The sequence below is a fragment of the Panthera tigris genome, chromosome B2 (genome assembly GCF_018350195.1).
Source record: "Panthera tigris isolate Pti1 chromosome B2, P.tigris_Pti1_mat1.1, whole genome shotgun sequence".
Classification (NCBI taxonomy): domain Eukaryota; kingdom Metazoa; phylum Chordata; class Mammalia; order Carnivora; family Felidae; genus Panthera; species Panthera tigris.
In genome coordinates this window covers 25,371,806-25,515,984 of record NC_056664.1, presented here as the reverse complement: position 1 = coordinate 25,515,984, position 144,179 = coordinate 25,371,806, and the positions used below count along the sequence as shown (strand labels likewise).

Genomic DNA, 144,179 nt, shown 5'->3' with positions numbered 1-144,179 from the left:
AAAATCATTCTTCCTCCTGCTGGGTTGTAAAGAGAACTTCTTCCTGTCCAGGAATGTAAGCTGTGAGGGAAAGTTTGTGGGTGAGAGGCCCCTTTATAGGGTGTCCTGATTCCATTTTAGATGAGGTTTCCCTTTATTAATTTTCACAGACCACAGGGTTCCTTTTTCCACTTGGGTAAGTGCATCATTCCTAACAAAGGAGAATGCTACTGCTGTTGAGGGGGGTGTTAAGGGAGTTGAGTGAGCCGGGAGTAAAGAACACTGACTAGCTAGTAAAAAGTCTGGTTTTGAGTCTTTTCTGTAATTTGGGACAAGTTGCTTACTTCTTGGGCCTGTTTCTTAATCTGCACAAATAGGAGAATGGATGAGAGGAAGGTCACAAACAAGTTCCTCAAGTGGCTGGGCATGTGATGTAAATACATAAACTGGGCCAAGCAAAACAGCAGGGAATGGTGAGGCCTGGGGATACAGAAGAAGGGATGCCTTGCCATGGGCATTGAAATTAAAAGCATTTTATCCAGACCAAAATGAGATCTCAGCATAAGGTGTTCCCTGAGCTTACAGTGACACAGATGACCTTGTAAAAGGTACTCAGTTCCAGTCATTCTCCTGCTTAAGGTGCTCTGATGGCTTTCTGTTAGCCTTAGAGTACAATCCTTGCCCCTGGTCTACAGACCCTACCCCACCTCTTTGACCATGTCTCCAACTCTTCCTTTCTTTTTTTTTTTAAACCACAGATGAACATTCCAGGCCATTTCCTACTTCAGGCCTTACACTTGCCATTTCCTCTGCCTGAACCTCTGATCTTTGCATGACTGAGTCCATATCACCATCCCTGTTCAGAGATACTTTCCTGGACCATCCTATCTAAAATAACAAATGTACCCCTGCCATTTTAACCACAAAAGTACTTTATTTTCTTATCGCTGTCACTTAGCATTATTATTAGTACTTACCACTATCTAGAATTTTATGGTTGCTTTCCTTGCCTGCTTCTTTTTTTTTTTTTAATGTTTGTTTATTTTTTGAGAGAGAGAGAGAGAGACAGATCATGAATGGGGGCAGGGCCGGGGAGCAGAGAGAGAGGGAGACAGAATCTAAAGTAGGCTCCAGGCTCTGAGCTTCAGCACAGAGCCTGATGTGGGGGGTTCAAATTCACAAACCACGAGATCATGACCTGAGCTGAAGTCGGATGCCTAACTGACTGAGCCACCAAGGTGCCTCTCCTTGCCTGCTTCCTTTGTGTGCCCAGCCCTCCCCCCCCCCCAATAAATTTCCATTCTCCTCACCTATGTTGTTCACAGCTGTAGCCTCAGCACCTAGTGCAGTACCTGGCCAGAGGGTAGGTCCAAGCTGAATGAATGCATACGTTGGAATTGTGTCCCATTCACTGCTATTAATGGAGAGTTAACTCCAACGGCTTAAACAGGATTCAGAGTTTGATCTCCCATGTCTGAAAATTGGCAATTCAGAACCATCTCGTGTCTCCAAGAAAGGATCTGGAATCCAGGTTCCTTTCCTGTTTTTCTGCTCTACCATCCTTAGTCTATAGCTTCTACCCCCATGTACCAAGATGGCTAATTGAGCCCTAGCTGTCATTCCACAGTCTAGCTCAGATGAAGGCCAATGGCAGGGGCAGAAATGGTACCTCCACCCTCCCCACCCCTGAGGCAGCCCCTTCAAGGATATGTCCTAAGAGCCACCCCTAATGGCTTCTGCTTCACCTCTTTCGCCACCCCTAAGTGGAAGACCGGGACATGTAGTCATTAGCTGGGCACATTGACACATGACTAAATTCAGGGACTGTTCTTAAAAAAACCAGAGGGGATGTTGGGTAGCCAAAGAGGCAGATTTCCAACTGTTCAGTCAGCAGTCAATTTAAGAAATGGGCAAGGATTAAACTTACCATTGAGTTTATGATGGTGTTTGGAGTTCCCACCCTCTGTCTGATCAGAGCTGTTTGCCCACTCTCCAGTTTAAGTGCCCTGCCTGCCCTCAACTCACCTCCAGCCACAATTATTTAAACTTCCTTTCCTTTCTGTCCCCAGGACACCCAACCTGGGGCAGAGTTCATCCCCCTGCAACCCACTTCCACTTCTTCACAGTGTTCTGCATATCTCAGCCCTTTACCTGGGGCTCCTGGACAGCTGAAGGTATGGTATGCAAGGGCCGGGAAGAAGCTAATTCAGGCTCTGCTCCAGATTCCAGTTGTAGCCATGGATAAACCTGATTTCTGTCTCTCTGTTCTTTTTGTTATACTATAAAGATGCACTGAGGGGCACCTATGTGGCTCAGTTGGTTAAACCTCTGACTCTTGATTTTGGCTCAGGTCGTGATCTCCGGGTTTCGTGAGATTGAGTCCTACACCAGGCTCCGTGCTGACAGTGCAGAGCCTGTTTAAGATTTTCTGTCTCCGGCTCTCTCTGCTCCTCCCCCACTCACGCTGTTTCTGCCTCTCTCAAAATAAATAAATAAACTTTAAAAAAAAGATGCACTGATATGTTAAAATTGTCATGTGGATACAGCACGTATCATACAGCATCTCCACACTGACCTTGACTCACAGGCTGTGGACTGTTTGTTTGTTTGTTTGTTCGTTTGTTTTTTGGGGGCAGAGGGAGTAGGTTTGTTGGAGATACCTTGTCTCTCCCAGAGTGAAGCCAGTTATTTCAGAGTTGGCTAGCCAGGAGTAGGATTCAGGTCTCTCTTGTGCCTTTGAGGCTCTCTGGGGAGAACTGACATTTTTCCAGAGTCTTATTCTGTGCTGGCCACCATGTGTGTGTACTGTCTGTCTGGCACTTTGCAGACCACGGTAGACATGGTAGCTGTGAATTTCTCACCTGTACTCCTGACCTTTGTCTGTTCAGCTGTGTTGATTATTTGTAGTAAGTGGAAATGTTGGAGAGGGGGAGGGAGGAAGGACACAGGGCCCGGCCTCCTGCTTCTTGTCATTCTCATTTTCTAGGACCTGTTCATTAGGGCTGCCTTCACGGAAGGTTCTGGGTCCTCTCAAAAAAAAAAAAAAAAAGTACTGGTGTTGACACCCTGCATGATTTGTCCTCTGAGGCCTAAATCTCCAGGTGGCCCCCTGCTGAGAAGGCTTTTTTTTTTTTTTTTTTTTTTTCCCAGACACATTTGCATGTCCTTCATGAGGCCTGGAGTTGGTACATGGACCTCACCACTACCTCTCCCCATGTCCTTCAAGTGTTTGTTTTCTCTTCCAGATTGTCGGGGTCACTGAGAAGAGTGACTACAGCTGAAAGCCTGGGGCTTGCCACAGCGAATCCTTCTGTGCCCAGGATTAACAGCAGACCCTCCCTTTGGCAGTGGTCAGAGGGGAAGAATCCAACTTCTTAGAACATGGCAGGTGACTGTTAGTTATGGGGGAATTAAACATTTTTAAATACAAATTTTAATTAGAAATTGAATATGTATAAAAATCCAAACAAGACTGAAATGTATAAAACTTGTTTCATGTTTTAACATGAATCACTATTTGGAATTATCTTGTTTTGTATTTTCTTCCTCGTTTTACTGCCCATTTCAGCCCCACTAGAAGTGAGGGCCATGCTTATCTTGTTTACTCTGCTTCTAGCCTCTGGAATGATCCCCAGGCTGTAGTAGGCTCAATAAATACTTTTTTAAAAATGTATTTATTTAATTTGAGAGGGGGAAAGAGGGGGAGAGAGAGAATCCCAAGCAGGCTCCACACTGTCAGTGCAGAGCCTGACACGGGGCTTGAACTCATGATCTGTGAAATCATGACCTGAGCCAAAATCAAGAGTCAGACCCTTAACTTACTGAGCCATCTGGGACCCCTCAATAAATACTTCTTGAGTGAATGAGCCCCAGGAGTAACTGTGGTTTAAAATGCAATATGACCAGGGGCACCTAGGTGGCTTAGTTGGTTAAGTGTCTGACTCTTGATCTCAGCTCAGGTCATGATCTCAAAGTCCATGGGATTAAGCCCCATGGGATTCTCTCTTTCTCTCTCTCTCTCTCTGCCCCTCCCCTCCTCACTCTCTCTCTCTCTCTCCCAAAATAAATAAATAAGCACTAAAAAAAGTAAAATAAAATTCAGTATGACTTAATTTTTACTTTTGTCCCTGCTCATCACACGCAGACACACACACACCATTCTGCAACTTTTTTTCTGTCAACAGTATGACATACAAATCTTTTCAGAACGTAAAAATTTACCTTATTTTACATCTTATGGCATAGATTAGGGTTTCTTAACCTCAATACTACTGACATTTTAGGCAAATAATCCTTTGGTGTGGTGCTTTCCTGTGCTTTGTAGGATATTTAGCAGCAGTTTCAGTGTCTCTCTACTACATGCCAGCAGCACCTTCTTCCCTCGCTGTGATGACACAGAATGTCTCCAGACATGGCCAACTGTCCCCTGGGAGCCAAACCTGCCCCTACTTGAGAACAGCTGATGGAGATTATTTTGTTTGGATCCATTAGTAGAATTCCTGTGTAACAATAATGTTAACCATTAACCTAACTCATGGAATTCAACCTTTACACCCAGTTAAATGCCCCCAAACTGTCTGCTTCAAATAACATTTATATCTGCTCCTTAAGGGCCTAAACTGAAAAACTTAAATCAGGAGTTCAAACATTTTTGTCTTAGACATTACCAGGCCAAAGCTGTTTCCCAGAAGAAACCAGTACCTAATCTCACAGAATCTTCTGAATGAAGGAAATATTGCTTCAGAGGGTATTGGTATTAATGACACATCCAGGACCTTTAAGACCTGACTCTCCTTTGAACCTTTTTGTCATCAGTTTAGCCACCCAGAGCAGATTCCATATAGGCCTCGCCTCCCTCTGGGATTAGGGGTCCGATTTCCATACCTTGTTTACATGTCACATTTCAGTGGCCGTGGAGGAGAAAGAAGCAGAACTGTGTGTCAGTAGCTGATGCCAGCCCAGTAGAGTTAGCGTGAGAGGTTAGTTATGGTAGCTTTCTTCTTTTTTTTTTTTTTTAATTTTTTTAATGTTTATTTATTTATTTTGAGAGAGAGAGAGAGTGAGCAGGGAGAGAGGTAGAGAGAGAGAGACAGACAGACAGAGAATCCCAAGCAGGCTCCTCACTGTCAGCACAGAGCCTGACTCAGGGCTTGCTCTCACGGATCATGACATCAATACCTGAGCTGAGATCAAGAGTTGGCACTCAACCCATTGAGCCACCCAGGTGCCCCCAGTTATGGTGGCTTTATTTTGATGTTGGAAAATAGGGCTAAAACCTCTTATAGAGGATAACCACAGTAGATTGGGCTTTTAAATTTGTGGTGTTATTTTTGAGGAATCATGACCCATTTTATATCTATGTATTAGCAAGCTCAAGCAATGACGTTAAAACTGGATTTTTTTAAAAAATGTTCATTATTTTAAAACTGTCATCCATTAAAAAAGGTTGGTATTTCTTAACTTCAGCCTGTATTGCACATATACATTTCGTTTTTGTCTTAGTCTTCATGGAATTTTGACAAAGAGGAATTGTTCTTCAAGAGAAACCCTTCTCCAATTTAGGCAAGAAAGTTCTCATTGTCTATGCGCACCAAGAACCCAGGTCTTTCAATGGATCCTTGAAGAAAGTGGCTGTGGATGAACTTGGCGCTCAGGGCTGCACTGTCACCGTTTCTGACCTGTATGCCATGGACTTTGAGCCGAGGGCCACCAGGAAAGATATCACTGGTGAGTCAGGGGCTAAACGTTTTAACTTTCTTCTATTTTGTTAATTGAAAAAATGTTCTGAAAAAACTTACCATTGCCCATGATACCCAATTCTCAAGTCTAAAGAGTCCATGTGGCAGGTCTTCCCATCCCTGGCCCCGACCCACCTAGTTTCACTGCCCTCAAGGTCACCAGTGTACCCACTTTTCTCTGTATCCCTCCAGAGATGGTCTGTCCTGTATAAGGCAATTACGGGCATATTCTCCATTTTCTCATTGACTTGTCTATAAAATCTTTTGAATTAATTTTCCAGGTTCAAAAAGTAATCAGATGATATTTTCATTGAGATCCCAATCCAGTTACAGGTGAACTTTTATTTATCCAAGAGAATGGTGTGCCTTTTCATTTCCTCACATCTTCTTTTTCAACCCTACGGATCTCTATAAGTTTTCTTCATACAGACCTTGCACAGTTCTTGTTAGCTGGTTTTTGTTTCTCTGCATGAAGAAAGTGTGCCTCTCTGTGTGCCTCTGTGGTGTGTATCCAGCCACTACTAATTTTCTCGCTCTTTGTAGTAGATTTTATTCTCTGGAGCTTTCCCAATATACAGTCAAATCATGTGCAAATAATAATTTCACCTCTGTTTTTCTAGTAGTTAATATTAGAATATATTTGGCCTGTGCACATTTTATCATCTCTGTTTACCGTTATCAGAACCGCCCCAGTGTCTGCTATAGGTTCCACATACTGTGAGTGGCCAAAACCCTACCCGGAACCTGCCTGAGAGAACACAATCTCTTCACTAATAGCAGTTACCATCCTTGGGTTTCTTGTCAATACAAAACCTTATACATAGGACACACCCAAAGTGTGCTTTTTAAATGAAAATCAAATACAAGTAGGTTAAAAGAGGAAACAAAGAACACTGAAATATTTCTGAATTACAAATCTGTTGGAGGACTGTGGGTTCAGTTTTCTTTCTGGTTCTTTTCCACACGGCCAGGGGTCTGTCTGCCGCTCTCCAGACTCCATGTGGTGGAGTGGTTCACACCTGGTCTCGTCATCCTACCTCTGCGGGCTGCTAAGACCTCTGTAGTGTTGAACGAGTCGCTCAGCCTCTCTAAAGTCTCAGTTTCCTCTCTGGTAGACTGGGAATTACACTTAATGGTTATTATAAAGATAGAAAAGGTAATGTGTGTAGAGCACACCACTTGATAGGTAGGAAGTCCTCAGTAAATGGTAAGCTACTGTTAATTCTGATTCATGCCTCCAATGAATCTTTTTGGCTGCCAGATTTCAACTGAAGGTGTAGATCAGAATAACTCCTCCTTCATGTTAGCTGTCACGGGCAGTGCTGTAAGTTCTAGCCCAAGGCCCCTCCTCGTACCCACTGCTGCTGCCCGACTGCCTGCTGCCCACCACACTTGTTCTTGAATTGCTGCTGCTACAGTGAGCTTTTCCAAACTGAATTTGGAGTATTTATTTATTTTCCCTGCTTAAATTGTATGGCCTCCCGTGTGCAGGAAAAAGTCAAGCTCCTTAGCCAGGCTTACAAGAGCTGACCTATCTCTCCATTCAGGTTACCTGCAGCCCTCCTGGCCTCTCACCCATTTCCCGAGAGGTGCTCCTGGTGGCCCTTTTCTGGGCTGGTGTGGTTTTTGGACACGCTGATTTCTCCCTGTCTTTTGCCCAGAGTGTCCTCTGTCTTCCCTCCAGTGCTCCAGACTGCCTGGTGAACTCCTACTCCATCTTCAAAGCCCTAAACCGGGCTCATTGACAATGCACCCAAGGAAAGCCAGCCACTGCTGTCCTGAGTTAGACCACGTGCATCTTGATTATAAGATGTGAGGCTTATCCTACCACAGCTTTAGGCTAAGCCAGCTAACTGTTCTGTGTGTTGATCATTTGGTTATTTATCTACTTCTCTTACTGGACTTTGAGTCCCCTGAAGGTAAGAACAGTAGCTTCCTCTCTTTTTATTTTCATAGCCTGGTCCCAGGGCCCAACGCCTATTGGAGTCTCCGTAAATGCCTGGTGACTTGCTTTGGGGAGTCCAGGTGGCAGTGATGCTGGTGGGATTGGCCAGGATGGGCTGTGGGTGCATACATGAGAGCAAGAACATATCACCTGTTCTTCTCCAGGTGCTGTCTCTAATCCTGAGTTCTTCAATTATGGGGTGGAAGCATATGAAGCCTGTAAAAAGGGGGCTCTGACCAGTGACATAATTGACGAGCAGAAAAAGGTTCAAGAAGCTGATCTAGTGATATTTCAGGTTTGTGTTTCGTCTAATTATTATAATGAATTAGAGTCCTTCTATGTACAAGCTCTTTCCAGGTATGGAGTTTCACACTCCTAGAAATGGTATTAATGTTTTTAGCACATTCACACACTTATTTATGTCTAATTGGGTAAGGACATTCATGTAGCCACTATTGGTCACTCAAAATCTCGACTCCCAAGTAAATAGTAATTTCCCATTAGCCCGGTGGCCCAAGAAATGCCTGCATCATGCAGGTGGCGCTGCCTTCCTTCCCTTCTGATGCCCACCTTACACGTGCAGAGGCTGCGTGAAAACAAGATTTGTCTACATGAGTGTTTGTCAAGGTAGTTCAAGCCAAATGCAAGTCCTGCCTTAAACATCCTGATTATTAAGAGGAAAATCTTTTAGTTCCTTCCTGTCACTGGTTGCCTCACCCACCCACCTTCCATGTATTCACTCACAAACTATCCCCAAGCCATGACTCACTGCAGACAGAGCCAGGACACTGCTTCTGTGGGCTCTCACTCGTCAAGGCTGCTGCCCACCACAGCCTGACAGGCATGCACTCGTGGAGCTCACCAAGAGCCTGGCAGCAAAATAAACCTGTGCTTTCCTGGAGCTGTTGGGTTGACAGAAATCCAAGTCCACTAGAAAGAAGGAATTTATTCTAAGGGCCCTGGTCATTCGGGTCTCCTGGAACTCAGGGACAGGCAGGCCAGCTGGGCTTCAGGGGCGGTGAAACTGGGTGCTGGGACCCCTCTGGCCTTTCCCTCTGATTCTTATCTGCTGTTGTGTGCATGCCGCCTCTGTTCTCCTCTCTCACTGCACATCAGGACTGAGGTCTCTAGATCCAGAATCTCCAAGATGGATCTGATTGGCCCAAATTGTCTCTGTTAACCCTGCTTGAGGGCGAGGAGCAGGCGGGAGAACAAGACAACCATGTGAGGGTGAGGGGCAGGGATGTGATCAGTTTGCAGGTGAAACAGCATGTCCTGTATAAAAATCACCCTGCACATATGGGAGGAGGGGATGCTTTACCTGTCCCCTTCCGCCCTGCCCAGGCTGCCTCCATCCACCCCTTCCTGGCACCGTCCCTTCCTTTACTGGGCAACCTGGAGCTGCTAATCTGGTCAAAGTGCAAGATGTTCTTCCATCCTAATTGCATATGGCTGGGTCCCAGTGCCATATACTTCGGTTGCCATGTGCTTTAGCTTCCAGAGTAATAGCCTTGCCAGGACAGGAGGGCTCTATCACAACTGGCTGAGCAGTCTGGGCACATGGACTAGGCGGAACCATACTTGGCTCTCGCTCTTCTCTTCCTATCTCCCTGGAATCGGGTAACCACACAGAGCCCGTTTCCCCTCCCCCGTCTCCTCCACTCCTGTAGCTGGATAGCTAAAGCAGTCCAGAGCTTGTTCTTTCTGTACTGGTCTTTCTTTTTCCCTACTGCATCTCACAGCTCTTTTCCCTCTGCTTTTCCTCTTTCCTGATAGTTGGCCCAGAGGGTCTGCATTGTCATTCAACACTGAAAAAATTTCATTCATCACTACTGCTTAGTCATGATCTCAACTCCCCTTCACTCATCATTGACTCTGTTCAGAGCACTGTAATGAGTCATTGAATCCTTCCCACAATGCTGTGAGCTAGTAACTTGTACTAGCCCTATTTGCCCATCAGGAAAAGGAGGCACAGAGAGATTAAGTAACATGTCAGCATCACACAGCAGTGGGCTATGGAGCTTAAATTTCAATGTCAACTCCTGTGTTAGACTTATAGCAAAAGTGCATGAAGCATGGGCTTCCTTCTGCCTTTGGTAACAGATTATTATCTGTGTTCATCTCCTTTCATTGATAATGATATTGGATATAGTGTTAGGGCTTCCATGAGGACCAGAGAGGACTTTAGGGACATCTTACCACCGGTGTGTAGAATCTAAGGATAAAGCTTTAATTTGTATCAAAATCCGAAGCTTCTCAGAACTTAACTCAGCGTGACTCCTAGAGGCAGCAATTCACCCCCAGCACATAAAGGGACAAACTCTTCTCCACACCCTCTTGTGCCCCCTGATTGGGTCGGTCACAGGACAGCTGCCACAGAGCCAGTGTCCATCAGCGCCCCAGTGCCTCCCCACCTGCCTAGGGACCAGCCCAAGGGTCTGTCCCTGGGGACACAGAGCCACCTGTTAACAGCAACCAGGACCCTTGTCAGCTCTGGCCTGCTCCACCCCACCATCATCCTGTCCACACTGGGTGCGTCAGAGTGAAAGGGAAGAAACACCCTGCCTGTGCTGCCCTCTTACTACACTCGCCTGCCCAGCCATCTGGGAAGAGGAAGACAGTGGGGTTCCTTCTGAAGCACCAAACATGAAGCCCGAGACTGCCCGAAGCATTCGTTTCTCCCCGTGTTGTGTCCCCAGTTCCCGCTGTACTGGTTCAGCATGCCAGCTATCCTGAAGGGCTGGATGGACAGGGTGCTGTGCCAGGGGTTTGCCTTCGACATCCCAGGATTCTATGATTCCGGTTTCCTCAAGGTATGTACTCCGGGATGAGGACCACTGTGTACTGCTGGGGGCGCGTCTCATCAGGTTCTATTTCTAGTTTGCTTTTTTGTAAATAAACACTGATTGAGCACCAAGTATGTGCAAAACCCTATGTCCTGTACCTGGGTAAGAAAAGCAAAGTTTGTGAAGTCACAGGGCTTCGTCTAGTGAGGGGTACATGCGTGGCCAAGAAGGGCCTGGAATTAGTGTGGCGGGAGGGCTGGAGGACTGCACGGTGGTCAGCTCTGGCTCAGGAGAGGGCGTCTTCTCTGTGTTGCAGAGGTGAGCCATGACCTCACACCAGTTCACCTCTCTGAGCTTCACATTCGTACCACGAAAAACAAGATGATGTAACACCCGTGTTACAGGGTGAGGATTGCATGGAACCTGGTAGATGCGCAGTGCACGGTAGCTATGAATTTCATACTAAATAATTTACTGAAATTAACGATGTTTTAAATTCTAAAAACCTCAGAAGATGCTTTTATAAGTGTTTATAAAGAAAACATTGAGTCACAAAGATTCATCTTAGTTGGAAATAGTGCACCATTTAGTGAATGGTCCTGTAGGTCACGGACCTCTATGTCAGGGTCCGGTGTGCCAGGATCCCTTGTGTCAGGGCCCCAAGTGTCAGGGTCCTGTGTGTCAGGGACCTCACTCGCCCTCACAGCAGCCCCTGATGTTGGCAGGTGGGCCTTACCCACCTCCCACACGGTGTCCCAGGCCTGCTCTCTACCAGAAGTCAGGTCATATCCAAGCCCTGTGTCCATGTGGTCCACTCTATCCCTGTTGGACATGGTTGCCACTTGTGGCTGGGCTTGGCAGATGAGAATGTTATCATTTGTCCATCCCTGCAGGGAACTGACCTCAGGCTTTCCCTCCCAGTGGTTATGAACCTTGGTGCTGGGGTCACATTTGTCTCCTCTGGAGGCCACACAAATGCATTTGCTTTCTCTTCCACAGAATAAGTTGGCCCTCCTTTCATTAACCACGGGGGGCACAGCCGAGATGTACATGAAAACCGGAGTCAGCGGAGATTATCGATACTTCCTGTGGCCCCTCCAGGTACCTGCTGCACCCCCACTCCCCTCCGCTCCCCCTACAACTCCCCCAGATGTAGAATAAGATGTGATGTAAGCCTGAAACCCGGACCATTTTATCTACCACCTGAATACAAGAAGTTACAACATTTTGCCCTTTTCAGTTTCTTACTTAGCACTGAAAAAGTTGGCCTGTGGGGAAAACACATAATGATAGCCTTTGATACTGTTAGGTAGAAGCTAAGCCAGACCTGGTTAGCTCATGTCTGCTCTATGGTAAATAGAACTGGCCCAAGGTGGCCCTGTGTGTGTGCGGAGCACCGGATGGTGGGGGTGGGTAGCTGTCCACACTGACTGGCAGTGCATTGTGAAGGGGGCATCAACCTTGAACCCAGGCAAGAGGTGCCCCAGGGCCAGCATTCCAAACAGCCTCACACCCACCACAGGTGATGGGTCCATGAAACCGGGGGCTGTGCCCTATCCCCAGAGCCACACCCTTCTCCAGGTTTCCAGGACTCTGGGCCTGCCCTCCCAGGTAGACATCATCCTGCCTCCGCACACCCCTGGGCAATCTGTGAAGGGGAAGGCAGGGGGCAAAGCATAAGCAGATGAGGCACAGAGCTGGGGTGAGGAGGAAGAGAGCAGGCTCTGGGTCAGGTGGCTACATCCTGGCTCTGAGCTCCCAGGAGACTGAGAAACCTAGATGCAAACCATTCTTCCAGGATGTTATGAAGGGACCTTTGTCTCTTTGTCCAGGGAGGAGGAGATCACATATTCAGCAGTTTGCAAGCTTACTTTAAAAATGTAGACAGGCGTGTAGGCCCCTCATCCCCTGACCTACCCCTGATAGGGCAAGTCTGGACAAAGGTAGGGTTTTAAGGGAAGGAATGCAGAGGGGGGAGAGTGATATTTCTAGAAAAAAGTTGTCTTCTTTGAAAGACAGGATAGTGATTCCATTTAGTGATGCTTTGCTGAAGAAAGAGAGAACTTAAGGCCTAAACTCTAATCCACAGGTCAACTGGTCTCTTAGAGGTTATTAGCCAAGCTTAAATTCTTCTTGTTTTTAAAAAATCTTTGTATATGCTTTCTCAGTTTTCAAAAGTACATATTATGAAAAAAAAGATGAGACTATAAAATATAAAACAGAACATCCTCTTAATCCGCCTCTTAAAAATAATTTCTTTTAATAATTTGATGTATTTCTTTATGGCCCATACATATTTTTATATGTATGCTTTTTATTGTTAGGGTTATTATGCTTATGTTTTTTACATAAATGGTATACTACAAATACTGCTACAAATTTCTCATTTTTATTTAACACATATCTCGAGCAACCATCCATGATTATACACTATAGCTAGAATAATGTCACATCATTCTAGAATAATCCATTGTATGACTGTACCGTAATTTGCCTAATCAATCAAAACCATAAAGTTTACTATCGGAGTCAGAAGCAAAGATTACAGATTAACCTCAATTAGGATTTGAAACTTCCAACCATCCACCAAAGTTCTTCACATCACTTGTAAAGGCCCACGTTGTAAGGTTATAGGGCAGCTCAGTTGTTTTCGGCTACCTGATAGTATTAAGTTGTTCTAATATTTTTTGAAGGCTTGTTTCAGGCCATCAACCCCCCACCTCCCACCCCGCCTTTGATTATTTAACTGAATGATACGTAAAGGGTGTCTTCTAATCACTTCCTTGCTTTCTTTGTGGCTGTAGCATGGTGCCTTGCACTTCTGTGGATTTAAAGTCCTTGCCCCTCAGATCAGTTTTGCTCCCGAGATTGCATCAGAAGAAGAGAGAAAGGCGATGGTGGCCTCCTGGGCCCAGAGGCTGAAAACCATCTGGGAGGAAGAGCCCATCGACTGCACGCCTCCGTGGTACTTCGGGCAGTAATGCTTCGTGCCACGTCCACATCACAGGAACAGCACACGGGGAGCTGCAGGCATATGCACAGGGAGCAGGGTCCTGTAATAAAACAAGGTCACAACCAAGCGAACTGGATGTATTGAAAGACGGGCAGGACCGAGTGTCGTAGCCAGATCTAGCATTTCAGCTATCAGCAGGCTGTACTTGGGGGTGCTCTCATGGATGACATTATTCACCCAGGCTTGCTTTTCTTTGCCAGTAGCTTTCCATCTCCCTGTTTTCAACCTTCATGGGTATCCTTGTGTTCAAACAGTTCTCCTGGAATGGCATAGTTTTTTTTTTTTTAATTTCATAACTCAACTTGGAAATTTCTATTTTTTCATACGAAAGTTTAATCTTTCATAGCTAGTGTTTTAGTGCTGCGTTTGGACTTATTTCTTCCTTTTTTTTTTTTTTTTTTCTTTTTACTTGCATGCATGATGGCTATGAAGTTTTCACTGAACAGCTGTTTCGCATGCATTTAAAATCATTGAGTGCAGGTTACAATGAAAATCTCCAAGGAGCGCTCCTGGGTGACTCAGTCAGTTAAGTGTTGGACTCTTGATTACGGCTCAGGTCATAACCTCATGGTTTGTGGGATCAAGCCCCAAGTTGGGCTCTGCACTGGCAGTGTGGAGCCTGCTTGGGATCCTCTCTCTCTCTCTGCCCCTCTCTTGTTCTCTCTCTCTCTCTCTCTTTCTGTCTAAATAAACTTAAAGGAAAAAAAAAAGAAAATCTCCAGGTGTCACTCTGAGCGCCCTACCCCTGTGCACGTGTTATGTAACACTACTAGTGATTACCCTGAAGCGTAGGCACATGTAGCCGGAGGGGTCTCCCTAAAAGCAAGTTTAAGAGGTTAAATCTCTTCCTCACTTCTGAGGACCGAGCTACTGCCTATGCACAGGGGCCCTCCCTCCTTAGCGTCCCCAGTCCCACCCACAGTCCCCACATCAGACTCCCACACCACTCCTCACCGGACTCTCCTCATCACACTCCTTGTTGGCACCCTCATCTTTGAGCAGCCTGTCACCTGCTCCGCCTCTTTCTTCCTCAGCATCTTCAGACCCTTTTCCATCTGCATTTTCTTCTTGTTTCCGTCTGGTCCATCATCAACCAAATTCTCCGTGTGTGTCTCCTTTCCATCTGAATCTTCACACACAGCCTTCCCCACCAACCACTCAGAGCTGCCATCCCCAGATTCTCATTTCTCAGGATGGTTCCTTCTCAACACCATTTTCTGCTCGTTATTTCTTGGAGTCTTCCTCAAAGCCCTTTTCAGAGCAATCTTCAGATTCTCTTTCCAAGACGTCTTCCTCTTCAGTTTTCTTTTCAGGGTTGCCTGCAGACTTTTTTGTTTTTTTCTCTTCAGAGTCTTTTTTGAAGGTCTTCTTTCAAAACTGTTCTCTTCAGACTTCTGGAACTGCCTTCTGCAGACATTTTGGGGACCATGTTTTTTAGCATCTTTTTCGGAAGCATCTTCAAAATCTCTCCCGTCTTCCCATTTTTCGAATATCTTTCCATGGATAGATTCTTCAAATGCCACGTTAGTTGTGGCTTCTTGAGCATTCATCCTGGATGTGCTAGGGTGCTCTGGAAAAGCCTTACCTTAGAAGGCCTTGCTTTTTGAAGCAAAGGTAGTATTTGAACATTGAACACCTCTGTAGGCCTCAGGATGTGGAAGGAAGACTTCCACAAAGCTGTTCTGCTCTTACACTTGGGGTCTTCTCAGCCTGGTCATCTATACCCCCACCCCATGTCTGTATAGGAATCCCATGGGTCTTCTCACCCTGGCCATCTGTAGCCCCATCCCATGTTTAGACGGGTCCTGTGACCATCACACCACCTTCCATCGAAGGTTTGAGTACAAAGATAGCTTCCTCAAAGACACCGAGGTTATGCCATCTGGTGTCTTTTAAAGAGAAGGAGATTCCTGATTGACCCAAGCTTTGAACACTCTCAAAGGTTTTCTCTGACCCTGATCAGCACCGATGGACCATCCTCAAAATCCATAGGATGAAACACTTTGGTGATGACCATTCCCTCATGGGGCACTAAACTAAGGATGTTCCAGCAGTCCAGGTGCTTTTATTCTAGAACCAGATCCTTCCTGTGGGGCTTGCACCTTTTCCTTTCTGATGCCTCATATTCCCCTCCAGTTGAAACTTAGCTACCTCAGTATGTGATTTCTAGCTTCTAATTTCATCTTCATGCAAAAGCATTATTGCACAATCCAGATTCCCTCTTCAAATAACTGCAAAGCCCATCTGCTTTAAGATTTCCTTGTTATCTTTGTAAAACTTGACCATAAAGTCTCTCTGAAGATCTCAGAATCATGCCAAGTCAAAGTTGTATAAATGCCTCCACCATAATGTCTGTAGGCAAACCAGTTGCATTTATATTTATAGCTCTGTCTTCCACATGAAGGCTTTCTTTTTTCTCTCCTTTTTGAGATTGGTGGATTGGGGGTGTTTCTCTGCAGAGGTTTTTTTTAGCATTGGTGACAGATTTGCCATCACTGAGAAACCGTCATTAGCCTGATATGCAGGCATGAAGTCTCCAGTGATCTTAAACCAAGCCTTCTTGCCTGCAAGGATGTCAGCCAGCTGCTCCTCGAAAGGCTGGGTTTCTCCACTGGAATTCTTGGTGTCTCTGTATAGTTCTCGAATTTGCAGTTGCTCATTTGCAGATTCCTCATCCAAGCACAGCTGACCCTTGAACAACACAGGTTTGAACTGCACAGTTCTTCTTACATGTGGATTTTGTTCAATAAATATACTGGAAAAATTTTTGGAGATTTACAATAATTTGAAAAAACTCGCAGATGAACTGTGTAGCCTAGACCTGCTGAAAAAAATTTTTTTGAAGTGATACCTTATTGTTTATTCTTTCTTTTTATTTTAAAATTTATATCCAAGTTAGTTAACATATAGTGCAACAATGATTTCAGGAGTAGATTCCTTAATGCCCCTTACCCATTTAGCCAATTCCCCCCTCCCATAACCCTTCCAGCAACCCTCTGTTCTCTATATTTCAGTCTCTTATGTTGTTTTTAAATTTTTGTGTTTAGTGTTACTTATTTTTGAGAGAGACAGAGACAGAGTGTGAGTGGGGGAGGGACAGAGAGAGAGGGAGACACAGAATCCGAAGCAGGCTCAGGCTCTGAGCTGATAGCAGGGCTCGAACCCATGAACCATGAGGTGGTGACCTGAACCGAAGTCAGATGCTTAACCAACTGAGCCACCCAGGTGCCCCTAGAGTCTCTTATGTTTTGTCCCCTTCCCTGTTTTTATATTATTTTTGCTTCCCTTCCCTTATGTTCATCTGTTTTGTATCTTAAATTCCTCACAGGAGTGAAGTCATATGATACTTGTCTTTCTCTGACTGGCTAATTTCGCTTAGCATAATACCCTCTATTCCATTCACATAGTAGCAAATGGCAAGATTTCGTTCTTTTGATTGCTGCATAATACTCCATTGTATATATATACCACATCTTCTTTATCCATTCATCCGTTGATGGACTTTTGGGCTCTTTCCATACTTTGGCTATTAGACATACTGAAAATTTTAAGAAAAATGTATTATTGTAAGAATGTAGTAAATACAGACAGAAAATGTGTGTTAATAGACTATATTTCTGGTCAACAGTAGCCCATTATAGTTAAGTTTGGGGGGGTCAGGAGTTACACGCAGATTTTTGGCTCCCTGGGGGTGGTGGCTGGTGCCCTAACCCCTGCATTGTTCAGCTGTACTTGCTGCCCATGTGTCCCGCCTAGATTGGGAGCAGCTCCAGACGAGCAAGGAGGGGCTGGCTTACTCCGCCCGGACTCAGTGTCGCCAGTTAAGGTCCGAGGCCTGGCATCATTTTTGTATTTTCACTGTGCCTGGCTTTCTTTCGTGGTGCTATTTCCCAGACTCTGCCTCCAGAATCCCTCAAAAGTTTCTGATGCTTGGAGAATTCTACTTGATTGTCTTCCAGGCACCTCCAATTCAACAGTAATCAAGTCTCCTTCCCACACCCCCTCTACCACCTCTTACTTCAGTAAGTGGCAGGAACATTCCTCCAATGCTTGGGGCCCAAACCTGGGCCTCGCCTGGGCTCCCACTCAATCAAGCTTCATGTCTTGCTGACTCCAGCTTCTACCTATATTTCATTTGCCCAGTATTTCCATCCATGATTCTACCATGCTCATCCAGGATGCTGCTTTTTCTTGCCTGGATTATTGCAACAACCACCTAGATAATTTTCCCTCATTCATGTTTGTCCCTTAGAACCCATTTTCTACAAATGCTTAGAACATTCTTTTAGTACACACACACACACACACACACACACACACACACACACACACACACAGCTTGTGCCACTCTTGAGGCCTATTAATCCCTCAAGGGCTTCTCATGGCTCTCAGAAAACATTCAGAATCCTTGAGCTAGTCTATGAATACAGTATGTGACCCTGTCTCCTTTCCAGGCACTCTGGCTACTCTGTGTCTCCATCCCAGCCATACCTGACTTCTTACTCCCACCAAGAGCCCATCTCCATCTTATGACACAGGCTGCTCCCTCTGACAGGAATGCTCCCCCATCTTGTCACCCAGGCCACCTCCCGTGTCACTTGATTAAGGAAACCCACCACAACCTCTTGCATGGAGTTGGATATCCTGTCTGATACCCTGTACTTCTGGCTTAAAAAAAAAAAATCTCTGTGGTGTTTTGTTTACTCGGGAAACACATGAGGATATTTTCACATACACGTCAAACACAGGGACCATCTGATTAACGTTTGTGTCCATCACTAGGCTGTTGGCTCCATGAAAGCATGGATGGGACCAGTCTTGTTTAAGCTGCGTCAGTATGGGGAGCCCCCATCCCAGGAGGTATTCCCTAAGTATTTGTCAGAGGAACAAGGTCTGCACTGCACCCACTGGGGGCCCCAGGCTTGGTCACAAGCAGCAGTTTGGCTCTCTGCAAGGCTGTGGTTTCCCTGTGCTAAGAGTATATCCCTGTGCATGCCAGGTGGACAGAAAGTGTGGACACGTGACTGGACCTTATTGCTCACTTCCTGGTTTCTCTCCTGGTCCCGTGCTTGCTGAAACTGGCCCCTGGCACTTGATGGGGGCTGTAGTTTGGGGACAAGAAGCAGCCCACGGAGAAATTCCCTGAACAGCTGTCTTCCTTCTTTTCACGGATCCCTCTGAGATCCATTTAGGCAGCATGAACTCTGTTCCTCCTCCCTCCTGCCCAGCGGACTGCAGCTGCCACAAGTGTGACAGGTGGACAGGAAGCACAGCCGCCTTTGGAGCCTCATCCTGCAGTCCGTGTGGGGTTGCTGGGCCCCCTCAAGGCAGGAAGCAGGTGCCACACCGTGTGGTCTCTAAAGTCACCAACTCTTAAATGTCACAGGGGTGGAGTGTCTGACCAGCCAGAGGATGCTGCCTCTTCCCACAAGGGAGTTAGAGGACCGAAGTTAAAGGGGATGACTCCTCACTGTTTCCCGAGTTCCTGAAGCCCAACTTCCATGAGAAAACTTGGGTTTCCTGTATGCCAAAGATGTTAATTCTGCCTTCCAACCAAAGTTGTTTGTACTTCAAGGGCTAGGACCTTATTATAGCTCAGTGTAGCTCCCATAGCACCGAGTACCCTTGTACATTGCTGAGGTTTAAAATCTCATTGCCAAGGGGCTCCTGGGTGGCTCAGTGGGTTAAGCATCTGACTTCGGCTCAGGTCATGAACTTACAGTTCATGGGTCTGAGCCCTGCATTGGCCTCTGTTCTGACAGCTCAGAGCCCGGAGCCTGCTTCGGATTCTGTGTCTCCCTCTCTCTCTGCCCTTCTCGGCCCACCCCCCCCCCCCAAATAAACATTAAAAATAATTAAGATCTCATTGCTGAAAAACTTAAAATGAAAACAGCATTGGCAGGGCTGCAGGAGTTGCTGTCAACAGAAAAAAAAAAATAATAATAACCGCAGTCACATGTAAGGCAATGACAACATTTTTCTTAGGAGCATGAAGCCTATTTTGGATTCAGAAAGTTCTCTTTGGTTATGTAGTTAGGTCCCGCACCTAGTTTGGGTGGAGGTTAGTAAAGACGAAAGAAACTTACGTTGCTCAATGTAAGAAAAGTCTCAGGATATTCAGGGTAGTTCCTGGCAGCTGGAGAGTGTAGGAGAGGGAAACAGGCACAGGTCTCAAGAGCGGGCATGGGCCCCAGGATACCGTGGCAAGATGGGGAGGTAGGAAAGAGATGGCTTATGAGCATTCAGTTTGGGGAAGATGCAGGAACTGTGGGTCAGCCCAGCTAATCCCAGTCAGCCTTCCAGCTATCTGATGTGTGCTCCAGATATTTTGTTTTGCCCTTAAAGGAAAGTGCTACTCCAGGCAAGACTAGAGGGCTTGAGATCACTAGGATTGCAACAGCACCAGGACACTCTGCCTGTGACACTGTTCATTGGCTCTGTACTGCTGAGAGCGCCTGGAGGTAAATAACAGGAGCTAGAAACACAGCTGGAGCTTTGCCCAGGAAATTCCAACTATGGGAGGAAGTATTCTAAGGAAGTGCCTGAGAGTGAATGCCATTTTCTAAATTAAATATTTGCTTTTTTAGTAATGCTAGTTATGATGATGAGTAATAATAGCTAATGTGCTGGATGTAATATATGCCAGGGACTGATATAAATTCATCACGTGTATTAGCTCCTTTAATCCTCCTAACACCCCTGTGAACAAGTCCTATTACTGTCTCCACCTTACACATGAGGAAACTGAGGCAGAGTTAGATTAAAACACTTGCCCAAGGGTCACAGCTACAGAGAAGCAGATGTGGAATTTGAACCCAGAGCATCTGGTTCCTCTCTGGGCAACCTAAGTGCCTGTGATGGGGGTAATGACAGAATGCCATGGTCATTCACTGAGCTATTAGGATGGCAGGGGTTGTGAACAGCCACCTTTGCTGTCCCACATCTATTTCTGTTTCTTCTGATGGTAACACCCGGATTTTCCTTTGGGAATCATGCTCTTTCACCAAGCCATGTGGTTTTGATAGGTGTGACATATCATTAGTACCCAGGAGTGGCACTTGACAGACCTGATCAATCAGTGTTCCATGCCTCACACAAGCCCAGCCCAGCAACTCAGGAATTCACTGATCTGCCAGGAAAGGAGACACTTGTCTGGACCTGGAGCTGTGACCATGTGACATGGCCAAGTGCCATGACGGAGAGAGCATTGGCCTGCAGGGAAAGCCAACACTGAGGAAAGTTCATCCACACTATATAAAGAGACAGCTTTCCGATGACATCCTTTGAACATCTGGAACCATCGTTGCCTGATGGTTCCTTTCTTCAGTTCTTCAGCCATACAAGGCAACATATCACCCTTTTTTGTTTACATGGTTTTATAACAGTTGCAATTAGAGCAATCCTAAATAATCCAACAAGCACAGTTAGTATCTCCATGAAAACACAAAATACTCCAGGGAAAACAAAACACAAATTCCTTTTGAAATCTGATTGTGATCACATAGGAACATACATAGAGGTATATAAGATTAGAATAAAATTTATACTAATATATTACATTCTTTTTCTCACCAAATGGGTTAAGTATATAGTGTTCAATGAACAAAGGAGGAGAAGGTGGAAAATCTGACATTATGGAGATGCAAGAGAGGCAGCAGAGGTCAGTACAGAGACTTGAGTTCAGTCCCAATTCTGCCAGTAATTGAGTGATTTTTTTTTTTTTTTTTTTGGACTGAGTAACTTTGAACAAGCTGATCAACATGTTTGGGCCTCAGTTTCCCCATCTATTAAATAAGGGGAATCTGGCTTCCATAGTTACCCCACCTGATGTGCAAGATTCCAATAGACCCTTAGCCTTGTCATATTGTAATTTTTTTTCCTAAGGTCCCAGAAACAGTCTGAAATACTATCTGGGCCCAAGAGTCCTGGGGCTGATCCAGACTCAGAATGGTATGTCTGATTTCTATTCATCTCTTACTGTTTCATTCTGTAAAGTGGGATGGCTGCATTGAAGTATAAATTTATTAAAATGAATTAAGGACAAAGTTTATCAGGAATCTGATCACATGTCACTTGAATTCCTGTATCATTGATGAGAGAACTGCATTTTGTCTGATTCCCCCCAGCAAGAGCTGGTAGTATAGAAGATTTTCTTATTATATCCATTTTACAGATGGGTAAACTGAGACTTATAGAGTTGAAGTAACTTGGCCAGGGTCCCACCACTGCAAGGGCAGAACTGAGGCTCAAACCAAAGCAGCCTTTTTCAGACTTTATGATCAGAACCACTTAGGTTAGGGACCTCTGCCCCAGGGGGTGGGGGTGGGAGGGAAATCAGCTCTGAACAGAAGCCATTTTAAAGAAATAACCCTCAAGACCCTATAGAGAAGATCATAGTGGAAAAAGAAGTCTGAGCTGAGGCCGCTTGCTCAATAAGGGCCTAATGTTTTTTGGGTCAAGGATTCTTTTGCTAAGATTGAGGTTGAAAACCCCACTGAGGCTTTCATTTCCTGCTGTGTGGCAGATAAGATGTCTGAAGAACCCTCCTGCAGCAAAAACTTCTAGAGGCCAGAAAAATCATGACAAACTTTTCAGTGCATTGCTGAGATCATAAGAAACTAAGGGAAATGTTCAAGTGTGTCCCCAGCCCTTCCTCCCTGCCCCCACCAACTTTGCCCCACAGCAACAAAAGACCTAACTAGTTGCTAAAAGCAGAATGATAAGCAAAGGCAGAACCTTAGGCTGCCTCAGGGTCAAATGCTGCTAGCAATACTCTAGCAAGAAGGAGCAAGAGACCAGAGTTGGGGCTGTGCAATGCAGGCAACTGAACTGAGACCTAACATAAACGGGGCCACTTGTGAGAAGATGGGAAGATTACATCTGCCCTTAAAGGGACACAGGAAACAAATCTGTCTATCTCCATCGCAGCTCTGGGTAGGAGAAAAAAAACAAAACAAACAAAAAACAAAAACAAAAAAACTCTCCTGTACTATAGAGTTTGGGAATGAAATTTACTCTACCCACATTTACAAAGTAGGGGAAATCCATATAAATAAGGTGGCCCCAAATGATGACAACCCTCAGTTCAGGAAGAAGTAAACATAAATTTGCTCTGTAGAAAAAAAACATCTCATGCCCATCAGGATACTCCCTGATTCAGCCTAATACAAGCCCCCCAAGTTGCCAAACACATGAGGAAACAAAACATCATGACTGAGAACAAGCAGAAACACCAAGCAATAGATTTTACCGCCTGTGAGTTTCAAACATTAGTATTATGAGATACATAATGTAAAATGACAATGTATAAAATCTTTAAAGAAATAACAATGGAATCAAACACTGAACGATATATAAAAGGCATTCAAAAGTGACTAGATAGATTGAAAAATAACTCATTGAAGAGGTTAAACAGTAGATTAGACCCAGATGAAGAGAGATTAGTGAACTGAAAGATAGATGTGGATGAATAAGGAATGAAATGGAAAGGATGAAAGATACATTAGAAGGCATAAAGAATACAAAGACCTGCTGTATTTTTACTAGGGTTTCTAGAATGAGAAGGTGGGAAAGTGCCACATTTCAAAATATACAATATCTGGGAGTGTCTCAGAATTTATGAAAGATATTAGAGCCACGGATTTAATAAGTACCACACATCTCAAACAGGATAAATAAAAGAAAACCTATACACTGAACAGCATCATGAAACTGCTTGACACAAAAGAAAAATGGAAAGAATAGACAGATCACCTATAAAGGAACAATAATTTAAGTGACAATTGATTTCCCAATAGCAGCAACCGAAACCAGAAATCAGTGACATTGTATCATCAACACATTGCAAAAAAGATAACTATAAATCTAAACCTTTATTTCAGTTATTAGAGTAAAAGAAAGACATTTTACAAAATCAAAAAATATAGTTTGCTGTGCATAGACATTACTGGAGGAATTTCTGAAAGCTGCATTTCTTTCAGAAGGACAATGACTCCAAAAGGGAGGAAGACCTGAAGTGCAATAGGAAATGGGAGCAAGGAAAATGTAAACATGGGGGAGTCTAGACAAACAATGACTATATAAAACAGTAACTATACATACAGTTAGTTCATAGAGTTAAAAAGCAAGTAGAACTAAAATTCTTGGCAAAAATAGCAAATAGAGACTATAATCTAAATTAAAACAGCCAACTTTAGAAAACTCACTGTGTAAAATAGAGCATTTACTCATTTTACTACCCATTAAAAAATTAATTACAGGTACCCACATCAAGGTGTATACATTTCATAATCATAAACTGAGTGGGGGAAAAAAACCAGGTCACACTATCACTTAAACTAAGTAAAAAAACATGCCAAATAAATTATTTGGGGACACATACTAAAGTGGTAGAATTATAATGAAATATTCAGAATAGTAATGTAGTGGAAAGGGACACACAAGTCTTTAAAGGCATGTTAATGTTTGTTAAATTACATGGTGGGTACTTGAGTATTCATTTAATACATATTTATTTAACATTTACTTTTACATATGTGAAGTTGTTTGTTTTTAAAAAGGAATAACACAGTAAATCTAGGTGCCAACCACTCTCGCAGGATGTTCTGCTTTGGGGACAATGGCTGAGTGAATGAAAGCTGAAAGAGTTACCCCTCAGGAGCCCACTGTAGGGAATCTGAGGACCATGAATGCTCTGATCCATCTAGGGCATGACTATCCCAGTGAACAAATATCGGTGAGGGCTGCAGGCCATATACTCTACAGTAACCCCCAAACGTCAGGGTCAGAGAAACACCGGTGCTGGTAGAGCAGACTTTTCAAGTCTCTCACATCTCAAGGTTTGGAAGAAAAAACCCTGCGAAAGCCCCCAGGGTTCTTGTGCAATTTAAGGGTAGTAGGGGGGAGCCCGACTAAAAAAGGTATTTAGGGACCCATGGATTAACAGGAAGAAAATGAAGGCTTTAAATGTGACAAGCCGGTGCCGCAGATGACTACTTAGGTGCGGTTGAGGTAGGGCTGACTCTATGGCGCCCTCGCGCGGGCACGGGCAGCAGCTGCAGCAGGGCCGCCCACAACCTCGGGACCTTCTGCGCCTCGTTGCCCGGGAAGGGCCACGTCAGGATTGAGGGGTTAGGGCTGGCAGATAATCCGGAGCTATGACAGGATCCTTGTTTTTGCAATATCCAGGTTGGAGCCATAAAATCTTCAGGAAAACATAAAAATAAAAAGGACACCTTTCCAAGACATGACAAGTAAGAAACACGGGTGTTAGGACAGGGTTATAAACCTCAACAATAACATTGCTTGATTCTCAAATTCCTATTCTTGGGAAAATGACCTGAAACCGATAATTTTAGCATTATGTACGTATTCTCTTTTTAGGGCTTGAACTAGTCATTCAAAGTCAAGAGTTTATAATTTTAATTGTCGTTGCCTGGCTCACACTTCAGCATTTGGCTTTTGTTGAAACCCATCCTGCACAGAAGGGATCTGCCATTTTGCCTTCCAGAAGGGTGAAAACTCTCACAGGGGCTTCTAAAATGCTAGCACCCCATACCAAGGGTGGTGAGGTGCAGGACATAAGCAAAGCCTGTGAGTCATTACCAGTTTGGATTTCTCTCTGCAACCTGTATCACCATGCAAAGCATAGGCGATCTCAGGCTTGCCGGATCTTAAGTCAATTCTTTCCACTGTGGGTTGAGTGTGGCTTGGAGAAGAAAACATAACTCCATTCTTACAATCAGGTTGATATTTGTCAGGGTGTGGCCATGGCCGAAGGCCCCTGTCATTCAGCATACAGCATGAACTATTTTTATTTTCACAAGAACAGGGTTAAAACCTCTCACCTAAAATAACTGAAATATATGAGACTTTTTGATAAAGTTTGCTTGCTTCCTCCCGAGAAGACATGATTTATTCCACTGTATTTTCTAATTGTAAAATCCTATGAATGTGAACCTTGCAAATACCACTTAAAAGAGTGTAAACTGATGACTATTTTCTTTTTTTATTTTTTTAAAATTTTTTTTTCAACGTTTTTTATTTATTTTTGGGACAGAGAGAGACAGAGCATGAACGGGGGAGGGGCAGAGAGAGAGGGAGACACAGAATCGGAAACAGGCTCCAGGCTCCGAGCCATCAGCCCAGAGCCTGACGCGGGGCTCGAACTCACGGACCGCGAGATCGTGACCTGGCTGAAGTCGGACGCTTAACCGACTGCGCCACCCAGGCGCCCCATGATCACTATTTTCAAAAATTATGCACTAAAAATCATATTTCTCTGCTTTGAATGTGGTGCTGCACTTAAATACAGTATTTGCTAATAGTTTTCTTCTTCCTTGAATCATGCCCAAGAGGATTTTTTCCCCAGAAAGTTTTATTTTCTTCTTCAGATTTAGGTGAGAAAGTGCCCACCAGTGGAATTAATCATGGGGATGAAAGGTCCAGCATAGGGAACAGAATCAATTGTATCATCATAGCGTTGGATGGTGACATGGTAGCTACATTTGTGGTGAGCATAGCATGACATACAGGGTCGTTGAATCACTGTGTTGTACACCTGAAACTAATTAACACTGTGCCAACTGTACATCAGAAAAAAATAGGAAAAAACAGACAGTGCTCACCATCTATGTGCATAAGAACCCGGGTCTTTCAAAGGATCCTTGTGGCAGGGGATGAACTCAGCAAGCAGAGCAAAGTCATCACTGTTTCTGATCCATATGCTGTGGATTTTGAGCTGAAGATCACAGGAAAGATATTAGTGATGAGTTACTAGATCAGTGCTTTAATCCAGTGTTTAAAGGTTTCCCTTTTTTTCTTCATAAGAAGTCAACTATGACCATATATTGAATGGCAAAATAAGGTTAAGGAATGGGGCTTAGGGAAGGGAACTAGTGGTACCCCCTTAACATGTCAAAGTTATAAACAGACACCCACAGTCCAAGTGCAGACAAATGAGCCCTTTGAGCCACTGCCCAAGAGATGACCAGATGAGTTTATGAGCCTGAGAAGAGTTTTCAACATTACTAGACTATAACAACCCCATTTGGCCCCAAAATTTGTATTGGTTTTGGCCTTTCTCAAAGATTCTCTCATTGTCTAGTAGAGATATCTAAATAGAATAAGTGCACAAAAATTTTTTTGATTGACTAATGAGACATTATCTGACATCATTAGCTAATAAGTCATAAGTTACCTAAAGCAATTACACTGATGGGTTTTCTCATAAATATGCTCTTATATACCATTGCTCTCTCCCTCTCTCTTTTCCACCCAAACAATAGTAGGTTAAGAGAGAGAGAGAGAGAGAGAGAGAGAGATGGCAAATAAAGTTTGAAAACAGTTATGACACCAGGACATATTGCTAATTTTTCTTCCCTCAAGACATCAGTATTTGAAAACTCCTCTTCTTTTTTCTACAGTTTGTTTTTATTTATTCTGAGAGAGAGAGGGAGAGAGAGGAAAGCGAGAGCAAGCAGGGGAGGGGCAGAGAGAGAGAGAGACCGAACCCCAAGCAGGTTTCTCTCTGTCAGTGCCCAGCCCGAATCAGGGCTTGAACTCATGAACAGTGAGATCATGATCCAAGCTAAACTGAAGAGTCAGACGCTTAACCAACTGACCCAATTTGAAAACTCTTAAATACACTGTAGCTTAATGGTTTTGATCTCTGACACTGTACAGCTTTGCATTTGAGTCCCAGTTCTGCCACTAATTCTGTGACATTAGGGAAGTCACCTATCATCTCAGTGCCTCAGTTTCTTCATCTGTAAGACATAGATAACAGCGACCTCACAGGGGTTATGTGTATGATTTAAAGAATGTTTTGGGGGCACCTGGTTGGCTCAGTTGGTGGAACATGTGCCCCTTGATGTCAGGGTTGTGAGTTCAAGCTTCACGTTGGGCGCATTTAGCTGGCCCAGAGGCATTATTGTAGTATACTGCCTGGCATGTATTTATGCTGGGATTCGCGGTGGGTAATTCTATTACTAACTTTTGTGGCCACATATGTGGCCATATGTGTTCAGGGAATAAATCAGAGTAGTCCTTCTTTTAGTCATGACGACACTCCAGCTTTCTAGTCTACAGGGAGGCAGAACTGCAGAAGCTTCTCTATAACATTGGTCCTAGCCATTCTTGCTTTCCTCTTCATTACCAGTGCCTGGGTTTAGGTCCTCATCACCTCTCACCTGGAATATCTTTCCTGGGACGGACACATAAATCATTTATTTTAAAAAAAATTTTTAATGTTTTTATTTATTTTTGAGACAGAGAGAGACAGAACACAAGCAGGGGAGGGGCAGAGAGAGAGGGAGACACAGAATCCAAAGCAGGCTCCAGGCTTTGAGCTGTCAGCACAGAGCCCAACTGGGGCTCGAACTCATGGAGTGTGAGATCATGACCTGAGCTGAAGTCGGATGCTCAACCGACTGAGCCACCCAGGCGCCCCCTCATTTACATCTAAGTGTTCTCAGCCTCTTTCCCACAAAAGGATCTCATCTTTATCCTCAGAGCTTTACATCAGCCTCCAAGCAGAGCAGACTGTTAGGTGAGTTCCTAGGCTCATGAGGTGCAAAGAAAGGAAGCCGGAAGAAGGACACAGGAGTCAAGAGTGGGAAGAACTGGCTTTGGAGTGTGAGAAGCTCTGCAGCAGAGTCAAAAACTACCGACACAGTGTCTGTGAAGCTCCAGATGCTATTCTAAAAACCATGGATGCAGAGAATAAAATGGATAGACTCCCTACTCTCCAGATGCTCACATTTAAGGAGTGTGAATTGCTAAAGCAGAAGAACTACCCAGATGTGTTGCTATGTGCTTTGAATTGTATTCCCTTTAGCAATTTTTTAAAGCATAAGGAAAGACTGGAATTGCTTTCTGTTGTTGTTCCTTAGACTATGAAACCCTGAGGTTTCACAAGGTTGGGCCATACATTGCCCTGGAATTTTTCATTATTATATAATCATCTCTGGACTGGTTGCCAGACCTCCCACCTTGCCCTTTTCTACACTGCTACCAAAGGTTGTCTAAAACACAAATCTGATCATGCTCTAAGTTAACCTTGCAGCTTAAACACCTTCCAGTGTTGCCTCTTGCCTCCAGAATAACATGCAAGACATTATGTGATATAACCCTACGTCCCCCAAGTCTGCTTTCTTGCCAAAGCTCCCTACCCGTCCCGTGGTTGCCACAACCTCAGGCATAGCCCAGCCCTGGCACACACGGACCTCATGCTCCAGCAGAGATCTCTCAACACAATCAAATGCTTTGCCCACAATGACCTTGTTCTGGCAATCTCTCGGACTCTTCTCTCTGGAAAATCCTAGGCATCCTTCAAAATTCCATTCAAAAATGTCCTGTTTGAGAAGTCTTCCTGGCCCACCCCAAATGGGCCCTCCTACACTTGCTGTACCTGTTAAATACACATATTATTGCCTTGGATTTTGATTATTGATTGTGAATGATTCTGGCTGAGAACTCTGTTTTCCAGGGTTGATTGGGCAGATCTGTTCCCCCTAATACATTGTGCACATCACGAACATGGGAACCAGGATTGGACATCCCACAGTGCCAAGCACAGACTAGAACTCCAATGAATGAATGTATGTGGAATCAAAGAGACAGGATTATTCTAACCCCTGTCTGATGGGGATGATCTCTGATTTGCATGAGCTGTCCACTAGGCTTGGGAGTGAGAAGACCTGGGCAAGGCATATTTCTCCCCAGGATCTCTCTGGAGCCCCAGACTCTTCAAGTATGAGTTGAAGCAGGTGGAAGCTATAAGAAGAGGTCTCTGGTCAGAGCTGTAATTGAGAAGGAAGAGAAGATTCGGGAAGCCATTCTGGTGATATCTCAAGTTTGTTGTACCTTCTGATTGCAGTGTAGTGTAAGACACATAGAAATGGTACTCACACAACTGACTGCTGTAGTCAGAACCACAAAAGATCACAAATTTTAAATTGAGACTCCAGGTTAAATATGGCTAGAGGGTCTTTTGTCCCCTGTGGCTATCTTCATGTTATCCCTGCTCCTTCCATGACCAGGCTGCAAACCAACTTGGACCTGGCACTGCCAAGACAAGATTATCAAGGGTCATTTGAGTTCACAGCAAGCAATCTACATGACGAGTCTGGAGAATGAAAGGAAAATCTTCACTGTCTTTGTTTACTCTGATGATTGTCACATGCTCCTTTTTTTGTTGTTGTGGCCTGAGTGAGTCAACACTTCCCCAAAGTATTGACTAATCACATGGCTTGGCCGGGTCTGAGCGGTGAAGCCACGCAATGTATACTGCAGGATCCTCGAGCACTGTGTGTGTGTGCTTGCAGAAAGTGAACGGGGCCCCCAAGCCCTTCTCCATCTAAACCAGCACCTGGTGAAGCTCCTAGAGCTGACAATTTGATGCTCTCAAGTACTGTGGTCTCGACTGGATCTGCGAAGACAGCAGGCTGTGCATTTGCTTCCCTCTGGTGGTAGGTCCTGGAGTGAGCCTGGGGACTCTGTGTCTTCCTCTAACACTGGATGAATGGGTGCCTTCCAGCTTCACTCCCAGAGGGTTCCCAAACACCTAGCCCAGAAGGTAAGCTCATTGTTTCATTGGCCACTGTTCATAACAGTGTCTAACATTTATAGAATGCTACTCAGTGCTCTACGCTGTGGTACAGACTCTATAGAAGTGTGTCATTTGAGCCATACAACAGGGTTAGGAAGTAGGGACTGTTAGTAGTATTCCTGTAGACAGAAGAGGGGTGGGGCCATGCTAGAGAGAAAGAAAATAGCCCAGTTAATGAATTTGGGAACTAGGATCACACCCTGGGTCTGCTGCCAAAGGGCCCAGGCTCTTAGCCTCTGTGCTGTGCTGCCTCCCACACTGCAAGTGGAGTCTGAGATATGTTCATATCCACACACATGGCCCTCACCCACAAACAGAGTACCTTGCATGACCGACTCCCAGTATTGAAGCTGTAGGCTGGTCAGTGTGAATGCTTAGGTGGAGGCATCTGTGGGCATACAGGAAGGTCTCATACAAGTATATAAACCCAGTATAGGAACATAGCCTTTAACATAGCACTTTAGAACCTTACTCAGATCAAGTCCAGGATAGCCAGCCACCTATTATTCCAGGCATGGAAAAGGAAAGACCATTTTGCACTCTATTGTGGTCCCTCCCTTGATGGGATCCTTGATTTGTCCTGTGCTTGAGCAGAGGACAGCCCCCCCCACCCCCCGCCCAGAGCCAGTGCCCAGCGCCAGTGCCCAGCATAGCTACCGACAGCCTTCCCTGAACATCTGATAAAGAGGCTCTTGCTAGGGAATCCCATTACTATGACCACATTGGATGTGGCCCCTTTAGAACAGGGGGAAGTGAAATAGCCTAATTTCTGGCAAATCTGTCTGATCTGCTTGGTGGAAGAGGATGGCTGGACTGATTCTGAATAATTATCAGTTCATCTTTAGATAAAGTAAAGATGAGCTCTGTGTACAGGGTTTCCACCAAACTCAAGTGTTCATATCTTTTTGGTTAACTGGGTCTCTTTGGTGTTGCCATTGCCAGGGCTTGTGGGCTTTCTTGCTCTCGCTCTCTCTCAGAAATAAATAAATAAACATTAAAAAAAAAAAAAAAGCTGATTCTGAATATAGAGATAAAACCAGGTTTGGGAGATGATAGCCTGTCCTGCCCTAATTGTTCTCTTTCTGGCACCTGTGAAAAACCTTGATGCTCCCTGACAATGCCTTCTAATGAGGTCCCTAAGAGCTGACTCATTGAATCCTTTTGGATGGAGTGGAAGGCAAACCTTTTGCACTGTGTTTTCTGCTGTATGGCAACAGGATATACCCATGCTGAGGTTGCAACCCAGGCGATGGATACCAAGGAGAGTCTGGTCCCTCAGGGGATCTAAAGCAAAGTGCACTTATCCTACAATTGCTTTCAGGAAGGCTGGTCTTCACATACACAAGGTAGAAGACAGGCATTCTTTCTAGGAGGAGAGTATGCATGCTTAGAAAGGAGGTTGGTTAATGGTTTTAAGAACTGAAATACAGAGTGAAGAGCCTTAGGCTTCTCACCATAGAACAGTCTTCTCTCTTTACTAATACTTACACCACAATTTGTCCCTGCCACAATCAGAAATCAAAGCCGTAGGTGTCTTAATTACAGGAAACATTGTATATCCAGTGCTTCTGACCTTACACTGAAGGGGAGTTTATTTTTAGCTAACAGGCATTTAACCTTTCTGGAACGTCTTTGGGGTGTTTGTTTCTCAGAGGACATGTGAGGAGTGGCTTCTAACCAGTTATTTTCTGACTGACTTTAGCACCATGTGCTGCACTTGCATGGATTTGAAGTCCTCACCCCTCAGGTGTTGCTCCTGAGGCCATATCAGAAAAAGAAAGGCAAGTGATGGTGGCACTGCGGGCCCAGAGACTGACAGGCATTGGGAAGGAAGCGCCCGCCCACGGGACACCTCCCTGGTACTTTAGGTGATAACCTGCAATGCAGTCACCCCACCAAAGAGTGGTGGACGGGACTGGAGTTAAATAAAACTTACAGAAAAGTTGGTTGAATATACTTAATGTGTCAGTCATCAATTTATTGCCTCTTGGCCACAAATGCCACCTTTAACATCTGCAGCATGATGAACAGAATCCCTTTAAGCATTTCTCCTTTAAAGCAAGCTTCCGGGGTAGAGGGCTCTGGGATGACAGGCCAGGACAGGGGAAGAGGCTCTCGGGTGGTTTATAGTGACGGCCGGCTCTATGCTGGGCTGGCAGGAGCCCTGCCACAGGCCAAATAAGCTGCCATAGTTCTCTCTGCAGGGAAAGCAGAGCCCCCTTTTGCAGATGCTGCCCATTTGCCTGCATCCCCCAGGGGCCTACTACTCACCCAGCAACTTCAGTCCAACACCAGCGTGAACAAACCAGCAAATTTCTTTGCCATGTGTGGGCTGAGCCATACTTTCTCCAACAGGTTTGAACCAACCACTGTCTGTCCTTCTGTGGCACTCTCTCCCTCAGCCTGAAGGAACCTTAAAGAGTTGTCTTATATCTTGTGGTCACTCTTTTCTTGTAGTTAATAGTTCTTTATATTATACTCCTGTTTGCGCTACTGTGTGCTCTCTGTCTCCTGATTAGAATCAGACCGCTACATTTAATGATGTGGGTAAAAGTTTCATAATAAATAAGTAGCCCAAGGGCACCTGGGTGGCTCAGTTGGTTAAGCGTCCATCTTCAGCTCAGGTCATAATCTTGAGGTTCATGGTTTTGAGCCCTGCACCGAGCTCTGTGCTGATAGCTCAGAGCCTGGAGCCTGCTTCAGATTCTGTGTCTCCCTCTTTCTCTGCCCCTTCCCCACTTGCACTTCTGTGTCTCTCTCAAAAAAATGGAAAAATGTTAAAAAAAAAAAAAAAAGAAAAGAAAAAATGTTTAAATGAACAACTTAACATGACACTACAAGGAACTAGAAAAAGGAGAAACTTAGCTGAACTTTAGTAGAGGAAGGAAATTACAAAGAAAAATCAGAAATAAATAAAATAGAGACCAGAATAAACAATAACATAACATTGAAGGTAATGATCAGTTTTTCCAAAAACATAAATTGGTAATGCTTTAACTATATTAACTAAGAAACAAAAGAGAGAAGACCCAAAAACCAAAATGAGAAATGGAAGAGAAAACAATACAACAGATAACCAACCACAGAAATATACAGTGTGGTAACTTACTATAAGCAATTATATACTAACAAATCAGATAAGTTAGAAAAAAACCCACATAATTCCTAAACACACACAAGTCACCAAGACTGAATCATTGATCTTGAATCCAAGAAATAGGAAATCTTCTTAGACCAATAACATGAATGAAAGTTGAATTAGAAATGAAAAATCTCCCAGCACATAAAAGCCCAAGACCACATGGTTTCACTGGTGAATTCCACCAAACATTAAACAAAATAATGAAAATCTTTATCAAAATCTTACAAATAATAGAATAGAGGAGACACATTCAAAATCATTCCATGAGGCCAATACTATCTGATACCAAAGCAGGATAAAACAAAAACAAAAAACATCTAGTTTGTCTGATATAGGTATTGCTACTCCAACTTTCTTTTGACATCCATTTGCATGATTAATGTTTCTCCATCCCCTCACTTTCCATCTGCAGGTAGGTGTCTTTAGATCTAAAATGACTCTCTTATGGGCTATATTTTCTATTACTAATTTTTTCTTTCAGGAAGTAATGGGACAATTTGTGAAGAAGATATTCATTACATTTAATACTTTAACTTCATTCTTGAGAATTTATCCTAAGAAATTATTTAAAAAATACTGTTATAGATTTTTTAATGAAAAGAATCATAAATATGCATTTGATTAAGCAAATTATGTTGTATCACTTTGATGTAACATTATAAACTTAACAGGAAAATTATATGTCCTTATGCACAACCTATAAAACCTGGTCATGGAAAGTGTTGCACACAAGAAATAAGTAAACCAGGGCAATATAATTGTCAAGAGTTGTGCAAGTTCTAGGATTTTACCTTACTTACAAACTAACAAATTATTTGTCTGTTACATCCTATTTCATGGATGCTGGCAGAAGACATTAGACTTTTGGCCAGAGACAGAGGACTTCATTACTGACAGAAAAAGCAGTAGGTAGAGCTTATCATATTCTTTTGTGTTGGTTTCCCATGCCACCCGTGTCCTATGAAGGCACTGCAAAACGTACTTCATGGATGCCTTCACAACCAGAGCGTTGAAATTTAGGAGAGGAACACTGAGCTTGGGGGATTTAGTGCTTTTACAAAAAGCAGATACAAGCTTGCTCTTTCTTGGGGAGAGATGTTAACTCATCTATTGAAGCTGCCCACTGCAAACACAACCCTGAGAAATAGCCCAGGCAAAGGGCATTCAAGCATTCTTGGCGTACTCAGAAAGAACGTGCAGGGAGCAATCCACCCTTGATGGATTGCCTTTCCCAACAACAAAGTAACAACTAGGCATAAAGCATGAAGACTTTAAAAAGGCATGAAAAAATAAATATAATTTTGTTAGTGTGGCAATGTTTTCTTTAGTATCGTTCTGTGCTCTTGTCGTTTATGTATGTATGTTCATATATTCACAGATAGGCACTGGACAGAAAACACATTCCAATATCAGTTTTTGGAAATTTAAGGAGGAGAATTCTCCCCTCTTCCTGCTGGTTTATTTCCTCTGTCGGCTTCTTTCCTTTGTCAGAGATGCCTCCCAAATCCTCCCATACTTCCTACAAATCACAGGGAGTGCATTGGGAGCTTTTATATCCATTAGGCATCACTTGTCTGTGAATAATGATCATTTGTGTCTTTTTTCTCAATTCTTGTCCTATTTTTGCCTTTTTGTGTAGTAAGGGATACCTCCTGTATAATAAATGGTCACCCTTACTTATCTTGTTACTAATCTTACTGTGAAAACTTTTGAGGACTCACTATTAGTATGATGAATGGTTGTTGACTTTATCAAATACTTGTATGCATATATTGAAATAATCATGTTTTAATTTTTATCTGTTGATGTTGTAAATTTTAGTGATTGTTTTCCTAATTTTAAATGAAACTTGCATTCCTAGGAAACTTACTTTGGTCATTATGTATTATCTTGTTTTCATTTTGATGAATTCTGTTTGCTAGTAGTTGGCTTTGAAGTTTTACATTTATGTTGATGCATTAGATTAGCCTGTAATTTTCTTTCTGCTTCTGTCCTTGTCAGATTTTAATATGAAGCTTAATCTCAAAAAAGTGAGTTTGGGAGTGAAGCCTCCTTCTCTACACTATGTATTAACTTGATTAAGAATGAAATCATTTGCTCCTTGAATGAAATCATTTGTTTGGTAAAACTTTCTAGTAAAACAATCTAGACATGAAGTTTTGTTTGGCTTTGTGGTTTTGGATTAGATAAAATAAGCATGGTCCACCCTGTGTCTCCCACTGAATGTAGTATAAAGCCTGGAAAAATGCTTAAAGCAACTATTACAGGAGTCTAAAAAGTAAACAGTAGCAGGTGGAATGGGGAAGACCAGAATTCAAAGTACTACCAACCTGACAATGTTTTGTCCTTTTTTCCCCTTCAGTATCTCTCAGCCTGAACTCAACACAGCCAAACATTCTGAGTTGTCGGTTGAAGACAGAAACATCTCCAGGGGAAGCCCTCTAGTTCTGGCTTGATTGGAAGGATAGGGAATTGTTAATGTTCAGGGAAACTGCGAAATCTCCCATTTTTTTCTTTTCTTTTTTCTCTGACATTCCAGCCTGCAAGCAATCCTGAAATGGCAACAAAAGGAGCTTGCAATTGCCCAAACCCTGAAGAAATAAACCCTTCCTGTCCAATCAGTGACTCTGTGGTACCAAGAAACAGGAACCAAATCCTATCGCTTTCTTCTTCTCCCTGTTCTCCCATTTCTTGGCTCTAGACAGGGGTGCACTTGGAGAAGCATGTGGCAGAATGGGGCAATTAAAGTGTCAGCTTTCTGCCTGAAGTCTGGAAACAGAAGTCCTATAGAAACAGAAAATACTGCGGAGGTCATGGAGAGGGAGAGGGGAGTGCAGGGAAACCACACCGTAAAGTTGTGTTTGAACTCCTGGGCTCACCTTTAAGCTGCAGACCTGGGGATCTGATCCCAATCAGCATACCAAATACTTTGGGAACTGAACTATAGATAGACAACTGCTCAGATCACAGATTGGTCATGGGTGGCATACACATGAGACAAATCCCAACAGCGTTGCAAAGGATGTGAGAACTGAAATGGCATAGAAACCACAACCCACTGAAAGCATGTTGAAACAACTGGCCCGAACCTAACTGGGTTGATTACCTGCTAAAACAAAAATAATAACATTCTTGATGAAATTCAAATAAAACCCAGAGTTTCATAACATAATCTTCAAAGTAGCCAGAATACAATCCAAAATTGAATATTGGGTATTCGAAGAGCCAGAAAAATCTCAACTTGCGTGGGAAAAGGAACTCAAGAGATGCTAACACCAAGATGACACAGATGTTGGAGTGATCTGACAATGACTTTATAGTAGCTCCAGTGACCAGTCACAAATACTCTAGAAAGAGGTGGAAAAGTAAAAAGTCTCAGTAAATAAATGGAAGACAAAAAAGAAACAAATGGAAATTTTAGAACAGAAAAATACAAGAGCCAAAATACTATCTCAGTATCAGAATGGAAACACAAGGGGGAAGGTCAGTGACTTTGAAGATAGATCAACAGAAAGTATCCAATCTGAATAACAGATAAAATGATTTTTTTTAATTGTCAAGTTAGCTAACATACAGTGCAGTCTTGGCTTCAGGAGTAGATTCCCATGGTTCATCACTTACATACAACACCCAGTGCTCATCCCAACAAGAGCTCTCTTCAATGCCCATCACCCGTTTTCCCCACCCACCAATCCCCCAGCCCTATCAATCCTCAGTTTGTTCTCTGTACTTAAGAGTCTCTTATAGTTTGCCTCCCTCTCTGTTTTTATCTTTTTATTCCTTCCCTTCCCCTATGGTCATCTGTTAAGTTTCTCAAATTCCACATAAGAGTGAAATCATATGATATCCATCTTTCTCTGACTGACTTATTTTGCTTAGCATAATACCCTCCATTCCATCCACATTGTTGCAAATGGCAAGATTTCATTCTTTTTCATCACTGAGTACTATACACACACACACACACACACACACACACACACACACACACCAGTTCTTCTTTAGTCATTCATTGGTTGATGGACAACTGATTTGGGCTCTTTCCATAATTAGGCTATTATTTATAGCGCTGCTATAAACATTGGGGTGCATGTGCCCCTTCAAATCAGCACTCATGTATCCTTTGGATAAATTCCTACTAGTGTTATTTCTGGGTGGTAGGGTAATTCTATTTTTAATTTTTTGAGGAACGTCCACACTGTTTTCCAGAGTGGCTGCACCAGTTTGCATTCCCACCAACAGTGCAAGAGGGTTCCCCTTTCTCCACATCCTCACCAACATCTGTTGTTTCCTGAGTTGTTAATTTTAGTCATTCTGACTGGTGTGAGGTGGTATCTCAATGTGGTTTTGATTTGTATTTCCCTGATAATGAGCAATATTGAGCATCTTTTCATGTGCCTGTTGGCCATCTGGATGTCTTCTTTGGAAAAGTGTCTATTCATGTTGACAGGGTCCTTGAGCAAACAGCTAAGAAAGAATTCTTGAGATGTCTTTGGTGCAAAAAGGTGATTTTATTAAAACTTGGGGACAGGACCCATGGGCAGAAAGAGCTGCACTGAGGTTGTGAGGAGTGACTGATTATATACTTTTACGTTAGTGGTGGTTAGGGATAGGGTAAGTCTCTAAGGAATTTGAAAGCAAGGCTTTTAGAACCTTAAGGGGCTAGATACTGTTAAGATAAGGTTACTTTTAGTCTTTAATGAAACAAAAACATTAAGGAAGTAAGGCAGCCATGAGTTTTTGAAGAAGGTCATGCTCTGCATGTTTCAGGTGTGTATCAGTGGGCTGCAAGCTGTAAAGAGATTTAATTTAAGCTACATTTCTCTTCCCTTTGTTTCCCTCATCAATATCGTCTGCCCATTTTTTACTGGATCATTTGTTTTTCAGGTTTTGAGTTTGGTAAGTTCTTTATAGATTTTTGATACTAACCCTTTATTTGATATGTCATTTGCAAATATCTTCTTCCATTCCATCAGTTGCCTTTTAGTTTTGTTGATTGTTTCTTTTGCCATGCAGAATCTTTTTTATCTTGATGAGGTCCTAATAGTTCATTTTTGCTTTTATTTCCCTTGCCTTCAGAGACAGGTCAAGTAAGAAGTTGCTGCAGCTGAGATAAAAGAGATTGCTGCCTGTTTTCTCCGGTAGCATTTTGATGGCTTCCTGTCTTAAATTTAGGCCTTTCATCCGTTTTTAACTTATTTTTGTGTATTGGGTATAAAAGCAGTCCGGTTTCATTCTTCTGCATGTTACCATCCAGCTCTCTGCACCATTTTCTAAAGAGACTATTTTTTTCCATTGGATAATCTTTTCTGCTTTGACAAAAATTAGTTGGCCATATATATTTTTGGGTCCATTTCTGGGTTCTCTATTCTACTCTATTGGTCTATGTGTCTGTTTTTGTGCCGGTACCATACTGTTCTGATGATTACAACTTTGTAATACAGGCTAAAGTCCAGGATTGGGATGTCCCCAGCTTTGGTTTTCTTTTTCAACATTACTTTGGCTATTCAGGGTCTTAAATATAGATTTTAGGATTGTTTGTTCTAGCTCTATAAAGAATGCTGGTGCTATTTCGATTGGGACTGCACTGAATGTGTAGATTGCTTTAGGTAGTATTAACTTTTTAACAATATTTGTTCTTCCAGTCCATGAGCATGGAATGTTTTTCCAATTCTTTGTGTCTTCTTCAATTTCTTTCATAGGCTTTTTATAGTTTTCAGCATATAGATCTTTTACCTCTTCGGTTAGGTATTCCTAGATATCTTATGTTTTTGGTGCAATTGTAAATGGGATCGATTCCTTGATTTCTATTTTTTCTGTTTCATTATTGGTGTATAGATATGCAACCGATTTCTGTACATTGATTTTATATCCTGCAACTTTGCTGAATTCATGGGTCAGTTCTAGTAGTTTTTTGGTGGAGCCTTTTGGGTTTTCCATGTATTGTATCATGCCATCTTCAAAGAGTGAAAGTTTGACTTCTTCCTTGTCAATTTGGATGCCTTTTATTTCATTTTGTTTTCTGATTGCTGGGGCTATGACTTCCAATACCATGTTAAACAACAGTGATGAGAGTGGACATCCCTGTTGTGATCTCAGGGGAAAAAACTCTCAGTTTTTCCCCATTGAGTATGATCATTAAGTGTGGGGCCTTTCAAATATGGCTCTTATGATGCTAAGTTATGTTCCTTCTATCCCAACTTTTTTGAGGGTTTTTATTAAGAAAGATGCTATATCTTGTCAAATACTTTTTCTGCATCCATTGACAGGATCATGTGATTCTTATCCTTTCTTCTACTAATGTGATGTATCATGTTGATTGATTTGAACCAGGCCTACAGCCCTGGAATGAATCCCCTTGATCATGGTGAGTAATTCTTTTAATATACTGTTGAGTTAGATTTGCTAGTAACTTGTTGATAATTTTTGCATCCATGTTCATCAGGGATATTGGTCTGTAATTCCCCTTTTAAGTGGGGTCTTTGTCTTGTTTGGGAATCAAGGTAATGCGGCTTCATAGAATAAGTCTGGAAGCTTTCCTTCCATTTCTGTTTTTTGGAACAGTCTGAGAAAAATGTTAACTGTGCTTTAAATGTCTGGTAGAATTCCCCTGGGAAGGCATCTTGCCCAGTACTCTTATTTGTTGAGAGATTTTTAATAAATGATTCAATTTCTTTGCTGGTTGTGGTCTGTTCAAATTTTCTATTTCTTCCCGTTTGAGTTTTGGTAGTGTCTGAGTGTCTAAGAATTTGTCCATTTCTTCCATATTGTCCAGTTTGTAGACATATAATGTTTCATAGCATTCTTTTTTTAAAAATTTTTAATGTTTCTTTATTTTTTTGAGAGACAGTGAGTAAGTGGAGAGGGGCAGAGAGAGAGGGAGACACAGAATCTGAAGCAGCCTCCAGGCTCTGAGCTGTCATCACAGAGCCCGATGTGGGGCTTGAACTCAAAAACTGCAAGATCATGACCTGAGCCAAAGTCGGATGCTTAACTGACTGAGAAACCCAGGTGCCTCAATTTTTCATAGTATTCTTAATAATCATTTGTATTTCTGGTATTTCTATGGTGTTGGTTGTGATCTCTCTTTCATTTGCGATTTTATCTAATTGGGTCCTCTCTCTTTTCTTTTTGAGAAATCTGGCTAGGGGTTTATCAATTTGATTTATTCTTTCAAAAAACCAGCTCTTAGTTCATTGATCTGTTCTACTATTTTTTGGATTCTATATTATTTATTTGTGCTCTAATCATTAATATTTCTCTTCTTCTGCTGGCTTTGGGCTTTCTTTGCTGCTGCCTTTCTAGTTCCTTTAGGTGTGGGGTTAGGTTGTGTATTTGGGATCTTTCTTGCTTCTTGAGATAGACCTGAATTGCAATGTATTTTCCTCTTAGGACTGCCTTTGCTGCATCCCAAAGGGCTTGGACTGTCATGTTTTCATTTTTATTTGCTTCAATATATTTTTTAATTTCTTCTTTAATATCCTGGTTGACCCATTTATTCTTTAGTAGGATGTTCTTTCACCTCCATGTATTTGGGGGCTTTCCAAATTTTTTCTTGTGGTTGATTTCAAGATTCATAGCATTGTGATCTGAAAGTATGCATGCTATGATCTCAAACCTTTTATATTTGTCAAGGGCTGTTTTGTGACTTAGTATGTGATCTATTTTGGAGAATGTTCTATGTGCACTCAAGAATGTGTATTCTGCTACTTTTGGATGAAATGTTCTGAATATATCTGTTAAGTCCACCTGGTCCAATGTGTCATTCAGAGCCATTGTTTCCTTATTGATTTTCTGCCTAGATGATCTGTCCATTCCTGTAAGTGGAATATTAAAGTCCCCTACAATCACAGTATTATTAACTATAGATTTATTTATGTTTGTGATTAATTCATTTACATATTTGGGTGCTCCACATTGGCGGCATAAACATTTACAATTGTTAGCACTTCTTGATGGATAGACCCCTAATTATATAATACCCTTCTTCATCTCTTCTTACAGTCTTTGTTTAAAAATGTAGTTTGTCTAATGTAAGTATGGCTACCCAGCTTTCTTTTGACATCTAGTAGCATGATAGATGGTTATCCATCCCCTCACTTTCAATCTTAAGGTTTCCTCAGGCTGTCTCTTGGAGGCAGCATACAGATGGATCTGTTTTTTTATCCATCCTGATACCCTATGTCTTTTGATTGGGGCATTTGGTCCATTTACATTCAGAGTGATTACTGAAAGATATGGATTTAGTGTCGTGTTAACTGTAGGTTTTGTGCTTGTGGTGATGTCTTTGGTCCTTTGTAGTCTTTGCTGCTTTCCACTCAGAGTCCCCCTTAGGATCTTCTGCAGGGCTTGTTTAGTGGTCATTAACTCCTTTAGTTTTTGTTTGTCTCAGAAAGCCTTTAGCTCTCCTTCTATTCTGAATGACAGCCTTGCTGGATAAAGGATTCTTGGCTACACATTTTTCCTATTCAGCTCATTGAATATTTCCTTCCACTCCCTTCTGACCTGCCAAGTTTCAGTGGACATGTCTTTTATTGCCCTTATGTGTCTACCCTTGTAGGTTAAGGTCTGTTTGTCCCTAGCTGCTTTCAGAATTCTCCCTTTATCTTTGTATTTTTCCGGTTTCACTATGATATGTCATGGTGTTAATCTGTTTTTGTTGATTCTGAAGGGACTTCTCTATGCCTCTTGGACTTGGATGCCTGTTTCCTTGCCCAGATTAAGGAAGTTCTCAGCTATAATTGTTCAAATAAAGCTTCTTCCCCTTTCTCTCCCTTCTTCTTCTTCTGGAACTCGTATGATATGGATATTATTTTGATTCATTGAATCTCTTAGGTCTCTAATTCTCCCCTCATGGTCTAGTAATTTCCTTTCCCACTTTTTTCAGCTTCATCATTTTCCATAATTTTGTCTTCTATTTCACCTATTCTCTCCTCTGCTTCTTCCATCCTCACTGTCACTGTATCTAGTTTATTTTGCACTCATTTATAACATTTCTTTATTCATTGTGACTATCTCTTAGGTCTTTGATCTCTGCAGCAATAGATTCTCTGCTGTCCTCTATGCTTTTTTCAAGCTCAGCTATTTGTCTTATGACTATTATTCTAAATTTGTGTTCAGATATATTGTTTATATCTGTTTTGAACAATTCTCTGGCTGTAATTTCTTCCTGGAATTTCTTTTGACGAGAATTCTTCTATTTCATCATTTTGGCTAGGTTTCTGTCTTTTATGTGTTTTAATAGCTTGTTATGTGTCCTTCACCTGCAAGAACTACTAATCTAAAAAGCAGTCATATAATGTCCAGGGCCTGGCACATCAGGAAGTGTTTTTTGGAGTGTGTTGTAGGCACTCTGTTGTTGCATATTTGGCTGCACTAGCCCACTGGTTAGTGTTCTACAAAGCTTCTCCTTGCTCATATTGGTGGATTCTTTGGACCTTCCACCAAGAATACTTTGACTTGTTTGTTGAAGTAACCCTGGAAAAAAAGGAAAGGGCAGGGCACCTGACACCATACAAAGAGAAAAATGAAAGGGGTGGGAAAAAATGACCAAGTAGAGAATCAAAGAAACTATAAGGATTAATCCAGAGAGACAGAGTATCCTGAGTCATAACAAATTTAAAATAATTGAGGGGCACCTGGGTAGCTCAGTCGGTTAAGCTTCTGACTTTGGCTTAGGTCATCATCTCATTGTTCATGGGATCAAGATCCGAGTCAGGCTCAGGCTCTGTGCTGGCAGCTTGGAGCCTGGAGTGTGCTTCAGATTCTGTGTCTCCCTCTTTCTCTCCCCCTCCCCCACTCATGCTCTGTCTCTGTCTCTCAAAAAAATGAATAAACGTTTAAATTTTTTTTTTAATTTTAAATAATTGAAATCGTACCAAAATATTCTCTGACCATAATGGAATTAACTAGAAATCAATGAGTCCCTAGGTGGCTCAGTCAGTTAAGTATCTGACTTTGGCTCACGTCATAATCTTGGGGTTCGTGAGTTGAAGCTCCAAGTTCGGCTCTGTGCTGACAGCTCAGAGCCTGGAGCCTGCTTCGGATTCTGTGTCTCCCTCTCTCTGCTCCTCCTCTGCTCATGCTCTGTCTCCCTTTCTCTCTCAAAAATAAATAAATGTTAAAAAAACTAGAAATCAATAGAAGAAAAAAATAATAAATCAATGCTTTGAAATTAAATAACGTTTATAAATGATTCATGATTCAAAGAGAAAGTCTTGAGAGAAATTAGAAACTATTTTGGACTGAGTGAAAATGAAAACACAACATATAAAAATGTGTGAGATTCAGTTACTGAAGTGCTTAGAGGGAAATTTTTAGCATTCAATTCTTATATTAAAAATTAAGAAAGGTCTTCAGTCAATAATCCAAGCTTCCACCTTAAGAAATAATAAAAAGAAGTACAAAATATACCCAACAGAATAGAAGGAAGAAAATAATAAAGATAAGAATAGAAATCTATGAAATTGAACACAGAAAATAATGGGAAAAATCAATTAAACTGCTTCTCATGAGGCAGAAAAGGAGAAGAAAAATCACTGATATAATTAGTAAAGAGGAGATATCACTACAAACCTGTAGCTATTAAAAACTAGTATAGCAATAACATACTACAAACATCTCTGCACGCATAAACTTTAGATGAAATGGCCCAATTGTTTGAAAATACAAACTACTAAAATGTGCCCAAACTGAAATAGACAACTTGAATAAAATTGAATTTATAGTTAAAAGTCTTCTGAAAAAGAAATCTCTACACCCATGTGATTTTACTGGTAAGTTCTACCAAGTATTTATATGATAAAAAAAAATCTCTCCATGTCTTTCTGTGACTTGATAGCTCATTTCTTCTTGCTACCAAACAATATTCTATTGCATGGGTATACCATCATTTATTCTTCACCTATTGAAGAGTATCTTGGCTGCTTCCAGTTTTGGGTAATTATGAATAAAGCTGCTATAAACATCCCATGAAGGTTTCTGTGTGTATATAAGTTTTTAATTCATTTGGGTAAATAAGTAGGAGAATGATTAATGAATCATAGGCGAGACTGTGGTTAGTTTTTTAAGACACTGCCAAAGATTTCAGTTGTTTACCAGTGAGTATCATTTTCATGTGGGCTTTTCATAAACACAGTTTATCATGTTGAGGAAGTTTCTTGCAATTTCTAATTTCTGGGTGTTTTTATCATGAATTGGTGCTGGACTTTTTCAAATGCCTTTTCTACGTCTATTGATATGATTACGTGGTCAGTTCCCCCCATCTTTCATTCTATTAATGTGTTGTGTTCTGTTGATTAATTTTTAAAATATTGAACTATGCTTGCATTTCTGGGCAAAATACCACTTGGTCATGGTGTATAATCCTTTTAACATCCTGTTAGATTAGGCTTGCAAATATTTGTAATGATTTATGCATCAATAGGTATAATGATTTTGGTCCATAGTTTTCCTTTCTTGTGATATCTTTGTTTGGTTTGGTACCAAGGTAATCCTGGCCTTCTAGAATGAGTTAGAAAGTGTTCCTTCCTCCTCTATTTTCTGAAAGAGTATGAGAAAAATTGGTGTGTGTTTTTTAATATGTTTTAATTTTTTTTCTTTTTCAAGTTTTTATTTAAATTCCACTTAGTTAACATACAGTGTAATATTAGTTTCAGGTATAGAATTTACTGATTCATTACTTACATACAACGTTCAGTGTTCATCACAATATTTAATACCCATCACCCATTTAACCCATTGCCTTGCCCACCTCCCTCCCAGGAAACCTCAGTTTGTTATCGATACATAAGAGTCAATTTTCTGGTTTGCCTCTCCCCCCACCCCCATGTTCATCTGTTGAGTTTCTTAAATTCCACATATGAATGCAATCATATGGTATTTGTCTTTCTCTGATGGACTTGTTTTGCTTAGCATAATACACTAGCTTTATCCACGTCATTACAAATGGCAAGATTTCATTCTTTTTTGTTACCAAGTAGTATTCCATTATATATGCGTGTGTGTGTGTGTGTGTGTGTGTGTATACATATTGAACCACCCCTTGCATCCCAGGAATAACCACCCCTTGCATCCCACTTGATCATGGTGGATGATTTTTTAATATACTGTTGGATTTGATTTGCTAGTATTTTATGGAGAATTTTTGCATCCATCTTCATCAGGGATATTGGCCTGTAGTTATCTTTTTTAGTGGAGTCTGTGGTTTTGGAATCAGGGTAATTTTGGCCTCATAAACTGAGTTTGGAAATTTTCCTTCCATTTCTGTTTTTTGGAATAGTTTGAGAAAAATAGATATTAACCCTTTAAATGTTGGTAGAATTCCCCTGGGAAGCCATCTGGCCCTGGACTTTTGTTTGTTGGGAGATTTTTGATTGCTGATTCAATTTCTTTGCTGGTTATCAGTCTATTCAAGTTTTCTATTTCTTCTTGTTTCCATTTTGGTAGTTTATATGTTTCTAGGAATTTATCAATTTCTTCTATATTGTCCAATTTGTTAGCATATAATTTTTCATAATGTTCCCTCATAATTGTATATCTGTGATGTTGGTTGTGATTTCTCCTCTGTCATTTGTGATTTTATTTATTTGGGCTCTTTCTCTTTTCTTTTTGATAAGTGTGGCTAGGAGTTTAACAATTTTATTAATTTTTTCAAAGAGCTGGTTTCACTGATCTGTTCTACTGCTTGTTTGTTTTTTAGTTTCTAGTTTCTGTGTCTTTTATCTCTGCTCTAACATTTATTATTTCCCTTATTCTGCTGACTTTAGTCTTTGTTGTTCTTTTTCTAGCTCCTTTAGAGGGAAGGTTAGTTTAGTTTTGTTTTGTTTTGAGATTTTTCTTGCTTCTTAAGGTAGACTTGTATTGCTATATACTTCCCTCTTATAAAAGTTTTCATGGCATTGTGGTCATAAAATATGCATGGTATGATCTCAGTCTTTTTCTACTGGTTGATGCCTGATTTGTGACCTAGTAAGTGATCTATTCTGGAGGATGTCCCATGTGCACTTGCAAAGAATGTGTATTTTACTGCTTTAGGATGAAATGTTTAAAAAATTTTTTTTAATGTTTTTAGTTATTTTTGAGACAGGGAGAGACAGAGCATGAGCAGGGGAGGGGCAGAGAGAGAGGGAGACACAGAATCCGTAGCAGGCTCCAGGCTCTGAGCTGTCAGCACAGAGCCTGATGTGGGGCTCGAACTCATGGATGTGAGATGATGACCTGAGCTGAAGTCGGATGCTCAACTGACTGAGCCACCTAGGATGAAATGTTTTAAATATATCTGGTCCAATGTGTCATTGAAAGCCATTGTTTCCTTGTTGATTTTCTACTTAGATGATCTGTCCATTGGTGTGTTACAGTCCCTTACTATTGTATTATTATCAATAAGTGATTTTATATTTGTTATTAGTTGTTTTATATATTTGGGTTCTTCTAAGTTGGGGATATAAATATTTACAATTGTTCAATCTTGTTGGGATAATCCCCTTTATTATGATATAGTGCCCTTCTTCATCTCTTTGGTCTAAAATCTAGTTTGTCTGATATAAGTATTGTTACTCCAGCTTTCTTTTGACATCCATTCGCATGATAAATGTTTCTCCATCCCCTCACTTTCTATCTGCAAGTGTCTTTAAGTCTAAAATGAATCTCCTGTAGGGAGCATACAGATGGGTCTTATTTGTTTATCCTTTCTGACACCCTATGTCTTTTTATTGAAGCGTTAAGCCCATTTACATTCAGAGCAATTATTGATAGATATTATGTAGTGCCACTTTATTACTTATGTTGTCATCATTTCTGGAGTTTTACTCTGTTCCTTTCTAGTCTTTGTCAGTTTTTGTCTTTCCTTCCCACTCAAAGTGTCCCCTTTAACATCTCTTGCAGGGCTGGCTTAATGGTCACAAACTCCTTTAATTTTTGTTTCTCTGGGAAACTATCTCTCCTTTTATTCTGAATGGTAGCCTTGCTGGATAGAGTTTTCTTGGCTGCATATTTTTCCCATTCAGCATGTTGAATATATCATGTCACTCCTTTCTGGCTTGACAAGTTTCTGTGGAGAGATCTGCAGTAACTTTATAGGTCTTCCCTTGTAAGTTAGGGACTTCTTTTGTCTTATTGCTTATAGGATTTTTTTCTTTATCACTATATTTTGTACTTTTAACTACAGTATGTCTTCGGGTTGGCCTGTTTTTGTTGATTTTCATGGGAGCTCTCTGTGCCCAATGGATATGGATGTCTGTTTCTTACCCCAGATTAGGGAAGTTCTCAGCTATTATTTCCTCAAATAAACCTCCTTCCCTCTTTGCTCTCTCTTCTTCTGCAACTCCCATGATATGAATGTTATTACTTTTGATGGTGTAACTGAGTTCTCTAAACCTACTCTTGTGACCCATAATTCTTTCTCTCTTTTGTTCAGCTTCATTATTTTCCATTATTCTATCTTCTATAACACTTATTCATTCCTCTGATTCTTCCATCCTTGTGATCATTACATTCAGTCTATTTCGAATCTCAGTTATTGCACTGTTTATTTCTGCCTGATTTTTTTTTTTTTTTTACTTCTTTCTGTCTGTGGTAAGGGTATCCCTGATGTCTTCATTGCTTTTCTCAAACCCAGCAAGTATCCTTATGATTGTTGCTTTATTATTTATATCTGTTTCAAGTAGATCTTTGGCTGTGATCTTTTCTTGTTTCTTTTGGGATGAATTCCTCCATCTTGGATTTTGTCTAGGTCTATGTGTTAGAAAAGCCTGTTATGTCTCCTGCTCCTAAGAGTAATGGCTTTATGAAGAGGTCATATAGTCTCTAGGGTCTGGCATTTCAGGGAGTGTCTCATGTGTGCTGCATGCACTCTGCTGTTGTGTTTTGGCAGCTCTATCCCAGGTCAGTCATCCACAGAGGCTCTTCTTGCCTGCAGTGGACAGTGTTTAGACCTAGGCCAGAGTATGGTGAGTTTTAATTAGGTGTGCTCTGGTCTACTTGTTAAATGAGACTTGATGCTACTTCCACTAGAACTGAAGCTTTGCAGAACTCTATGGTCGGTGGATGTGGTGCATGCAGGGTTTTTTGCTGGTTTTCTGGGGAAGGAACTCACTACTTCACTTGGTCTTAGGCACGTTTGCCTAATAAAAGAAGTACAAGCAGAGTGCAAGGGGATGGGGCTTGGTGTAAGCAGGTTAGGAAGCCAGCGTGCTATTTACTGAAGTGGGTTTATACTGCAGGGTGGGGAAGAGACATGGCACCAGCCAGCTCCCTTGTCCCCAGAGAGGGGACTCCATGCTTGCTGCTCTCAAGGATCCACTCTCAGAAGAGGGAATCATTTCCCCTCATGCATCCCAGCATTTTTCAGATCACTGTTTTCATGCTGTCTCCAGGTTGCTTGCCTGCCTGGAGCAGTGCAGTGCTCTTTGGGCTCTATCCCAACCAAACTTGCTGACTTTTAAAACTCCAAATTTTAGGGACTTGATGTGGTGTGGACTTGCACTGGTCTTCTGGGGGAGAGTCTTGCCATGCAGGTTTGACCCAGAAAGGCAGTTGCACCAGAGCACAGGGGCGTGGGACTTGGAGCATGGAATTTTGAGCAAAGCAGGCTAAACAGCCAATGTGCTGGTTAGCGACCCTCAAAAGGTGTCTCTACACCTATGCTGAGGAATGGGGGATGGAAATGGAGCTCACTGGCTCTTTTTTCCCTGGAGAGGCAACTCTGTGAAAGCCATCTGTAATAGATGTGATCCAAGAAGAGTGAACAGTCTCTCTTCATGCAGCCTAGGTGATCCTCAGATCGTGCTGTCTGCCCCAGGTTTGTTTGTATGCCCTCTCTCCAGGAGTAGGGCAGTGCCCTCAGTTCACTATTCTAGCCAAGCCCACCATCCTCTAAAATTCCAGGCTTTGAGTCCTGCTCATTGCAAAAACTCATGAAAATCAGCCCCTCTCATCTTCCAAAGCCAATGTTCTCCTTGTGCATATCTCTGTGCACTCCAGTATCTCTCACCTTTCTCCAAGATCAGGTCTCCCTCCCCTCCATAGCACTCAAGATCTCTTTCTCCCCCAGACCATATATCTACATTTCTTACATATGGCCTTCTTAGAGAAGATATGGCCTCTTCTCTCCCTCTAGTTGTAGAGTTTGTTCTGACAGTCCTCAGGTTGATTTCTTGAGTATTTAGAATGATTTGATAGTGATCTAGCTGTTTAAGTGACAAGACACACCTAGGGTCCTCCTACTATGCCACCATCTTAGCTGCCCCTCATTAATCTTTTCTATCATTTTTTAAGTCTATTTCATTTATTTATGCTCTGCTCTTTACTATTTTGTTCCTTCTACTAACCTTAGGTTTTATTTCTTCTTTTTTTTTCTGGTTCCTTTGGATATAACGTTAGACTGTTTCAGATTTTTCTTATTTCTTGAGGTAAGCCTATATTAATATAAATTTCCCCCTTAGAACTGTTTTTGCTTTGTGCCAAAGATTTTGGACCATTGCATTCTCTTTTCTTCTTCTTTTTTAAAAAAATATTTATTTAGGGGCGCCTGAGTGGCTCAGTTGGTTGAGCGTCCAGCTTCAGCTCAGGTCATGATCTCATGGTTTGTGAGTTCAAGCCCTGCATCGGGCTCTCTGCTGACAGCTCAGAGCCTGGAGCCTGCTTCGGATTCTGTCTCCTTGTCTCTCTGCCCCTCCCCACTTGTGTTCTGTCTCTCTGTCTCTCAAAAATAAATAAATGTAAAAAAAATTTTTTTAAAAATATTTATTTCAGAGAGACAGACAAGAGTGCAGGCAGACAGAGAGGGAGACACAGAATCCGAAGCAGGCTCCAGGCTCTGAGCTGTCAGCACAGAGCCCGACATGGGGCTCGAACTCACAGACTGTGAGATCATGATCTGAGCTGAAGTCGATGCTTAACTGAGCCACCCAGGTGCCCCGTCGCAGCCCACTCCTGATGGAAAACACTTTTATCTGAAATTTAACTTCATTTTGTTAATTGTTTTCTGGTTGTTTTGGTAGTTTTCTGTTCCTTTCTTCTTCTCTTGCTCTTTTTCTTTATGATTGATGGCTTTCTGTAGTGTTAGGTGTGGCTTTCTTTCTCTTTATTTTTTTTGCATGTATTATAGGTTTTGGATTTGTGGTTACCATGAGGTTCATATATAACATTGTAAATATGTAACACTTTATACTTAGTCAATGGTCACTTAAGTTTGAACCTTTCAAGGTTTTCATTTTGTCTTTGTTTTTTACATTTGAATATTATGTGTGTATGTGTAATTTTTGGAATTCTCTGAGCTTCCTGGATATGTGGTGTGGTGTATACAATTAACTTTGGAAATATTTCTGTCATTATTAGTGAAAATATTCCTTCTGATTTTTTCTCTCTTTTCCTTCTGGTGTTCCAATTACATATATATTACAACTTTTATCATTGTTCCACAATTCTTAGATTTTTTTTTCATCTTTTTTTTTTTCCCTCTTTGCATTTCAGTTTGGAAAGTTTCTATTGATAGATCTTCAAGCTCACTTTCCTTGGTCATGTTCATTCTACTGATGATTCTATCAAAGGCATTCTTCACTTGTTAGTGTTTTGATTTCTAACATTTGTCTTTGATTTTTTTCATAAAGTTTCCATTTCACTACTTAAATTACTCATCTGTTCTTGCAAGTTGTCTACTTTACCCATTAGATCCTGTAACATATTAAGCATAGTTATTTTAAATTCCCTGACCGATAATTCCAAAATGTTTTCATATCTGACTCTGGTCCTGCTGTTTGTTTTATCTCTTTGGACTGTCTTTATTTTTGACTTGTAGCATGCCTTACAATTTTTTATTCACAGTGCACATGATGGACCAGGCATAAATTATGGACAAGAGGAAATTATGTAATCAGGTCATTAGTAAGAAATTTTATGTTAATCTATAAATTGGGCCATGTTTAATGCTTGCTATAGCTGTTAAGTTCGAGAGGCTTCAGCTTCCTCTAGTTTCCTTTTTTTCCCTTTCTTCTATTGATTTTGGGTTTCCCTAACTATTCCATCTCAAATTCACCAGTGAAGTCATTTGGGTGTGGTGTTTTCTTTGATTTTTAAAGATGCATTCAACTTATTCAACAGATATAGGACTATTCCAATGTTCTATTTCTTCTTAGATCAGTTTTGGCAAGTTGTGTTTTGCAAGAAATGTGTGCATTTCATCTACACTGTTGAATTAATGGCATATGGTGGTTAATAATAATCTGTTATTTTCTTTTTAATGCTTTAAAATTCTGTATTGATGTCATCTTTTTTCATTTCTAATCTCTCTCTCTCTCTCTGTCTCCACTGGGTCAATCTTGCTCAGGGATTATTGATTTTAATCTTTATAAGGGATCAACTTTTTTCTTGATTTCCTCTTTTGTCGGTTTGTTTTTTATTTCAATTATTTATTCTTTTATACATATTAGAACCTTACTATATTTTCTTTAATTTGCTGTTGTATTTTTCAGCTTTTTGAGATGAAACTCAAGTAATTGATTTTTAACCTTTCTTATTTTATAATGCACACATTTAGAGGCCAAAATAGTCCTCTTAGCACTGATTTATCTTCATCACATACATACAAAAATTTGTTGTATATATTTTTATTATTATTTAGTTCAAAACATTTTCTGATTGTTATTTTAATATTTTCTTGGTTCATTAGTGATTTAGAATTGTGATGCTTAATTTCTGAATATTTGGGGATTTTCTAGTTATCTTTCTGTTAATGATACCTAGTTTAAATTTTACTGTGGCCAGCAAATATATTCTATATGACTTCAATCCTTAGTAATTTGTTGGGACTTGATTTATCGTGCAGGATATTGTCTGTTTTGGTAAATGTTTCATGTGCACTTAAAAGAATGGCTATTCTGAGGTTGTTTAGTTTTCTATATGTCAATTGGGTCAGTTTGTTTGGGTTATTTACATAGTTCTAGATCTTTACTGATCTTTTGGTCTGCTTTTTCTATCTATTACTGACAAGTTTGTTAAAATAACCAACTATTAATGTGGGTCCATTTCTTATTTTTGTTCTGTTAATATCTTCTTATGTTTGTTAGGCACAGATTTAGAATTGTGATATAATCTCATGGAATTGACCATTTTATTGTTATGCAACATCTCTTGCCTTAAATTCTACTTTGCTTGGTATTAGAATAGTTAGGCCAATTTTTTTCTAGTTGGTATTTACACTACATATCTTTTCCGTTATTCTACTTTCAGACTTTCATTCCATATATTTAAAATGTGGGTCTTTTAAACAATGTATAATTGGGTTTTGTATTTTTCTTCACATGGCATGTCTTTTAATTCCAGTGCTCTGTTTACACATAATACTATTATTGACATAATTGAATATAAGTCTTTTACATTGTTATCAGCCATCTATTTGTCCCATCTGTCTTTGTTCCTTTATTTCTCCTTCCTTGCCTCATTTTGGATTAGTCAAAAGTTTTATATTATTGTATTTCCACCATAGTAATTTTTTTTTAAGATTTTATTTTTAAGTAATCTCTACACCCAACATGGGGCTTGAACTCACAACATTGAGATCAAAAGTCACATGCTCTTCTGACGCTCTTCTGACTGAGCCAGCCAGGCACCCCTCCACCATATTAGCTTTTTACTTATGCATTTTTTTTTATTATTATGTTTATTTATTTTTGAGAGAGAGTGATAGAGTGTGAGCAGGGAGGGGCAGAGAGAGAGGGAGACACAGAATTTGAAGAGGGTTACAGGCTCTGAGCTCTCAGCACAGAGCCTGACACGGGGCTTGAATTCATGGACTGTGAGATCTTGACCTGAGCTGAAGCTGGATTCTCAACTGACTGATACACCTAGGCACCCCTTTACTTATGCATTCTTATATTAATCTTGTAGGAATTAAACTATTTATTTTAGGGTATGTCTTCCAGAAATTAGATTTTTACCACTTCACAAACAATGCTAGAAACTAAGGAATCTACTCCTGAAATCGTTTCACTGTATGCTAATTTGGATGTAAATTTTAAAAAATAAAAAAATAAATTAAAAAAAGTTTAATTATATTTTCTGAAGTCTTGCCCTTTTGTACTAATTATCACATATTTTATCTCTACATAGATTTAAAATTTTTTAATTAATTAATTTTAAGAGAGAGAGCACAAGCAAGAGAGGGACAGAGGGAGATGGAGGGACAGAATGCTAAACAGGCTGTGCACTGTCAGCACAGAGCCTGACTCGGGGCTCATTCTCACAACTGTGAGATGCTGACCTGAGTCAAAATCAAGAGTAGGACTCTTAACTGAATGAGCCACCAGGCACCCCTCTACACAGATTTTAAAGCCCACAAGTAATCATCATAATTGTTTTTAACATTCAATATTTATTTATATTTATGCACAGTTATTTACCCTTTCCAGTGTGCTTTTTTCCTTTATCATTCTATGCTCCCTCTGAGATCATTTTCCTTCCTATAGAAATTCCTTTAGTATTTCTTGTAATGCAGTTCTCTGGCAAGAAATGCTTTAAGATTTAGTTGTCTGAAAAAAAATGTGTATTTTCTTTCATTTTTGAAGGACACTTTAGTTAGCTACAGAATTTTAGGCTGGGATATAAATATTGTTTTCCTATCAGCACATTTATTTATTGAAATTTATTGTCAAATTGGTTTCCATACAACACCCAGTGCTCATCCCAAAAGGTGCCCTCCTCAATACCCATCACCCACCCTCCCCTCTCTCCCACCCCCCATCAACTCTCAGTTTGTTCTCAGTTTTTAAGAGTCTCTTATGCTTTGGCTTTCTCCCACTCTAACCTCCTTTTTGTTTTTTTCCTTCCCCTCCCCCATGGGTTTCTGTTAAGTTTCTCAGGATCCACATAAGAGTGAAAACATATGGTATCGGTCTTTCTCTGTATGGCTTATTTCACTTAGCATAACACTCTCCAGTTCCATCCATGTTGCTACAAAGGGCCATATTTCATTCTTTCTCATTGCCATGTAGTACTCCATTGTGTATATAAACCACAATTTCTTTATCCATTCATCAATTGATGGACATTTAGGCTTTTTCCATAATTTGGCTATTGTTGAGAGTGCCTATCAGCACATTTAATGTGTCCTCTTAAGAGGACAATTCACTGGCTTCAATTTCTGCTGAAAAACCAGCCATCTGTATAGCTGTTACTGTCTTTAACATAATAGGTCTTTTCTCTCTGGCTGCTTTTTTCTTTTATTTTCAGCTGACTCTTCTGTGTCTAGGTGTGGTTTTCTTTGTATTTATCTCGTATGGGTGTACAAAGTTCTTTGTTTGCTTGTTTTGTTATTAAAAAAATTTTTTTTAATGTTGATTTATTTTTGAGGGGGGGAGGGGTAGAGAGAGAGAGGGGGACAGAATCTGAAGCAGGCTCCAGGTTCTGAGCTGTGAGCACAGAGCCCGATGTGGGGCTCCAACTTGTGAACCATGCATGAGATCATGACCTGAAGTTAGATGCTTAACTGACTGAGCCACCCAGGCACCCCATTTACAAAGTTCTTTGAATGTGTTGTTTAATGCTTGGTATTAAATTTGGAAAATTTTTGGCCAGTAATTTTTCGTATATTTCTCCTATCCCATTGTCTCTGGTATTTCAATAGCATAAATATTTGACATTGTCATCATGTTACATACATCTCTTGTACTCTCTTTTTAAAATTAAAAAAAAAATTATGTTTATTCATTTCCTGAGAGAGAGAGAGACAGAATGTGAGCAGGGGAGGGGCAGAGAGAGAGGGAGACACAATCTGAAGCAAGCTCTAGGCTCTGAGCTGTCAGCACAGAGCCCGACGTGGGGCTTGAACTCATGAACTGCAAGGTCATGACCTAAGCCTAAATCGGACACTTAACTGACTGAATCACCCAGGTGCCCCCTCCCCCTGCCTTTTTTTTTTTTTTTTTAAAATTCTATTTCTATCTATTTTTCCTTCTATTCTTTACTCTGGATATTTTTTACTGCATTATCTTCCACTTCCCTTAATCCTTTGCTCTTATCTAATATCAAACCCATCGTTTGATTTCTTCAAGTATATTTTTTAGGTTCTAGAATCTCCATTTGGCTTTCTTTAAATAGCTTTCAGATTTTTCGTAAGATTCTTCATCTTTTCATCAATTCTGTTTAAAACATTCATCATCGTTTTTTTAAGTTTTTAAATTTATTTTGAAAGAGAGAGAGCAGAGGAAAGGCAGAAATAGAGAGAGAGAGAGGGGCGCCTGGGTGGCTCAGTCGGTTAAACGTCTGACTGCAGCTCAGGTCACGATCTCGTGGTCTGTGAGTTCGAGCCCCGCGTCGGGCTCTGGGCTGATGGCTCAGAGCCTGGAGCCTGCTTCGGATTCTGTGTCTCCCTCTCTCTCTGCCCCTCCCCCATTCATGCTCTGTCTCAAAAAAAAAATAAAAAAACGTTAAAAAAAATTAAAAAGAGAGAGAGAGAGAGAGAGAGAGAGAGAGAATTCCAAGTAGGCTCTGCATGGTCAGCATAGAGCCCTAAGTGGGACTTGATACCCATGAACCACAAAATCATGACCTGAGTCAAAAGCAAGAGCCAGACACTTAACCGGCTGAGCCACTCAGGCACCCCTCAGAATTATTTTAAGTCTCTGATTATTCAATATCTGAATCATCAATGATGTCATTTCTCTTGTGTTTTTTCCTGTTTTTTTGATAATTTCTATTACTTTTAAAGCATGTTTCATAAAATTTTATTAGATGCCAGATATTATGAAAGAGTGTAGAGGTACAGAATAGTGTTGTTTACCTTCAAAAAGTGCTGTTTCCTCTGTCAAGCACATAGTTTACCAGCAGATTCCTGTGGTCCAGTTTAGGTGGGTTAAAGCTGTGCTTTATTAGGGCTGGGTTATTATTTTTTTTAAGTTTGTTTATTTTGAGAGAGAGAGAGAGAGAGAGAGAGAGAGAGAGAAAGAGAAAGAAATCCCAAGCAGGGTCCGCGCTGACAGCAATGTGAGGCTCAGTCTCACAAACTTAGAGATCATGACCTGAGCCAAAATCAGGAGTTGGATGCTTAACCAACTGAGCCATCCAGGAGCCCCTAAGCTGGGTTATTTCAATTTTGACCTGATTCTTGGGTCATGTTCTCACTTCAAGGGCATTGCTATAGACTGAGTTGTATGTTCCCCACCCCAAATTCATGTATTAAAGGCTTAACCCCCAATCTGATGGTATTTAGAGGTGGAGCTTTTGGGAAGTAATGAGGTTTAGATAGATCATGAGGATGGAATCTTCATGGGATGTGTTCCCTTATAAGAAGAGACACCATAGAGCTTGCTTTCTCTCCACATGTGCACAAAGAAGAGATCATGCAAGCACGCAGCCAAGATGATGCCCACAAACAAGGCAGGATGCCTCACCTACCTGGTCTAGTTATAGCAATCTGAGCAGGCTAAGGCAAGCATAGCCTGACTCCTAGGGACTGTCCCTTCTGGGAGATATACCTAGGGTATTTTCTGAGGCCCAGTTTGGCAGAACTTGAACTCTAACCTCCACCTCCTTAATAGTTTTAAGTTGCTGAAAATCCTGCTCAGCTTTTTTGCCTCTGGTCTGCTCTTGCCTGCTGGGTTTCTTGGATTCTGTTCCTACATATGCATGGTTTAGTCATCAGCCAATCACTGGAGTGTAACATCTTTGGATAATTTTGGGGTCACTTTTTTTATAGTTCCCTCCTTTCTGAGACTTTGCTCTTCAAGTTCCAAACTCTGATGTCCTCAGCGAGACTGCTACTTTCTGCTTAGGTTCTATTATCCTTTGCACAAAATTAGAAATACCCTCAGTGAAAAAGGAAGGAAATTAACTCTCTAATACCTTAAGTCATTTTATATATTTTGCCCATTTTCCATTATTGTTTTCAATGGAAGGGTTCATTCTGGATGTTCTGTAAAAACCAGAATACAAAGTTCTGTACTCATATTTTGTGATTCAACCTAAATGTGACTTCCTTTGTGAAGTTTTTCCTGATTCTTTTGCTCTAGAGTAGAATTACACTCAAGTGGAACTTTCTCTGGTTGCCATAGAACCTGGCACATACCTCTATCATTACCCTTACTAGATAATGTTCCCATTTTTATGTAACAGTTGTCTCTCTAAGGGACTACCCTATTAAGTTCATTACCTTTTTCTGAAAAATTCTTTAAAGACCTAACTATACTCAGTCTCTCATTTTTCTCTTCATCTCCTCCAACTTTTCCTTGAATCTACTCCAAACTTGCTTTTGCTCTCACACCATACCACTAAAACTTACATTATCGTGCCCATTGACAATTTCCATGTTTTCGAATCCAATGGTGAACACATCTTACTTGACTTATTAGCCACAACTAATGTGACTTAGCCACAAGTAACTAACTAATGTGACTCAGGCCACATCTTACTTGACTTATTAGCAGCAATTGGAACAACTGATCACTCTCTTAAGGATCCCCCCCGACCTGGTTTCCCTCTACTTTCTTAGTGGCTCCTCTTCATCTCATCAACATCTAAAAATTGTAGGACCTCAGGGCTCATTCCTCAGATCTCTTCTCTTTTCTATCAACATTCCCTCCCTTGAAGATCTTGCCTTAGTTCTAGATACCATCCATGTGTTGATAACATTCTAATTTATATTTCCCATCTGTACTTCTTCCCTGAACTCCATACTCATATATCCACCTGCCTACTTGACATCTCACCTGGATGTTTAATAGACCATCTCAAATTTTAACATGTTTAGAGCTCCTCATATTTCCACAAATGTGCTTTGACACTACTCTTTCCCTTCTCCATCAGCAACTCTGTCCTTCCAATTACACTGAGAACAGAAAACTTCTGGTTTCTTCATTTCTTACATCCAGTTTCTGATCTACAAGCTAATCATCACTTCCACCTTCATATTTTACCCAGAATCTGACAATTCCTTGATATCCCCATTGCTGTCACTCTCATTGAAGCCATCCTTATCTTGTCAACATTACTGTAATAACCTCCAAACTTGTCTTCCTACTTTGTTCTTGTTCCTTTTAGTGTATTTTCAACTCAGCATCCAAAATGATCCCAATATAAGATAATTTAGAACATGCTTCTCTTCTGCACAAAATCTTTCAATGACTCCCTAATTCGGAGTAAGAGGCAAACTTCTCTAAATCACCTACAAAGCCTCACATGATCTCCCTGCTCCCGTCTAACTTTTCTGACCTCATCCTCTATTACTACTTTCTTGCTCCTTCCACAGGCACCTCCTTGCCGTGCCCCCATCTCTGAGCCTTTGTCCTTGCTTTTCCCCAAAATACCTCATTGCTTCCTCTCCCCAAAATATCCTCATGGCTTCATCCCTCACTTCCTTTAGTTATTCACTCAAATATTACCTTTACAACCAGCCATCCATCTAATACTGTGATACACTCCCCATACATACATGCACATCTCCTATCTAACATCGGTGCTTTTTTCTCTTAGCACTTACCACCCACTAACATACTACATAGTTTCCTCATTCATTCATTCATCTTCCTCACTAGCATGTAAGCTCCACACGGGTAGGCATTTTTGATTTCTTCACAACTGAGTCTTTAGTGTCTGGAACAGGTGCTGTGCAAGTATTTATTGAATGAATGAGTGCCTTTTTGTATCACTTGTATCTACCATCAGATATTTTTGTAGCTGGTACCTGCTTACCATACATTAGTCAGAAATGTTTGTGAATGAACAGGTACCCCGTATATATACATATTTTTAAAATAAAGAAAATTTTTTAACAGTTTTAGTTTCAAAGCAAAATTGAGTGGAAAGAGAATACTCTCACATATCCTACCTGCCTCCCAACCCCAAACACACAGCCTTTCCCACTATGAACATCCTGCACCAGTGCGGTACATTTGTTACAATCAATCAACCAACACTGACACATTATCAAGCAAAGTCCCATTCACATCTGGTCTCACTCTTTGTGTTGCACATTTGTGGGTTTTGACAATGTATAATGTATTCATCATTACAACATTATACAGAATAGTTTCCCTGCCCTAAAAATCCTCTGTGCTCCACCTCCCTACAAATCTGACAACCACTGATTTTTTTTCCCACTGACTCCATACTTTTGCCATCTCCAGAATGTCATATAGTTGGAATCAGATGTAGCTTTTTCAGATTGGCTTTCACTTAGAAATAAATAATCATTTAAGGTTCTTCCATTCCTTTTCATGGCTTGACGGTTTTTTTTTTTGTTTGTTTGTTTTTTTTTTTTTTTTTTTTTTTTTTTAGTGCTGAGTAACATTCCATTGTATAGATGGACCAGTGTTTTTGTACATTCACATACCAAGAAGAACATCTTGGTTGCCTTCAAGTTTTGGCAATTAGGAATAAATGTGCTATAAACATTCATGTCAGATTTTTGTGTAAATATAAGCATTCAACTTTTTTTAGGTAAATACTAAGGTATGGGGTTTCTGGATCATATAATAGGATTATTTTCAGTTTTCTAATGCCCAACTTTCTTCCTAAGTGGCTCTACCAATTTGTGCTCACAGCAACAATGAATGAGGATTCCTGTTGCACCACATCCTCATCCACATGTATTCTCAGTGTTTTAGATTTTAGCCATTCCAATAGGTATGCAGTGGTATTTCATTGTTGTTTTAAATTTGCAATTCCCTAATGACCTACAATGTTGAGGACCTTTTCATGTGCTTATTTGCCATCTGTATGGTGAGGTGTCTGTTCAGATCTTTTGCCCATTTTCTAATGGGGTTACTCCTTTTATTGTTGAGTTTTTAGGATATTTTGGATAACAATCCTTTATCAGATGTTCTTTGCAAATACTTTCTCCCAACCTGTGACTTCCCGTTCTCTTGAAGAATGCATTTGACCCTTGAATGCAGAGGTTAGGGGCACCCCTAACCCCACAGTTGAAAATCCACATATAACTTTTAACTCCCCCCAAAACTTTACTAACAACCTACTGCTGACTAGACGCTTTACTAACAGTCTATTTAACATATATTTTACGTGTTATATATTGTATTCTTACAATAATCTAGGTAAATGTAAATGTTCAAAATATGAGGAAAATATTTACAGTACTCTATTGTATTTATTGGGGGAAAAAAATCCACCTATAAGCGGTACCCCCATAGTTCAAACTCCTGTTCTTCAACGGTCAACTGTGTATCTTTTTACAACATGTAATCATAGCTATGAATAATTGCTTTCTAATATAGCACTATAGCACTTCCCATTTTGCGTGATCACCATTCTAAAAGGCTGCCAGATAAGTATCACATTTCTTCCACCACAGAGAGGATTTTATTATCCTCACTTCACGTGTGAAGGGAGATAAGAGAATGGTAATTTGCCTAAGGCTGTAGCGCCGATAACCCGCAGAGCTCAGAGTGGGAGTTGGAAGGAGCGGTGTAGCGCTTACCCCTAGGCCAAGGTGCCCCTCCCCGACCGCGGAGGTTTCTATGACTAGGTAACATTTCCTCTTTTGGCTTCCCACCGACTTTAAAAGCCAAGATTCTCAGGGTGACAACTCCGGGATTTTAAATCTGGGGGCAAGGCCAGTTGGCTGCGGGGCGGGCGCTCTCCTCCTACACGGCTTTGGAGCCCGCGGAGGCGGAGCGAGCAGTCCACGCCCTCTCGCCGGTCCCAGCGCACTTAAGTGACACGCAGAGGGCGCGGACACCGGACCTAGCCTGCAGGAGCACGGCGGTCCTGCCGGGCCTACATCTCCAGGTGCGCGAGCCCGCTGTCCCGCTGGGGCGAGGGAGCCGGGGCCGCGCGGCAAGACGCGCACTGACCAGCGGGACCCACGGCGCCGGGCGCGGCGAGCCACTCCGCGACCCGGCCTCCCCGAGTGTGACGGGCTTTGTCCCCGGTGACCACCTTTGTCAGGCTCGGGCGTCGGCTCCCTGCTCGCCCCGGCTAGACTGTCGCGACGTCGGAGTAATTCCGGAGTCTTCCACCGCCGCTTCTTCCCTTACCCAGGCCTCGGGAAATTTGCCGCGGAAACGAAAGTAAATTAAGTCTGGGTGCGTCTGCGCGGAAGGAGCGGCTGCCACATCCAGGTTCTTTGGGGAGAGAGGCTTGCAGGCGGGGGCGGGGCTTCCTGATTAGGCCGGCGGGCGGCGGGCGGGGTCGGCGTGCACAGGAAGTCGAACTGTGAGTGGGCCTGTCGGGTGGTGGGCGGAGCTCGCGGCTGTCGAGGAAGTAGAGCTGTTTGCAAGCCTTCCGTATTCCCTGAAATTGGGTGGTGGGCAGGGCCCGCGGAATTTTCTGGGGTCCTGTGCAGAATTGTCAAAGGCTCTGGACCTTTTTCATCAGATGTACTCGGTACAAGGGCGGAAACCTGCCCTCGGGCCAGGATGACGGTGTGGCGTTGCGTTGTTGCTATCATTTTGTAGCGTTGATGGGTTTTTATTGCAGTATCCTTAAGGTACAGTGGTGCATGCTCTGGTCACTATAGGATTACGTAGCTGTTCCAGGGTGGGACTGCTTACCAACCCTTTTACTCTTGCCCTTGGGGCTGCGCTGGTTGCAGAGATCATCAAAAGCATTTCCGAATAATCTTAGACGTGAGCTGGTAAATGGAAAAGAAGGGCCAACTGCCATAGCGACAAAAGGGACGAATATCATAACCTTAGGAGACCTCTTAGGTAGTCATGGCAAGTTTGCTTTTACGAAGTACTGCAGAATCTCTTCAGGATTTTGAAGAGGTTAAGCTACAACCTCCTTTCCTAAGCATTTGACAAAACCTCAGGGATTGGAGGAAGAGCAGTTATTTCTTTATTTCTTGCTGATCTTTGGCTCTTCCTTGTCCAGAGCTCCAGTTTATCTTGGGCAAAGCCTGAGGCTGTTACATTCAACCACTCTTCTGAAGTCCTTTGGTAAATAGATAGGTGACAGAGTAAGGAGGAAATTGTGATCAAGTAAAAATGTAGAGGGGCGCCTGGGTGGCTCAGTGGGTTAAGCATCCGACTTCTGCTCAGATCATGATCTCACAGTATGTGGGTGTGAGTCCCGCATTGGGTTCTGTGTTGACAGCTCAGAGCCTTGGAGCCTTCTTCAGATTCTGTGTCTCCCTCTCTCTCTACCCCTCCCCCGCTTGTGCTTTCTCTCTCTCTCTCTCAATCTCTCTCTCAAAAATAAGTAATAAACATTAAAAAAAGTTTTTTTAAAAAAAGTGAAAAATGGGGGAGCCTGGGTGGCGCAGTGGGTTAAGCATCCAACTCTTCATTTCGGCTCAGGTCATGATCTAAGAGTTGGTGAGATCCAGATCAAGCTCCTCTTGCCTTCCGCTATCCGACTCTGCAGTGACAGTGTGGAGCCTGCTTGGGATTTTCTCTGTCCCTCTCTTTCTGCCTCTCTTTCTGCTCCTGCTCTCCCTCTCTGAAAATAAATTAAAAAAAATTTTTTTTTAATGTTGAAAACCGCAGCTCTTCTAAACACAAAAAGTGAAGACCAGGTTTATTTAAAATTTAGGATGTGTCATTATTATTGCTAATAAAACAGCAATAGTGATTAACTTTAATTTTCATTTTCCTCTGTCTGTACTATATTGAGCACCAGAGATATGTTACACTTTTAAGAATGTGAATATTAATGAGGTTAAGAAAAATGCCTTAAATATCAACTTCCAAAATGGCAAACTATTATGTGGTGCTTATTAATCCATAATATATCAATACCACAAATATGATCTGGAATTTGAAAAAATATATGTGGATTCCTGTGCTTTGGTTGGATGTTGTACTCTGGCAAAAATGATTCCATCAGCCTGTAGAGTATTGATTTTGAATCACATATTTTATGTTCTAAAAATTTAATCTGTGTTTTCCCTATTTCTGACTGTAACATACTCATTTAATATAGGTGAACAAGGCTACAATATTAGGTTTTTGCATGGAATTTTAAGAAAGAGTATAGTTTACTATCTAGAGAAGTAGCATGTGTTAGTGAATTGATGGTGGAGGTTTGAATGAAGAAATGAAAGTTCAGTTCCAGGATCTGCCACTTTAGGTGAGTCATTTAACTCCAGATTTTAGTTTGTTTATTTCTAAATTGGAATGATAAGAATAAAACGTACTCATGGGGTCATAATGTGCTAATGTACGTGATAATACTTGGTTAAACACTTTCAGTCTTGTCCTTTGCTTTTCATTTGGTTCTTCCTTACTCAGGGCTTTTGTTTATCTGGGGCAAGACATTAAGCTGTTATAATTATAAGAACATTAGAGAAGTCCGTGTTGGATACTTGAGTAAAATCAGAGTTCTATTAGCAGGGAAGAGGGGGGCAATGATAGGTAGGCAGCTGACATTTTCTGACTCTTTATGTATGGTCATCATTGAAAAATTTTTAAAAAATAGTCTTCTACCACTGAAAGGTAAATATGAGTATTTTTAAGTCTTTTTAAAACTTAAAAAAATTTTTTTAACGTTTTTTATTTATTTCTGAGAGACAGAGAATGAGCGGGGGAAGAAGCAGAAAGAAAGGGAGACACAGAATCTGAAGCAGGCTCCAGGCTCTGAGCTCTGAGCTGTCAGCATACAGCCCGATGCAGGGCTTAAACTCATGAATCCCCAGATCATGACCTGAGCCGAAGTCTGATGCTCAACCAACTGATCCACCAGGCGCCTCTTTTTAAAACTTTTTTTATTAAAGTGTAACATTAAATGTGAAGTGAACATTTCATAACTGAACAGCTCTATGAAGTATCACAAAGTGAACATTACACAGATTAAGAAAAAGAACATTGCCAAGGCACCCTCACGATGAAGCTAAACATCTCTTTCCTAGCTATTGGCTGCCAGAAACTCATTGAGGTGGACGATGAATGCAGACTTCGTACCTTTTATGAGAAGTGAATGGCCACAGAAGTTGCTGCTGAGGCTTTAGGGGAAGATTGGAAGGGTTACATGGTCCAGATCAGTGGTGGCAATGACAAACAAGGCTTCCCCATGAAGCAGGGTGTTTTGACCCATGGCCGTGTCTGCCTGCTGCTGAGTAAGGGGCATTCCTGCTACCGACCACGGAGGACTGGAGAAAGAAAGCACAAATCTGTTCGGGGTTGCATTGTGGATGCCAATCTCAGTGTTCTCAACTTGAACATTGTGAAAAAAGGGGAGAAGGATATTCCTGGACTTACTGATACTACTGTGCCTCATCCCCTGGGGCCCAAGAGAGCTAGCAGAATCCGCAAGCTTTTCAATCTCTCGAAGGAAGATGTCTGCCAGTATGTTGTGAGAAAGCCCCTAAACAAAGAAGGTAAGAAACTTCGAACCAAACACCCAAGGTTCAGTGTCTTGTTACTCCACATGTCCTTCAACACAAACGTCGGCGCATTGCTTTAAGAAAGAGTGCATGAAGAAAAACAAGGAAGAGGCTGCAGAATATGCTAAACTTTTGGCCAAGAGAATGAAGGAGGCCAAAGAAAAACACCAGGAACAGATTGCCAAGAGACCGAGGTTGACTTCTCTGAGAGCTTCTACCTCAAAGCCTGAGTCTAGTCAAAAATGAGATTGTTGTAAGAGGAACAAATAAATAAGATCAAACATCAAACCAAAAAAAAAAAAAAAAAAAAAAGAACATTGCCATGATTCTGAAGTAAGAGGTTCACTGTCTCCTATCTTCTGTCATAGTGATCACTGTCCTGCCTGTTAATATCATGAATTAATTCTGCCTTTGTTTTTGGCATTATTATTTGTTATTTATTTGTATTTCCCCCAGTTTTAGTGAGGGACAAAATTGAGTACAGAATATGAGTATTTTCATATAAATATATATAGATTTATTTTGCTTTAGGAGAAATTTTAGAAATTTGTGAAATTCCTTGAAATTTTCAGTTAATCTCAGTGGACAAAATTTGCTTTCCTGAGTCCGTGAATTAACATCTGTTTATGAAAAAAACAGTAAGAAATTCCATTAAAATGGACATAATTACATTATTAGTTGAAATTAGTTATCATCAGGTGATGTAAGAGGGCAGTGTGCTTTCATTAGTTACTCTGTAGCATGGCCTTATAATGTGGTTTTCTACCTGCCTCCATTCAGTGTTTTTGTGACTCTTGGGTATCTAAACTACTCACAAGACCTTTCTAAGATATTCAGTGCTTATAAAGTTGAATTGTTCCATGGAAAAAAAGGAGGAAAAAAACCCAACAACAGTGAAAACAAAAGAAATGCCTGGAAACCATGCAAGAGGTGCACAGGATTAAGTAAGACCAGACCAAACCAACAAACTGCAAGACTGGAAGGAGAACTGACTTGGGTCTGGAGCCGGCCTCACAAAGGGCGGTGGAATCACCTGGAGGCCTCCTTCCCCTAAGATTCATCATGCTTGCAGGAGGCACTGCAAATCCTAGTTGGTTCTGGCAAATTTGAGGAGACAAGATCTTGGCTGAAGGAGAGAGAGCTAGTAGAACTCAAAAGAAGTTGAAATCTTATACCCAAATGGCATATTTCAGGGTTAATAATTCCTTCCTGTTTCTTTACTCTGTGAGCCTTTTTTAAAAAAAAATTTTTATTAAAAAAATTTTTTTTAACATTTATTTTTCAGAGACAGAGCGAGACAGAGCACAAAGTAGGGGAGGGGTGCAGGGTGGGGGGGGGGCAGGCAGGGGCACACAGAATCCAAAGCAGGCTCCAGGCTTTGAGCTGTCAGTACAGAGCCCGATATGGGGCTTGAACTCACCATAAGATCATGACCTGAGCCGAAGTCAGATGCTCAAATGACTGAGCCACCCAGGCACCCTGAGCCTTTTTTTTTTTTTAAGGTTATTAAATATTCATATACATTATTTTTGAAAACTGCTAGATATATTTCAGAGTATGGATGTGCCATAATTTATTCTGTCTTCTGTGTGTGTAAATTGTTTTGTATGCTTTTGACATTCTATGTAATGTTGCCAGGAACATCCTTGTAAATAATCTATCTCAGCAGCTCTGATTTAATTAAAGAAATACTGAGTGAAGGAATTATTCTCTTTAAGAAATACATTTTATTGGGGGCGCCTGGGTGGCTCAGTTGGTTGAGTGTCTGACTTCTGCTCAGCCCATGATTTTACAGCCCATGAGTTCGAGCCCCACGTCGGGTTCTGTGCTGACAGCTCAGAGTCTGGAGCTTGCTTTGGATATGTGTGTGTGTCTCTCTTTCTTCCCCTCCCCTGCTCACACCCTCTGTCTCTCTCAAAAATAAATAAACACTAAAAAATTAAAAGAAATACATGTTGTTATAAATGTATTTCATGTTTATTGAAGGAAATTTGGAAAATGTAAGTGTACAGAAGAAAGTAAAAATCACCCTTCTATCCAGATATAATCCTTGCTAACATGTTGATGTCTTTTGTTGTCTTTTTTTTCTGTATGTGTATCTATATATCTATACATCTACCTGTATGTATAGATTTTTTATTTTTACCTGTAATTTTGAATGATTATATAATAGTCCATCTTATGAATGTCCTGTAATTCATTTAACTGTATCTTTTATTTTTGGACAATTAAATAGTTCTTTTTAAAAAATAATCATCCATTTAATGATCAACTGCCATATGCTAGGTTTTGTCCTAGACATTGCAGACGGTGTGCAAGGTAGTTTCCTGCCTTCTGTGAAATTAATTAGAAATAATTCTCAAATTAGAGCTGTCTTAACTGTTTCAAGGGAGAAGTAAAAGGTGCTGTGAAAATGTCTAATGGGAAGACCTAGGATGGCTTCCTTGAGGAAATGACATTTCATTGAGACCTGAAGGATGAATAGGATGAGCCAGGAGAAGAATACGCCCTAAGAGGGTTATAGGGGAGAGTAGAACAAATTACTCTGTCTCCTCCCACTCTACCATTCTTAAAGGGATGGGTCAGTAGAACACTGCTGAGCAGAGGATCTCAGCTGCACCCTGGCATTCTCAAAACCCACTGAAACGGGTTAAATATGGATAAATGTGGGTGGCTGGGCCAATCATAGCCAAAATCATAAAGTAGGAAATGTGTTTTCCTTTCAGAAATGAGGAAATTGAGGCTTATGTAAGTTACCCAAGTCACGGGACTAACAAATTTTAGAGCTAGAGTTCATACTCACAAGAGAAAGGTCTGTGCTCTTTCCACAGCATTTATGGCTCTGCTACCTCTCCTTCTATGCCTGCCCCAGCTCCATCACCACCCTCTACCCCTGGTCTTCATGCCCTTTATTTAGGTAGCCTCCCCCACTCCCTGTCTACCTGATAGATGTGCATCTTTCCAGAGGGTGCTTCCTCTTGTTTGGGGATGTCTTATGTTATAGAAATAGTGTTGTCTACTGTGCTGCTATGTGAGCTTTCTGGGGGTGGCATGGTCTACCCACAGCCTTTGTACAAGGTGTAGATGGTAACCTGAAGCAGATGACCACAGGCCACTATACAAGACCACTATCAGCCTAGGCATTTTCAGAAACACCTGAGGTAATTTTTTTTTTAAATTCTCTGCCTCACAATATTCTATTATGAAAAATTTCAAAGTGTAAAGTTAAAAAGATTTTACACCCACAGCTAACATAATATTCAATGGTGAAAAGCTGAAAGCTTTTTGTCTAAAATCAGGAATAGGACAAGGATGCCCAAACTTGCCACTTTTATTCAACATGATATTGGAAGCACTAGCCACAGCAATTAGGCAAGAAAAAGAAATAAAAGCATCCAAATTGGAAAGGAAAAAGCAAAGCTGTCACTATTTACAGAAGACATGATATTATCTATGGGAAACCATGAGGATTCCATAAAAAAACTTAGAAGTAATAAATGAATTCAGTAATGTTATAGGATACAAAATCAATATAAAAAAATCTGTTGCATTTATAGACACTAATAATGAACTATCAAAGAGTAATTAAGAAAACAGTTCTGTTTTTCTTTTTTTTTTTTTTTAATTTTTTTTAACGTTTATTTATTTTTGAGACAGAGAGAGACAGAGCATGAACGGGGGAGGGGCAGAGAGAGAGGGAGACACAGAATCGGAAGCAGGCTCCAGGCTCTGAGCCATCAGCCCAGAGCCCGACGCGGGGCTCGAACTCACGGACCGTGAGATCGTGACCTGAGCCGAAGTCGGACGCTCAACCGACTGAGCCACCCAGGTGCCCCAACAGTTCTGTTTTTCAATTGCATCAAAAAGAAAAAAAAGTGCCTAGGGGGGTCACCTGGGTGGCTCAGTTAAGTGTTCCACTTCCACTCAGGTTATGATCTCACGGTTTGTGAGTTCGAGATCCACATCAAGTTCTGTGTTGACAGCTTAAAGCCTGGAGCCTGCTTCAGATTCTGTGTCTCCCTCTCTCTCTGCCCCACCCCTACTTGTGCTCTGTTTCTCAAAAATGAATAGATGTTAAAAAAAAATTAAAGAAAAAATGCCTAGGAATAAATTTAACTGAGGAGCTGAAAAATCTGTGTACTGAAAACTATAAGATATTTTGGAAAGAAAATGAAGAAGATATAAGTGGAGAGATGTTCCATGCTCATTGGAAGAACTAATAACGTTAAAATGTCTGTACTACCCAAAGTAATGTACAGATTTAATTCAATCTCTATTAAAATTCCAATGTTAGTTTTCACAGAAATAGAACAGGCAACCCTAAAATGTATATTGACCCACAAAAGACCCTGAATCAGCAAAGCAATCTCCAGAAAAAATAAAGCTGGAGGCATCGTGCTTCTGATTTCAGACTCTATTACAAAGCCATAGTAATTAAAATAGTGTGGCATTGGCATAAAAAGAGACTGATCAATGGAACAGAATAGAAAACCCAGAAATAAACTCACACCTGTATGGCCAATTAATCTGCAACAAATGAGCCAAGAATATACAATGGGAAAAGGACAATCTGCTCAATAAATCATGCTGGGAAAATTGTATAGCCAAATACAAAAGAATGAAACTGACCACTATCTTATACATACAAAAAAATTAACTTGAAATGGATTAAAGACTTGAACATAACATCTGAAACCATACAACTTATAGAAGAAACCATAGGCAATAAGCTCCTTGACATAGGTCCTGGCAGTGACTTTTTGAATCTGACACAAGTAAAAGCAACAAAAGCAAAAATAAACAACTTGGACTACATCAAACTAGAAGCCTTCTTCACAGCAAAGGAAAACTGTCAACAAAATGAAAAGGCAACCTACAGAATGGAAATCAATATTTGCAAATCATGTATCTTAAAAGCTTGATATCCCAAATATATAAAGAATGCATAGCAACTTCATAGCAAAAAAAAAAAAAAAAAAAAAAAAAAAAAAAAAAATTCCACTAAAACATGGGCAGAAGATCTGAATAGACATTTTTCCAAAGAAGACATACAGACAGACAACCAGTAAATGAAAGATCAACATCACTCATCATCAGGGAAATGCAAGTTAAAACCACAAAGGAATATAACCTCCTACCTGTTAGAACTGCTGTTACCATACAGACAAGATAACAAGTGTTGACAAGGATGTGGAGAAAAGGGAACCCTTGTGGACTGTTGGTGCGAATGTGACGTGTAGTCATTATGGAAAACAGTATGGAGCTTTCTCAAAAAATTAAAAACAGAACTACCATTTGATCCAGTAATTCCACTTCTGGGTATTTACTCAAAACAAAAACAAGGACACCAGGGTGGCTCAGTTGGTTAAATGTCTGACTTTGGCTCAGGTCATGATCTCATGGTTTGTGGGTTTGAGCCCCATGTTGGGCTCTGTGCTGACAGCTGAGACCCTGGAGCCTGCTTCAGATCCTGTGTCTCCCTTTCTCTCTACTCCTCCCCCACTCACACTCTGTTTCTCTCTCTGTTTCTCAAAAATAAACATTAAAAAATTAAAAAATAAAAGAAAACAAAAACACTAACTCAAAAAGACATAAGCAGTCCCATGTTCATAGCAGCATCAATTGCAATAGCCAAGGTATAGAAATAGCCTAAAAGTCCATCAATAGATGAATGGATAAATAAGATGTGATAGATATATATATATATATATATATATATATATATATATATATATATCTTTTTCTTCTTCTTATTCTCATCATTATTCAGTCATAAAAAAGAAGGAAATCCTGCCCTTTGTAACAACATGGCTGGACCTTGAGGGCATTATGCTAAGTGAAGTGTCAGCAACACAAATACCGTATGATCTCACTTATATGTGGAATCTTAAAAAAGAAAAAAAAGAAGAAGAAGAAGAAGGAAAAGAAGATCATAGATACAGAGAACAGATTGGGGTTGCCAAAGGCAGGGGCTGGGAGAAATGGGTGAAGGGGGTCAAAAGATTTTTAAAAAATTAAAAAATCAAGAGCTACAAAAGGCAATGTGGTATTCTGAATTGGATCCTGGAACAGAAAAATGTCATTAGTTAAAAAAAAAAAAAATGAGTTAATCAAGTAGGGTGTTTAGTTAATAGTAATGTACAAATTTGGTTTCTTAGTTTTGTTATCTGTACTATTAGAAACTGGGTGAGGAATATATGGGAAAAATTAGTAAAAATAGAAATGTAGAAACAAATTTAAAAAAATTTTACACTGAACTTTCGTGTGTCTACCATGAATATTATTTTATTCTGCCTGCGCTATCACAGACCAGCTATTTACCACTCTTTCTACCCACCAGTTTGTCTGCAAAGTAAATTGCAGATACCAGTACACTTTTTTCAGCATGCACTTCATTAACAAGATAGACTTCAGTATGTTTACAGATTTTTCTTTTGTTGTAAGATTTACCTAGAGTATATTTACTGAGTATTGACAAATGCTTATGCGTGTGTAACCCTAACCCCCAATGAGATGACAGAACATTACCATCACCCACAAAGTTTCCTCATGCCCCAAACCATTCAGTCCTCACCCTGCCCGTGGGCAACCTGTGTTCCCTTTCCAGTGTAGATTACCTTGTTCCAGAACTTAATATAGATGGAATTATACAGTATGTATTCTTTTGTACAAGGCTCCTTTTACTTACCATGTTTTGTGACTCATTCACATTGCTGTGTGTATTAGTAGTTCATTGCTTTTTATTACTGAGTAGTAATCCATAGTATGAATATACAATCCTTAAAAAAAATTTTTTTATCTTTATTTATTTTTGAGAGAGAGAGAGAGACAGAGTGTGAGCTGGGGAGGAGCAGAGAGAGAGGGAGACACGGAATCTGAAGCAGGCTCCAGGCTCTGAGCTGTCAGCACAGACAGAGCTGACGCAGGGCTCAAACTCACAAACCACAAGATCATGACCTGAGCCAAAGTTGGACGCTCAACTGACTGAGCCACCCAGGCACCCCTACAATCCTTTTTTAAAAATCCATTTCCTATTGATGCATAACCGTTTCCAGTTTGGGGATAACATGAATAAAGCTGCTGTGAACATCATACTAGTCTTTGGGGACATAGGACGCATCTTCATGTAGTGGAGAGAGAGAGAGTGAGAACTCTCATATCTTTTATAAGGACCCTGATCTCATTCATGAGGCCTCCACTTTAATGACCCAATTACCTCCCAAAGACCCCACCTCCTAATATTATCACAATGGAGTTAGAGCTTCAACAAATGAAGTTTGGGGCAGACACAAACATTCAGTCTGTAGCAGCCACCATGTGGGTCATTGCCCTGCGGCCAGTGCCCTGTTCTTTTTTAGTCCCTGGAGTTATTTTCCTTTCCATGGGCCTACCTATGCATTTGAGTGTATATTTGTGTTATGCTATCCAACACACATAGGTCTTTTTCAGCAGGAGGGTTTTAAAATTTTTCTAGTCCTCCATGTTGCCAGAAATGGAAGTCTAAAGGAATACAAATTGTGGTTTTCACATGAAAAGATGCTCAACATCACTCATCCTCAGGGAAATGCAAATAAAAACCACAATGAGATACCACCTCACACCTGTCAGAATGGCTAAAATTAACAACTCAGGAAACAACAGATGTTGGCAGGGATGCAGAGAAAGGGGAACCCTTTTGTACTGCTGATGGGAATGCAAACTGGTACAGCCATGCTGGAAAACAGTACAGAGGTTCCTCAAAAAGTTAAAAATAGAACTACCCTATGAGCCAGCAATTGCACTACTAGGTATTTGTCCAGAGGATAAAATACAGATTCGAAGGGGAACATGCATGCATCCCAGTGTGTATAGCAGCACTATCAACAATAGCCTAATTATGGAAAAAGCCCAAATGTCCATCGACTGATGAATGGATAAAGAAGATGTGGTGTACACACACACATATATACACACACACACACACACACACACACACACACACACACACACAATGGTATATTACTTGGCCATCAAAAAGAATGAAATCTTGCCATTTACAACAACATGGATGGAACTAGAGTGTATTATGCTAAGTGAAGTAAGTCCATCAGAAAAAATATATGATTTCACTCATATGTGGAATTTAAGAAACAAAACAGATGAACATAGGGGAAGGGAAAGAAAAGAAAATAAGATACAGAGAGGGAGGCAAACCATAAGAGACTCTTTTTTCCCCCATATTTTTAATGTTTATTCAGTTTTTGAGAGATAGAGCATGAGTGGGGGAGGGGCAGAAAGAGAGGGAGGCAGAACCGAAGCAGGCTCCAGGCTCTGAGCTGTCAGCACAGAGCCTGACTCAGGGCTCAAACCCACGAACCTTGAAATCATGGCCTGAGCTGAAGTCAGACGCTTAGTCAACTGAGCCACCCAGGTGCCCCAGGAGACTCTTACATATAGAGAACAAACTGAGGAGCTGGAGGGTAGGTGGTTGGGGGGCTGGGCTAAATGGATGATGGGCATTAAAGAGGGCACTTGTTGGGATGAGCACTGGGTGTGTACATATGTTATGTGTAAATTCTAAAACCAATACTACACTATATGTTAACTAGAACTAAAAAAAAAAAAAAAAAGTAAAGCTGGAAAATGAGATTGGTAGAATACCAGTAAGAGCTTTAAATGTGAGGGTGAGAATTCTATGCTTAATTTGGTAGACAGGGTTCAGTTATACAGGGCCACACAAACCTTGTAGGTCTAGAGTTTTTGAATTATATGACTAAATATGAACTCTCATAAGATTAATCTGGCATCCTGTATGTTGGATGGCTAGGAGAGAAGGAGACTTATTAGAAGTTTTCTGTAAAAGTCTGGACAAGAGGCAATGAAAGTCTTTATTAGGAGAATGTCTGTGGGCATGGAAAGGAGTGGGTGAATCCAAAAATACGAACTGTCTGACTTGGTAAATGATTAGTTTTAGGTTGGAAAAATCAAAGAGGTAGCCAAAGGTAGAGTGGAGGAACAGATCACATTTGTACATTAGCTAAAGATTTAACCTTTGTAGATAAAGTTTATTTTAACTTCTGGGTGCTTTTTGGAGTGTTTATCATTTCAGAAAGGGCTCAGCAATGTTTAAAATAAGTTGGGGGTCCATTTAATCCATGTATCTATGCGTATGACCTTGTTCAGTTCAAACATGTTTATCGAGCATCTGTTATATCCTAAGCAGCCTTCAAGGCACTGGGGCTAAAATTCTGAAGGAAAATAGGCATGGTTCCTGCTCCTAAAAGCAATAGTGTTTTGAAATATAATAATAAATTAGTTATTGATTCAATATTAATATAAATATAAAGATGCATATTGTGTAATGAGTGTGTACTTGTTCCATCTCTGTTCTAAGTGGTGAAAATACAACAATGAGCAAAACAGACAAAAATTTCTACCTTCATGGAAGTTATATTACAGTAGAGGAGACTGACCCCTTGAAAGTAAACATATAAATGAGGTTATTTCAGATAATGATAATTGCTACAAAAGTGGAACTAGGTTAAAAAGTAAATATATATTGACAGAAGGGGCTTACTTTAGACCAGGAGGCCAGTGACGGACTTTTTGAGGAGAGAGCAAATCATGCAAAATATCCAGGGAAGAGCACTCCAACCAGAGGAAAGAGTAAATGCCAAGGTCCTCAGAAGAGAAAGAACATGGCAAGTTCAAGACACAGAAACAAAGCCAGTGTGGCCAGAGTCAAATAAGCAAGAGGAAGAGAGGTAGGCAGGGGCAGGCTCTTGGAGGGTTCTGTAGGTCATGGTAAGGAGTTTGGTCTTACCCTGAGTGTGTGGAGGGTTTTAGAAGTAACACAATTTAGTTTACATTTGTAAAAGGATCCTTCTGGCTGCTGTGCTGAGAGTAGAGGAATAGGGATAGAATCAGGGAGACCCATTAGGAGGCTATGGATACACATGTCTGTCCGTATATATGTCTCTTGTCTTTTAATGGCAAAACACAATGTTTCTCCCTTTACAAAAAGATAACCTATAATATAAAGACTTTGTCATCACTCATCATTTTTTGTTCCAATATTGGTCAATAAAGCAATCTTTTAAAGTAAAAAAATGTGGTTTTCTGTGATTCCACCGAACATATGGTAGAATTTCATATGTTTTTTGAATAATGATTTTGTGCACTAAGATGTCTTTTTGTCTTTCTTACAGGGCACATCTCCGAAGGGGGAAAAAGTGGTGCATTTTTGGACATTCTGAGGATTCACAAGGAAACCAGACATGTCCTTGGATGACATTAAGATGAAATCTAGTGACTTTTTGGAGAAGGAGCATCTTGACAGCGGGGGCTTTGGAAAGGTGTCTTTGTGTTTACACAGATCCCATGGACTCGTAATCCTGAAAAAGGTGTACACAGGCCCCAAGCGTACTGAGTGAGTTGGGATCAGAGGTGGGTGGGCCAAATTACAGGCTGGCCATGGGAAGAGTTACCGTGGAGGAGCAGGGCAAGGCAGTGGATATGCCATGGCCCAGGCTTTAGAATGAGACAGACTGTGGCATATCAGCGTGTGGGCTTTATGTCAGATAACCCTGAAAGCTGGTTATTATTATTCTCCCTGTGCTGCTGATGAGGATTCTGAGGCTGGTTAGCAAAAAGCTTGCAGTAATAAATGATGAAAGACAAAGAGAAGGAAATAAAGAAGGGGAAGGAGATTAAGGGTAATGAGGGAGGCAATGAGAAGAAAATGGGGAGGGGTCCTTGAGATAGACTTAAATACTTGCTTCACCATTTTGGTAAGGACCAGCCCTAAGTCTGGGGGTGGGGGAAGTAGCCTATTAATTAGAAGTTCCAGAAGCCCTCTCTTTAAAGCAACTGGTGGACTTGTTTTACCTCCCTTTGTTCCTGCCAGAGTGGTTACCAAGAGAGGCTGCCTTATTTTTTTTAATGTTTATTTTTGAGAGAGAGAGAGAGACAGAACGTGAGTGGGGGGGAGACAGAAAGAGAGATGGAGACACAGAATCCGAAGCAGGTTCCAGGCTCTGAGCTATCAGCACGGAGCCTGACGCGGGGCTCTCATGAACCATGAGATCATGACCTGAGCCCAAGTCAGACGCTTAACTGAGCCACCCAGGCACCCCAAGAGAGGCTGCATTTTTAATTATCCTGTCCAACGCAGCCCTTTTCTCAGGCTGCTTCTCCTTGCTGCTCTTCATTTCCTCTGCATTCATTCGTTATTGACCTACTGCCTCTTGAGCACTCACTGCCTGTAACTGGGAAGGAGGAATATGAAGATGAACAGGAAATGCCTCTGCCTCTGGAAGCTTGTAGCCTGGACCCAGAAGGGATCAGTACATGCACAAGTACCAACACAAGCCTATGTGATGTGATGCATTGGAGCCATATGCTGTGTTTCTTGGGGGAACAAGGACAAGGGCACTAACTGTGCCCATCTTAACAGCACCTTTCTCTCCTGCAGGTACAATGAGTCCCTCCTTGAGGAGGGCAGGATGATGCACAGGCTGAGACATAATCGGGTGGTGAAGCTCCTGGGTGTCATCTTAGAAGAAGGAAACTACTCCCTGGTGATGGAGTACATGGAAAAGGGCAACCTGATGCACGTTCTGAAAGCGGAGGTAAAGAGGGCTTTGCTGTGCACCGTACAGGCACAGCGGCTCGGGGGCTGCCTGTCTGTGATGGTTATTGCCACTGTGTTCTTTTGTAGCTTGTTGGTGTCAAATAACCCTTGTGTGAGTGGCTAGATACTTTGGATTTTCTGAAGTCAGTCCCCTTGTTAAAACATCCTGGACTTTCCCTGCCCCAGAAGGTGGTCTTGCCTTCCCGTCAATCCTTGCAGACAGCTGTCTGTACCCCTCACCTGGGGAGGTCCCCCCCACCCATGTCTTAGTCTTACAGTAGGCTTTTGTCAGCCACCCGAGCATCCACTGTTCAGGGACAAGCACTGTCTTCATGATGTGAAGTATATGCCTAATAGGTAACAGTAAACACTGACTGATTGGTTAAAGGATGTACACTCTCAGTAACTGTGTGTGGAGATGGGATATTGATGATTGCCCTTTGATACCATTTAAGAAACTTACAGGCTAAATATAGAACACTAGAGGCAACAACACTGGATAAGTAAGACTTAAAATAGGAAAATAAAAATTGATTTATGAAAACCAAATCACGTTGATAAAACATTTTGTAGAGTTTATCTGTTAAAAAATTTTTTTTAATGTTTATTTATTTTTGAGAGAGAGAGACACAGAGCACTAGCAGGGGAGGGGCAGAGAGAGAGGCAGACACAGAATCCGAAGCAGGCTTCATCCACACTCTCAGCACAGAGCCCGACATGGGACTCAAACCCACAAGCCATGAGATCATGACCTGAGTCCAAATCCTGTGCTTAACCAACTGAGCCATCCAGGCACCCCATAGAGTTTATTTTTCTAAAGGTATTTCATTTTGTTTTGTTTTTGTTTGTTTTGAGAGAGAGCTCAGGGGAGAAGGGCAGTGGAAGAGGGAGGGAGGAAGGGAGGGGGAGAGAGAGAGAGAGAGAGAGAGAGAGGGAGAGAGAGAGAGAGAGAGAGAATCCCAAGCAGTCTTCACGCTGAACTTGATCTCACGACCATCAGATCATGACCTGAGGCGAAAACAAGAGTCAGACACTTAACCGACTGAGCCACCCAGGTGCCCTGAGTTTATCTACCTAGTAAGAGCAAGGTCTTGTGCTAGTTAATCAAGAAGCAATAGCAAATATGACACACATAAAAGGGACAGATAAGGAAGTGAACAGTATGGTGCAATTGTGTTTTGATAGACATCCTCCTAGTGTGCTGTGGGAACACAAAGGAGCAGCAGTCACTTTAGTGTGTGATAAATAGGAAGGGATTCCAGGAGGATGCTTGGGCCAAAGCCCGAATGACAAGCAGATAATTAGGGAATAAGGGTTCCAGGCAGAGACAATGGCATGTGCAAAGGAATGAGAGTATGCCATATCTGGGAAACTTACAAGTAACTGGATTTGGCCAAAGCGTAGATTGCATGAGACAGTGGTGGGATGTGGCTTTCTTTAGGGCAGATGTTCCCCCTTTTCCTGTCTTCTCCCCCCGACCCTACATCTGCCCAAAATTATGTCTGTTCTTCAATTCTTTTAAGTCCCAGACATCTCTCACAGATACCTGTGGGAAGGGGTAAGAGAGGTTCACCTATACACATTGTGTTGTAATTTGATCAGATTGCTCTTCTCCCCAAAACTGGGTAAGATCAGCTGCTGCATGAAGTAAATAGTCATTTTGATTGGGAGGTAAATCTTTTGGGACAAGGGGGCATTCTCCCGGATCAGGCAAAGATAAGGTAGACTAGTTTGGGCTCCAGAGGGAACTCAAGAGGACATGAGGGAGAAAATCAGGAGGGGGAATGAGAAGGTCTTTCCTTTCCTTGCTCAGAACTTTTTCCTAAGTCCAAAGGTATATCAAGGAAGAAAGGAAAATCTCTGGCTATTTTTTGTATGCTGGTGATCAGGTGACTAATTCATCTCCATTGTGGGTTTTAAATATGATTTGGGGGGTTGACTTGGGAATCTAACTTCCATCATTTAAATTTTTTTCCTGTTTACCAACAACCAACATATATCTAAATTTTTAGGAATCAGCCTAAACAGCCTTGTTTGTAAACTAGAGACGGTGCACATATACACGTACACACACATAGAAACAGTTTGCGTTTTTCATTGTTAAGCAAAACTAATGTTTAGCTGCCATAATAGAAATTGGAGTTGTCTGTATTAATGTTGATATTTATACAACTAGAATACAGTCGTAAGTAAGAGTGACTTGAGAATTTACAAAGATCTAAAATAGATGATACCAAATCACCAAATAGATACTAAACCCACTTCAGCATTGTTTTAACATCATGTTATCCCATAGATTAGTCTTTACATATTTGTAATAAGTGTGAGCATGTTCTCTTATATTCTTTTTTTCTCAATGTTCATCTACACATTTCTGTGACACTGTTCACCTATTTAATATATAGTAGCACATAGTAATGTACTATAGAAAAATACTTGTTTTTTGTTTATTTATTTATCCATCATTCAACAAACATTCCAGGCACCATGCCAGATAGTCAGGATGCATTCTAGAATGATGATGATGATGGTGGTGGTGGTGGTGATGTTTTGCTCTCAAGGAGCTTAATTTTACAGCATTTTAGTATATTGCTATATTGGCATGAATGTTTTATTTTTACATGACAGAGCACAACATTAGTACCCTTAGCACCTGGGATGAGATCTTTCTTTAAAAGGGGACTTCTTTTAAAATGACAGCAGTGCTGAACAGCATAATAGAAGGAATCCTGGTAACTGCAGATGGTCCCCAACTTATGATAGTTGGACTTACCAATTTTTTGACTTTATGACAGTCAGAGCAATAGGCATTCATTGGAAATGATACTTTGAATTTTGAATTTGGATCTTTTCCTGGGCTAGTGACGCACAGTACCAGCCTGTCTTATGATGGTGGGCAGTGGCCATGAGCCGCACCTCCCAGTCAGCTATGTGATCACAAGTAAACAGCCGATATGCTCACAACCATTTGGTTAGTCACACAGCGATTCTGTTTCTCACTTGCCATTTCGTATTCAGTCAGTTACATGAGATGTTCAATGTTTTATTATAAGATGGGCTTTGTGTTCAAGATTTTGCCCAACGAGGGCTAATATAAGTGTTCTGAGCATTTTTAAGATAGGCTAGGCTAAGCTATCATGTTCACTAGGTTAGTTTAAACACATTCAATTTAACGATATTTTTAACTTATGATGGGTTTGGGATGTAACCCCATTCATTATATGTCAAGGAAGATCTGTCTGTTCTAAGGTTCAGACCCCAGTACTCTTGAATAAAACAGTCGGTTTGGCCTGTTTGATTACCTTTCCATTTCATAGACTTAACTATCACTGTTTTAGATCAGTATCCCCCTTTCTGTAAAAGGAAGGATAATTATGGAAACCATTGAAGGAATGTGCTACTTACATGGAGAAGGAGTAATACACAAGGACCTAAAGCCTGAAAATATCCTCGTTGATGATGACTTTCACATTAAGGTAAATCATAATCTAAAGGTTTCTAGAAGATTGGGGTGATTTTAGTTTTAATTCTCCACTATAGATCCATTTTTTCACATGGTAGACCTTAAAGGAAGACCTCACTCAGCTTATAACTGGTGGTGGTGGTGCTGGAAGGTTCTGCCAAGGATTGAAAAGAAAGATACGGACTTGATGGAGTCCATATTATTTATTTATTATTTATTTATTTACTGACTTTAATCTATATTTTGTATCAGTTTGTTTGTTTTTTTTAATTCTAACTTTTTCCATTGTAGTAAAGGGAACAAAGGGAAAGGATTTTCCTTTTGTTCACTCAAGAGCAAGATTTAACTAGATGGAACATCACGTCTAATTGGCTTTGGCAACAGGAATCCAAGTGCGAGAATCTGAAAGGGGAAGCAGCTTTTGGGGGAGAACTCAGGAACTGCTTATGCAGGCATCCTTCTACTACAAGATTGTGCTTCTAACACTTCCTTCTAATCTTGGACAGATTTTTAATCCTACGACTTTAAAGGAAGGTTCCTTCTTTACAATAATAACTTACCTCTAATGTATCTCTTATGTTAGAATCTCTGGATTTTAGACAATCCCGTGCTGGAATTCATACCTATATGCTTGGATTCCTAGAGGCAAAAGTAAAACTGTCACCTTTGATTTCTTCTTAACCGTGTGGTTCTATAATTTTATCCGGCCATCTCCCTCTTCATTCTGTGTCTGACCTTTGTATTTTTCTCTTTGCTTTCTTGTCTGTTTTTCTCCTCCTTCCCATCCTGTCATCTCTTAGGTTCAGGCTACCAGCTCAAAACAAGTAACACTACCATCCTTTTCCTCAGTGTCTTTGGAATCCTTAGACTCTCGCATCCATGGGCTTTGGAACACCGTTGGGGAAAATTGAAGGTGCAGTACCTACTCACCATCTGCTCTACAAATCTGCTGGGAAGAAAATACCTTGTATTCCTAGCCCCAGAAGTCGTTGAAAAAAATATGCAGAGTAAATGAGGAATTAGAATAAACATGTTTTACTGTAGTTCATGTCAGAAATGACTTCTGCTTTTCCTCTTTCCTCCCCCTCCCCCAACCCTACTAGCAAATTCCCTGGGTTTATTGCATAAGAATTGAGATACCAGAATTTCACATGAACATTTCTTAGGGGAGATTTTCTTAGATGGCTGAAGAGACACAAAATTTCTGTGAGTCTGTTCAGAAGTAGCTGTTTTAAACCTATCTAGTGTAACCACTTCAGGAAATTCACTATACCTTGCATCTATTAGATAAGCCCCAGAGTTAAAGACAAGTCTGATTTGCTTATAGCTTTCACAGAACACTCCCATTGGCTTGATCTCTTGCAGATAGCTGATCTTGGTGTGGCTTCCTTTAAGACGTGGAGTAAACTGACTAAAGAAGAAAATAATGAGCAGAGAAAAATGAATAATAGCGCCCCCGAGAAAAATGGTGGAACCCTCTGCTACATGGCCCCTGAGCATCTGAATGACATCAACGCAAAACCCTCAGAGAAGTCAGATGTATACAGCTTTGGCATAGTACTTTGGGCAATATTTGCGAATAAGGAGCCATATGAAAGTAAGATGTTTATAGAGGAGTAAAATCTGTGTGTTAATCAAAACTGCTGAGTGAAATAGTGGCCTTCAATGACATCAGTTAAGATTTATAACGTCTTTTTACCTACTAGACCATAAGCTATACCAGGGCTGGGATGGTATCTGATTGAGTCAGTGCTATTTCCCCAGTCTCTACACACACAGTGCCTGGAACACAGTTGGTGTTCAGTACATTTGTGGTGAATGAATGATTAATCTCAGTTTAGGAATCAGGGATCACAGGAAAAATAGGAGCCTTGATGATGTATCTGAGCTTGGAAGGTATTGTAGAATTCCAGGATTTTTCCTGGACAGGAAAGCTTGCTTGCTTCTGCTTAGGAGACATATGCCTCATACTTTCATTCATTCGCTTGCTCCTTCACTCAAGAATTACTTCTTTTCGGGGCACCTGGGTGGCCCAGTTGGTTAAGCTTCTAACTCTGGAGATTCTACATCTCAGGTCATGATCTCATGATTCGTGAGATCCAGCCCTGTGTTGGGGCTCTGTGCTGTTAGGGATCCCTGATTGGGATTCTCTCTGTCCCTTCTCTCTCTGCCCCTCCCCTGTGTACACTCACACTCTAAATAAATAAATAGACAAACAAGCAAATAGATAAGAATTATATCTTTTCAGTACTTACTATGGGCACTTTAATTGGAATTAAGAATAAAAAGATGAGAAAGACATTCATGCAGGAGAAGATACAGTACTCATTCCTCAGTTTGTTAAGTGCCTAAATTACTGGACATTTCCTGGTCCCCTTTTCTTGGGTGATTATTGGCTCCTCTGGTTTAATGATCACCACTTTGCCAAGGCCTCTCAAATCTCTTATCTAGAGCCCTGGCCTGGATATCCACTTATCTGTTGTATCTATTACACATACCAGAGGAACCCCAAAGCAACATGCCCTCAAACAGATTCATCTACATGTTCTCTGTGTAGTCCACTTGGCTCTGCTCTTCTCATGTTCAGAAAATGGCATCACCCTCTCTCCTCCCACCCCCTGTACCCTACCTAGTTGTTGGGCCAGAAGCATTTCACGTCTAAGTCTTAGCTTTGCCTCTTGTCTCCCACATGCAATCCCACATTTAAACCTATGAACTCAAGATTATATGTGATTCAGGCTACATCTTGAATCCATCCACTTCTCTCTATCCCCACCAGACTCTATGTAGTTCAGACCCTCCGTATTTCTGCTGATGGCTGCTCATGCCATTCCCCATTCACACTTCAGCCACGCTGGTTGTCCTAAAAGGCAAGTATGACCATCTCACTCATATTTTTGAAATCTTTCCAAGGCTCACTGGGCCTTCAGGATAAAGTTCAAATTCTTCAATATGGAATACAAAGCCCTCTCTGATTTAGCTTTTCCATCTTTCTCTAGCCTCATTCCTTACCTGTCTTTCTTTAGTCATTTTGCCCAGTTATGGTGAGCTACTCATAATTCCTGGGCTACATTATGATTTGGGGGACTTCCAGTCTATTCATATCCTGCTTCCCTAGCCCAGAATCCTCCTCTCTGAGTCCTCCTTCCTGATTCTTTACATGGATAAATCCCACTTATGTTTCTAGACTCAGCAAATCCTTCTCTGACCCTCTAGTCATGGTTGTGTTAGCAGAAACCTTTGTGCTTACTTTTTAAATAGCAATTATCACTCTATATTTTATGTTACTCTCAATAAACTGAGCTCCTTACAGGTAAGAGCCGTACCTTATTTGTCTTTATAGTAAAATCTGAAGTATGCCATTGGTTTTAGTCACATATTCTATTTGTTCTACCAGGAGACCTCTTTGGTGTGAATTCTGTCTTTCATCTCCAGAGGTTAAGATGTTGTTTGATCATCTGGGCGGTGGACCATGTCAGAGGGTCATTCTGCCCCTAAGGAATGAGACAGCCCTACTGAAAACACACCCCAGGCAGAGAGACATCCAGCCTTGTCCAAACCCTGTGATCTTCCTGCCTAAGACATTTAGGACCTGAGAAAAAGTCAACTTAAATCCCTCTTTGCTTTATAGATGCTATCTGTGAGCAGCAGTTGATAATCTGCATTAAATCTGGGAACAGACCAAATGTGGAAGACATCATTGAGTACTGCCCAGAGGAGATTATCAGCATCATGAAGCAATGCTGGGAGGCAGATCCAGAAGTTCGGCCAACATTTGCTGGTAAGAGCAGCTTTTATGGCTATATACATTGCCTACGAGGCCATTTTCTTAGTAAGACGTTATCAAAAAGTTGCTCTAAGTTTTTAAAAAACTGAGCTCTACTTGTGATTTCAGATTGCTTTTCTAGATTTCAAACATTTTGTTCAATTAAAAAGGCCTCTCAAAAAGCATGAAGGCATATAAGGCCCTCATTTCTTTTTTTTTCATAGAACTTTTTAAAAAATTATGTTAAAATATACGTAACACATAATTTACCATTTCAACCTTCTCTAAGTGTACAGTTCAGTGGCATTAAGTACACTCACAGTGTTGTGCAGCCATCACCACCGTCCATCTCCAAAACTTTTTTGTCTTCCCAAACCAAAGCTCTGTACCCATTACATACCAACTCCCCATTCCCCTTCCCCCAGCCCTTGGCAACCAACCATTCTCACTTTCCATCTCTAGGAATTTGACCTCTCTGGGTATCTCATATAAGTGGAATCATACAGTATCTTTTTGTACGTGGCTTCTTTCAGCATAATGTCTTTAAGGTTCCTCCATGTTGTAGCACATGTCAGAATCTCCTTCCTTTTTCTTGCTGAATGGTATGTATATACCACATTTTATTTATCCATTCATCTGTTGGTGGATACCTGGGTTGCTTCCACTGGCCTTCTTATTTCGTAGCTTCTTTTCTTTCTTCTCCCTCCCCTTGTGTAGCTGACATATTTGAAGATGTATGTTGTCATTTTGATTGGGCCTGTAGTGGAGGGAGAGGGCAAGCGATATGGATGTTTGCCACATCTTGTACCTCCTCTCATACCCCTAGGTTACCTAGGATCTTGCTAAGATCCTAGAGGCAGAGGAAAAATGGAAATCAGAGGAAAGAAAATCAGGTGAGGACAAAATAAATAGTAGGAAGTCACTTAGGAGCCTACAAAGCATTTTACTTTCATATTTCTGCTATGAGGAAACAGAATTAAAGTCTCATCTACCACTACTACCAAGGATTAGAGTGGTACTTTAATTTACTTGCTTGTTTTCTTATTCTCTTAGTCAGCCTGAATTTTCTCCTGGCTTGGTCTCTTCTCTTCTTCCATGCCTTTTTCTTTTTTTTTTTTAATTAAATTTCTTGAGGCAGCTCATTCTTTTAAGCATCCGACTCTTGACTTCAGCTCAGGTCGTGATCCTCACGGTTTATGGGTTTGAGCCCTGCATTGGTCTCTGCATTGACAGTGTGGAGCCTGCTTGGGATTCTCCCCCTCCCTCTCTGCCTCCCCACCCTTAAAATAATTGAATAAACTTTAAAAAATGAAAAATAAATTATATTTCTTGTTTTGAGATAATTATAGATTTATGTGTGGTTGTAAGAAAAAGACAGAGGGGAGTCTGGCTTTCTCAGTTGGTAGAGTGTGCGACTCTTGATCTCGGGGTTGTAAGTTCAAGCCCCAGGTTGGGTGTAGAGATTACTTAAAAATCTCTTCTTTTTTTAATGTTTATTTTTTAGAGAGAGAGAGAAAAAAAAAATCATACAAGCAGGGGAGGGGCAGAGAGAGGGGAACAGAGGATCTGAAATGGGCTCTGGTTTTGACAGGAATGAACCTGATGTGGGGCTTGAACTCATGAACTGAACCATGAGATCATGATATGAGCTGAAGTCAGATGCTCAACCTACTGAGCCACACAGGTACCCCTACTTAACAATCTTAAAAAAAAAAAAAAAAAGGAAGAACACAGAAACATCCCTTATACCTTTTACCTAGTTTACCCCAATGATAGCATCTGGCCAAACTATATATAGTATAGTATCACAACTAGGATACTGACATTGATACGGTCAGATATGGAACATCTCCATCACCATAAGGGTCCCTTATGTTGCCTTCTTATAGCCAACCCTACTCTCTCCCCAGCCCCACCCCTCTCCTTCACATTCTGGTGATCATGAATCTGTTCTCTATCATTTTGGTCATTTCACAAATATTACATGGATAGAATCATAAACTACTTTTTGGGATCCCTTTGGATTGGCTTTTTGCCACTCACCATAATTCCCTAGAGATTTATCCAAGTGGTTGTTTGAATCAATGATTTGTTCCTTTTTGTTGCTGAGTAGCATTCCATGGTGTGGATGTACAACAGTTTATTTATTCACTCCTCAAAGGAAATCTGGTTTGCTCCTAGTTTTTGGCTGTTATAACTAACAGTGCTGTAAATATTCATTGTTACATGTTTTTGTGTGGATATATGTCTTTATTTCTCTGGAATAATACCCAGGAATGAGATAGCTAGGTTGTATGGTAGTTTCATGATTGCTTTTTTGTGGGTTCTCTAATGGCTAAGGACATTGCATATTTTTTTATGTGCTTTGGTGCTTTATGTCTTTTGCCCATTTTCTCACTTGATTGCTTTGTTTTTTACTGTTGAATTTTGAGTGCTCTTTATATATTATATATAGTATTTCTTCATTGGATACGTGGTTTGCAAATATTTTCTTCCAACGTATAAGGGTTTCTTTATCCTCTTAGCAGCATCTTTCATAGAGTAAAAGTTTTTGAAATCTAGTTTATTGATTTTTCCTTTTTATGGATTGTACTTTGATGTCAAGCCTAAGAACACTGTCAGTGTTAGATCTCAAAGATTTTCTCATGTGTTTTGTTCCAAAATTCTTACAGTTTTACATTTAATTCTGTGTTAAGTATATTTTTTTTCTATATATTTTTTTTCTAATTGTCCAGGAAAATTTTTAATTGCTAACCAAAGAACAGTAGCACAGAACTAAATATTTGGTTGTCCTTCTTGGCAGTTTTCAGTTTATATTTTATTGGAAAAATACCACATCCGTTTTGAATTAATTTTTGTATAAGGTACATGGCTTAGTTTGAAGTTCATTTTTTGCTTATGAATATCCACTTGTTCAGGCACCATTTGTTTGAAAGTCTATCTTTCCTCCATTGAATGGCTTTTTCTTCTTTGGCAGAAATCAGTTGGGATGTTTGTATGGGTATATTTCTGGGTTCTGTATTCTGGTGTATCTCTATTCCATGCATCTCCCCTCTGTCAGTACCCACAGTCTTAATATAGTGATATAAGTCTTAAAATTTAGTAGAATTAAATAAATTCTTTATTTAAAAAATTCTTTCAGCTCCTCTAGTTCCTTTGTCTTTCCATATAAAATTTAGAAAAATCTTGTCTGTACCTACCAAAAAAAAAAATCTTACTAGAATTTTGATAGAAATTGTGTTAAATCAGTATATCCATTTGGGGAGAACTGAGGTCTTTACTATATCAAGCCTTCAAATCCACAAACACAATATGTCTCTTTATTTATTTATATCTTCTTTGATTTATTTTATCAGGGTTGTATAGTTTTCAGCATGCGAGTTCTATATATTTCTCTTTTTTGACAAATTATAAATAGTTTGTATTTTATTTAAAAAAAATTTTTTTTTTAACATTTATTTATTTTTGAGACAGAGACAGAGCATGAACGGGGGAGGGGCAGAGAGGGAGACACAGAATCGGAAGCAGGCTCCAGGCTCTGAGCCATCAGCTCAGAGCCCGACGTGGGGCTCAAACTCACGGACCGCGAGATCATGACCTGACTTGAAGTTGGACACTCAACCAACTGAGCCACCCAGGCGCCCCTAAATAGTTTGTATTTTAAATTTAGGTGTCCATTTGCTCATTGCTAGAATATAGAAATATAGTTGATTTTTTTTTTTGTATGTTAATCTTGTATCTTATGACTCTGTTGAACTCACTTATTAATTCCAGGAGTTTTTTAGAGATCTTTTTTTAGATTTTCATGTCATCTCCAAATAGGGACAGTTTTATTTCTTCCTTTCTGATCTATATGACTTTTATCTCCTTTTCTTACTTTATCATATTGTCTAGAATTTCTAGCATTATCTTAAATAAGAGCAGTGAAATCAGATATCCTCATCTTTTCTCAGTATTTGGGGAAAGCATTTGGACTTTCACTATGAAGTATGATGTTAGTTATGGGTATTTAGTAGATACTCTTTATCAGTTGAGGAAGTTCACCATATTTGTTCTTATTTTTCTGAGAATTTATCATGAATGGGTTTTGAATTTTGTCAACTGCTTTTTCTGCATTGATTGATATGGTCATTATTTCACTTCTTTAAACTGTTAGGATGGGGAATTAACACTGATTTTTGAGTACCAAACCAGCCTTGCATCTCAGGAATAAAACCTATTCAGTAGTGGTGTATGATTCTTTTTATTTATTGCTAAATTCCATTTGCTAGTATTTTTTAAGACTTTTGCATGTATATTCATGAGGATATCGGTCTATACCTTTCTGGTTTTTATATTGTCTTTTTTTTTTTTAATTTTTAAAATCTATTTATTTTGAGAAAGAAAGCACAAGTGGAGGAGGGCAGAAAGAAGGGGAGACAGAATCCCAAGCAAGCTCCACACCATCAGCACAGAGCCCAGTATGGGTCTTGAACTCATGAACTATGAGATCATGACCTGAGCTGAGATCAAGAGTCAGACGCTTAACTGACTATGCTACCCAGGTGCCCCCCTTTGTCTGGTTTTGCTATCAGGGTCAATATTGGCTTCATAAAATAAATTGACAAGTTTTTCCTCCTATTTTCTGGAAGAGAATGGATGTAATTGATGTCAATTCTTTAAAAGTTTGATAGAATTCTCCCATGAAACCATCTGGGCCTGGAAATTTCTTTTTTGGGAGTTAAAAAAATTTTTTTTAATGTTTATTCCTTTTTTGAGAGAGAGAAAGAGAAAGAGAGTCTGCATGTGCGTGTGTGGGGGAGGGACAGAGAGAGAGAGGGAGACACAGAATCTGAAGCAGGCTCCAGGCTCTGAGCTGTCAGCACAGAGCCCGATGTGGGACTCGAACACATGAACCATGAGATCATGGCCTGAGCCGAAGTGGATGCCCAACTGACTGAGCCACCCAGGCACCCCTCTTTTTTGAGAGTTTAAAATTGTGAAGTTAATTTCTTTAGTAGTATAGGAGCTATCCAGATCTGTTTTACATCAGAGTAGTATGTTTTATATCAGAGTAGTATACCAAGTAGCTTGGTAGTTCTAGTTGTGATAGTCTGTATTTTTTGAGGAAATTATATATTTCATTTAAGCTGTCAAATTTATATATGTAAAGTTGTTTGTAGTATCCCTTATTAGTATTTAGATATCTGAGTGTTTGTAGTGATATGCCCTGTTTCATTCCTGGTACTAGTTATTTATGTCTTCTGTTTTCCTTTGTCAGTCTTCCTAGAGGTTTATCAATTTATTGATCTTTTCAAACAACCAGCTTTGTGTTTCATTGATTTTCTCTATTGTTTTTATGTTTTCTAACAGACCCCTGTTCCTTATCATTTATTTCTCCTACTTTTTGTTTGTTTTGTTCTTCTTTTTCTAGGTTCTTGAGATGGGAAGTTAAATTATTGATTTGGATTTGAGACCTTTTCTTTTTTCTAATATGTATGTAATGCCATAAATTTCCTTCTCGGCACTGCTATAGTTATGTCCCCACAAGTTTTGATAAGTTCTTTTTTACTTTCATTTATTTAATTGCATTTAAAATTTTTCAAGACTTTCTCTTTGACCTATGCATTATTTAGAAGTATGTTGTTGGGGAGCCTGGATGGCTCAGTTGGTTAAGCGTCCAACTTTGGCTGAGGTCATGATCTCATGGTTTGTGCGTTCGAGCCCCACATTGGGCTCTGTGCTGACAGCTCAGAGCCTGGAGTCTGCTTCAGATCCTGTGTCTCCTTCTCTCTCTACCCCTCCCCTGCTCACACTGTCTGTCTCTCACTCAAAAATAAATAAAGATTTAAAAAAAAAAAAAAAAAGAAGTATATTGTTTAGTTTCCAAGAGTTTGGAGATTGTCCTGTTATCTTTCAGTTATTGATCTTTGGCTTGATTTCATTGTAGTCAGAGAACACATTCTATGTGTTTCAACCTTTAAAATTTATTGAGGCTTATTTTATGTCCAGGATATGGTGTATCTTGGTATATGTTCTGTGGACACTTGAAAGAAATGGGTTATTCTGCTGTTGTTGGGTAGGGTATTCTGTAGATCTCAATTAGATCCTGTTGATAATGTTGAGTTCTTTTATACCTTGGCTGATGTTTTTTCTAGTACTTTAAATCGTTGAGAGAAATGTTCAAATCTCCAACTAGAATTGTGAATTTGTCTATTTCTGCTTTTCGTTTTATCATCTTTTGCTTTATAGATTTCACATCTCTGTTGTTTGGCACATGTATATTTAGGATCGCTGTGTCTTGATGGATTGATCCTTTATCATTATATAAATGTCCCTTTTTGTCTCCAGTAGTCATCTGTGCTCTGATGTCTACTTTTTTGGATATTAATATAGCCACCCTTCTTTCCTTTTATTAATGTTAACATGATACATCTTTCTCCATCTTTTTACTTTCAACTACCTATAATCAATTATATGTGAAGTGAGTTTTTTGTGACAGCATATACTTGGGTCATTTCTTTATTCTGCCAATGTCTGTCTTTTGATTGGTGTTTTTAGACCATATACATTTAATGTAATTATTGTTATGTTAGAGCTCATGTTTGCCATTTTGTCTTGTTTTCTGTTCTTTCTGTTTTTCATTTCTTTGTTTTCTTTTTGCTGCGTTCCTGTGCATTCTTAAACATTTTTAGAATCCCATTTGAATTTACTGACAATATTTTTGAGCATAGTTTTCCTAATGGATACTCTAGGTGTTATACCATCTGTACATAATTTATTGCAGTCTACTAATGTTATTTTACAAGTTTAAATGAAGTATAAACGCTTTACTTCCTTTACTTCTCTTTACTTTCCTCTGTATATAATTGCCTTAAATATTTCCTCTACATACATTTATAATACTTTGACATTGTTACAGTTCTTCTTCAACTGTCAATCATAGTCTAGAAGATTCAAAAGGAGAAGGAAAGCCTATTGTATTTAGCCATATTTTTTATCACTGTGTTGTGGGGTATTTTTTGTAATACTAGTTCTGACACCAAATGAGTCACAACTGGGTAGTCTAGAATTCAATTAAATTCTGACAGTGACTACCTGGAGTTATTGTCAGATTCCACAGGTTTAAGGGCTTAGTCCTGCTGTAAGATTGTCCCCACTTTATATACCAGATGCAGATAGGGTGCCCAGGCTACCCACATTTCTGCCCCATCAAATACAAATCTGAAGGTCCTCATACTACCTCCTGAGGTTCGGTAATTCACTAGAACAACTCATAAAACTCAGGAAACATTTTGCTTACATTTACTGGGTTATAATAAAGGATACAACTCAGGAACAGCCAAGGGAAGAGATTTCATTAAGCAAGTTATTGGTGGTGGGAGTGGTGTGCCATGAAGCTCTCATGCCCTCTTTGGGCATGCCACTTTCCCAAAAATGTACCCACTCAATGTATTCACTAACCTGGAAGCTCTCCAGACCTTGTTGTTAACAGGTTTTCATGGAGGCTTAATTAGGCATTATTGATTAAATCATAAATTATTTCATTAGGAGGCTTAATTAGGCATTATTGATTAAATCATTGGTGGGCTCAATCTCCAGTCTCTGTCCGCTCACTGTAGGTCAGGGAGCTGTAATGAAAGCTCCAAGCCTGTAGTAATAGCTAGGTCTTTCTGGTGACCAGCTCCCATCCTGAAGCTATCTATCTTCTCCTCCCCATGCCTCCAGCCTGAAGCCATCTCATTAACATACAATTCTTACTGCCTAGAATATCTTAAGGATTTGAGGAAGTTCCCTGCCATGAACCGGCTGAAACTGGGAAAAAGAACACCTATTTATTTTTTAGTTATACCATATGTGTTCTTTCTTCCTGATATACCAAGTATCTTTTTTTTTTTTTTTTTTTTTTTTTAATCATTTCCTTCTTGTTTAGGAAGTTTCTTTAGCCATTCTTTTAGAGTGTGTCTGCTAGGGACAAATTACTGTAGTTTTTCTTCATTTGAGAATGTCTTGATCTTCCCTTCATTTCTGAAGGATATTTTTGCTGGGTGTGGGATTCTAGGTGGACAATTCTTCTCTTTCAGGACCTAATAAATACTGTGCCACTTCTTCTGGCCTCTATGGTTTCAGTTAAGAAATCCTTTTTTTCTTTCTTTTCTTTTTTTTTTTTTTTAACTTACAGGTAAGGTATTTTCTCTGACTGCTTTCATGATTTTTTCTTTATCTTTCAGAGGTTTAATTATTATTCGTTTTGGTATGAATTTCTCTGGGTTTATTCTGTTTGAGTTTTGTTTTGATTTTTGAATCTGTTAGGTCATGTGTCCCTTGCCAAATTGGAGAGGCTTTCAGCCATTATCTCTTAGAGTACTTTTTTCAGCCATGCTCTCTTTTTCCTTTCTTTCTGAGATTCTGTTAATAGAAATACTAGAACTTTTGTTAGAGTTCCACTTGTCACTGAGGTTTTGTACACTTTTTTCTCAGTTTATTTTCTCCCTCTTGATCCGATTAGTATATTTCTATCATTCTGGTCTTTCAGTTCACTGACTTTCCTGTGTCCCTTTTATTCTGCTGTTGAATTTATCCATTTTGGTTTATTACATTTTTCAGTTCAAAAATTTCATTGAAATTTATTTTATATCTTCTCTTTCTTTGTTGAAGCTGTTTTTTCATTTGTTTTAAGCTTGTTTGTAATTGCTTATTGTTGAAGCTGTTTTTTCATTTGTTTTAAGCTTGTTTGTAATTGCTTATTGAAGCATTTTTATCATGGCTGTTTAAAAATCCTTAAGCAGGTAATTCTAATATCTCTAATATCTTCGTGTTGGCATCTATTGATTATGTTTTTTCCTTCAGTTTGAGATATTCCTGGTTCTTAGTATGATGAGTCATTTTTCTATTGAAACTTATACATTTTCTTACAATGTTATGAGATTCTGGATCTTCCTTAAGCCTTCTGTTTCAGCCAGCCTTTTCTGACATGGCTTTGGCAGTGGAAGGATGACTGTTACCTTTTTGTGACAGGTAGAGGGAAGTCCAGGTTTTCTATTGAGCCCTGTTGACACCTGGGGTGGGGGGTGGGGCTTCTTTTTACTGGTGAGGGTGGAAGTTCCAATGGAGTCCACCTGGTCTCCATGGACACTGCAATGGAAGTGAAAGTTCTGACTCCCACTAGCCCTTTTCTGACACTTCTCCATTGGAATGAATAGGGGCACCTTACAACTACAAAGTAAGGGTGCAAGTCCAGTCTGCCCTGGTAGTCCATTGACACCACTGAGTGGAGTGCTCATTACCATCTGGCAAGAAGGAAAGTCCTGGCTTCCTTTTTGGCCTTCTCTGACATCACCCCGGTAGGGGTGTTGGTATACCCTGTTACTGTCTCATGAGGTTGGAAGTCTCAGCTACCTACCTGGCCTTTGCTGGTGAGGTTGGGAATGGAGCTACAGTATTTTCTGTGATGTTTGCCTGGAGAGTGGTTATTGACTAAAGGTCTTTTGTCTTGCTAGGATGCTCTTTGCTTAGTCCTTTGGCTCAAAGGATCAGGCTTTATTTAATTAGGATTTTTTTTTTTTTTTCCATTGGGTTGCCAGCTTCTTTAAGCCCAAGTCTGGGATCTAAGAGGCAAAAAGAAATCCTAAATGAACACATTGTCATGTCTTTCCTCAGATCCCAAAGTCCCTAGTTTGTCAGCCTTTGTCTTTCCTTCTTTCAGACTCTTTTTATGTTTGTTTCATATGTGATATCTAGGGGTTCTTGTGCTTAGAGGGAGAAATAAGGAAAAGTATGCCTACTCCATCTTCCTGGAAGTGAAAGTTGCCTTTTTCTTTTAAGGCTGACAGCCTTTAACTTTTTATATCAAATCACTATTCTGAGTATTCTATAATAATTTTTTTTAAGTGTATTTATTTTGAGAGAGAGAATGTCAGCAGGGGAGAGGCAGAGACAGAGGGAGAGAGAATCTCAAGCAGGTTCCACACCGTCAGCGTGGAGCCCGATGTGGGGCTCAGATCCATGAACCATGAGATCGTGACCTGAGCTGAAATCATGAATCGAATGCTTAACTGACTGAGCCACCCAGGTGCCCCTATCCTAGAATTCTGATACCAGGGAGACAGAAACAAGGAGTCCACCCATCCTTGTTCACTTGGAGATTAATTTATACTAGATAGGGCTTTGTGCTGCAGTGAGAGAAAAATGCTATTAGGCAATAGCCCTTGGTTTCTTTTTTTTTTTTTTATTAAAAAAAAATTTTTTTTAATGTTAATTTATTTTTGAGATGGGAGCGACAGAGCATGAGAAGGGGAGGGACAGAGAGAGAGGGAGACACAGAATCAAAAGCAGGCTCCAGGTTCTGTGCTGTTAGTACAGAGCCTGATGCGGGGCTCGAACTCACAAACTGTGAGATCATGACCTGAGCTGAAGTCAGACGCTCAACCAACTGAGCCACCCAGGCACCCCAATAGCCATTGGTTTCTCGTGTTACCCTGTTCCTTCTTCTTCCACCTAGTTATTAGTCTTGCTAGTCTCTTTGGGTAAGTCAGAGATTTGGCATTTAAATTTTTATTTTACTGCTTTGTCCACAGATTAAGATAAGTAATTCAAAGATAATAGATTACTAATACTCAAATTTTACTTTAGGGTTGGCGTTAGCTCAAGCGGTTATTTCGCATATGGTTATTACTTTAGAAAATACTTAAGAAATTTATAGTATTATTTCTTTATATAGGTATTGAAGAAAAATTTAGGCCTTTTTATGTAGATCAATTAGAAGAAAATGTAGAAGAGGATGTGACAAGTTTAAAGGTAGGTAATGCTCAAAACATTAACCTATCAAAGCATATATATTATCAATCTTGAAATTCAAAGCAATATAACTTGTTACTAAGATTTGAAGTAGGCTAGCTTAGTTAGTAATCACATGAAACAAAATTAGCGATTTTATATAGATATCATCAAGTTGGCATACTGGACCCATTCCTCCATCGAAACTAATGAAATGAGAGAAATTATATATAGCAATATGAAAACAAAAGCACAGCATCACTGGAATAGAATGGAAAGTACCACAGGTGGATCAGTCGTTCTGAGGAATTCTTGAAAGATAGAAAGCCAACAGAATTAAATTTGCTAAGACATACAACAGAAAAACAAACAAACAAACAAACACTACCCCTAAACATAATGCTGAAAAAGTAGTGGAGGAGCGAGCCTTGTGTCAACGTACCGAAGAAACAGCACGGTCACCTGGGACATCAACGATGAGATCTTTACTTGGGAACCAGGTTGTTGCAGTTTCAAAAGTTGGCTCCTCCCCCTGATAACCTTGTGCTAAGCAAAGGAGCAGCATCCACTTCAACCTGAAGCAATGAATTTGGTGTCTGGGCTATGACAAGGATTGTTACCAACAAGTAACCAAGGGAAACAAAGACCTTCCCTACATACACACCCTCAGGAAATAAGCTGCTAGCATAAGTCTTACAGCAACATACTATAATCATGAAGGCAAGACTACAGTAAAGAAAATAGGCAGGCATAAGGAGGTTTTAAGATAAAGATAAATTAAGAGAGTCAATATCCAGTGTTCCCCCACTGAATGGTCTTAGCACCCTTTGTGAAAATCAATTGCTCATACAAGGGTTTATTTCTGGGCTCTCTGTTATGTTCCATTGGTCTATGCTTATCCTTAGGCTAATACCACATTTTTTTTTATCGAAAAATTTTTTTAATGTTCATTTTTGAGAGAGAGACAGCGTGAGCAGGGGAGGGGCAGAGAGAGAGAGGGAGACACAATCTGAAGCAGGTACCAGGCTCTGGGCTGTTAGCACAGAGCCCAATGCGGGGCTTGAACCCACGGACATTGGGATCATGACCTGAGCCGAAGTTGGATGCTTAACCGACTGAGCCACCCAGGTGTCTTGAATACCACATTGTTTTGATTTCTGTAGTCTTGTAGTGAGTTTTGAAATCAGGAAGTGTGAACCTTCCAAATTTGTTCTTTTTTTTTAAGATTTTATGGCTATTTGGGAAAAAAGATTATTTTTAAAAAATATTTATTCCTCGTAAGAGCTATATGAAATTTCTACCTTTTGAAAAGACTCATTTTTCTTATAATAATTTTCTGGAACTATTTTCTACTGTTTACTAAAGTGTGCATTTACGCTCTTAATTATAGAAAGAGTATCCAGACCAAAATTCATTTGTGAAGAGAATGCATTCTCTCCAGATTGACTGTATAGCAATACCTCCAAGCAGGTCAAATTCAGGTAACATACTATGATTGAAAGTACTTTATTCATTCATTCATTCATTCATTCATTCATTCATTCATTCATTCTATTTTCTAAAGTAACTATTCATGACCGTATAAGAAACAGAAGACGCTATAATATTTAACCCCTGCCATAAGGGAATTTATAATATATTTGGGAGGGAAAATACATGTATTTGAAATAGTAAGCAACCTTGCGTTCACCAAAATCATAAAGCATCTTGAACATATATCTGATAGGGAGAAAGTGACATCAGGACAAAGAGAGGACATACGTGGAAGCATAGTCCTTGAGAAGGTCAGGGATGATGGATTCAGAGAACAAGCAGGGAGGTTGGTCTCAGATTCAAGGAGGTTACTTTTTCCCATTATAACAAAAGGGAAAACAGACAATAGGATATTGAAACCACTTAATTGCTATCTATTCTGGGGCAAGTTAACCTCTTGTAAACTTCATCCATCAAATCATGATAATTGATCCTATTCTTACAGGGCTTTTAAAGAATAAAAGAATCCATGGAAAGTGCTTAGCACCAAGCTGTTAACTATTCCTTTTGTCCAGCCCTGCCTCATACCAAGGAGACACCCACCTTCTCTGTTGCAATACAAGTCCCTTTCTTCCTTGGTCATTCCTGTGACACTCATATTTCTGTTGCTTGTTAAAATTTCTCTAGTGCTCTCTCACCACCAGGCAGTGGCTTCGTTTTATTACCTATATAACTTGTAGGAAGAGGACCATCAAGTAAATGCTTTTTGATTTGTTCTCAAAGTTTTCAGTATGTTCTGAGGTACATATTTATGATGGTGCTCAGGTTTTATTTTACTTCTTACTGCTTTATGAAACTCTTTCCAATGTTGACCTTTTGTTCTCAGCCCCAGAACAGCCCAGTTCTCTGCACAGTTCACAAGGACTTGGGATGGGCCCTGTGGAGGAATCCTGGTTTGCTCCCTCCGTAGAGTACCAGCAGGAGGAGAATGAGCTCAGCTTGCGGAGTAAACTTCAGGAGGAAGCCAACTACCATCTTTATGGCAGCCGCATGGACAGGCAGACAAAGCCGCTCAGACAGAATATGGCTTATAATAGAGAGGAAGAAAGGAGACGAAGGGTCTCCCATGACCCGTTTGCACAGCAGAAACCCTATGAGAATGTTCAGAACCCAGGAGTAAAAGGCATTCCTTATTCCAGTGCAACCAGTCATGGTAATGCAGTACACCAACCAACAGGGCTAACCAGCCAACCTCAAGTACTATACTGGAGCAATGGATTGTACAATCTGTATGGTTTGGGAGCAAGACCGTTGGATCTGGGAACACCAAGTCCAAGAGTTTGGTATGGACCAAATCCAAGCCATATGCCAAGTGTGCATAAAACTCCAGTGCCTGAGACCAACCTACTGGGAAACACACCCACCATCCCATTCAGCTCTTTGCCATCAAGAGGTAAACAGTTTTTTCAGTTACAATCTAAACAATTAAAATTTCTGAAAATAAAGCAGCCATTAGCTCTGTTGTAGACTACCAGGTAACAAGGGTGAATTGTTTGCAGTCTTCAGTTGCCAGATGCAGTTTGTAGCCATGGAATAGTCTCCATCAGACCATTTGACCTCAGTCTGGGTAGAATTCATTGTACCTGCCCACAGGTGTTGGGTTACAGGTCCTGATAACTGGTAGGCATCTTCTGCTCTAACGTTCATCACAGTGGTCCCATTATCCTAATCCCTGATGGAAGTGAAGGTCACTGCTTGTGTTCTTTTTCTTGCTTGCTGTTTTCTGAAGGTAAGAAGTCTTAGATATTTTTGTTTCTTATCTTATATAGGCCAAAGACAACCATTTGTGGTGAAAACCATAGTGTTGGGCTACCGTCACCACCATTTATCTCCACAACTCTTTTCATCTTCCCACACTGAAACTCTGTACTCATCAGGCATTAACTCCCCATTCCCTCCCACCCAGCCTCTGGCACCCACCATTCTACTTTCTTTCTCTATGAACTTAACCACTCTAGGTACTTCATATGAATGGAATCATACAGTATTTGTCCTTTTGTGACTGCCTTACTTCACTTAGCACAATGTCCTAAAGGTTCATCCATGTTGTAACCTGTGACAGAACTTCCTTCCTTTTTAAGGCTGAATAATATTCCATTGTCTGTATATAACACATTTTGTTTATTTGTTCATCTGTTGACAGACACTTGAGTGGCTGCTATAAACATGAGTGTGCAAACATGTGTTTGAGGCCCTGCTTTCGATTCCTTTGGGTATACTCCCAGAAGTGAAATTGCTGGATCATAGAGTAATTCTGTTTTTAATTTTTGAAGAACCTCCATACTGTTTACCACAGTGGTTGCACCATTTTATATTCCCACCAGCAGTACACCAGGGTTCCAGTTCATCCACATCCTTACAAACACTTGTTATTTTCTATTTTTTGTTTTTGTTAACAGTAGCCATCCTGATGGATGTGAGGTTGGTTCAGATACATTTTAAAGAAGAAAATTTCAAAGAGTGGCATAGGATAAATAACTTATACATCTGGAGTAAAGCCCTGCCCTCTTACCATATTGTATCTATTTCTCTTGCTTGCTTTTTTTTTTAATGTTTATTTATTTTTGAGAGAGGGAGAGAGAGAGAGCGTACCTGAGTGGGGGAGGGGCAGAGAGAGGGGTGGGGCAGAGGATCTGAAGTGGGCTCTGACTGTAGAGAGCCCAATGCAGGGCTCGAACTCATGAACTGTGAGATCACAATCAGAGCTGAAGTTGGACACTTAACCAACCAACCACTCAGGTGCCCCTCTCTTGCTTTCAATCTAGATATACTTACCTGTATATTTCTCTCTATTCAGATGAGTCTATAAAATGTAACATATACAACAGCGCTGGCATTCAGGTTGGAGACCATAATTATATGGAGATTGGGGGATTGAATTCAGCACTACTGGAAAGCACACACGTGAACTTGAAAGAAGAGCCAGCTTCTAAGTACCAAGATATCTTTGGTAAGATGCCCTTAAGGATCCATTGCCTAGCAACCTTGAACTTTCTTCCTTGTTTAGAAGGATCTAATGGAATCCGGAAATTTCTCTGATTATTCTCTCTGAAAATTGCCCCGTGTTTTCTCTGTAATTTCCATATAATTCCTTTGTGATTTATTTATATTTAATATGGGGATGATTACAATATCTAACTCATGGATTTGTTATGAAAATTAAATGAGTCAATATGGATAAATAGCTTAGAACACTGCCTGGCACATAGCTAGGTCAAGTGTTAAATACATCATCATCAATATTACTACTCAGACCTAGGAGATAGCTCCTTCAGGTCTTCATCAAGAGGGATTCTATAAAAGAAAGAAGACTATGCCTTCAGTAGCACCTCTGTAATAAAAATAATAGGGCTTTCTCTTACAGCTTTCCACTATGCAGGCTCATAATATTAATCCCAAAACACAACCTGGGAAAAGGAGTCACAAGGCTAAAACAATGGGATTTAAGAACGTAGCTTAATAATTAACTCTAGGATTGGCAAAACTTTTCTATCAAGGGATAGATAGTAAATATTTTAGGCTTCACTGGTCCTGAGGTCTCTTTTGCAACTACTCAAGTGACACTGTAGTACAATAGCAGCCACAGATAATATGTACACGAACAGGTATGGCTGTGCTCTAATAATAGGAGGTTCCTAACTTTTGGGCTGACAGAGGTATCTTTGAGAATCTGATGAAACCCAGGATCCCTCTCCCAGAGAGGTATTGACAAAATTTGACAAATATCTTGGGAGGTTTTGGACTGCTGATGTCCAGGGATGATGACAGAAGCTGCATTGTGGGAAGCTGAGGAAAGAACAAGAGTTGAGGGGTAAAAAAATGAGATGTCTTTTTCCTTATGTTCAGCTTTTTGAGGTAGGGTGTGGATCAAGGAAAATGTGTGTGGTGGTTATTTTATATTTTAGCCTCCTTTTGTTATTTTTATGAAGGACAAGGGAAAGAATGAGTAGAAAGAGAGGTTGTGGCTGTAGAAGAGAAGACAGACTTAGGGTAGAGGAGAAATGAGTCCCAAAATAGACCTTGAAAAGTAGATCCCTCATTCCTTAAAAGACCAGGGAAGTCACTGTAATTGAACGAATTCACACTTGATGGTCTGTGTCCTTAATAAGAGAAAAGTTAACTGTTGGGTGCAGGGGATTAGGAGTTGAATGACCTTAATTCTGGCCAAATGTAAGTGGAAAATGCCAAAAGGAACAAAAGTGGTGTTTTCCCTCGTTACATCAGGAAGGTCTGATATTAATATGGCCGCTGGCTAAAGTTGTATATTATAGCCTAGTAGCCAAGCAGGGGTTTCATTCCCAAAGCCATCAGCTGTGGCTCAGTGTTGCATGTGCTATGAGGAAGGGGTTCTCTATTGTATTCATATCAACACTCCAGATAGGCTTCCAGACATGGAAAGCATCACCCAATGAGTCAATAACTATATAATTTAGAAGTTATCTTTTTTTTTTACTGTCTCCTGGGACTCTTTCTACAGGTTTTTGAAGCTAGAATGTTCCAAATGGGTTAAAGCTTTATGTCTTCTTCTCTTTTCTGTTTGGCAGATAATATCACTAGTCTGACTGATAAACATCTGGACCCAGTCAGGGAAAATCTGGGAAGGCAATGGAAAAACTGTGCACGTAAGCTGGGCTTCACTGAATCTCAGATTGATGAAATTGACCATGACTATGAGCGAGATGGACTAAAAGAAAAGGTTTACCAGATGCTCCAAAAGTGGCTGATGAGAGAAGGCAGTAAGGGAGCCACAGTAGGAAAGCTGGCCTATGCACTCTACCAGTGTTCAAGAATAGACCTTCTGAATTATTTGATACACATCAGCCAGAGCTAATTCCAGAAAAGGCTTTGGCAGCATAAGGTAATCTCACTTAGTGAGTAACACACTGAAAATGTGCTGCCTCAGAATGTTCAGAATTCTTTCCTTCCTGATAGAGGTTCTATGTCTGCATAAAATTCTCCTGCATCCCATAGCTGGAGCATGGGAAAGAAATCTACAGCAAACATCCCACTAACCAGGAAGACCTATTAATGGTCAAGCACCACCACCCCCCCCCGCCCCGCAAAAAAAAGCCTAATTGGGTTTTGAAAGGGAGAGGAGAGGTATTTAAGGAAGATAATTTTCTTTCAGTATATTCCATAACCTTCAGTGATGCTATTCATTTCATTTCCTGGAGTTTTGTTTGAGAAGGAAAAACAAATTCAGAGAAATGTAAACTAAGTCAACTTTCTTACCTTATGCTCTCTTCTCCATGTAGGCTCCAATTATAACCAGAGTACAGTGAAATTGAGAGTTCTCTTCAAATAGTTTTTTTTTTTTTTATTAAAACTACAGTTCATTCCAAAGCTATAAGGTCTGTTAACTTCAGTATCAAATGTTGTATCAGTCACTACAGGCTTTAAAAATTACATGCAATCACCACTCCATAAATTAGCTGAATGGATTTTAAGGAGTAAGGAGAAAAAAAAATAGAGAACAAAAATATCAGAATTTTCCAGTTGTTGCAAGGAATTGCTACTAATTGTGGTTAACTACAAAAATTCTTGACTAAGTTTTTAAGTTCTTTCCTAGCATTCTGATACCTTATGTATTTTCTCAACCTCTGCCCTGAAGAGGGAGCATGTATGCTCTGACTGGAGCTTTGGGGCTGATCACTGTTGAGCAGCTTCCTCAGTTTACCCCAGGATTCTGTAGAAATTTCTTCTTTTTGTGTGTGTGTGAACTGTGATGTCAAAAAAGGACTGCTTCAAAGCTTGGTCACCGTGCCTTTAGCTAGCATCATTCAAAGTCCTCCTGAAACTCAGGAATGAGTGAAGGAACCAGAAGACCAGAAGACTGAAGCCAACCAGGCCATCCAGTATCACTGTCTGCACTTTGATAAACAGAGAGGGTATGTCATTGTGCTTAGCCCTTCCAGGAGGGAGAGAAGGATGCAGCGTGGTGACTCCGGCTGTCAGAACAGATTCTAGGAACTGGTGATTGATAACAGTATTGTGGTTCTGGTTCTAAATCCCCTCTGGCCCTAAATGATATACATACACACACACACCCCTGAGGTGGGACTGTAAAACAGGATTTCTCAACTTCTGCACTATTGGGATCTTGGGCCAGGTAATTCTTTCTTGTGGGGGCTGCCCTGTGCATTGGAGGATTTGGATGTTTGAAAGTGCCCTCTACCTGCTAGAAGCCAATAGTGCTGTTCTCCCCTACTCTATCTTCAGTTGTGACAAGACACTGCCACATACATGTTCCCTGCAAGTGCAAAACCGCCCCCGGTTGAGAAGAGCAGTGCCATAAAGTAATGAACCTCAGCCCCTTATCCACAGATATCCAGGCTCACTATTAGTTGCCACATAGCATTCGATCACATAGACCAAAAGGAAAATTGAACGGGGCAAGAGTCCCAGGCTTTGCTGGGGTGGGGGTGGGGGTGGGGGTGGATCATTGCTTTTCTAAGTGTATCCCTTGTACCTCTGTCCTCTAACAGTATTTAAATTCTCTAAATTCCCAAGAGATTGAATGATCAATGTTTTAAGAGGCAAAAATGGAATGTATTTTTAATGGCCTTCTAAAAATAAAATTTTGTACCTCAAATATAAGTAATTGAAATGATGTGTTTGTAAACGAAACTGTTTGGGCTTCTCCACGTAGGTTGACATTTCCTGTATGAACTCTCCTTTTCACCCTCCTGCTATTAGCAGGCAAGAGGAAGTGATGGTATAAAGGGGAAGCTTCTGGACAGCGCTATTTGTCTCTCAGGATGAAAACTTGCTGCCTTGAGAGCCTGCAGCATTGCTGTCCTTCAAACATGATTCAGAAGTCCTTCCTCCAGCCCCCACTCTGTCAAAACTGGGCTGAAAAGAGCCAAATTTGTATCTAAGGAGTTTCAATACAAGAAAATCAATTGGGTAGAAAATCACTTAAGTGAGATGACACAGACTACAAGATGAGAGAGAAGCCTATCCATACCTTTGTTCCAAAAAAGATATTCAGACCCTAAGGTTACTACTGGTAAATAACACCTCCAGCTCTCACAGCTTTGTGATATCAGTATATTTTCCACTTGTTGCTGTGGTTTCAGTATTTGTTTTGGCTCCATAAAATGAAATTAGGTCTTCAGGAATAGTTCTTTCTTTCTCAGAAAATGGTTTAAATAATATTTTGATGTACATTTTAATGTGCACTACTTCTAAAAGTCTTTTTTTATAATAATATAAATAAAACTAGGTGTTTACTAAGATAAATGGCTTAGCCAATTTCAGATGAAAGTGTTTTCCATCAGAAGTGGGCTGTGACGGGGCACCTGGGTGGCTCAGTCGGTTGAGCATCCGACTTTGACTCAGGTCATGATCTCACGGTCTGCCAGTTCCAGCCCTGCGTTGCACTCTGTGCTGACAGCTCAGAGCCTGGAGCCTGCTTCGGATTCTGTGTCTCACTCTCTGCCCCTCCCCTGTTTATGCTCTCTCTCTCTCTCTCTCTCAAAAATGAATAAACATGAAAAAAAAAAAGTGGGCTGTGACACTACAGTGGAAAACAAGCTCAAGCTGACTTTATGAATGGTAAAAATTTCCTTGCCACAATGTGCAAAAGTAGATGATATTCTAATGTCTCTCGATACAAGGGTAACCATGTCAATGAGATCAATTCTTTTTGTCACATCTGTTGTAGGATAAAAAATATCTACTAACCGCCAAAACTGAATTTAATACAAAATCATGGTTTAATTTTTAAATTTACTTTATTTAGCCCATTGGGTTTTAATTTTTTAGGAGGAGTAAGAAGTGAAATATTGATGGTTTTTGCCCATTGCAATCAGCCAGGGTTAATGTGCAGTTTCACTAAAAAGGACTAAAGTGAAACAAAACTAAACAAAACAGAACAAAATGAGGAGTAAGAAGTGAAATACTGATGGTTTTGCCCATTGCAATCAGCTAGGGTTAAAGTGCAATTTCACTGAAAAGGACTGAAGTGAAACAAAACAAAACACTAGGTATTTATATGTTCAAGATCTTAGAAGCATCTGAAAATGTTTTTATATTTTATTTTTCCTTTTTGTATTATTATTTTTAAAGTAATCCAACCTGGGTCTTGAACTCCTGACTCCTAGATCAAGAGACCAAGAGTCTCAGGCTCTACCCACTGAGCTAGCCAGGCACCCCCAAAGAAGCATCTGGTTACAAAGAAATCATTGAAGGCCTAATGCTGTTACAGTGAATTCCACAACACATAACAATCCAAATACAGGTTCTGAAACCAAGCAGGCTTAAATTCTCCTCTGTACTGTAGCTATGTACTCAGGGCCTGCTTTCTAACCTCTCTTAATCTCAGTTTCCTCATTTTATAAATAGGCCAATAAGGTTGATGTGAGGATTAAAATAATGCATCATAAGGTGCCTGGCACAAAGTTACTCTTTAATCAAAACTGCACAATAGTGTTATACATAAAGGACTAGTTCTCAAGTGTACACTTAAAAACAAATTGTAACCAATAACTTAAATCTACCATTTTTCACAGTGCTACCATTTTTGCTGATTTATCAGTGGGATAATGTATTAAAAATTGTACAGACAACTATTTTTAACTCATGATCTCTGATAAATCCCAGTCAACCTCTCAGGAAAAAATAAGGAAACGCTGACCCACCAAAGATTTCTGAAAGTCAGATGATAACAGCTGAACTGTATTTCTCGTTCCTTCTATGCAGGAAATTGATGTAGATTTATGTTGAGAGAAATTTTTGCCCCAGAAACTCAAATGGGCCAGTGAGGATACTGCAGGTATCAGAACCCCCATGGCTGTAACATGTTACATAATGTCTCAAAGTTCATATTATGGCATGTGTCAGAATTTTCATCCTTTTTTTTTTTTTTTTTTTTTTTAATCTTTGAACGTTTATTTTTGAAAGGGGGAGGGGAGGGCAGAGAGGGAAGGAGACAGAATCTGAAGCAGGCTCCAGGTTCTGACGTAACAGCACAGAGCCCATGTGGGGCTGGAACTCACAAACCCTGAGATCCGGACCTGAGCCACAGTTGGTGACTTACCCAACTGAGCCACCCAGGCGTCCCTCCATCTTTAAAGAACAACATTCCATTACATGTATACACAGGTATAATAAACCTTCATCCCTCCATTGACATATGGGTTGTTTTCCAATTTTCCACTTTGGCTATTGTGAATAATGCTATGACCATAAATAGCTTTGAGACACTTATCAATTCTTTGGGGGTATATACCCACAGGTGGAATTGCTAGATCATATAATTGTACCTTTAATTTTTTTGAGCACCCGCCACGCAATTTTCCACCACCACTGCACTATTTTGTATTCCCACCAGCAGCACACAGGGTTCCAATTTCTCCACATACTCACCAACACTATTTTTTTTTTTTTTACAATAGCCATACCAAACAATGAGTATGAGGTAATATGAAGGAAAAAAAAAATAATGCCATCATTCCTAGAAGCAAATGCATTTCACTCCACCGACGGCAGCCAGTCTTGAAGCCTCCTTCTCCGTCCACAGGTCCGTCCACAGGTCCCTCCTCACCACCCACTCCCTGAGAAGGGCGGGATGGGGGAGGGGTGCAGCCTCGCCTCTCTGGAGGGACTGGTCACCGCGGCGGTGGGAGGGCAAAGCCGACTGGGACGTACCCCTCGTGAGCCAGAGCTGGCAGCAGACGATCTGTGTTGCGGTACCACTGGGACTTCGAGCCCCGTTTCTGACAAGGGTCACAAAGAGCCCGGCGGGCTCTTAGCGGGTCCTAGCATCCCGGCGTGACAAGCCGAAGCGGGCGACAGGCTGTGGCCGGAAGTTCAGGAGCAGCGGGGTTCTGTCGGGGCAAGGCGGAGGGTGTTGAGGGCGGCCGCTAGACCTAGGCTCTTGCATGTTTCCTGGCGACGGGGCTTAGCGGGACGTAGTGGGGCGGGGCGCAGTCTTGTTCTCAGACGGTGCTGGCGGTGGGGTGTGCGGGGGGGTGGGGCGCGGGGTGGACGCGGGGCGGTCGGTGGAGCCGGCGCATGCGCGCTCCGGGGCTCAGCGGAGCCTGTGACCATGGCTGAAGTGCTGGGCGGCCGCGCAGTGCGGCAGGTGCGGCTACTCCTGTCGGTGCTGAAGCCAGGGAACCACGTCCCGTATGCTGGGCCTGCAGCCGCATTCGGGTAATGATGCCCTCTTCCCTCCGGGGGCCCCTGCGGCCAGGGTTGCGTGCTGGGGGGCAGTGGGAGGGCAACGCGCCAGCCAGGAGGCGGGCGGGCAGGGCGGTGCGGGCTGCTGCCGTGGGCGCAGCCTCGCTGCCCTCTCGCCCTTTGCTCCAAGACCCGAGCCTGTCCCACGTGGGTGCGCGGGAGGCGGTGGAAGTAACCACGTATGCTGCTCCTGGCCTTGGCACTGCAGCCGTGCGTCAGCTTCAGTTCTGTGACTCGAGAGCCCTAAAGGACTTGGGTGATGGAGTCCAAGCCCCTCGTGTGGACGAGAGACCCAGGGAGGTAACGTAATTTGCCCATAGTCACAGACACACTCATGACCGAGATTAGAATCTCAAACCCTTCATTCTTGGCTGCTCTGCCCTGTGTCTTCACACCCTCAGGGCTCCAGTGTCTCCTGCTTCTTATATCAAAAACCAGCCTGAGAATCTCCTTAAGCTATGAGCTGTTGTAGTCAGGCCCAAGCCCCTGAGTCATCGTTATCACCTTCTTGTTCTCCTTCTTTTTTCTTTTTCTTTTTTCCCCCTTATTTTGAACTGTAATGTGCAAAAAAACCACCTTGGGAACCTGGGAAAATTCACAATCCTTGGCCTGACTCTCAGAGCTTATGGTGTAGGTGGAGAAAGCCAAGAATCTGCCTTTTTCTTTTCTGACCCTCCCTATCCCTCATGCATATTTCGAGATAAAACAACAAAAACAGCTAGATTAATCTCTGACCTACCGTCTTTTTTTAAAATGTTTATTTATTTTATTTATTTATTTTAAGGGAGAGAGGGAATCCCAAGCAGGCTCCACGCTCAGTGCAGAGCCCCACTTGGGGCTGGACCCCACAACCATGAGATCATGACCTGAGCCAAAACCAAGAGCCCCAGGCTTAACGAACTGAGCTATCCAGGCGCCCTCCCCCTTTTTTAAGTGTCTGACCTACTGTCTTAAAAATGGGTGCCCTTGGCCCCAAGAGATACTAAGAAGAAAATGTAGTTAGAGCAGCATGAAACTTGCTTTACTTTATTCTCTCTACCTGTACACAAATGTACACAGGATATGTATGCAATTAACTGCTGATGGATCAGTTCCATTTATAGGAAAAGTCAAATGCTAGATGGGTACCTGGCATTCAGAATTTGAGTTGATCTGGGGCGCCTGGGTGGTTCAGACGGTTAAGCAACTGACTTAGGCTCAGGTTATGATCTCACAGTTTGTGAGTTCGAGCCCCACATTGGGCTCTGTGCTGACAGCTCAGAGCCTGGAGCCTGCTTTGGATTCTGTGTCTCCATCTGTCTCTGCCCCACCCCTGCTTGCACCCTGTCTCTCAAAAATGAATAAACGTTAAAAAAAAATTTAGAATTTGAGTTGATCTAATGTGGAAACTTCTCATTTGAAAGTTTGATTTGGAAGGAGAAGGGAAAAATCTGACCAGCTTTAAATTTTTATGTTGTGATTAACTAGTTCTTGAATTTCATATTTGATTTATTTAAATTCTTTTTAAATATTTTAGAACTTTTAGAAGACTTTTGGGACTATTTTAATACAGATGGAAAAATATGTCAATGTTCACAGCTGTATAAATCTACATGGAAAAATGGAAATTTATCCAGTTTCCAATTTGCAGAAAGAGATTGAAATAAGGTTACTATGTGCCAGTACCCAAGTTAAGATAGGTTATTTCATGGTTGCAGGAAGGCCCCATCCATTTAATGTTAATCGTTCTTCCTAAAACATCTCTGAAAAACCGGTTTCTCTGGATTTCAAACTGCCGTTTCATAAATGCACTTGCAAGTTGATATTACATGTAATCAGAGAAAACCAGCAGTGGTATTCGTTAATCCTGAAATGAGGCTGCAGCCCAATGTAAGCAGGTGAAAGCTCTGCTTTTAAAACCTTTGCCTCAGAACAGCCGGTGCCCAACCTACACTTGAGTTGTGTTCCAAAAGCTTGTTTTTGTAAGTCTGTTGTTTGGAACTCTCTTTTTTATTTTGTAGTCTGTAAAGTGGTTTGTTCCAGGACTGGGTAAGAAGGCTTTTCTACCTGCAGTTGTATGTTACGTACAGTTACAGTATTAGTAATTTATAGAACCTAATAACCTGTCGGAAGAAAACTGTTTTCTGAGTTCAACCTTGGGATGATCTGCCTGAGAATCAAAGACCCTCCTTTCCCTGGCACTGCCTTGTTCCTTCTGTCTGGCAGTCCGGGTGAGTGGCCCCAGGGCTAGAGCCCTGTTGGGGACTTTGTTCAGCTTCCAGGTTACAGAAAAAACAAGGCCTCTGGTGTTTACAAGGCTGCATTGCTACTTCCTAGCTGCACAAATGTAAGCAAGTTACTTAACCTCTCTGAGCCAAGTGCCTTGCACTTCTGAGGATTTGAGACAATAAATGTAAAAGTCCTGGGATATAATAATAATTCACTAATTAGTTGCTACAATTAATAATGATACAGATAAGAATATCTAATAATGCAGTGTGTAAAAGATGCAAAATAAGTCCTCAAAATTCATTTAATTCCAAGCCCTAGGGGGTAGCTAATTATTAGAGTTAATAGTTACTTTGGAAAAAATATACAACAGAAATAGCCGAACATAAGAGATACAGAGAACTTGTAGGACTTTCAAAGTGAGGATGTGTTTTATTAATTGACCCCATTTTTCTTTTTTTTTTTTTTTAATTTTTATAACATTTATTTATTTTTTTGAGAGACGGAAGGCGGGGGCAGAGAGAGAGGGAGACACAGAATCCGAAGTAAGCTCCAGGCTCCAAGCTGTCAGCACAGAGCCTGATGTGGGGCTCAGACTCACAAACTGTGAGATCATGACTTGAGCTGAAGTCAGATGTTTAGCCGATTGAGCCACCCATGTCTCCCTACCCCATTTTTGTTTCTAAGCAAAGGGCAAAATGCCAAAGGCTCTGATGTCATACACTCAGGTATAAATAACTAGTAATGTGACTGGGGCAAGTTGCCTAAACACTCCAATCTTCAGGTTCCTCAAAGGTAAAATTAGGGTAAATATAATGTAAGCTCTTAGTAGAGTTCATTATTTAGCTTAATAATGAAACTAAATGTGAGTTTTAGTTTATTTTCCGCAAGCTGTTAAATTCTTGCTTTCCACCACAGTAAACTTTCCTTCTTTGAAGGGAGCAGCTCAAGCCCCCTCAGTCCAGAAGATATTGTGTTGTATTGCTCCTGACCTCCTTCTAACCCTTTCACAAAATTGCCTATCCAGCCACCCAGAAAAAGAAAGTCAAGGACAAATATGAGGTAAGATATAGGCTGTTCTAGGTGAGCGTGCCTTCCTATATAGGCTGTTTTCAATAGGGAGATAGGATTTTTTTTTTTCCTTCTACAAGAAATTAACTCAGTATAGTTGTTCTCAACCTTGGTTGCTTATTGGAATCTCTTGGGAAATTAAAAAAAAACACAGATGCTTGTATCCCACCACAGAGATTTTGATTTAGTACAGTCTGGGCATCTGGAGATTTAAATTTGCCAGATGATGCAAATCTAAGTTTGACCCTCACTGATGTAGTGGGAAGTTGGAAATATTCTCATAAAAAGGGGCTGATTAGCAGCTGTGTAGATGTTGGTTAAGGTGTGGGGAACTTAGTGTCTGATGTCTGCACCCTCAGAATCTCCTGTATCCCCCAACTTCTCTGTCATAATACTAGGCAAACTGCATAGTACCTGCTAGTTGCAGATTTAATTATCTGTCTTTCCTGCCAGCCTCTAAACTACATGGAGGGCCCAGAGCAATAGGAGTTTAGGAAGTACATGAATGAATGAATAAATAGTACAGTAGAGTTTTGGTGTTATTGACAGCACATGTCAGTGTGCTCACTGCAGCAGCACACATACTAAAATTGGATTGATACACAGAAGATTAGCATGGCCCCTGTGCAATGATGACACGCAAATTTGTGAAACCTCTCATATTTAAAAAAATAATAGAGGGGCGCCTGGGTGGCTCAGTCGGTTAAGCGTCCGATGTCGGCTCAGGTCATGATCTCACGGTCCGTGAGTTCGAGCCCCGCGTCGGGCTCTGTGCTGACAGCTCAGAGCCTGGAGCCTGCTTTGGATTCTGTGTCTCCCTCTCTCTCTGACCTTCCCCCGTTCATGCTCTGTCTCTCTCTGTCTCAAAAATAAATAAACATTAAAAAAAATAATAAAAAAATAATAGAAAAAGGAAGCACCTGTCAGGGTTCTGCCCCAGTCATTGAGTGATAGTCTCTCCCAGGATTGTCCTAGGCAGTTTATATATATATATATTTTAAATGTTTTATTTATTTTTTTGAGAGAGTGCAAGCAGGCGAGGGGCAGAGAGGATCCAGAGTGGGCTCTGCATTGACAGCAGCGAGCCTGATGTGCGGCTTGAATTCCTGAACTGTGAGACCATGACCTGAGCCTAAGTCAGAGGTTCAGCCGACTGAGCCACCCAAGACACCCACTAGACAGTTAATGGTTTTAACTCTCCACAGGTGATTCCAGTGAGCACACCTGCTTAAGAACACCTGGGTTAGAGAAGCAACGTGATTATTAGGGAGAAAGTGGTGGTAAAGATGGATTGACACCTGAAAGATTCATTTTTGGTCTTTATAAATTTTCTGAAGTTTTGTATCCTTTTTCCTATGTGAGAGTTTGATTGTGGTTCAAGTAATAAGCACATTTCAGGGCCATCAAAGGCTTGGTCTCTGCAGCCTGATTTTTCTTTTAACACACATAACGTGAGGCCTGAATTACTGTCCAAGAGCCCCTTGATAAGCTGGAGAAAAAATGCTTTACTCATTTCATTGGTCTTATATTTATGTGAAAATAAATCATTCAATAATTCTGTTTTTTAATAAAATGCTTTTTCTTGTATTTGTAATTGATTTGCTTTGATTTGCTTTCATTCATAAACAGTTCTCTGCCCTGTTTCCTCCACCTGGAGATTGATAAAAGGTTTTTGGCAGCCTCCATTAACCCCAGTGGGTGGGCTGATGTGATAGTGGCATGTACCTCTGGTGTGGTGACATACAGGATGTTGATGACAAGGCACTAGGGGCATTTTCTTTCCCCTCAGCCTAGCTTCAAGCCCCCTTGGCATTTGGCCCCAACCTTTGCTCACTCTTTGCCCCCGTACCCCTGCCAGACTGAACACTGCCTTTCCCCCGACATATGTCCCTTGCTTCCGGGCCTTTGATCATGCTATTTCTTCTTCTAGGAGCACCCTCCCCACCACATTCTTTTTTTCAAAATTTTACTCCTCTTGGAAGTTAATTGAAATGCTACTTTTTCACTCCTCTTCAGATACCTCTATTCAACCCTGATAATGGTCTCTGTCTCCCTTCTTTTTTTTTTTTAATTTTTTTTTAATGTTTGTTTATTTTTGAGAGAGAGACAGAGCATGAGCAGGGGAGAGGCAGAGAGAGAGGAGAGACAGAATCTGAAACAGGCTGCAGGCTCTGAGCTGTCAGCACAGAGCCCAACGCGGGGCTTGAACCCATGAACAGCGAGATCGTGACCTGAGCCGAAGTCAGACACTCAACCAACTGAGCCACCCAGATGCCCCTGTCTCCCTTCTAAAACCATCTTCTGCCTTAGTAAACCCTTCCCTGACATTGAGTTCCATTATGCCAAATCTAGACTACATGGTTTTTACATTCATCTTAGGCAACCAAAAGATGGGATGGGGTTAATTGAGAGGAAAAGTTTGGAACAGGGAATCCAAACACAGGTATAGCAAAATGCAAAGGGAATTTAGAGGTTTTTTGCAGAAGAGACTTCAGAATGATCATGAAAGCTGAAGGAAAGGAAGCCCCTGGAAGGCAGTGCCCTTGTGGGGGCCCCTGAACAGATGCACCTAGTGAGAGCACACCCAGCCATGAAAACTTGGGACATTGAGAAAGATACTGTGCATAACCTCCTCACAGCACAAGATGATTCTTACAAGCATTCTTGAATACCACCAAGGAAGGGAGACCCTCAAAGATCTTTAGGGCATGAGGTGTAATAAAGGTACATGTTATCACTAACATGAGCCATGCAAATGCTAGTCACCTCTAGTTAGGGAGCTGCATCATTCCTGTGTGGTGAATATAGGAAACACTAATAACTTGTTCCAACCGGGCTCCTCATGCTTCTTGTCTCAGTCATAACCTACGCCTCCCTGACAGATTGCAGAGCAAATCTCTTGTGTCTTTTATCTTCTCTCCTACTAGATTGTGGGCAAAACAGATGTGTCAATAAATGTTTGTGTAAATGAATCATTCTTACTAGAGTGTTATTTGCTTTTATCTGGATCCTAGAGCCATCTGAACAGTACAAATGAATGACTCAGAAGAATAGGACATTGATAAGTAACATGGCAGTGTCAGTATGACAACACGCTTGTTCAGTGGCTTTGTTACTGCTCCTCATAATTTTCCTATAGGTAATGAGCTTATGGTTATGTCCCGGCTTTATTACCACCCAATTCTGTCCTATTTGCAGAAGTTGTGTTAAGACTTGGTGTACCTGCATTCAGCACATCCGTTTCTGCATGCTCATTTTAAATGGGCGATGACATGAAACCCAAAGAGGAAAGAGCACCTCATTTTGTAAAAAGTGCTTCATTTCAATAAGCATTTTAACTAACTGCAGAAATAGGAGTAAAGAGTATGTAAAAGAAAAAGAGAGGCAGCGGTTAATTTAAATTCCTTAATATTCTGTGTGGAGAAGAGGAGCACCTCCTTCTCGCATCTGTCTTGGCATACCAAAATGTCCCTTCCATGTGTCACTCAGCTGTTTGGGAAATTGGTGGGGAGGCTGTTAGGGCCTGATGCAGGAGCCATGTATGTGTTCCATTGCTATATATCCCTGCATAGTCGTTCTAGAGCTTCTGGAAGAGCAGGAGAGGACAGTTTCTTCAGAGAAGGACCCTTGGTAAGGTACACATGTGAGTCAGAACAGACCCTGGCCTTGATTCTGGCCCAAGGTGCACTCCTGTGCCAACATGTCCAGTTAGATCCTGTGTCGGAGGTTTTGGGCCAAGGAGGGTCCACGGTACAGGGGAGGGCTCTTGGGATGGAAGCTTATGGACCTGGCTATTTAACAACACAAATATTTCAACATGTTAAAAACCGGTCCGGCCATAGCAGTGCAGATAGGCATTCCTGCTAAGAATGCTTCTGTGGCTGGCTAGAGAACATGAGAGGCCATACTCCTAAAGGACTGCCTGGAGACCCCTGAGACCATCTCACCTTTAGGAACTCTGTCGATGCAGCTGAAGTTCAGGTAATCCCTTTAGATCTGTTCTAAGGTCTGCCCTGTTGTTGCTGACCCTAATGTTCCATTGTGTGGAGCTCCTGTGTCAGCCTGCACACTGGCCCCCTGGCTTCCAGCTCACCAGGCATGTGCCCATGGGACCTGTGTGGCCACTGGTTGCAGCAACATGTCAGTACTTTTGTAGGGTAAGTCCTGGGCTGGTGTTGTAGGATATTCACATATGAAGGCACAGTTCAGATCTGCAGTCTAGAAAGGTCCCTTTTCAGGTTGGAAAAACTTAAGCACACATCAGAGTAATCCAAGAAGCCTGAGGAGGGTCCTGGAGCTGACGCGGGTATGTAAAAGGACAATTTTGTCATATTAACATTTGTGCTAAGTAATTTTTCTTTGGGGATGGGATTTTTCTCTTCCAGCACCTCAGTAACCTCTGCCAAAGTGGCCGTGAATGGTGTCCACTTGCATTATCAGCGGACTGGAGAGGGAGAGCATGCGGTCCTGCTGCTTCCTGGAATGTTGGGTCTGGAAGTTTTTTCATGGAATTTGCATGCTGTGTAGTCTAGGATGCATTCACAATAGTAGATGCCAAATGTTGATTATTAACTTTAGTGCTTTGCTGAAATGCTTTAGGCGTTTTATTTATTTATTTGTGAGAGAGGGAGGGAGACGCAGAATCTGAAGCAGGCTCCAGGCTCTGAGCTGTTGGCACAGAGCCCGACACGGGGTTTGAACCCATGAATCATGAGATCATGACCCGAACCAAAGCCAAACGCTCAACTGATGAGCACCCCAGGCACCCCTTAAATGCTTTAATATTTGCTACAAATTTAAGTGACTCAGAAAAGAAAGGCAACCTTCTACTCTATGTAGTCTTTATTCCTTTAAATACCTGGGTTTTTTTCTCCTACAGACATACTGTGTAGTTGCCTACAATTTGGGAAGATGATAGGAGTTGAGGAAAGGGGTGTGGGAAGAAGGGATAGATGAAGGTAGAAGATGAGCTAGTGACCAACCATCCCAGTGTGCCTGGAATTGAGGGGTTCCAGGATACAAGACTTCCAGTGCTAAAACATGGATTGCCCTGTTGCAGTTGATTATGTGCTCAATTAAAATAAGAGCTAAGAACAAGCTTAGTTTAAAGCCTTTTTGTAAATCAAAATTTAATTGGCATGAATGGAGCATGGTGAAGCCAACTGAATCTGTCTCATTTTCCAGATAAGTAATTTACATGTAGACAGTTTAGGGGGATAATTTCCAGCAATCCCAGGACATCTCAGATTTGGTTTTAAGGGCTTTAATATTGTTTTGACTTAAATAATCCCAATATATACTATTTCCTTATGACTTTTTTCTTCTAAAATAAAATGCTAAAATTTTCAATTACTTGATGGTTCCACTTGACTGAGCCTTAGCTGATTGTGGTACTATTGTAGCTATTGAAGCATCTTTGTCTAGATAGTATTTAGTATTTTTTTTTCCTCCTAAACTTTTGTAACAAAGGAGGAGATTTACTCTATTGACTGGTGTAGGTCTAAAGGTATCTATAAAGTAGTGAACAAGTTACCGACTTAAATTTCCATTATTTCAGTATTGTGATCGTGATCCAGGTATAAAACACTTTTCATAACTTAATTTCTTTATGTAAAACGTTAACCTGATCCCCAAATTAAAAACAGTGAGATTCTCTCTTCCAGTCCTCTGTCACCTAGCACCCAGTACCCTTCCCCACAGGCAACCAGTATTGTGTTTCCTTCTCAGGTATCATATACTGGTAACTATTCCTTAAAATAACTTTTTAAAGGTTTTAGTATTCTTTAGTATTTAGTATTTGGTATTCAGATGTATACCTGTGTGCCAGAAAAGAAGCGTCTCATCATTTCTGAAATTGGTCTTGAGATAAACTGTTCCCTTTTCCCACCTTCTCACCTCCTGCACCTCCTTCAGGGTGGTTCCCATGTGGAAGTCTCTTCAGTCCAGGGACCACAAGAGATGCTTTGTGTGTCAGAATAGTAGACATGCGCTTGAAATCCATTTATATTTTTGCCTTAGGTTTCCTGAATGATTTATTTACCTGATGGTGAGAAAGATAGATCTTTCCAGGAAGAATGGTAGTCCTATAATAATTAACATTATCCTGTAACAGAATCCTGTAACATCTTGAAAGACATTTTCTAATAGTAGCTTGTTTATCAAGCAAGATGTTCAGTATCCATGTGTGGCCTGAGCTACAAGTTCTTAGAAAGTAAGCAGACTTTAAAAATGAAATGCTGGGGCGCCTGGGTGGCTCAGTCGGTTAAGCGTCCGACTTCGGCTCAGGTCATGATCTCACGGCCGGTGAGTTCGAGCCCAACGGGGCTCTGTGCTGATGGCTCAGAGCCTGGAGCCTGCTTCGGATTCTGTGTCTCCCTCGCTCTCTGACCCTCCCCCATTCATGCTCTGTCTCTTTCTGTCTCAAAAATAAATAAACATTAAAAAAAAATTTAAATAAATAAATAAATAAATAAATAAATAAAAATAAAAATAAAAATGAAATGCTGACTCGTCCCTAGACTGGGCTCCTTGAGAGTCTGGCCTTCTGGGCCACATGCAGTAGGTGTGTGCACACAGTGGCCGTGACCTCGCAGGTGGGCTGGGAATTGCTAGTCAGGTCCACCACAGGCTCAAGAACATAGTTCTGCTGGTTAACGTTTGCTGCTGTTTTTTTGGTTTTTGTTTGTTTGTTTGGTTTTTAAATTTTTTTTTAACTTTTTTTAATTAATTTATTTTTTATTTTTGAGACAGGGAGAGACAGAGCATGAACAGGGGAGGGTCAGAGAGAGGGAGACACAGAATCCGAAGCAGGCTCCAGGCTCCGAGCGGTCAGCACAGAGCCCAACGCGGGGCTCGAACTCACGGACCGCGAGATCATGACCTGAGCCGAAGTCGGCCGCTTAACCCACTGAGCCACCGAGGCGCCCCGCGTTTGCTGGTGTTTTAATGAAATAATTAATTTGATTTCCTCCCTCCACATCCTGCCCTCCCCCTGATTTCAGTGTCTTCGTTGAGTTTTCTGGTATTTATTTATAACCAGAAAATAAAATCTTCAGGGCTGTTCACATTTGCTTAGTAAAAAACACCTGGAAATTTAGAATTGTCCTTTGAATAACTTGTACCAAATCTCATACATTTGTTGACAGATAATATTGGGATCTCTCTCATTTATAAGTCATTTTTTTTAATGTTTATTTTTTTGAGAGAGAGAGAGAGTGAGCGTGCGCGCACACAAGTGGGGGAGGGGCAGAGAGCGAGGAAGACGCAGAATCTGAAGCAAGCTCTGAGCTGTCATCACAGAACCTGATACAGGGCTCGAACCCACATATCGTGAGATCATGACCTGAGCCGAAGTTGGATGCTTAACTGCCTGAGCCACTCAGGTGCCCCTATAACAGCCAGTTTTTTAAAAGGAAAGAAAAAATAACCCAGAAACATATCATACCAATAAGTCAATTTCTATGCAATTTCATGAATTCCTTTTTTTTTTTTTTTTTTTAAGGAAGATTAATTGAAAAAGTATCAAAAATACTGAAATAATACAGGGCCAAGTGTATTGGAGCCTCTGTCCTCAAAGTAGCCACTGGGAGGAGACAAAAGGCAGGTCTGAACTCTACCAGGAAAGGAAGTCAGCCTTCCAGTAAATGGATTTCATCATCACAAGACTATTTTGCTGACTGCATCCCACTGTCTAACTTTGAGTAGAAACTAGTTACTTTGTTTTAAGATTGTAGTTGTTTCTGCTTTTACTGTAATGTGTTTGAAATAATGAAATCCTTCACCTGAGGGTAACCAAGTGGCTGTTTTTAGGAAGTGGAGAGACTGATTTTGGACCTCAGATTAAGAACCTCAATAAAAAGCTCTTCACGGTGGTTGCCTGGGATCCTCGAGGATATGGACATTCCAGACCCCCAGATCGAGATTTCCCATTGGACTTTTTTGAAAGGGATGCAAAAGATGCAGTTGATTTGATGAAGGTGGGTCTCTCAGGGAAGAGCCCAGAGGAGGGAGGATGACTGGGCCTGTCTTCATCTATTTTGTTTTTGTTTTTTATTTCTACAAGGGTGATACCATGTGATTCTTATAGAAAATTCAAGTTCAATCAAATAGGTGTGAATGAGGAAGTAGAAATATCCCACAATCCAACTAGAGATATCATTGTTATGACTTTGAGACTCCCTTTCCAGCCAATCTTCTGACACATATAAATACACAGGATTGTATTGATGGCATCATACTATATCTAATGTTTTTCCAACTTACTCTTAGAACAGTTTGTCGAGGAAATACTTTCAGTTAATAAATATAAACTTACATAAATATTATAATAGTCATATAGTAGTCCATTGTAGGGATGTACTGTCTTATTTCATATATCTCTAATGGTAGATAAATAACTTAATTTTTAAGTTCCTTTTTTTTGTGTGTGGTTATGAGCAGCAGGGCAGTGAACATTGTTTTGTCCATGGACGTTTTAGTTCCTTTATAAACACCGTTGGTGTGGACACCCTACACCTGTCTCCTGGTACACATGTGCAAAAGTTCCATACATATCTAGGGGATGATGCCGGGTTATAGAAGATGCAAATGTTCGTTGGACAAGATAGTGCCAAATTATTATCCATGCGACTTCTAGCAATTTATAGTCCCATCAGTATCTTGGACTGATATTTGTTAAATCTTTAATTTTCCAAGTCATTCTAGTTTTACTCCTAGGCAACATCTGTCAGATGTAATCTTTGTTCAGTTTCCTTGTCAAACACATTTTCAGAGCCTGGTTGATATAAGGACTAGCATAACCTCCTGTGACACCATTCTCCTCCAGCCTGTCTCCAGACACTTCTTCCCGCAGTTGCCCTCAGTGGTTTTATCAGATGCAGTGACTTCATTTCATCCAGTAAATATCAAGTTCCCCTGTCTAATCTACATTACTAGTCTCAAAATCTTTGCTCAGGTGTGGGTGTGCATGCACATGTGATTTGTCATTTCTAAGGACAGCTGATCTCCACTGTTTCCAGAGATTTTATCCAAACAGAAGATGTCATTCTCTCATAATTCAAAACAATACTGTGTACTTCGATTTTTATGATACTTACATTTACACCAGAACTAAATGAGAAAAAAACATTTCTGTCATCAAATGCTGGCCTCTAGGACTTTTCTTTAATTATCAAGTGATGCTCCAAACCCCACACTGTACTCATTTGGATGATTGTTAATGATCAGATGCTTCTAGCAGAGAGGAGCAATCACCTGTGCTGTGCATTTCTCTGTATTTATCACAGACATTGAAGTTTAAGAAGGTGTCCTTGTTGGGGTGGAGCGATGGTGGTATTACAGCACTCATAGCAGCTGCAAGATATCCATCTTACATCAATAAGATGGTGATCTGGGGAGCCAATGCCTATGTGACTGAGGAAGATGAAACCATTTATCAGGGTAGGTTTCACAAGCAGGCGATGTCGTGACAAGTAACATCTTTGCCCTCCCCCTCTCATGTCTTACTATGACGTGTACTAACAAGGCCTATGTCATCTGCTTCCACTTCTCAGCTCTGCAGTAGGAAGAGTAACAAATTCTTGGAAGTAATATGGTTTAACCAGTCTGTGTTTTGAATTTTTTTTTAAGGTTGTTTATTTTTGAGAGACAGAGTGTGAGCAGGGGAGGGCAGAGAGAGAGGGAGACACAGAATCCAAAGCAGGCTCCAGGCTCTGAGCTGTCAGCACAAAGGCTGTCGTGGGGCTCGAACTCACAAACTGTGAGATCATGACTTGAGCCGAAGTTGGACACCTAACCAACTGAGCCACCCAGGCACCCCTAACCAGTCTGTCTTTCAATGCTTTCTATTTCCAAAAGTAACACTTTCATGACTCCGGAAAAGGTTTTATAAAACTCAGTGTTCACATTTCCTGCACCTGATAGTGAACTTCAAGGAGGGAGGGGTTGATGTAAAGTCTCATTTAAAATAATGTGAGTGTAAAAATGCACATTGTATTCAAATATGAAACCTTATATTTTGATAAAGAAATTTTTTGCGATTCACATTTCATTAGGTTGTCCTTGAAGCTTATCTTTGAAGTTTTTAGAGGCAGAAGAACGGGGGCCAGCAAACCTGGCAGCCTGTGGGCCAAATCCGGCCCACCATCTGTTTTTGTAAGGCTGGGCACTGATCGAGAAGGCTAGCGCTTTAAGACCTGGAGATCAATCGGGGGTGTCCCCTCCATCCCTGTTTCCTCCTCCGCTCCCAGTGTTGCTACCCAGGGCCTGTGCTGGTGGCCACTTACACACTGGTGACTGTTGGCTATTACCAGGCACTCCGTGGTGGAATTTCAGTCAGCGACTCAGGAACCTAGCCTCCAGCAAGCTGACCAAACTGAAACTGCTTAGCTCTCAGGAGAAGGGCACACTGGGATCTGGGGGTATCTGAGGCAAAAAGCAAAAGTGACATGGTCCCCACCAACATCTGCCTGACCCACCAGGACCCTCTTCAGTCTGGTAGCTTTTTATCCTGGGTGTGTTTCCATCGGATCCCAGATGGCCCACCCCAGGCAGTCAGGGTCAAGCAGGTCAGAGGTTTCTCACCTTTAACCTACCTACCTGGTAACTGTGATTTTACCTCTTAGCTTGCAAAGCTAAAATAAGTTACTCTCTGGCCCTTGACAGAAAGCATTTGCAGACACAAGCCCTGGAATATCACAAGTCTGCTTTTATTCAGCTGTTCTGCAATTCACATGATTTAAGGAAGCTACTTCATGGCAGTGCTCTGTTGTAGAATCTTAGCCCTTACACTGTTTGGTAATGAACTATGAAACTTTTTTTTTAATGTTTACTTATTTTTGAGAGAGAGAGAGAGAGAGAGAGAGAGAGAGAACGTGCGAACACCAGCAGGGGAGGAGCAGAGAGAGAGGGGAACAGAGGATCCAAAGCAGGCTCTGTGCTGACAGCAGACAGCCTGATGCGGGTCTCTAAAACTCACGAACCTGACCTGAGCCAAAGTTGGACACTTAACCAACTGAGCCACCCAGGTGCCCCAGAACTATGAAACTCTTAAGTGATGAGTCTGATCTAGTGACCCATCCTAATTGACACTCTTGCCTGTCCTTGTTTTACCCCTACTGGGTTCAGAGGAGCAAAAATATTTTAAACTGAATGAAATGCATGTGATAACGCCTGCCCTGAGGTGTTTGTGTGATAATTCCAATACCTGGGTCATTTTGGGGGTCGGCATTTGTTGGCTGTCTTTTCGGTATCATCCTGTTAGAACTCTGAGAAATATTGTTTGTTTGTTTTGCTCGTTTGTTTTTCCTTGGCATGCAGTCAACCTGGTTAGGTTCATACTACAAATTCTGTTTAGCCTTCTGCGGGTGGTAGTTCCAGCATCAGATCAGTTCTCAAAGCTTCTTCATGTCTGCCCCACACAAGCCCCACTCAGGCTATGCTGGGACTTAGGCGGCAGTTTATATGGTAGTTTAGTTCTTGAAGTTTATGCTGTATGCTTTTTTTTTTTTGCATCTTCCCCATGCATGCAGAGCCTAGGGGTGAATCACTTCATCGGTTCATATGCAGACTTAGAAACCCCCTTCAAAGCTCCTATGACCAGAAAGACAGATTTCTCTCATAAAGACAGGTTTTAGTAACCCCCTCCTCTGTTGTACAGTTCTGTGCATCTGGAACCGCCTTTAGGGCAAAGCGGCCAGAAAAAAGAGATGGACAAAATAATAGGGATTTCACCTACAGTCTTCAGATACAAGGGGTCCCTTTTTCTGGTACCTTTGGTCAAAGAGCCAGACTTGTCTTGGGGTTTTAGGTAGCTGCCCCGACACTGTACTAGGAGTGCAGGCCCCTGGCTGTGTACTTTCACAGCTTGGACTAGGGTGAGAAGAAAGAGAGAAAGAAAAAGCAGTCTCCCTCATGCAGGGCAACCTGGTCCTTGTCCTCTGGCTACCTCTAAGGGTCTTCTTCAGTTTCTGTTTTTAATGCCTGCCATGCAGTTGTGTGATTCACCCCGTACCCCATATTTCAAAATTGGGACTCAAAGGAAGAAAAGGAAAATGAAACTCATCCCTTTTATGGGTCATTATTCAAGTTTTGGCTCCGTTCAATCTCTTACTCTTACACCTTGGCACAGTCCTCAGGTAGTTGCTTGTGGTGTATTCTACCTGGGGTCTAGTTGTAATCAGTGAGAGAGGAGCTGCTCCAGCTGAGCCAGCACCAAAGCCCAAGAGATCGGTACTCGAGCAGATGTCTTAGGGCTTCTGCTATGACTAGGGGGTGATATGTTCTAGACTCCTATTCAGCCAGACTCCCCCTGAGGCCTAGAGCCATATTTCTATCTACTTGCTGAGCACCTTCCTCTTGATAGCCTGGAAGTTAGTCATAACTAGTGTGTCTACATTGAACTCATTGCCTCATGACTCTTCCCACACCCCAGCTCACAATCTCTGTCTCATGCAGTGGTCCACGGTCTACCAGGTCATCCCTGGAGCACTAAGCCCTCCTCTCTGCCCTCTTCATTTAGCTGTGAGTGGACTCTGATAATACCACATTCCTAAGACATTTAAAGGTAACCCCTCCTCCTCTCTTCCTGCCCACTCTTTTCCTGCTTCAGACCCTTGGCCTCCTAGGACAGTTTGTCTTCCATATGAGTTTCCTTGCTAAGGCAAGAACCTGGTCATTTAATTCTGCTACTTAAAACCCGTCAGTAACCTCACAGTGATGTTCAAGCACCTGGGCTGGCCCGGGCAGCCTGGCCCTAGCCAGTCCTTGTAGCCAGCCCCTCCTTTCCCCTCAGCCTTTCTGTGTGTCCCCCACATTGAATAGCTGCCATTCCTGAAGCAAGCTTCCTCCTTTGTGCCTCTCTGCCTTGGCATCTGCTGATGTGCTCACCTGCACTGGCCCCCCTTCTAGCCCAGTTTCCTCACCAAACTCATCTTCATCTGCCATTCCCAGCTCCCACAGCACTGCCTTTGTCGGAGGTCCCTGAGTCCTTGGGGCTGGGGTTTGGTGCTAGAACACTTTGCACACACTTTCATGATGGCCATGTGTCCTGGGCAATGCCACCTTTCACAGCTCACCTCAGTCAATACTGTGTGAACTCACCATGTTTGGTGACTCTGACTTCCCTTCCTTTTGTAGACACACCAAAAAGTCTCCCTCTTAACCCCACACTCCCCTTTACTTACTGTCTGCTATGTCTCGGCTCCGTTTCCCAGCCATCAGTCCCACCTCCTCATGCCCCACTCTCTCCCTAACTTGTGTCAAGGTGGCTTCCAACCCATCAACCCCATGAAAGCAGTGTCTTGTTGCTGCCAAGCCCGTCGGATGCTTTATTGCCCTTTGTATTCCTTGGTCATGCTGCAGCATGTGAAAATACACACGTGGGGCACCTGGGTGGCTCAGCCTCTTGATTTCGGCTCAGGTCATGATCTCCCAATTCGTGGGATCAAGCCCCACGTAGGGCTCCGCACAGACAGTGTGGAGCCTGCTTGGAATTCTCTCTTTCCCTCTCTGTGCCCCTCCCCTGTTCTTTCTCTCAAAAACAAACAAACAAAAAAAAAAAAAACAAATAAACTGAAATAAATAAGCTTAAAAAAAGATATTTGAAGGGATGCCTGGGTGGCTCAGTTGGTTAAATGTCGGACTCTAGATTTCTGCTCAGGTCATGGTCTCACGGTTCATGAGTTGAGCCCTGCTGTCCGGTTCTGTGCTGATAACGTGGAGCCTGCTTGGGATTGTCTCTCTCCATCTCTCTCTGACCTTCCCACATGCATGCTCTCTCTCAAAATAAATAAGTAAACTTAAAAAAAATTTTTTTTTGTAATTTTAAATAAATAAGTAAACATAAAAAGAAAGAAAATGTACACATGATGTAAGATCAATCACACCCCTCTTCTTGAAGCTTTCTCTGCCTTGAAGTTCTTGCCCCCATGTTCTCAGCTTGCCCTCCTATCTCTGCTTGTTCTGTGGCTTAGACACATCCCCACTCTGCTGGGCCCTGTGATGTTGGGCTCCTCCGGACGCCATCCTTAGCTCTCTGTTCCTCTTCTCTTTCTTACACTTGAGGAACTTCTCACATGCCTTGGCTTCACCAGACTCCCAAATTCCAGATATTCAGCTTCTTACCTGGTTGCCCCACGTGCACCTTATGTTTACTATGCCTAAAGTCTAGCTCATAATCTTTCCTCTACACCCCTTCTTCCTGCTACATTTCTCATTTTGGTAACTGATGCTCAGAAATATGCTATTTCTTCCACAAAATAATTTGTGATAAGTGAATCGATAGTTATGATTTATTGAACGCCTACTGTGAGCTAACACTGACATAGCCCTGTATGACTTCAACCCAGGGCACAGAGAAGTGAAGGAACCTGTCCTGATGGTACAGACGTGTGGTGGCTGTTCCCCTCTGCAGTCTAGTGATCCAGCCCCATGTTCTGCCTGCGCTCTGCCTTTGCTGTGCCTGGAATCCCTCCCAGCTTTTCCATTCCTCCTGCCAGGCCTCCATCTGTCCCCACTTAGATTGACCAGCACTTTCCAACCTGTCCTCTGTCTCAGCCTCCTTTCAGTGTGCTTTCCAGACTGCTTAGATTGGAGTTTGCTAAGATGTAAATCTCATTGTATCTTACTTTGAAGCCCTTCAAGGTCTCCCATAGCTTTCTAGGTAAGTAGAGTTCAAACTCCTCTGCTTTGCCTACAAAATTTGAGGAAACCAGGACCCCGGGCCTTTCTGGGTCCATCTCCTGCCACTTTTGTCTCCTCTACCCCCACACACCCATCGTTTTCTTCAGGTACCTGAAAACCCCTGAAGTTCCAGCAGTAGGGGGCACGGCTCGCTGTCTCTGCCAGTGTACTGCTCCCATACTTGCTTGCTGGCTTGTGTTCTCACGGACTCAGATCCTGCAGTGCATCCTCTGGGAAGCCCCCCACCACTGCCACTCCCGCTCATTGACCCCACCCCCTCCCCTGTCCTCCCCCAACTTCTCTAGGGACATTTATTCTATTCCACTCCTCTACAGAGGTCAGAGGTCGTTTACAACTCTCTAGACCATAAGGCCCTTGAGGGCAGAGACCTTATCTCATTCAGGTTTGTATCTGCTGTGACTGGCACTCAACAGGCTTCAGATAATGTTTACCAGAATAATTCACTAATTAGTGGTGAGCGAATGAGTTTTCTTCTGGTGCTTAGCACAAATTATATGCTCAGAAAGAGAAATGTATCAGTTTTGGGGGGAATACAAATCATATCTGTTTTGCATCAGCAAACAGTTTGGTTCAAATGGTTTTTTTAGGAACTAAAACATAATTACTGCTTTTAAATTTTTTTTTGGTGGAAATTATGCTTTGGGGAAAAACTGGCTTCCTCTTGGAAAAAAATTAACAGAAGTAAGTAAATATACAGAATATTTTTGAATGTTTGTTACATGCTGGGTACTGTTGCTAGCACATTCCATGTCTGACTTATTTACTCTTTATCTCGGAGTGTTATTATAATTCTCATTTTTCAGATGAGGAAACCAGCCCAGAGGTTAAGGAACTTGCTCAGGGTGACACGGCTAGCAGGTTCAAGTGCTGGCATTCAGACCCAGCCAGCTTGACTTCTTAGCTGTGTGTTTAACCACAGTGTTTGATGTGAACATCTGGCTTGCCCCAGCTCAGCTGGATACCCCTGTCCCTCGATATTTCGGTAATATTTCCCATTAGAGTCTAAAGCCTTGCCCCAGATTTTACATGCTCATAGATGCCTCTTCAAATGCCTGGTTTTACTGAGTTAACTCACTTTGAGAATCTCTCACTATCCCAAGAGGAGGAATTTACATTTTAGCAAGAAAAACATCTACACATTAAACATTAGCCAACTTGGTTCTTAAAAGATCTTGTCCTTCCTGTCACAGAGGAATTTTTTTTTTATTTTATAAAAATATAGATAATTTTATAAAATATATAACTTTAAAACATTACATTTAGATTATATATTAATAACATAATAAAATATAGTAATAATAAAGTAATAATAATATATTACATCTTCAAATTAAACATTAAATATTTAAATATATTTATATATCTTATAAATATGTAACATAAATATCATGAATAATATATACTATATATTAAAGTATATGATATATATTTAAATTTTATTCTGTAATTATATATTTAAATTTTTAATTCAAATTTATTTAATTGTATAATATTTGGTACATATAATGCAATACATGTGACACTGTGAATTATAGACACCCATGAGCCCACCATGGAACATAAGACTGATCACTGTTTGTACCCTCACTATATGCATATGCTTCCTCCCCAGGCCTCCCCTACCTCTAGCCTGAGTCCTACAATCATCCTTATGCCTTTTTGAAAACACACCTGTCACATATGTTTATATTCCTAAACAGTATATAATTTAATTCTATTTGGTTTTGAGCTGTACAAAGTGACTTCATACTATATACATCATCTTCTATGACTCACTTTTTTTCAGTGAACGTTGAATTTCTAAGATTCATTCATAATATTTCTGTATTATATTCCATTGGGCAAATGTATTTTATTTTTCCTCTCTTTTATCAATAAACTGTAGGTCTGTTTTCACTGTTGCCATGAACATTCTTATAAATGTCTCCTGGGGCATCTGGGCAACAGTGTCTGTCTAGGGGTATATGCCCAAATGTGAAATTTGCTAAACATTGTGGTATGCAAATACACCATGTGACAGGTGACCAATTATTTTCCAACTAAATAAATTTGCATTCCCACCACCAGTGTATAAGATTCCTTAACTTGCATCCTCAAAAAATACTTGAAATCATCAGATTTCTTAATCTTTCACCAGTCAAATGGGCAAGAAATGGTATCTTACTGGGGGACTTAATTTTCCTTTTCCTATTACTAGTAAGATTGAGAATCTTTTTTTATGTACTTATGCATCATTGGGGTTTCTTTTTTTGTATTGTACCTATTCATGTCTTTTCATTTCTTTTTGTTTTAAAACTTTTATGTAATATTTGATAAATATAAAACCTTGTGTTTAACAGGGATACCTTATGAAGTCTAGCAACAAAGCAAACACCCAAGGACTCTCCACCCGCTCAAGACTAGAACACTTCAGTGTTATTATGACGTTATTGATTTGCAGGGTTTTTGTTGTTTAATAATATGATGACTATCCCCTTATGGTTAGTAATTGTGTCAGTCGTGGTACACAGCTTGTTGCTTGTCCTTTTGCTTTCTCTATAGACAGAACTAAATTTAATGTAAGAAAATATTACAGTGTTTTATTTTCTCACTTGGAAAGTTTTGTTGGTTTTTGCATTTACAAACACATTCCTCAGTTTCTTTACTCACCTTTCCTTCTTTCGTCTCAGATATTCCTTCTAGGATCACTTCTCTTTCTCCTCAAGTTATTTTTTACGAGTTTTTTTTTTTTTTTAAGTTTATTTATTTATTTTGAGAGAGAAAGCGTGAGCAGGAGGGGCAGAGAGAGAGATAGGGAGAGAGAGAATCCCAATCAGGCTCCATGCAGTGAGCACAGAGCCAGATGCAGGGCTGGAATCTCACCAACCGTGAGATCATGACCTGAGCTGAAATCAAGAGTCAGACACTTGACCGACTGAACCGCCCAGATGCTCCTGGAAGTTCTTTAAGGGGAGATCTGTTAAGAGTCAACTCAGTTTTTATTTCACTCTTATTCTTGAAAGATTGTTTGGCTAAGTACAGAAATATAAATGGGAAATTCTTTTCTCCACTGCACACTGTCTGCATTCCTTAACCACTGCTGTGAAGTTTTGCCAGCGAGCTTTCCTCCCTTTGGAGAGATGTGTCTTACCTCTGGCTGCTTTTCAGGTTTTTGCTTTCTCTTTGATTTACTGCTATTTTGCTCTTCTGTGTCTAGATGCAAATTCCTTTTTATTTATCCAGTTTGGGTTACACTTGAGTTTTGTCTGTGGACTTTTCTCTGATCAGTTCTGAAAACCTTTCTCAGCGGTTTCCTTCTTCCCATATTTCTTCTTCTCCATTCTCCTCCTCCTCCTCTCCTTCTTCGGGGACTGATTGGACTTTGTGGGCCTTGTCTTTCATTCTGCTCTGTCTCTTGTTCATCTTCTTGTCTCTCTGTGTGGTGGTCTGCATCATATCTTAAGCTTTCTCTTCCAATGTTCTAGCTTTTTCATTAGCTTTATAAAGATTCTGGTCATTTTGTGATCTTTGATTAGGAGTGAAATTTGCTTACTCTCAATCTGAAAACCCACAAAAAAGACCGTGAACACAAATTGATAATGTTTTCCTTCAGAGAGGATTTACATTTGCTATTCTTGGGAGCCTGGGAGCCATGGGATAATCACAGCCTGGGGCCATTTTAATCTCAGTTTAATCTAGGAATGTCAGGTTCAGCTCTACCCACTGCCCCCAGCTAGTAGTTACATTTCCCCCAAAAGCAACCCTGCCTTTTGAGTAGTCTTACCACCCTTTGCTCTGTTTTCTGGTTCTCTTCCATCTTACACACACACACCCTAGTTTGCATTAATCACTGCAACTCCAGCAATGCAACAAATCATGTTTTATGAAAGGTCTAGTCCTTCCACTGCAAGGGCACTTCACAGAGGGTGCTGTCTACAATAGTGCCCAAAGTAGAAATATCTACAGGGGATTTTTTTACTGACCATCTTCATGACATCTTACTGGCTCCTCTCTCCTATCCTCTCTTCCAACTCTTTTTCTTCTTCCCAGATCTCCCTACCCTCTTAATTTCCAGACTTCTCTGCACCCCTCTGTGAAGTCTTTTCACTCCTATGCAGAGCAGGTCAGCTCTCCTCAGCTTCCATATGCACCTCTGGGCTTACGTATGCAGATTTGAACCAGTCCGGCAGTCTGCCATCCTTGGAAGGCAGTTGTAGTTGTAAATAGCAATTTTTCCTTCACTCTGTTATTTCTGTTCCCTGAGTACACACTGGGTGCCTGGCACTGTCCAGAGCACTGTGGAGGGGTTATTGTGCAATATGAGTTCATGTCATTAGTAATGTGTTGTCTTTGAGGTATATTGTGTACCAGAAGCACTGTGTTAAAAGCTGTCCATAAGCCATATGTAATATGCTCAGAAACATTAGAATTATCAGTGTGTTTAAAGAAATATGGACACAACTGGGCTAAGTAATTGAATTTGTTCATGCATTTTATAAGTGGTTTTTAGCTATTATTTCCTAAGAGTGAATCATCTGTACTTGTTTCAAGTTCATAGTTAGCCTTTTACAGTCATATTTCATCAGTAACAGAAACTAGAATGAATAATTTGTGTTTTTCAGTGTACCTGAATGCAATTCAGAAAATATCTTCTCTTTTTAAATTTTTTTTTAAATGTTTATTTATTTTTGAGACAATGCGAGAGACAGAGTGCAAGCAGTGGAGGGGCCGACAGAGGGAGGCACAGAATCTGAAACAGGCTCCGGGCTCCGAGCTGTCAGCCCAGAACCTGACACGGGGCTCAAACTCACAAACTGTGAGATCATGACCTGAGCCGAAGTCAGACGCTTAACCGACTGAGCCACCCAGGCGCCCGTAGAAGATACCTTCTCTTTAATAAGTCATGTCAGTTTTACTCAGACAACCCTAATTTCAGGAATATCTTCTTATATCTTATACTTTTAACAGAAAGCATTAAATGCAGATCTAATTTCACTTAGTAAAAATTTATGTTGTGCCTCTTTTGTGCCAAGCTCTGGCCGAGGCTCTGGGCATAAGTGGGAGACAAAACAAAGCCAAGTCCCTTATCTGGAGCTTTCATCTTCCTGGGGAGACAGGCACTCAGCCATGGACACAGAAAATGCTACAAAGCACTGAAAGATGCAAAACAGAGTAGATGGAGGGGAGGGTGCTCTAAGAGGATGGTCGGGGAAGGCCTCACTGCCCTGGACAAAGTGAGGAGTAAGCCAGGTGGAAAGCTGGAGAAACATTTCAGGCAGACAGAAGAGCAAACAGGATGACTCTGGGGTGGACTATGTTTGCAATATTTAAAGATAAGCCTTAACATTAGACTAGACTTATTCTTGTCACTACTTCTGTTTTTCAGGTATCAGAGATGTTTCTAAATGGAGTGAGAGAACAAGAAAACCTCTAGAAACCTTATATGGGTATGACTACTTTACCAAAACCTGTGAGAAGTGGGTGGATGGCATAAAACAATTTAAACATCTTTCAGATGGTAGGTTGTGTGAACTGTTTTAGCTGTTCCTTTGCTGATCAGAGAGGCTGCTTGAGTTCCTCCCCTGGTGTTCCAGAATTCCCTGGTGATTAGCACATTCACCCACTGTTTTCATGCTGATGTGTGAACAGAGGATGCTAGTGACTGTACACAGTACAAGCCCTTGTATAATACATCTGCCTTAAACTGTACTAAATATATAGTTGTATCAAGGTTCACATAGTTAAGTCTTTAATAGAAGACTGTTCCTTTCTCCTTCTAATCCTTGTGTGTATGATGACAAAATAATTCTCTAGAAGCCTCAGATAGTGTATATGTTCTAATTCTGGAATGGATAATCAGAAAACAAGCCACCACACAGAGCATATTTTTTTTTCATGTGTTACCCGCTACATACTCTGTTACTAAGACAAACAAGAAAGAAGGACCTTTTTGTCATGACCTTCAGCCCCAGCGAGCATGAGGAAGAGTGTTCAGTTCACTTCCCACCTTCAGAACTTAGTTAAATGACTATAGCTCCGTCTTTATCTGAAAATTTAACATGATTTCCAATAACAGTAAGAATTTATCTCTTTAAGAAAATTCTGAGTTAAAGTCTGTTTTTAAGTAGCTATTTACATTTATACTCTCTCACTCTTCTATTTTAACTGTAAAAGAATAGAGGGTAGCTAAGATCTAATCTGGGAGCACAATTCAGTTACAGAATGGCTGCAGTTGAAGGGCCAGTTTGATCTACTAGGTAATCATTTCCAGAGTGAGTCACCTATCAAAACTTTCACAATGAAAAGGGCATTTGAAAATGTTACTTTTTTGGTTTAAGTTCAAAACAGTAAATATATCCTGTTCAAATGAAGTACCCACCCATAGAAATAGGTCTTGGAAATGTGTTTCCCTCAGCTCTTAAAAATGCCATAAAAGATGTCTAAGACAGTTCTCCATTAAAGAAGGCAAACTTTTGAAATGTAAACTTTTTTGCTTTCCTGACAAGAGAGCTGAAGGGGTAGGAAGATTCGAAGGTAGAAGCAGAATTAAATCAGCAGTTCAAAACTATGCCCTGTGTTTGTTAAAATTTAAACCTTCCACTCTGTGAAAAACACCATCAAGAGAATGAAAAGACAAGCCACAGACCTGGAGAAAACATTTGCAAAAGACACATGTGATCAAGCACTGTTATCCAAATGTGCCAAGAACTCTTACAACTGAGCAATAAGAAAACAAACAACCTGATTAAAAAGATGAGCCAAATAACAGGATCCCACTGCTCACCTATTAGAATGGCCAGAACAGGATGTTGAGGGCAGTGAAAATACTCTGTGACACCATAACGATGGATGCATGTCGTTATACATTTGTTCAGACTCACAGAATGTACAACAACAGGAGTGGCCCCTAATGTAAACTCTGGACTCTATGGTGGGGGATGTTGATAGTAGGGGAAGCTGTGCATGTTGGGGGGGGTGGGCAGGGGGACAAGGGAAATCCCTGTACCTTCCACTCAATTTCGCTGTAAACCTAAAACTAAAAAAAATTAAATACAGTTTTTAAAAAAATGAAAGAGAAGGGAGGGGAAATGCCAAAATATAGAGGAGCTAGCAGTATGTAAATGATCTTATAGCAAGACTGTTAACAAACCACGTATCTCCCTTCCACACTCACTAATTTGACAGGAGCCCTTTTCTTCCTACTTGTATCCTCATGTTTATGGATGCTCAGTTTAGCAGAGGAGTTAACTGCACAGATTTGGAGTCAGATGGTGGCCTTGCCACTTGGCTTGCTGTTAGAATGAATTGGGCAGATTCATTCATTTGAGCTTCTCTCAAAGCTGCAGTTTCCGGGGCACCTGGGTGGCTCAGTCGGTTAAGCGGCCGCCTTCGGCTCAGGTCATGATCTCGCGGTTCGTGGGTTCGAGCCCCGCGTCGGGCTCTGTGCTGACCGCTCAGAGCCTGGAGTCTGTTTCTGATTCTGTGTCTCCCTCTCTCTGACCCTCCCCTGTTCATGCTCTGTCTCTCCCTGTCTCAAAAAAAAAAAAAAAAAAAAAATTAAAGCTGCAGTTTCCTATCTGGGAACTGGAGATACTAACAACTACCTCATAAGGTTGTTGTGAGGATCCAACCAGGTTCTGTACGTTCAGCTTTGGTGCGGTACCAAATACAGAGTAAGTGCTTAATAAAAGGTTATTATTACTATCGTTAGAAAAGTGCTTGGTTTACAAATAATTGTATGTACTAAATGAGTTAAAACACGTGACGAAGTGTTCCATGGGCATCAAACCACTTGAACAGTTTCTGACACATAGTGCTCAGTGATAAATGATTATACTATTGGTGGGTGTGTGTCATTTCAGGGGTAGGAGAGGGAAGCTTCTGAGACCTAGGGAAATACTTCCCTGGCCAACCCACCACCTTCTCATTTAGCAGGCAGTGACCCCCAAGTGAGGGGGAGGGACAGGCCAGGTGCCTGGACAGCTTTCTCAGAGCCCCAGCACTTTCTTCTCAACGCAGGCAGAGGCAGGGAGGAGGCAGGAGAGGAGGGAGCTCCCTTTATGGAGTACCTGCTGGGTGCCTAGAACCTTCAATATGACATCTCTTTTTAACCTCATGGTTAACCCCAGAGAACTATAACTATCCCTGTTTGACCAAGGAGGAGGCTAAAACTCATAACTAAGGAACCACCAAGATTTCATAGGCAGGCAACAGCAGGACAGGACCAGAACCAGGTTGTTCCACATTCACCTTAGAAATGTTGTTACAAATGGGGGTGAGGACCTCATAATCTCCGAAGTATGTCAGTCAGGAATGTCATGGAAGCAGGAGGGATGAAGAGAAACTGGTTTGCCATGTGTAAACTTTAACCTCACAGTAAGGTATGTAAGCTTTAAGGGCTAGCTGGAAGCCCAAGAACCATTTAAGACATTATTTCAAGGGAAAAGCTTTCACATGCCAAGCATCTACCATCACTTTGCAAATTGGAGACTGCTCTATATAATATAAAGAATTGTGGGGTTTTTTGTTTATTTTTCCTATTTTACATGAATTATGACTATAAATCAAGTGAACTTCTTGTTTACTAATAGAGATTCCAAAGCAGAGGGGAAAAAAATAGAGAAACAGGAAGACACCTCAGACCCATCTTTTTTTTTTTTTAATGTTTATTTTTTTTTTTTTTGAGAGAGAGAAACAGAGTGGGAGCAGGAGAGGGAGACACAGAAACCAAAGAAGGCTCCAGGCTCTGAGCTCTCAGCATAGAGCCCGATGTGGGGCTCAAACCCACGAACAGTGAAATCATGACCTGAGCTGAAATCTGAGGCTTAACTGACTGGGCCATCCAGGGCCCCCACCTCAGACCCCATCTAAGGCAAACCACCTCTTCTACAGACAGGGACACTGAGGTCCAGAGAGAGGCATGATTTGTCTCAGTTCTCTGCTTTTCTGACTCACCTCCTGGGATGGTCCCGTTGAAGCAGATTATCCTTGCTATTTGTCTTTCAGGGAATATCTGTCGGCACTTGCTGCCCCTGGTTCAGTGCCCCACCTTAATCGTGCATGGGGAGAAGGATCCTCTGGTCCCACGTTTCCATGCCGACTTCATACACAAACATGTGAGAGGGTCACGGTAAGTCCAGTCTCTGCTTCAGCGCTCTGCCTCACCGCCTTAGGAAATGCGTGGAAGAAGCCTTGTAAGGAAAGGAAGCATGAAGATTGGGGTTTTTTAAGGTATTACCCGCCCCCTCATTTTGCCCATGTCAATAAATAGTACTGCTCTATTTAGGGTTCCAGGGAAACATGGCGCACACAGAGCCCTGATTTGTGGGTAACCAGTATCCGGAGGGAAAGAAATTCTTGGGTGGATTATTTTAATGTTGCCGCAAAGACATATCTGCTAATAGGTAGTAAGCCCTGTAACACTGCAGACAGTTTAGATTTATAGCAATCATTGTTAATTAAAACACTTTTATATATTTGGGAATTTTTAGGTTAGTTTATCATTATAAAGGTACTATCGACCCTAGGGAAACTATATTAATTCCAGAGATGCTGTCATTACTCTGGACTTCTTTGGAATTCTTTTGGAATTGGCTTTAGTAATGAGAAAATCCTCCCTCCCTTCCTCTTTGCCTCCCTCCCTCTTTGCCTCCCTCCCTCCCTCTTTGCCTCCCTCCTCTTCTTTCCCTCCATGAGCCTTGTTTGTTTTTTTTTTTTTTTTTAATTTATTTATTTTTGAGAGAGAGACAGCATGAGCAGGGGAGGGGCAGAGACAGAGAAGGAGACACAGAATCTGAACAGGCTCCAGGCTCTGAGCTGTCAGCACAGAGCTGAACACGGGGCTCGAACTCAGGAATGGAGAGAATATGACCTGAACTGAAGTCAGACGCCCAACCAGCTGAGCCACCCAGGCTCCCCATCCATGAGCCGATTTCTGATGTCTACTGTGGACCAGCACTGCTTGGCATGGTCCTTGCTGACCCCTGCCCTGGGTGCACACAACAGCCCATCAGGGAAAGCAGACTCAGAAACAGTTCCACAACTTCTTTTTTTAATTATTAATTTTTTTTGAATTCCAGGATAGTTAAATATTAGTCTCAGATGTACTGATTTAACAGTGCTAAATATTAGTTACAGGTGTACAATATTGTGATTCAACAATTCTACACATTACTCAGTGCTCATTATGACAAGTGTACTCTTAAACCCGTTCACCTATTTCACCCATTCCCTACCCACCTCCCCTCTGGAACCATCAGTCTGTTCTCTGTACTTAAGAGTCTGTTTCTTGATTTCTCTCTCTGTCTCTCTTTTTCCACTACTCGTTTCTTAAAAATCACATATGACTGAAACCATATGGTATTTGTTTTTCTCTGACTGGCTTATTTCACTTGGCATTATACTCTCTAGATCCATCTTGCAAATGACAAGATTTTGTTCTTTTTGCAACTGAACAATACTCCATTGTGTATATATACCACCTCTTCTTTATCTGTTCACCAGTCGATGGACTCGTGGGTTGCTTCTATAATTTGGCTATTGTAAATAATGCTACTATAAACATAAAATGCATGTATCTCTTTGAATGAGTGTTTTTGTATTCTTTGGGATAAATACCCTGTAGTGTGAATCCTAGGGTGGGGTAGTTCCATTTTTAACTTTTTGAGGAAACTCCATACTGTTTTCCAGAGTAGCTGTATCAGTTTGCATTTCCACCAACAGAGCAAGAGAACTCCCCTTTCTCTACATCCTCGCCAACACCTGTTGTTTCTTGAGTTGTTGATTTTAGCCATTCTGACAGGTGTGAAGTGATATCTCCCTGTAATTTTTTGATTTGCATTTCCCTGATGGTGAGTGATGCATCTTTGCATGTCTGTTGGCCATCTGGATATCTTCTTTGGAGAAATGTCTGTTCATGTCTTCTGCCTTATTTTTTAATTGGATTATTTGTTTTTTGGATGCTGAGTTTATAAGTTCTTTACATATTTTGGATACTAACCCTTTATCAGATATATCACTTGCAAATGTCTTCTCTCATTCAGTAGATTGTCTTTTTGTTTTGTTGATCATTTCCTTTGCTGTACAGAAGCTTTTTAATTTTTTTTTTTAACATTTATTATTATTGAGAGGCAGAGAGACACAGAGTGTGAGCAGGGGAGAGGTAGAGAGAGGGGGAGACACAGAATACGAAGTAGGTTTCAGGTTCTGAGCTGTCAGCACAGAGCCCGACGTGGGGCTCGAACTCATGATCTGTGAGATCATGACCTGAGCCGAAGTCAGTCGCCCAACCAACTGAGCCACCCAGGTGCCCCTGTGCAGAAGCTTTTTATCTAGATGTAGTCCCAATAGTTTATTTTTGCTTTTGTTCCCTTGCCTCAGGAGACATATTAGTAAGAAGTTGCTATGTCCATGTCAGAGAAATTACTGCCTGTGTTTTCTGCTAGGATTTTATAGTTTTAGGCCTCACATTTAGGTCCTTAATCCATTTTGAATTTATCTTTGTGTGTGGTGTAAGCCATCCACTACTTCTTTTTTTTTTTTTTAATGTTTATTTATTTTTGAAAGAGTGAACGTGGGGTAGGGGCAGAGGGAGGGGAACATAGGATCTGAAGTGGGCTCTGCCCTGACAGCAGAGAGCCCAATGTGGGGCTTGAACTCACAAACTGCAAGACCATGACCTGAGCCGAAGTCAGACGCTCAGGTGGCTGAGCCACCCAGGTGCAACAGCCATCCACTGCTTCTTAATCATATTATTCCATGATACATTTCAACAAACAGATTTCTTAAAGAATATTTAAATGTAGGGGACATGCTTCTTATTCTAAAATAACATATAATTATTATAAAACTGTATAATTTTTACATCCATATAGCATTATATATTTTAAAGGGCATTTTACATACAATATCTAATAACTCTTCATAACAAACTTATGAAAAAATATTGTCCCCATTTACAGATGAGAAAAATCAAGGCTAAGAGATGTTAAGCAATCTTCTAAGGTTGCATAGCTAGTAAATGACAAATCCTAGATTTTTTTTCCCCCTCCTAATATAGCACTTTTCCCCCACAGCACAGCTGCCTCTCATAAACATACTCTTATTTTAATATGATGGTAAGATGCCTGGATTATATACTTGCTGACCTGGTTAATTATCTTTTAGCTTCAGAAATGACAGGTTTTGCACACTGACGCTCATGGTAAATGCAGTGTGTTCCCTCAGAAAACCAGGTTCAATAAAAGTCTGCAAGAAAGTTTAATTTAGGAATTCTGTTCTAAACCCATCTCCTAGCAACAGAATACATCAATATGGGAAAAATTTTTCCCTTCCCGTTCAGATGTTAATTATTTCAGTGGACTATTTTGTGAAAGATCATTTTTTTTAGAGCAGTATTCTTTGGAACAAGTGAGTTGAAGGTGAAGTGTTATTGGCAATGATTGTCTTCAACTGGTTTGCATTTTATACCTCTTACCTTCGTCTGCTAAAAGACCCCTTTATGTTGGACATGAATATGAACCCACCTGGAACACAGGTGGTTTATTTTGGACCCCACAAAAGGAAAATGGGTTCTTTGAGCACCAGAGTCCTTTGAGATTCAGCCATTTGACAACAGGGAAGCAGGTTAGAGTGGCAGGTTTCCAGTGAACTTAATATTTCATTATCTTGCTACGTACATTTATAATTAAATTTAAGGATACAGTCTATCCCTTCAGAGATTATATCAACAGGTATTACATATGAAACAAATGCCTTTCTCTCAGAAGGAGGCCAAATGGAGGGTGCTAGGTGGCTCAGTAGGTTAAGGGTCTGACTTCAGCTCAGGTAATGATCTCACAGTTTGTGAGTTCGAGCTCTGCATTGGGCTCTCTGCTTTCAACAAAGAGCCTGCTTCAGATACTCTGTCCCCCTCTCTCTCTCTCTCTCTCTGCTTCCCCCCCAACCCTGCTCTCTTTCTCTCTCTCTCTCAAACATAAATAAACATTTAAAAAAAAAAAAGGAGGCCAAAGGAAGGGCAGGATTGTTCAGCAGGCCCGCTTCCTATGTCAATTTGTCTCTCTTTTTGTGTATGTGTATGTGAGGAACAATGGTAGACTCTCTTGGAAGCGAAAAGGCCTTAAAGATCATTCAGGTTCAGTGGTTTTAAAATTTGTTTTTAGCTGAACCGTTCCTCCTAATAAACTCTGGTGCAGGAGTCCAAGATACAAAACATAAATAAGAGCTATTCTGATAATAGCAGCGATGGGGAGCAGACCTGCTCCTTTGATTCTTCTTGTTCTGCCTCAGCCCCTGTGCATTCCCTGCTCATCCAGCCCTCCCTCCTAGACTGAAAAGCCCTGATGTCGCTCACCACCTCCCTGGCTAGCTAGCTTCTTCTTGGGCATCACCCTCAAGGTCAGCCCTGGCTCACTTTCGGAGGATTTGTGTTGAGCAGAGGTTGGCGCCCATCAGACCCTTTGGGGTTGCAGTGGATGGGCCCCAGGAGGCAGTGGGGCTGAGCCAGCTCAGAAGAGGATGTGACTACACAGCTGAGTGAGCTACATGTGTGCTTACAGTGTATACTGGTCAGCTGGGGCCGCTGTAACAAGTATCACACCGGGCGGCGTAAACAGTAGAAATCTATTCCGTCAGAGTTCTGGAGGCTGGAAATCTGAGATCAGGGTATCAGCAGGGTTGATTTCTTCTTATGCTTCTTTCCTTGGCTTATAGATAGTTCTTCTCCCTGTATCCTTACATGGTCTTCCCTCTGTGTATGTGCCTTCATCTCCTCTTACAAGGATACCAGTCACATTGGATTGGGGCCCACTCATGTGATCTCATTAATCGCTCTTTAAAGATCTTCTATCCAAATAGGTCACACTTTGAGGTCATGGGGGTTAGGACTTCAGCATATGGATTCGTAGAGGATGCAGTTCAGGGCATAATCCTATGTTTCTGTGGAGGTGCTCCGATCTTGGGAATGAGAGGACCAGCGGAGACGAGGGTCTGGGTTTCAGACCCAGCTGCAGATGACCAGCACCTTGCCTGGAATCCCCTTCCAGCCCTCAGCCCCTTCTGTGGCCTGGCCAAGTGTGCTCATCCCTCAGGTAGCAACTCAGATGTATCCTCCTCCAATTACTTATCTTTTTGGGATCACCTGGTCCTTTTTTACCGCTGTTAGCGTGTAAATTTAATATTCCTCCTGCTGAGCATGTCAGCACCAGTCCCAGGATGTGGTCTAGTGCATTTTAAAGTGCTTAGTACACTTTGAAAGAAAGAGACCATGAGAGGCACACAAGGGCCATTGACTGGTGACTCAGTCCCAAAAAGTGTGGTGCAGAGTCCCAACTGCATGTTCTGAGACCAGGGCCAGAGAGCCAGGTCAGGTGGGAAAGAATGATGGGTAAAGTGTGCAAAGAGCTGGGGTTCAATGTCAACGAAAGGGGAGAGGTGGAAAATGGAGTCTTGCCTGGAGAGCAGAACTGGTGTGTTGGAGTCCTGGAACCCTTCATAGCAGTGGTTACATGCCCTGGCAGGGAAGGAGATGGACCCAGGTCTGAGTGCTGGCTCTGTCACTAAGTGTGTGCCCTTCAGCAGTGTGCATCTGTTTCTATACCTCTGTTTCCCTGTGTGTAAGATGGTGATGATACCTGTCATTTGTTTGTACATTTAAGATTTAATAGGAGCTCAGTATGCAGTAGCTGCCACTTCTGTGGGTGGAATGCTGCTGTGGGTTCAGGTGATCAGGGGCCCGAGGAGACAGCTGGGGTGTGGCTTGTGAGTAGGTCAGTGGCAAGCTGCCCTTGACCCGATTTTCAGCACCATTGTCAGTACAGGTGTGTGGGTGTATTAGCGTTCTCCAGAGAAACAGAACCAATAGGATACACATAACACACACACACAGGGGCTCCTGGGTGGCTCAGTTGGTTGGGCGTCTGACTTCAGCTCAGCTCATGATCTCACAGTCCGTGAGTTCGGGCCCCGTGTCAGGCTCTGTGCTGACAGCTCAGAGCCAGGAGCCTGCTTCGGGTTCTATGTCTCCCTCTCTCTCTCTCTGCCCCTCCCCTGCTCATGCTCTGTCTCTCTCTCAAAAATAAATAAAAACATTTTAAAAAATTTAAAAAAATAACACACAGGTTGATTTACTGTATGGGATAGGAATTGGCTCGTGAAATTATGGAAGCTGAGAAGTCCAAGATCTTCAGTGGGCAAGCTGGAATATCTAGCAAACTGGAGACCTGAGAGAGCTAATGGTGTGTTTCCAGTGTGACCGAAGGCCTGAGAACCAGAAAGAGTCAGTGTTTCAGTTTGAGTCCAAAAGCAAGAAAAAGTTGATGTCTCAGTTTGAAGGCAGTCAGGCAGGAAGCATTTCCTCTTAACTGGGGGAGGATCAGCCTTTTTCTTCTATTCAGACCTTCAGCTGATTGGATGTGGCCCACCTATATCAGGGAGGACAATCTACTTCACTGAATTCTAATGATTTAAATGTTAATCTCATCCGAAAACACCCTCACAAAAACACCCGGAACAATGTTTGATCAAATATCTGGGCATCCACAGCTCAGTCAAGTTTACACATAAAACCAACCATCACAGTGGGGAGGGCAAAGGTACAGGCATTCTCCACAGAGGTCTTGGCCTGTGGTAGGTTCACTGGAGGATGTGTCAGCAGGCTGGCAGTGAGGGTACATGTGATTAGGTTGTCTAGGCAGTGGGCCAGGTTCTGTCCTCTGACTCATGGAAGGGAAGAAGAGAGGAAGGGACTTCTCTCTGTAGCTTCCTGGGCTCTTCAAGTCTGGCCATCAGAGGTCAGATGGCCCCAGACCTCCAGTGCAGGCCAGGAGGAGATGCACATGAGCGGGGGTGAGATGAATTGACCTAGGTGACAGAGATTCATGCTGAGGACAAAGGTTTGTTTTTAGCTCTGTGGTAAAGTGAGCCAGGTTACTGGGAGTAGGTGGACAGTAAGCAGGGATGGCTGCCTTGGCTTCCACTTCTAGGCCAACCCCAAATTTGTGACAGGGGAGGGGAGATGTGCCCTCCCCTCTAACTGCCCCGGATGACTTTCTCTCTAGCTCTCCCCATCCCTTCCTCCTGCAGGTGCTCCCTCTAGTGCCTCATCTCTAACTGCTTGCTGCTGTGGTTGAAGGCAAAGCAATCAGCTCAAGATCCCACTTAGGGTTAGGTTACAAAATTAACTCCAAACAGGATTAGTCTCATCCTTACAAAGCTGAATCCTTTGCATTGTAGCGAGAGTGGGGTCTCATCCTTTCTAGACAAGACTTACCGTGACATGTTGTAAAATCTCTCCAACTGGAGTGGATTGTGTTAGCCAAATGTAAATAAATTATGCTCCCAAGTCAGAGCATTTCATTAATATGCCATACATAATTAGAACCTTTGTAAGGACTTTTGCACATTGTAAAGTACAATTCAATAAGAATAAGAAAATAATAGCAAACATTTATTGGTCATTGTGTGCCCAGAGATCCCGTACTATGAGCCTCATATGCATTTTGTCATCAGAATAATCCTATGGGGGTAGATGCTGTTACTCATCCCCCTTTTCCAGATGAGGAATTGTGGTTTCAGGAGATGAAGTAACTTGCTAGTATAGATCCCATGTTGATTAGACTGGACATGTCCTGACCCCATACTGCCCATGCCTTTAACCCTGTGGTATCACCTCCAATAACATGCAGCTGTGACCCAAAGAAAGCTCTCAGTCCAGTCAGAAGGCCCCTACTTGGCCCCTGTAATCCCAATCCCCCAGGTTTGGCAAGGCTTGTGTCTCCACACACGAGTTACAAGCATCCATCTGGTAGACCCTGATAGCCCAGAGGGGTCTGTTCCTAGCTGTGGCATTACTAGAAAAACAGCCTCTGAGGAAGTTTTGTTTCTTTCTAATGCTTGAGACAAGGTTGCATTTGAGAGAAGAAACTTCTCAGCAAGACCTCTACTTCCACCTTTCCCAAACATCTACTTGGGCCTGGCCGCCCTCCGGCTGAGAGGAGAGAGCCTGCTGGGGAAGATGCAGGCTGGGAGGCCATGCTCTACACCCCTGCTTTACCAGCTTGAAGGGAATTATGGCCCATCCATTATCACCCTTTTCTTAGATGGGCTCTCTAAAAGGAACAGAGAGGGCGCCTGGGTGGCTCAGTCGGTTGAGCCTCCGACTTCGGCTCAGGTCATGATCTCATAGTTTGTGAGTTGGAGACCTGCATCAGGTTCACTGCTGTCAGCACAGAGCCTGCTTCGGATCCTTTGTTCTTCTCTCCCTGTGTCCCCCCCCATGCTCATGCTGTCTCTCTCAAAATAAAGAACATAATAAATAGATGGATAGATAGATCGATAGCAAGCAGAGAATAAAGAATTGAAAGGGGATGTTGTTGGCAGCCAGGTTTGGATGGCCTGGGGAGGAATGCCTGAAAGAGAGAAGGCCTCCCTGTGAGTCACATTGCTCTCCAGTTTTCATAGGGGAAGAGCTCCAGGTACAAAGAACAACTACTTTGGTTTTTGGTTAAAACAGAAATGCTCAGACTTAACTAACAACTTTATGGGTTCATATATAATGTAGAGGTTTATCATATCCAAAGTGAAGGAAAAAACTATAGCGCATTACTTATTGCCTGTTCCTGTCTGTAGCTCTCCGAGCTTAACTTGAAAGCTGTAGAAGGTTAGACTGAGGAAGGAGAGGTAATATAGTGGGGCCAGCATGTTTCTCCTTCGTCACCTCATCTGTGAAGAGCATCCTGGAAGGAGTGTTCTCAAGCAGAGGTAAAACCACCACTGAATTTACACTGTGGGATTAGACACATTTCTGTTGCTGAGAAGATCTAGAGTCACATCTCTTTTTCTAAAGGAGCCAAATGCAGGCAGGAGCCGGCCCCAGCAAGCAGGAGGCCCCTTCATTTCCAGCTGAGCCATGTGTTTGATTGTGGGGGACTTGCTACTGATTTTCCTGGAAAATGTGGTTGTTTGAAAACACAGAGCATGGGATTAGTTCCTTTTGTTATTTGGGTGAGAAGCTCCCTCAGCAGTACACTGCTACATTGCCTTGACATCTACATATTTATGCCTGTCCAGGTGACTGTTCCCAAAGAGGTACACTTGGTAAGTGTTAAGTGTAGTGAATCCTGTGTCAGACCTAAAGGCCAAGGATATACTAAGGACCTTGAAATGACCTCCAAAATGTATCAAGGAGAAGAGCAATTTTCTTCATAACCCCATCCATCCACCCACCTATCCACAGTCCAGTGCAGTTCTGAATGTAGATGCCTCAAAACAGGCCTCCACTATTTTTAATGAAGGGGACCTAGTTTTTCTTTACCTGAGACCTATAGAGATTACCAATGAATAGTGCAGGAGCACTGAGGCTAAAAAAAAGAAGAGATTCACAGTAGGTGTCTCTCCTTCCTTGGGAATCCTGAGAAAATTGTAGCAACAGGGCAGAGCATATGATAACCAGCTTGACTACCCACGAAGGAAAATGTCCAGCTTTGGCAGGTCGGGGTCCCTCTGCTTCAGAGTTCAGTTAGCATACATTCAGTTTAGCCTAGACATGTCCTTCTATGACCTTTCAGTATCCTTGCAGTTTGTTATTTTCTGCCTTCTAAAAATGGAGACCCTGAGCATCCCTGCAAGCCCTTGTTCCTTGTGTAGCACAACTGGGGTCCTGTCTTTGGGGTTGGTGCAGCTTATCCTTTATTTCCTGAACCACATTAAAATTGAATTTGGAGTGTTCTGGCTATTAATGGCATTATTAGCTTTCCCCATGGCCTCAGAAAGATGCCAACAATATATCCTTTTTCGAGTAGATTATCATGTGTATCTACATACACCTACCTCACACCCAGTGTGGTGGAGTTGCAGGGGGCCCAACATTGTCCAAGGACAGCTCTATTCCCCAGCTCCTTTTCCCTGCAAATCCTCCTTAGTGCTCACTGAAGTTCTTAGAGCTCTCAAACCCCAGTTGTTGAAAGGTCAGAGAATTAGGCAATGTAGTAACTGGCATTTTGCCCCAGTATGACCCTTTTAATGTCCCTATTGTTACTGTATATAAAATAGCTTGAACTTTTGCTTATATCCTAAAAGCTTTGTTTAAAACTTTTATTATTTCTGCGCTTTTATAGCCAATAAATGCAGAACTCAGAGAAGACTGCTTTTATTAAAGAAATTGCAACCGCCACATTTGACCAAAAGCTTATTGAAAGAAGTCTCATGAGCACAGTGAGGTTTGCCACAAGACATGTTGTGACAGCTGCAGAACAAAGTGTTGCTGATGCCGCCTCCAGCTGCCCTCACAATCCTAAGGAACACTTAACTTGCCCTTTGTCTGGTGGCTTGTATTCAGACTTAGTCAATCCTCCAAAAATGACTGGGTGATTTTGAGCCTTAAACAACAGGCTGGTGGGGGCTGTGATTTCTGATTTGGGCTTTCACTGTAGGAAACCCCAAGAAGCTCACCTGTTCCAATCCAGTGGAGTCTGGACATTTCGTATTTTTATCATCTCCTCAACCTTCTCTCTTAAAGTCAACCTTATTAAAATGGATTTTTTTTCTCCCTAGGTAACGACCAAATCACATCCCCCACTCTCATCAGATTTAAAGTCAAACTCTTTGTTACAGGATACAGTTCCAAATTCCAGTTGCCATGTGTGTGCTCTGTTAAGTCAACGCCCAAGAAGCTTTCACCCTTAAGTCTATATTCGGGGAAAGTTTGTATTACGTATCTTATGTTTTCTCCCCAATAGTAGTCACGAAAAGAAGGGGCTGTTTTCCACTTCAGATTTTCATGAAATGTTAGAAAGGGTAAGAGTTTGACTAAATTGTGTGCCATTAATCATAAGTGCTTTTTTTTTTTTTTTTAGGTTGCATTTGATGCCAGAAGGCAAACACAACCTGCATCTACGTTTTGCAAATGAATTCAATAAGTTAGCAGAAGACTTCTTACAATAAAAATGCCCACTACTGGGAGCTGGGCATTCCTTAGTGTGGGGCTTCAGCCTGTTGCCACCTGTGAAACACACCCGTCACACCTCACCTCCATGCTTTCTACTCCCTGCAAAGTACTCTCAGACATACACAAATAATGACCTATTAAAACGTCTTCTAGGGGCATCTGGGTGGCTCAGTGGATTAAGTGTCTGCTTCTGGATTTCAGCTCAGGTCACGATCTTGTGGTTCATGAGTTCGAGCCCTGCATCCTGCTCTGTGCTGACAGCTCAGAGCCTGCTTGGGATACTTTCTCTCTGCCCCTCCTCCCCTCATACTCCCTCTAAATAAATGAATAAACACAAACAAACTTAAAGTCTTGTAGCTATAAAGCCTACAAAAATTAGATCTGATTTTTTAAACATTAAGTTGTGAATTCTACCATTAGTTAAAATAAATTCTGGTTGTGATTTACTTTCTCTCGTATCTTAGGTGAAGCATTTGGAGTATTT

The 144,179-nt window shown here is 41.3% G+C and overlaps 3 protein-coding genes, 1 non-coding gene and 1 pseudogene across 16 annotated transcripts in view; all 5 read left to right on the top strand.

Moving 5' to 3' along the window:
- Positions 1 to 14,032, top strand: part of NQO2 (N-ribosyldihydronicotinamide:quinone reductase 2) — a 15,808-nt gene extending 1,776 nt beyond the window's left edge. For 2 of the 4 annotated variants that reach the window (XM_007073156.3, XM_042985860.1), the window contains exons 2-7: positions 3,225 to 3,367; positions 5,542 to 5,706; positions 7,827 to 7,957; positions 10,362 to 10,475; positions 11,448 to 11,549; positions 13,253 to 14,032. In XM_007073156.3, coding sequence (XP_007073218.1) covers positions 3,361 to 3,367; positions 5,542 to 5,706; positions 7,827 to 7,957; positions 10,362 to 10,475; positions 11,448 to 11,549; positions 13,253 to 13,429 — 696 coding nt within the window. In that variant the 5' untranslated portion in view covers positions 3,225 to 3,360 and the 3' untranslated portion in view covers positions 13,430 to 14,032. Of the gene's footprint in view, positions 1 to 2,048; positions 2,154 to 3,224; positions 3,368 to 5,541; positions 5,707 to 7,826; positions 7,958 to 10,361; positions 10,476 to 11,447; positions 11,550 to 13,252 lie in introns of all 4 variants that reach the window. The other 2 variants (XM_042985859.1, XM_042985861.1) reach the window with 2 other exon arrangements.
- A 15,701-nt stretch (positions 14,033 to 29,733) lies between these two features.
- RIPK1 (receptor interacting serine/threonine kinase 1) lies at positions 29,734 to 102,909 on the top strand. 5 transcript variants are annotated; one of them, XM_015534887.2, is made up of 11 exons: positions 29,734 to 30,037; positions 74,670 to 74,890; positions 75,935 to 76,091; positions 79,432 to 79,569; positions 80,922 to 81,153; positions 83,188 to 83,337; positions 94,022 to 94,098; positions 95,468 to 95,558; positions 96,437 to 97,003; positions 98,408 to 98,560; positions 100,155 to 102,909. In XM_015534887.2, exons 2-11 carry the CDS (start codon positions 74,739 to 74,741, stop codon positions 100,439 to 100,441), a joined length of 2,004 nt encoding a protein of 667 aa, XP_015390373.2. In that variant the 5' UTR covers positions 29,734 to 30,037; positions 74,670 to 74,738; the 3' UTR covers positions 100,442 to 102,909. The 5 variants fall into 5 exon arrangements, with proteins under 5 accessions (XP_015390373.2, XP_007073216.2, XP_042841792.1 ...); XM_007073154.3 differs by lacking the exon at positions 29,734 to 30,037 and adding an exon at positions 60,381 to 60,947; XM_042985858.1 differs by lacking the exon at positions 29,734 to 30,037 and adding an exon at positions 60,381 to 61,243.
- LOC102964171 lies at positions 63,809 to 64,663 on the top strand (annotated as a pseudogene).
- Positions 102,910 to 105,036: 2,127 nt separating the features above from the next.
- BPHL (biphenyl hydrolase like) lies at positions 105,037 to 143,915 on the top strand. Of its 6 annotated transcripts, none has more exons than XM_042985852.1 (8): positions 105,037 to 105,145; positions 108,922 to 109,065; positions 113,460 to 113,563; positions 116,884 to 117,050; positions 118,359 to 118,512; positions 129,140 to 129,271; positions 132,760 to 132,883; positions 143,604 to 143,915. In XM_042985852.1, exons 2-8 carry the CDS (start codon positions 109,061 to 109,063, stop codon positions 143,689 to 143,691), a joined length of 774 nt encoding a protein of 257 aa, XP_042841786.1. In that variant the 5' UTR covers positions 105,037 to 105,145; positions 108,922 to 109,060; the 3' UTR covers positions 143,692 to 143,915. The 6 variants fall into 6 exon arrangements, with proteins under 6 accessions (XP_042841786.1, XP_042841789.1, XP_042841784.1 ...); XM_042985851.1 differs by lacking the exon at positions 105,037 to 105,145 and adding an exon at positions 105,682 to 105,768; XM_042985854.1 differs by lacking the exon at positions 105,037 to 105,145 and adding an exon at positions 105,689 to 105,768 and having other exon boundaries at positions 108,942 to 109,065.
- Positions 109,635 to 109,741, top strand: LOC122238888. The gene has a single exon (XR_006218038.1). It is a non-coding gene; the product is annotated as a U6 spliceosomal RNA (small nuclear RNA).
- Positions 143,916 to 144,179: the final 264 nt, after the last annotated feature.

Bases quoted from the DNA above. Each gene is read 5' to 3' on its own strand.
- RIPK1 (XM_015534887.2), top strand. From the start codon at position 74,739: ATGTCCTTGGATGACATTAAGATGAAATCTAGTGACTTTTTGGAGAAG. The intron at 81,154-83,187 runs GTAAGATGTTTA...TTTGCTTTATAG, and splicing joins GAATAAGGAGCCATATGAAA to ATGCTATCTGTGAGCAGCAG. The intron at 95,559-96,436 runs GTAACATACTAT...TTTTGTTCTCAG, and splicing joins TCCAAGCAGGTCAAATTCAG to CCCCAGAACAGCCCAGTTCT.
- BPHL (XM_042985850.1), top strand. From the start codon at position 105,662: ATGGCTGAAGTGCTGGGCGGCCGCGCAGTGCGGCAGGTGCGGCTACTC. The intron at 105,769-113,459 runs GTAATGATGCCC...TTTCTCTTCCAG, and splicing joins GGGCCTGCAGCCGCATTCGG to CACCTCAGTAACCTCTGCCA. The intron at 118,513-129,139 runs GTAGGTTTCACA...TCTGTTTTTCAG, and splicing joins AGATGAAACCATTTATCAGG to GTATCAGAGATGTTTCTAAA.